Source organism: Bidens hawaiensis, unplaced genomic scaffold (genome assembly GCF_021521415.1).
Source record: "Bidens hawaiensis isolate Kalapana, Puna unplaced genomic scaffold, B.hawaiensis_p1.1 tig00001961_1, whole genome shotgun sequence".
NCBI classification, from domain to species: domain Eukaryota; kingdom Viridiplantae; phylum Streptophyta; class Magnoliopsida; order Asterales; family Asteraceae; genus Bidens; species Bidens hawaiensis.
Genome location: NW_027491109.1, coordinates 3,002,149 through 3,146,327, shown reverse-complemented (window position 1 = coordinate 3,146,327; position 144,179 = coordinate 3,002,149). Strand labels below are relative to the sequence as shown.

General features: G+C 36.0%; 7 protein-coding genes, 3 non-coding genes and 3 pseudogenes across 10 annotated transcripts; 5 read left to right on the top strand and 8 right to left on the bottom strand.

Moving 5' to 3' along the window:
• The first annotated feature begins 6,278 nt into the window (after positions 1-6,278).
• Positions 6,279-6,965, top strand: LOC143603286 (protein LEAD-SENSITIVE 1-like). Its single transcript, XM_077080124.1, has 2 exons — positions 6,279-6,377; positions 6,469-6,965. The coding sequence occupies exons 1-2, from the start codon at positions 6,287-6,289 to the stop codon at positions 6,963-6,965; spliced, it is 588 nt and encodes a 195-aa protein (XP_076936239.1). The 5' UTR covers positions 6,279-6,286.
• A 5,854-nt stretch (positions 6,966-12,819) lies between these two features.
• On the top strand, positions 12,820-13,972 carry LOC143603277 (protein LEAD-SENSITIVE 1-like; annotated as a pseudogene).
• Positions 13,973-31,127: 17,155 nt separating this feature from the next.
• On the top strand, positions 31,128-31,943 carry LOC143603268 (protein LEAD-SENSITIVE 1-like). The gene is made up of 2 exons (XM_077080107.1): positions 31,128-31,218; positions 31,299-31,943. Exons 1-2 carry the CDS (start codon positions 31,128-31,130, stop codon positions 31,859-31,861), a joined length of 654 nt encoding a protein of 217 aa, XP_076936222.1. The 3' UTR covers positions 31,862-31,943.
• Positions 31,944-44,667: 12,724 nt separating this feature from the next.
• Positions 44,668-45,889, bottom strand: LOC143604123 (protein LEAD-SENSITIVE 1-like). The gene is made up of 2 exons (XM_077080703.1): positions 45,656-45,889; positions 44,668-45,583 (listed from the first exon to the last, which is right to left on the bottom strand). Exons 1-2 carry the CDS (start codon positions 45,744-45,746, stop codon positions 44,943-44,945), a joined length of 732 nt encoding a protein of 243 aa, XP_076936818.1. The 5' UTR covers positions 45,747-45,889; the 3' UTR covers positions 44,668-44,942.
• A 13,580-nt stretch (positions 45,890-59,469) lies between these two features.
• On the top strand, positions 59,470-61,639 carry LOC143604101 (protein LEAD-SENSITIVE 1-like). Its single transcript, XM_077080687.1, has 2 exons — positions 59,470-59,641; positions 60,736-61,639. Exons 1-2 carry the CDS (start codon positions 59,548-59,550, stop codon positions 61,266-61,268), a joined length of 627 nt encoding a protein of 208 aa, XP_076936802.1. The 5' UTR covers positions 59,470-59,547; the 3' UTR covers positions 61,269-61,639.
• A 3,168-nt stretch (positions 61,640-64,807) lies between these two features.
• TRNAV-AAC (transfer RNA valine (anticodon AAC)) lies at positions 64,808-64,881 on the bottom strand. Its single transcript has one exon. It is a non-coding gene; the product is annotated as a tRNA-Val (tRNA).
• Positions 64,882-76,274: 11,393 nt separating this feature from the next.
• On the bottom strand, positions 76,275-76,348 carry TRNAV-AAC (transfer RNA valine (anticodon AAC)). Its single transcript has one exon. It is a non-coding gene; the product is annotated as a tRNA-Val (tRNA).
• Positions 76,349-78,916: 2,568 nt separating this feature from the next.
• On the top strand, positions 78,917-82,672 carry LOC143604091 (protein LEAD-SENSITIVE 1-like; annotated as a pseudogene).
• Positions 82,673-84,409: 1,737 nt separating this feature from the next.
• TRNAV-AAC (transfer RNA valine (anticodon AAC)) lies at positions 84,410-84,483 on the bottom strand. Its single transcript has one exon. It is a non-coding gene; the product is annotated as a tRNA-Val (tRNA).
• Positions 84,484-86,132: 1,649 nt separating this feature from the next.
• LOC143603260 (early nodulin-like protein 8) lies at positions 86,133-88,070 on the bottom strand. Its single transcript, XM_077080104.1, has 2 exons — positions 87,404-88,070; positions 86,133-86,843 (listed from the first exon to the last, which is right to left on the bottom strand). The coding sequence occupies exons 1-2, from the start codon at positions 87,576-87,578 to the stop codon at positions 86,440-86,442; spliced, it is 579 nt and encodes a 192-aa protein (XP_076936219.1). The 5' UTR covers positions 87,579-88,070; the 3' UTR covers positions 86,133-86,439.
• A 16,100-nt stretch (positions 88,071-104,170) lies between these two features.
• On the bottom strand, positions 104,171-104,976 carry LOC143603246 (uncharacterized; annotated as a pseudogene).
• A 3,253-nt stretch (positions 104,977-108,229) lies between these two features.
• LOC143604084 (protein HLB1-like) lies at positions 108,230-112,848 on the bottom strand. Its single transcript, XM_077080674.1, has 12 exons — positions 112,454-112,848; positions 111,173-111,292; positions 110,868-110,937; positions 110,461-110,574; positions 110,301-110,384; positions 110,144-110,224; positions 109,995-110,057; positions 109,345-109,410; positions 109,115-109,267; positions 108,910-109,029; positions 108,698-108,829; positions 108,230-108,609 (listed from the first exon to the last, which is right to left on the bottom strand). Exons 1-12 carry the CDS (start codon positions 112,786-112,788, stop codon positions 108,499-108,501), a joined length of 1,449 nt encoding a protein of 482 aa, XP_076936789.1. The 5' UTR covers positions 112,789-112,848; the 3' UTR covers positions 108,230-108,498.
• A 5,994-nt stretch (positions 112,849-118,842) lies between these two features.
• On the bottom strand, positions 118,843-119,724 carry LOC143603230 (uncharacterized). Its single transcript, XM_077080099.1, has one exon. It carries the CDS (start codon positions 119,555-119,557, stop codon positions 119,114-119,116), a length of 444 nt encoding a protein of 147 aa, XP_076936214.1. The 5' UTR covers positions 119,558-119,724; the 3' UTR covers positions 118,843-119,113.
• Positions 119,725-144,179: the final 24,455 nt, after the last annotated feature.

Sequence of the window (144,179 nt, the reverse complement as noted above, 5' to 3'; positions counted from 1 at the left end):
AAACTATTATTACTTGGGTTTTTTTTAGTCGTCCTGCGTGGCGCAACACTTGGTTTATGCTTTTACGCTTCCACACTTATTTTCATTTAATGTTTTTATGGTTTGATTATAACTAATGATTCCGATCCTGTTAGTTCACACCCTCTGACGGTAAAACTCCGTTAGTGGATTTTGAGGGTGTGACACAGCTGCAAGAACTCCTCGACAAGGGTTTTATTAGACCAAGTGTTTCCCCGTGGGGCGCACCAGTGTTATTCGTGAAGAAGAAGGATGGAAGTATGAGAATGTGCATAGACTATCGCGAGTTGAACAAGCTTACGGTAAAGAATAGATATCCTTTGCCAAGGATTGATGATCTGTTTGACCAACTGCAAGGTTCAAGTTGGTTCTCACGAATAGATATCAGATCAGGCTATCATCAGCTGAAGGTGAAAGAGGCAAACATCCCTAAGACAGTGTTTCAGACGCGGTACGGACACTACGAGTTCCTCGTAATGTCATTCGGTCTAACGAATGCTCCCGCAGCATTTATGGACATGATGAATAGGGTGTATAGGCCTATGTTGGATAAATCGGTAATCATCTTTATTGATGACATATTGATTTATTCGAAGAACGAGACTGATCATGCTAAGCATTTGAGAGAGGTATTGAAGACTCTGAATGAAGAGAAGTTGTATGCAAAGCTTTTAAAATGCGCGTTCTGGTTGCGAGAAGTGCAATTCCTAGGTCACGTGATTAATCCTGAAGGGATTATGGTGGACCCAGCTAAGATTGAATCAATAACAAATTGGAAGACTCCAAAGAATCCGACTGATATACGTATAGGAGATTCATCGAAGGTTTCTCCAAGATAGCCGCACCGTTGACCAGTATGACCCAAAAGACGGTAGTATTCAGTCGGGGTAAGTTCCAAGAAGAAGCTTTTGAGGAGTTAAAGAAAAGACTCACGCAAGCTCCAATCCTTGCCTTACCCAACGGTGACGAGGATTTGGTTGTATGTACTGATGCTTCGCATCGTGGGTTAGGTTGCGTGCTGATGCAACGAGGAAAGGTGATAGCTTATGCGTCTGGACAGTTGAAAGTCCATGAGAGTACTTATCCGAATCATGACTTAGAGCTAGCAGCAGTAGTGCATGCTCTCAAGATATGGAGACATTACCTGTATGGTACTAAGTGTACTATTTATACGGATCATTAAGTATGAGGCAAAGAAGGTGGTTAATTGATAAAGGATTACGACTGCGACATTAAGTATTATCCTGGTAAAGCTAATGTGGTCGCCAACGCGCTAAGCTGCAAGAATGAGGAAGTCCTTGCAACAGTGAAGTCATACCAGTTGATTATGAATTCAAGTCTTTTTGAAGAAATTATCAAGGAGCAGTCAGAGGTGCTGGTAGATGAAGGGCTAGTGAAGAAAGAAAGGATTTTCGGTCAGCAAGACGAGTTGATGGAAAACACTCATGGTGTTAAGACTAGGTTTGACCGTATGTGGATTCCACGCCATGGAGATCTCAGAGGTCGAATCTTAGATAAAGCTCATAAGTCAAGATGTTCGATCCATCTAGGAGCTACTAAGATGTACCAAGATTTGAAAAGAGATTATTTGTGGCCGGGAATGAAGAATGATGTAGTAGATTATGTCAGTAAGTGCTTAACTTGTTTACAAGTCAAAGCGGAGCACCAGAAGCCTTATGGGAAGATGCAACCTTTGGAGATACCAGAATGGAAATGGGAACACATCACCATGGATTTCATAACCAAGCTACCTCGTACAGCTAAGCATCATGATACCATCTGGGTGATTGTGGACCGTCTGACCAAAAGTGCTCACTTTCTGCCTATACGAGAGGCTATCTCGTCAGAAACGTTAGCAAGTTTGTTCATTAAGGAGGTTGTGTCTAAGCATGGAGTACCGTTATCGATCGTGTCCGATAGAGATACTGGGTTTACTTCGAGGTTTTGGAAGAAGTTCCATGAAGCTATGGGAACGAGATTGAACATCAGTACGGCGTATCATCCTCATACAGATGGACAGTCTGAAAGGACGATCCAAACCCTTGAGGATATGCTACGTGCTTGCGTTCTAGATTTTGGAGGAAGTTGGGATGATCATCTGCATCTAGCAGAGTTCTCCTATAACAACAGTTACCATTCAAGTATTGGTATGCCACCGTTTGAGATGTTTTACAGTAGACGATGTAGAACCCCGGTATGTTGGGGAGAGATTGGTCAGAAGGAGATGGGAAGTTTAGAAATGGTTCAAGAAACATCTTCAAAGTTTGATCAGATCAAAGCAAGAATGAAAGCTGCTCAAGACAGACAGAAGTCGTATGCTGATAAGCGGCGACGACCGATTGAGTTTAACGTTGGTGACAACGTGATGCTCAAGGTCTCGCCCTGGAAATGGATCATTCATTTTAGAAAGAGGGGAAAGTTGAGTCCGAGGTACATTGGACCGTTTAAGATTATAGATCGTGTGGGTGAAGTGGCTTATAATCTGGATTGCCAGAAGAGTTAGAAGGGATTCATTCAACCTTCCATGTTTCTCATCTGAGGAAATGTCTTGCGGATGACACGTCTCACGTGCCATTAATGGACATTGAGATTGATGAACAGTTGAATTACGAGCAACCGATCAAGATAGTTGACCGCAAGGAGAAGCAACTTCGTCACAAAGTTATACCCTTAGTAAAAGTGATATGGAAGCATCGCAAGGGTTCAGATACTACTTGGGAAGCTGAGGATGAGATGCGCAAGTTTTACCTGAATTTGTTTATGTAATAGTTAGGTTTCGGGGACGAAACCTCTTTAAGTAGGGAAGACTTATAACATCCTACTTTTGATAAGAATTAAAATAAATTCCGTTTATTTTACAATGAGTCGTGTATCGGTTTAGAAAAATAAACTATATGATGATGGGCTTGGACTTTAAAAGATGGAATAAGAGATGGAATGGGCCTTAGGTCCATGGGATTAAGGGAGTATAAATACCCCTTAAACCCTAAACCTTTCCATTTTTATCTATCTCTACACCATAGCCTACATCATCAAAAACACACACAAGACTATCCTTTAACCCGAGCCTAGATCCGAAGTTGAAAACCCGAAATTGTTGGTGCTAGAACGCTGTGATGAACCGAAGCTACATCAAAGACCAGCTCGTGTTCGTATACCAACTCGTTTAAGGTATGTTATAATTAGAGATCGTTCATTAGGGTTCGAATTGTTTGGGGAAATCCTAGATCTGCATAAATGTGAGGAAAACGAATCAAACAAACCAATACACAATGAAATTCGTTAACATTTGATGGTTTAATTGTAGGGTTAAATGATCCGTTTATATAGATGCCTAAATCGCACCCTATAAACACCAATGTTTGAACGATTGAATGGTTAGGGGCTCTGCCCCTTGGACCCCGCTAGGGGCTGCCGCCCCTAGAACCCCGCTGCTAGGGGCGCTGCCCCCGGACCCCCGTTCGTTGTGGGTAATAAATGAACTAGAAAGACGATATGGGTAGTGATAGTTATTGATACGTGTAATTGTTATACAGTTAGTCGTGCACAGCTCAAGAAAGGGATTACCATAAACGGTGAACGTAACCGCATTCAGGTGAGTTTCTAGCCCCATTTCCTTGTTACGTTTTCGGGGCTGTGTGCATACTCGATTTGAATGTTAATACACTTACCTTAAATGGTAAGTGTATGTCTTAATGACGAATGTGATAATTATGAATGTATGCTTGACAGTACGTTAACGACCTTCGGGTATTGCACGTATTGTTAAGGCAAGTATAGTGTAGTATGTATGATATGTGTATGTGAATAAGAAAGTATGTACTACTATGATATGTATGATAATAAATGTATGGATGTGATAATGGAGGTGATAATGAAAGGTAAGGTAAGGTTAAAGGGTTGCATACCCTAATAATATATGCGAAGGTTAAAGGGTTGCATACCCTAATAATATATGCGAAGGTTCAAGGGTTGCATACCTTAATAATTTATGCGAAGGTTAAAGGGCTGCATACCCTAATAATATATGCGAATGTCAAAGGGTTGCATACCTAACAATATATGCGAAGGTTATAGGGCGTAATGCTCTTTAAAACGTAAGGTATGGTTACGCAAGTATGAAGTATGTAGTTATGAATGTGTTGTATGTGGTATGATTAACTAGAACTCACTCAGCGTAGCTGAATTTTAGTATGCACGCATGTGAGTAGAATGAGACAGCTGGTTTGAGCCGGGGCACATGGCACAAGAATAAGAGTCTGGCATCTGAAGACCTAAGACGTTTTTAAAGTAATGTTTTTGATTTGAAAGACAATATGTCCGTTAAAGACAAAGTTATGGATTTGATTGTAATATTTATGAAAGTTTTTAATGTTCCGCGAATGTTTAAATTAACTATGATATTTAGAACTGCGTTCATGAGTAAATCCAACGTCCAAAGTAGGGTACCGGTAACTGGGTCTTACAAATTGGCTAGTCCTTGCACATTCAGAACCATAATCAGAACCCCACCAAGCATAATATTTTATAATTTCGTAACTGACTGACGATTTTACAACCTCCTACATATCAATTCAATTGATTAAATTTTCAAATTTTGATCGATGTGAAGATTTGTGAAGATTCTTGATGTTCAACAACATTCAATTTTGAATTTGGTTTTGATTTAACAATGTTTCATTTGTGAGATTTCGTAGTTGGTTCAGAATGTGTGTGAATGAATTACTTTTAAGTTATTTACGTTTATGTCATAGTGTTGTTTCAAATTGGATTTGAAATCGGTGATTTAGGAAGTCGTGTATGCAATTCACTACAAGTTATTATGGTATAGTAATCACCCATACATATATATATATATATGGTAAGGATCTTAAGAGAATATTTTAGAAATCGATAACTTTGAGAAACCATTTTAAGTCACAAAAAAGTCTCTAAAACAAATATTTTTAAAAAATTATAAAACAAAAAAAAAATATAAAAGTTAAAAAACCAGAATTCTTATATTTCATTCTGGTTTCATAAAAAAAACTTCGTATTATACACATGTGTATGATTTTATTTAATCTCTAGTTACGTAATGTACACATATGTACGCTATCATTTACCATAAATTGTACACATGTGTATATAAAAAACATGTATGTACATATATGTACATATTAGTAGGGCTGTCCAAAATGCTCGTCGCCCGTTCGTCGTTCGCTCGAAAAATGCTCGTTCAGTTTCGGCTCGGTTTGGAAGTGAGCCGTTTGGCTCGGTTCGGTTTGAAAACAATCCAAGCACGAGCAAAGCCTCGCTCGGTTTGGTTCGGTTTGTTTTGCTCGAATTATTTTTATTTATTAGTTTTATATATAAACTTTATGAATATATATAAAAGTATAATATTTTTTTAAAGTTTTTAAAATTTCAATCTTTTGTGTTAAATTCGAAGTTCAAATTTAAACCATAGCCGCTCGTTTTATATATGTTTGGTTGTTAACTTTGAGTTTTATACATTTTAAAGGTGGAACTTTAGACAATTTAGAGTTGAAAGTCTTGAATTAATGATATTTAGAAGTTTTAGAAATTTAAAATTGGAAACTTTGTACGAAACCAATCATAACCAAGCCGAACCAAGTCGCTCGGTTTCAAACCAAACCAACTTCAAGAATTAAAATATATCTCCTTTCTTTAAATTCAATCCGCTCGGTTCGGCTCGCTTTCAAACCAAACCAAGTATGAGCATGTCCGCGTTCGGTTCAGTTCGGTTCGTGAACAGCCCTACATATTATACATATATGTATAATCTAGCTAAACCGAGACGTTTTTTTTTATGAAACCGGGATGATAAATTAGATTTTTGGTTTTTTACTTTTTTCATTTTTGCGTTTTTTTTTTGTTTTATGAATTTTTTTCATTTGTATATATAATTACTCTACTTGATTCTCACGTTTAACTCGTTAATTTCATTTGCATTTAATCTAAACCCTATATATATATAATTAATTTATTCTCCCTCGATCTTCATTTTATCCTACACAACGTCACAAAAATAATTTATTTATACACTATAATTTTTGCATCCAAAAATAATTTCTTCTTTAATCCACGCTTAAACTTTTTAGTAGCTGTTGATACATAATTTTTTTCTGTTGACATACCTAAACAAAATTATGATAAAAATATCATTTCAATACTCCAATTTTTATTTAAGATTGAAAAATTAAAAGAAAGAGAAAAAGGGAAAAAAAAAACAAATTCAAAAGCAGATTTACACTTAATTGTACGAATGGAGCTATTTAATCAGAAGGTCAAACCATCAGAACTCGAGAAAGGAGACCATGTCTATACTTGGAGGAAGAAGATTTACACTCACCATGGTAAAGAGTTTAAGTTTCTGTAATCTATGTTTATATATTTATTCATTTGTGTTTGCTTATTATTAACTTTTAAGAAACTTGGCAAGTGCAGGAATTTTCATTGGAGAAGGCAAACTTATTCATTTGGTGAACCCAAAAGCAGATGGCAGCCGAAAAAAGGAAAAATCTCCTTGCCCAACATCGGATTGTGGGTTGGAAAAAGTAGCTGGTAGTGGTGTAAGGGTGACTTGCATAGACTGCTTCATTAAAAAAGGCTCACTATACCGGTTCAAATACGAAGCAAGTCGCGAGTTCCTTGTCGCCAAACTTAGAGGCGGAACATGCACCACCGCAAGATCCGATCCACCGGAAGAAGTCATACATAGGGCCACTTATCTGCTTGAAAATGGATATATAGAGTATGACTTGATTAACAACAATTGTGAAGATTTTGCACTTTATTGTAAAACTGGTCTATGGAGCAAGGATATCGGCTACAGCCAAGCGAATATGGTCCATTCGACTAAAAAGGAGGCTATCATTGAAAATTATGTGGGGTTTCCAAGATCTTGTTTGAAGAGGGAGAATAAAGATTTGGGCGAACAGTGAGGATGTGGAGAAAGTGCCTGTTGTGGAGTTGTCTTCTTTTCATCTCAATCTTTGAGATATTTATGTTGTGAATCGTTTCATTAGGAGTTGGGTTCCATGATTCCATCCAATGTGATCAAAGGCTTTCCACCCATGAATGCCAACATAGTGTGTGCGTATTATTATGTGATTTTAATGAAATGTGACCGACTCTACGCTTTTGTATATGTATAAATGGTTGCATACTTGCATGTAACAATAAAGGAAAAATAGGAATATACTGTGTATCCATTGTCCAGAATAAATAACAAAATAAAAAGGTAAAACTATCAAATAACATAAATAAAGCTAAAATGTTTCTAGAGGAAATATCATATAAAACGAATATACTTTCTCTTTCTCTTTCTCTTTCTCTTTCTCTTTCTTTCTTCTCTTTTTTGCTAATAAAAGTCACTCTTTGGATATTAAAATCTCAATACATGTTACCTTTGAAAAAAATTGGAATTCATTTTTAATTAATTACATGGATAGGTCTAGTTGTTTGATCATATTACAATTTAATTAGTCCCCAAGTTCAAGATGCTACAACTTTAAACTCGTTGTTTGCATTAGCATGACACACTTGGTGAGTAGATATGAAACTATCAAAATACCCTTAATTAGAGGTGCACAGATCGGGTTTTTCAAATAACCGGGTTCAGATATGGAACCGAGTTCGGGTATGACCGGGTATTGGATAATCGGGTATTGGTAATACCCGGGTCAGGTTCGGGTCCGGGTATTGTCTCTAAAAATCATACCCTATGCATCAGGTTCAGGTCGGGTATAGAACCGGGTATTCAAAAACCGGGTATTTGAATACCCTATTTTCGAGTATTGAAAAAACCGTATTTTGGGTTTTTTGGGGGTTTTTTCCGGGTAGTTTTCGAGTATATATTGATTTTTTTTTAAAGTTTTCACTTTTTAGGTGTATTTTCGGGTACTTGAAATACCCGGTTTTGGGTAATGGAAAAACCCGGTTCCTAGTATGGAACCGGTTCGGGTTTTCGGGTATTACCGGGTAAAAATCGGGTCCGGTTTGGGTTCGGGTTTTAGTACCGAAATGCATACCCTATCCGTACCCACGGGTTCGGGTATTAAAAACCCGGGTATTAAAAAAACCGGTTCCGGATTTTTATTTCGAGTCCGGTTCCGGGTTCGGGTTTTTTGTGCACCTCTACCCTTAATATTCATTAACGTAACAAAAATATATGGCCACTTGTAACAAAACAAATACATAAAATCGTAACTTAAATACAATTAACATAAAGTGTGAAACTCATGACAACCATAGATTTTCACGCGAGAATAAAATATGGTTACTTCAAATTTTATTCACGATTGCAGATCTGGTGATGACGGGTTTGACATAGATCTTACGTTGGCGCTCTGAGTAACCACCGTAGATGAAGAAACAGTACTGCCATAGATTTGACCATCGGGTTAGATGAAGAAGTTGAGTTGTAGATGTCAAGGATGAAGTCAAGTGGGTGTGTGTTTCCGACCAATAATTGCATATACATGGCGTTGATGTTTGGATGCGGTTGTGTTGTTGGGTGCGACCCGTGCTTCAAGAACAAATAGCAAAATTTTCTTCGTTTTTCTTCGTGCTTTGGCTCCTTTGCTCGTTTAAGGCCATCTTCTTTCTGGAAAACAAGATTAAAGTAACAAATACCGGTTTTGAGTATATTTACAATAAATAGATGAAGATATGGAGTATTCGATGAGAAAATAACGTATATTTTTGTGTACTATCAACCGTGTGATTTAATTATATCATTATCATTGATTTAAGTTTTGGCTTGTACGTCTATTCTTTGATGATTCAATTTCGTTCTCTATATTTTTATTTGAGAGGGTCCCTATGAAAATGATTCTATTACCACCGGCCCTATGTTGTTATCTTCAATAAACCAAAGACATTACTGACATTTATATATATAGATTGAAGAGAAAATTTCTAAAATGTTCAATTTTTAAAGAGAGATTTCAAATATGTCCCTTTAAAATTCTAATTCTCTCTTTGTCTCTTTATTAACTCGTCTTCGGCTCTACGTTAGGAAATCGAGACAATATGTTTCTTAACTCGCCGTCTTCCCTCCATATTAGCTCATAACACGTTGTCTCCCCGCCATGTTAACTCAAAACCCATCGCCTCCGCTCCATGTTGGCTCAAAACTCATCGTCTCCACCCTATGTTAGCTGAAAAATTAAATCTAATATATTTTGTTATTTAAAAAATACATCTAAGAAATGTGCACATAAAATACTTTGATGACATGCACGACTTTTCTAAATCATATTACTCTCTCCGTCCCATTTTAAATGTCCATTTTTTTATTTTTGGTTGTCCCTATTTAAATGTCATTTCTATACATATAAATTCAATTTTCAATTATGTCCTAACTATTACATATAGTGGATTTTTTAGCCATGGAAGAAAAATGGTTTTTAGCCATAATAACTTAAAGGAATTTATTGTTATTTTACAGCTCATAAAATAAAATGATCAAACATTTCTAAATTTGTGTATATCCAAAATTCAATATACAAGAACTTAAAAACCAATAAAATTTAAAATATTTAAATATTTCTAATTAAGTTTTGGATTCATGTTTTTAGTAAAGATAAGGTAGATTTTTTTTAGCTAACATAGGGTGGAGGCGACGAGTTTTGAGCTAACATGAAGCGGAGACGATTAATTTTGAGCTAACATGGAGCGGAGACGATGAATTTTGAGTTAACATAGCGGGGAGACGACAGGTTATGAGTTAATATGGAGGGGAGGCAGCGAGTTAAGAAACATATTGTCTCGATTTCCTAACGTAGAGCCGAAGACGAGTTAATATAGGGATAAAGAGGGAATTTGAATTTTGGAGGGACATATTTGAAATTTCTTTTTAAAAGTGAGGCATTTTGATAATTTCCATAGATTTAATTACATTTAGACATTAGAAATTAGAAATCTACTTGTTTAAAAGTTTTAACAGGAAAATACAAAGATAAGGGGGGGGGGGGGGGGGGGGGGGGCAAAGAAGAAGAAGAAAACTGGAGGTTAGAGTACCTTTCATAACTTGTATATTCTTTCACGTAACTCGGTTTAGAAAAAAATGCAATAAAAAAAACATTATATTCTTAAAAGTTAAGATAAAAAAAAAACACTTGTGAGAGTGTCACATGTCAAAAGCTAGTTAGACCACTTGCATTGGCAAACCCAACTTGGGTTGGTCCACTATTTGAATTAAAAAAAAAACATTACAAAGCAAGAATATATAACAAACGGCTTGGTTCACCAAACTAGTTTGTATCTTTTGGCTCACACATGTCACCACTTGAATGGAATTGCTTTTAGTATTCTATTCCTTTTTCCTTTCACACTAATTAGTTTTAGCTCAAATATTATTTTTTCTAATAATTTTTAATGATTAAGTTTTAAAAAAAATCAAAAAAACATAGTCTTGTTTAGGTTTTTTTAAAATACCGGTTTAAATTTTATTAAAAGTAGAGTTTATTTTTTAAATACACTTTTTAATATAAAATTAATATTAATCATTACCAAAGTTTTTTGTTTTTTTATATAATTTCAAATTAAATATATATTGTTTATTTTACATAAAGAAATTATTTTTAGTTGTAGTCACTTTTAATAAAAAAAATAATATTTATAAATTTAATTTATTTAATAAAAAAATAGTGAATGTTGGGTTGCTAATAAGTGTATAAAGTTTGATTCGGTTGAGTTGGATATGTGAAAAAGAGAGAAGTTAATTAGTTTTATAATAAAGATTGGATTTGCTTAATTTGTGTATGAGAATGGTGTTAGGTGGTGGCAATGATATCAACAACATAAACAACAATGACGATAACAAGTAATTATGCCCAAATGGCTTGTAAAAAGTTCTTAAAACACTTGTACATCAATACATGACATCATGAACATTTATTTTCTGAGATAGCGCCGACTTTGAAAATAACATGTTAGTTTTGCCTAAAACCAAATTCGGTCCATGATTGAGTCTTGTAAAATAAATTAGTACATACTGACCCGACAGCCCGTCCGTTCAGCTACGGGTCATATTCATATATTTTTGTCTGAAACGACCAAGTAAGTAACGCCGGATACATGTTTAGTTAATCTATTTATTATTATTGTTTTTAAATGCGTTTTGTCATATATTATATTGGTTTGGTACTTTATGCCAAAACTAATACATTAAATCGAAATTGGCCTAATAGTTCATAATTAACTACACTATAGTTGATTAATGTGCATTTGTAATTTTTTGTTGCAAAGATTATTGTTCTTGTTAGCCCATGATTTTTCACGACATGTTTAGATTCATATCTCTGCCATAAATTTTGAGTTCATGTCATGTTTGAATTGCTAAATTTACTCACATGACTCGTTTAACACCTATTGAAACCTTGAAGGTACTTGTATGAAGAACCATATTATTTGAATAGAGTTGTTCAATAAAATGTTCTCTTTTTTTCTCCCGGGATATGACCCAATGAATTTAGGGTCAATTACCAAGTTGCTAATATTGTATATGTAACAGTTTTGTCCTTTAACATGTTAAATTGGATGGAAACCAATTTTAATCCATCGTTCAGTCCTAATTTGACGTACTTGTATGAGGAACCATTTTATTATAATAAACTTATTCAATATAATGCTTTTTTTATTCTCTTCCAAAGGTATAAAACCCATCAAGTTGACTAGGGTGGATTGGCACGTTGCTAATATTATACATGTATCAAATTGTCATTTTAATTAACCATTTAAATTAGATTGAAACCATTTTCAATCCATCATTCAGTCCGTGTAATCAGTAATGAACAAAAGGGTCTAACCCATCAAAACAGGAACGAACTGACCTGGAATCGAGAAAAGTGAGTGGTGTTTTGTTAGAAGCCTAGAACCGAAACCAAAACCTATATCATATATAATAACAGTTCAGTATGAAAAGTTCGGCTCCAAAGTTTTGTCATACCTTGAATTGTTGTATCTACATATACACATAATAGCATCCACATAGTGGATGTACGAAAAAGTGAAAAACATCTCGTATTGTCACTGTTATGAAATACGCCCTACAAGACATGCTAATACGAACAGGAACCAATTTAATTGAACCCAAATTGTACCATATGCATACAATCATATACACATAATTCTGTAAACATACATATTCTAAATTATGTAAATTAAATCTAATCACAAGAAGGCATATATCCAAGTGGAGTTTAAAATCTACACTTGATATGAGATGGGATCTTTGGCTCTCACCCATCAAATCAAAAGGTCGTGAATATAAAATAAGTATAATCACGTAATTAAAAGAATCTTAATCAATTCATAACGTAGTTTAATTGGTAAAATTTGATAATTGCCTGCGGACCATGTGTATACTTGATTAGTTGTTTATAAAAGAAGTAGATCAGATAAAATTACAAGGGTCTTATCAATTTATCATCCACACACCCAAATCTAATTTTGACATCCTATATATGCATCGTATAGGTTTATATAAAGCGTATTACTTTCACAAACTCCAAAGTCAGACACTGTCTGGCTGTTCAAATCACAGTCCTGCTTTTCCGCCGTTAGTGTATATGTCAAAACAACCGTTGATGTCAAATCATAGCTTCCTACATTTCAAACGGCCTTTTGCATGTATGTGGAAGACCCGGTGTAGACATATTAGAAAAGTAAACGACAAGAACGTAGGGCTGTAGCTCATATGGTTGGGTGAAATTGGGGTAGATGGGTTGGTGGAATCGGTTGAATGCCATATTATTATTGCATGCATGTCGGTGAGTTGTTTATTTGGTTCTATCCTATCAACTTCGGCAACTTGAGTATTTGGTGTATATGCATGTATGAATAACTTCGGTGTGTTGACAGGAGTCAACGTACGGTTTTAAATTCTAAAAGGTTTTTTTTTGACCTGTTCTAAACTTCTCTGTACAATTTAAAGTCAGTCAAACACTATTTCACTCTCTATATATACACATGCATATCAGTCTAATGGTATGTGAGCAATACTCTACTTATACAAATGGAGCTATTTAGTCAGAAGGTGAAACCATCTGAACTCCAGAAAGGAGACCATGTTTATACTTGGAGGAAAAACATTTACACTCACCATGGTAATTAGCATTTATTTTTCTATCTTTATTTGTCCATTTGTGGTTGCTTATTATTAATTTCTAAGAAACTTGCTTGTGTACAGGAATCTTCATTAGTGAAGGCAAACTTATTCATTTAGTGAACCCAAAAGCAGATGGAATCCTTCATTTTCCAACTGTTTCTAAGAACTGGATCTCAAGTGGCGGCCGAAAAAAGGAAAAAAACTCCATGTGCAATGTCGGATTGTGGGTTGGAAAAAGTAGCTGGTACTGGTGTAAGGGTGACTTGCATAGAGTCTTCATTAAAAAAGGTTCACTATACCGATTCAAATACGAAGCAAGTCGTGAGTTCCTTGTTGCCAAACTTAGAGGTGGAACATGCACCACCGCAAGATCCGATCCACCAGAAGAAGTCATACATAGGGCCACTTATCTGCTGGAAAATGGATATATAGAGTATGATTTGATTAACAACAATTGTGAAGATTTTGCACTTTATTGTAAAACTGGTCTATGGAGCAAGGATATTGGCTACCAAGGGAGGAGCAGCCAAGCTAATATGGTTCATTCGATGAAAAAGGAGGATAGAGTTGGGAACCCTGTGCGGCGGTTCGCAACGGCCATTCCAAGATCTTGTTCGAAAAGAGAGAATAAAGATTTGGGCATTCGCGAGGATGTTGTCAAAGTAGCTGTGGAAGAGTTATCTTCTTTTCGTATCAGTCTTTGAGATAGTTATGCATGTGTGTTATGAATTAAGTCGAGTGTGTGATTTCAATGCTATGTATGTATAATATACGAATGTTTAAGGTCATTAATGAATTATATCAAAGTATTGGAGCATGATTAAACCCTCCCATTTGTCGCATTTGACGCCTTGCGAGTTCATATATAGGTTATACAGGTAAACAAATCGTCCCTCTTGCCTGTCAGCTAAATATAAAGAATTTACTTAATTAACTACGGGAAACTAATTTCATAGTATGTTCGGGTGCAAGTTGGGGCATGTTGGCAGGGGACAAGATATTATATATATGTAGTGGTTTGCTTTGTTACACGAAAACACGGAAAAGTTCAAAATCAAACCTTTTAAATAATGTTTGTGTGTTATGTTAACAAGGTTCTCTTTTTATAAGCAAACATACGTTTTAAGGGATCATCTTCCTACTTATAATCGTATAAACGTTTTATCATAATCCAAAAGTCAAATTATACAACACGGAGGACAGAATTACATTTTTATTAAATTTTGAAACATATAATTTTTAGTATAATGTATTTTGACCCTTGTTATTTTTCGTGTTTTCTTATCGATATTGTGGTCTAGTTCTAGCTTTTATGAGTCTCTTGTAATGGGTCGTATTTCGTTCTCTCTAGTTATGAACTAGTAAAGACATACTCTAAGATATATATATATATACATATGTATATATATATATAATACCCGTGTGATGTGGCGGCGGCGACAATTCACAACACAGGTTTTCTATTCTCCTCGTATAAACGCTTTATACTTCCGACGAATTTTTCAGTCGTACTCTTACAAATGATTTATAATTTGATAATCCACAAAAAGATTGCGTGAATAAATATGAAATTTTATAAATTATCATATTTCACAGCTAAATGTAAAAAAGATTTGTTATACAAAGAACATGTCAAAGAAGCACTTCAAAAATGCATACATATTGCCAAATAATTAAACTATAAATAGCATGCTAGAACCACCAATCTTATCGTCATGACCAGTTCTGAGCTAAGAAGTTAGCATCAATCCGTGGTTCATGACTTCATTCTTGATGCCCATTTCCACTAAAGCCTATATAAAGATTTAAGAAATAAATAAAAATTGACCAACAAATGAACTTTTTCATATGGTTGTAACTTCTTACATATGGTGGCCACAAAACAATATTAAATATTTGCAAAACAGATTATTATAAATATAAAAAGAGACATATGAACACTTCGAACAGGTGTGTAAAAGTAAGAAAAAAAAAGTTTGAAATCAATCTTAGACTTCAGTTTTGAAATAACTATGAGCAAGTCAAATGGGTTGGTTAAATAGGTCGGATGGGCTGATGTAAAACGGTTCAATTTGATTCGGGTCGAAATAGATTATTTCCAAAATAGGTTGGTGTCAAAGCGGGCTGATGTGTAAAAGGTCATATACATAACGCATGTGTATAATATTAATGGTGTGAAATAATCCTCTCATTTATGTATATGTGTTCATGTAAATATATTTTATGTATATATGTACAAAGAGAGATTTGTAAACCCATTGTACCGAAACTAACCTTGATGAAATATTTATACATTTCATTTTGAGTTGGTTGAAATCGGTACAACCTGGATAACTAAACAAAACAATAATAGCAATAAGCACAAACAATTGACAAATTTTGGAGTACTACACATAAAAATGCACAATTTGTTAAGATCTATAAGATGTTGAACAATTATAAGTAACATATACAATAATAAAAGTTTGGCTTTTAATAGTCAGAACTGTCTTTTTACAAGTTCTCTAGATTTTGTGAGTTTACTCTTGAACTTATGTAGAAAACTACTAAATCTATTATTATACACAGAAATGAATTTGTTATAAATATTGATGGTATGTCATGATTCGAAAACTATTGTTTGACTTTTGAAAGTCAATCTATGTGCAGGTTTGTCATTGTGCAGTTTTGCTTATGTCCATATTCCAAATTAATTGTATACATAAAGAGAAAAAACAAAACTGGAATATACATTAAGAAACCTAAATTACTAAAAAAACACAGACAAACAAATTAGTTAGAAACATAAAGCATAAACCAATCATCCTCTAGCGCACCTACGAAAACACTATAATAAACCTAAATTATTAAACACATTCAAACAAACCAGTTACAAACACAAAATCAGAATTCAAAGACCAATCACAAAAGCATAGACCAAAGTAAGCACACACTAAACAAACAAAGTAAGCACATACTTACAGAAACATTAAAACGCCACTAAAAACCAACTGAGAATTTAAAAACCAAGATATAACAAATAAAAGAAGATTACCTGATGCAAATGATATACACTCCTTTAGTGATTGGGACCGCCAATTGCAAACCGTATGATGGCCTGCACCTTTAACGCATAGACGACCAACAATAATACTTTGATTGCAGACTCTGAAATAGGGAAAATAAATACACATAAATCAAACACAGTTTGAAATTAAATAACAAACAAAGAGATTGAAAAACAAATTATAGGTTGGTAGGAAGCGAGAATAAAGGCCTTCAAACAACAACCGTTACTTAAAATGCGATGGACAAAGAAGCAAGCGACACGTAACTTTTGTGCAGTTATTATAGGTTGGTAGGAAGCGAGAATAAAGGCCTTCAAACAACAACCGTTACTTAAAATGCGATGGACAAAGAAGCAAGCGACACGTAACCTTTGTGCAGTTAAATTTATGAGTTTTGGTGAAATTACTTCTTTGCCCTTCCTATATGTATTAATATATATATATATATATATATATATATATATATATATATAAATGATTTCTTTTGAGAACCGCTTTGAGTTTTAAGAACTCGAAATAACTCAACGTAACAATTTTTTTGAATTTATTTTTAATTTGTTTACACATGTGTAATACATAAGTGTAAGTAATCTACAAAAAAATACAGTATTTTTTTACACACCGAATCGACTTTTTACACATGTGTAACTAACATTTAAACTTGTGTAATCATCAAAAATACTTATTCTCTCTCATGATTCATTTTTTAATCAAATTTAATCTCAACCACATATTTCATATAATTTAGTTAAATGTGTGGTCCAAAATTGAGTTCTTAAAACTTATCAATTTCTCAAAATATCTCTCCAATATATATATATATATATGGGTATCCTAAAATAAAAAAAGATAGTTTTCTATGAAGAGTAAGAATAGATCTAGGTAATTGGATTTATATCTAGTGGTTAAGATTGTTAGTTTTCAAAATACCAAATAGTTTCCTAGGGTCTAGGATTTAGACTACATAGTTTCTTAACTTCAAATTTTATGATTTTCTTACCATTCTTAGAAAACTTATATATATTGGGTCGAGATACTGTATAATAATGTCTTAACGTACGATAGGTACACGAGACGCTCAAATGCACTCGTCGTAAACTTTAAAAATGCTAAACGATAACGTTTATACTGTAAAGCCCCGAACCCGGTAGCCTTACTTTAGCGTCGGATTTACTCATAAACACAGTTCTTACAAATCAGAGTTCATCAAAACTTTCGCGGAATATAAAAAACTTTCATGAAACGTTACAACAATCCAAAACTTGCCTTATTTAAACATTCTTGTCTTTCAAAATAAACGTCAATTACATTAAAACATCTTGAGTCTTCAAATGTCAGTCTCCTATTCGCCCACCATGTGCCCGCTCAAGCTAGTTGTCTCATTCTATCACCTGCGTGCATACTAAAAGTCAGCTACGCTGAGTGAGTTCTAGTTAATCGGACGCCATACAATACATACACATACATACATATCCGAAGATACATATCCATACCTAACTAGTTACCCTTCTGTTCTACATACATACTTACTACCATACATACATACATATCTACAATCACTAACCTCAGTCTACCGAGAGTACGTTCATAGTCCGCCGTCTATACATGTACTCAAGGTCGTGAACACGTAAAAGGTCCGCAGTCCTTACCTATGTTCACCATTTATGGTGCGTGCAAGGTCCGCAGTCCTTCCCTATACCATCCTACATCCACAACACGTACAAGGTCCACAGTCCTTCCCTATGTTGCAACCTAAACCATAGCACGTACGAGGTCCGCAGTCCTCCCCTATGCTACCACAATACAAATACAGCGCGTATAAGGTCCACAGTCCTTTCCTATGCTGATGCCTATCTATAATACGTATAAGGTCCGCAGTCCTTAACTACGTTGTCGTCTATTATCTGTAACACGTACAAGGCCCACCGTTCCTATCTACGTTTACATCTATCATCTACTTTACGTATAAGGCCCGCAGTCCTTAACTACGTTGTCGTCTATTATCTGTAATACGTATAAGGCCCACCGTCCCTATCTACGTTTACATCTATCATCTACATTACGTATAAGGCCCGCAGTCCTTAACTACGCCATCACCAGCCGAGTCTATGTCCGACAAAAGCTAGAGGGATTTGCCATCCTAACTTACTATGTCGAACGTAGAACTCACATACCATTCGTGTACCTGTATACACATACTTCACATATACAATAATTACATTATTGCATAAGAACACTCTAGGCGTTCTTTACATCATTCATTTAACAACCATACCTCTTGTCGATACGTGCAATATCCGAAGATCGTTCACGCCCCGACAAGTATTCATTTGTAATGTTCATACATCTTCGATATATAATATTCGTACCTTTATTTTTGACCTGACAGTACGCGCAATATCCGAAGATCGTTCGCGTACCCACAAGCAATCATTCATATCCATCACATATATCACATATGGCATACACTTATCACTTAGGATAAATGTATTAATAACACATCGAGTATGCACACAGCCCCGAAAACATAACACATAAATGGGGCTAGAAACTCACCTGAATCCTGTTACGCTCTCCGTTAATCGTTATTCCCTTCTTGAGCTGTGCACGGCTAACTGTATAATATTTACATGTATCAATTAACTACTACTACTCATGTTGTATTTCTATCTTTATACAACCCACAACGAACGGGGGTCCGGGGGCAGCGCCCCTGGCAGCGGGGTCTAGGGGCGGCAGCCCCTAGCAGGGTCCAAGGGGCAGAGCCCCTGGCTGGGGTCGAGCTGATCGAACTTGACTTTCGGCGAAGTTAAACCTTAGGCGAACTTAGCTTTAGGCGAAGTTAAACCTTAGGCGAACTTAGCTTTAGGCGAAGTTAAACCTTAGGCGAACTTAGCTTTAGGCGAAGTTAAACCTTAGGCGAACTTGGCCGTAGGCGAAGTTAAGCTTTGAAGGCGAAGTTAAGCTTTGAATGCGAAGTTAAGCTTTTGCAGGCGAAGTTACCCAGTTCGCAGGCGAAGTTGTCCAGTTCGCTACGGGTTTGGTTTTTATCACGCATTTTGGCGATTTTAATACCCTTGTTATGGTTCGACATCACCCACTAACGTTCCCTAACCATTTCGTTCGTATATATATCCCGTATATACTATAAAGCTTGGATCTTTAAGCTTAAGGACATTTAATAAAACATAAACTTTAAAGGTCAAGAACATACCTTTTGTGCTCGTTTGGATCTCGTTTAACTTGTTTAATCGCAACTAATCGTTTACTCTCTCTCGGATCTTGCTCGTTTCTCTCCCTCGGCCGCCGGCCGTATATGGCGGTGTGTGGTGTGTGTGTGTTTTGGAGTGTGTAGAGATTATGATGGAAATGAAATGAGGGTTTAGGGTTTTAGGTTGGTTTAGGGGATATTTATATCCCTTAAAGCCCATGGACCTAAAGCCCATTCTCATTTAACCCATCTCAATTAATCTAAATCCATGATCCGTTCTTTACTCGATATTAATTAATTAATAACGCGGAAATCACTAAACGTAACTTTCTTTATTCAACATTATAAATTTTAGGATGTTAAAATAAAATATATCGGTAATGCTAAAATTCCATAAATTTATTATATTCAATTTTTATATTAATCTCATAATTAATATTATAATAATAAACTGTTAAAATTCGTTAAACTTAAATATTAATATACTTTAAAATGTGTAAATGTATATATATAAAAAATAACGTATGAACTTTAAAACCAACATTATTAAAACGCTCTTGTTTGGTTATAGTTATTGCAGTGAAGGTTAGAGAGAGAAGAGAAAATTTGAAAGTTGTTAAAAGATAAGATTGACAAAAGGTTATGTGTGTTTAAATTACACACACTATATATTGTGTGTGCTCATATACTAGCTTTTCATTATTCACGACCCATTGGGCTTCATTACAAATGGTCATGGGCCTAAACATGCATACAAACATAAGTCCAACAAGCTAACTAACATAAAAGATACACAGTGAACAAATACGAAATACTAATACAAAAATGGGCCTAACATAAAATTTGCATCGAAAGACATTATACTCTTAAAGGCTAGATAAAAAAAACTGTGAGCGTGTCACATGCCAAAAGTTGGTTAGGCGGCGGCGACAACGAAGACGACGACAATTAATTATGCCCAACTGGCTTGTATAAAAGTGCTTAAAACACTTGTACATATTGATGTGGCATCATGAAAAAGTGATTTTCTAAGATAGCATCGACTTTGCAAATTGTAATTAAACATGTTTGTTTTGCCTAAAACCAAATTTGATCCATATGTGCCTGACATGAACCATGAACCAGAGACGAAATTTGTTGGTTTGAGTTTAGTGAAAACGTTTTCGGGTTAATTTCAGGTTGAACCTGCGAACCCGTTTAGCTAAACAGGCAGTATTCATGTTAATCTGATAGGTTCGCGGTTTGACTCGTTTGATATGTTTATTTTTATTGTTTTTACATGTGTTTTATGTCATACATTGTATTGGTTTGGTACTTGATGCCAAAACTAAATCATTACATAGAAACTGACCTAAGAAATCATAATTCAAATATAACTGGTTTATATACATTTGTAATTTTTGTTATAAAGATTCTTGTTCTTGTTAGCCCATGAATTTTTACAACATGTTTAGATTCATATGACTGACACAGATTTTGAGTTCATGTTATTAGAGGTGAACATCCTAACCGGTTATTAACCGGTTTCTAACCGTTTTACTAACCGGTATTACTCTAACCGCTTTATAACCGGTCCAAACCGCCGGTTTATAACCGGTTATTGATTTCAGGAGATAAAACCGGTTACTAACCGGTTTTTTATAAACCGGTTATTACGTAAAAAAAATCAGCAGCTGCTGGTTACCTTTATAAACGGTAATATTACCGTGTTTTTACCGTTGGGCCCATTTTAACCCTTCATAATTAGTATAAATAAGTATGGAGTGTGTTGGGTTGATTACACCACTTCCCGAGCTCTCAAAAACGCAAAAAAAAAAACCGAAAAAACGCAAAACCAAACTCAAAACCGTGACAAAAACCACACAAAAAATGTCTACACTTGAACAACTTGGTGTAACATCCCGTTTTCTAGTTTCGGTTAATAAACGAAAGTATGAGTTATTATGAGTCGGGCTAGTGTTGGGTTAAATGGAATTGGGTTATGGACTTGGGTTAGAGGAAAGGAGGAAAGACCATGGGCTAAGCCCATGATCCATAAATATATAAACCATAAACACCACTTAATTCCTCATTTACACATATTCCATACACCATTCAAAACACACACACTTAAGCTCTCTCTCTCCAATCCTCTCTCTAGCCGAAAAATAGAAGAGAAAACCGATCCCGACCCAAGGTATGATAGTATTATGTTGTATGAGCTTAAACCCGTTAGATATGGTCACGAAACGACGAGCCGACATCGTTAAACCATTTAAGTCACGAGATCCGGGTGGAATCGGGTATAAACCGAACCTAAGATGAGTTTAGGGGTCACCCTAGCTCAGATATGGATCGAACGGGACGAAAAACAGTGAAAATTGAGTTAAAACTCGTTTTTTCCGGCGAATCCGCGATTTTCCGGCGGCGGCGCCGGAAAAGTTAATACGAGGTATGAATGTCAGGGAATGTTATGACATTCCCTGACCTAACCCTAGTTCGCTAAGGGGTAACTAACGAATTAGAAGTAATTCGCTAGCTGATTCGTCTAAAGAAATATAACGAACTAGCTTCAGTTCGTTAAGGGAAAAGGTAGCGAATTACCCTTGATGCGCTATAGTTAAAAGATAACGAAGTGGAAGGTCCAATTCGTTACATAGACTGGTTCGCTATGGACTGATTCTTTAAGGGTCCAGTTCGTTAGAGGGTTCAATTCGGTATAAGAACCAGTTCGTCATGACAAGTCAATTCGTTAAGGATAAGTGACGAACTAGAAGTTTAACAGAATTACAGAATGATCCCTAGACTTAAAAAAGAATGATTTAATTACAAAGAAGCCCTTGAACTTTTAAGTAGCAAGTTAATTAACGATTCAAAATGTTAATGGAAAATGTGATAAGACGGTTAATAGAAATAAAATTTTTCCAAGCTGACAGAACAGTCACTGGACTTAGAAAAAGAATGATTTAATTATAAAGGAGCCCTTGAACTTTTAAGTTAGCAAATTAACTTTTAAGTTAGCTCGACCCCAGCCAGGGGATCTGCCCCTTGGACCCTGCTAGGGGCTGCCACCCCTAGACCCCGCTGCCAGGGGCGCTACCCCCGGACCCCCGTTCGTTGAGGGTTATAATTAGACTAGAAACGCGAGATGAGTAGTGATAGTTAATTGATGCATGTAATTATTATACAGTTAGCCGTGCCCAACTGAAGAAGGGAATATTAATGGTGAACGTAACCGACTTCAGGTGAGTTTCTAGCCCCACTTCCTTGTTATGTTTCCGGGGCTGCGTGCATACTCGATGTGATAGTTAATACACTTACCTTAAGTGGTAAGTGTATCTCTTGTATGATTTATGTATGATGATTGCTTGACGGTGTGTGAACGATCTTCGGATATTGCATGTGCCGTCGAGTGGTAGTTAAAGGTATGATTGATATGAATGATGTATGTATGAATAATGTATGTAAAATATGTTGATGGTACGTGAACACTCTTCGGAGATTGCACGTATTGTCAGGGAAAGTATGTAAAGGACAGGTATGTTATGGTAGTACGAATGTAGGGAACCGACCCTAATAGTATCGGCGAATGTAGGGAATCGACCCTAATAGTATCGGCGAATGAAGGGAACGACCCTAATAGTATCGGCGAATGTAGGGAACCGACCCTAATAATATCGGCGAAGTTAATAGGGCGAAATGCTCTTTAAAACGTATATGTACGAATGGAAGTATTACGTAAGTATGAAAGAAAGGATGAAAGTACGAATGTATGTAAGCATGTAAGTAAATATGAAGTACGTACCTTCGGGTGCATATGTCAGTATGTGAATGTATGGTATGTCGTTTGATTAACTAGAACTCACTCAGCGTAGCTGACTTTTAGTATGCACACAGGTGAGTATAATGAGGCAACTTGCTTGAGGGGAGGCACATGGCATGGATTTGAATACACTGGCATCTCAATGAAGTGTTATGTAATGTTATTTTAAAGACAATATTTTAAGTTTAAATGATTTGAATGTTCGTTAAAGACAAGAAAAGATGGATATGTAATATATTGGTTTGAAGTTTAATATTCCGTGAATGTTTTAATTAACTCTGATATTTAGAACTGTGTTTATGAGTAAATCCAACGTCCAAAGTAGGGCACCGGTAACGGGGCCTTACACTTGGTGGTTTAATCGTCGTGCAAATTTTTGCAACAAACCGAGACAAAACCCTTTGGTGTAATTTCGACAAGTGCGAAATGTCGAACGGGACGTTTAAGGCTCGGTTCAAAAAATGTGGAAAAATTTACACACCGGAGTCGAACTCCTCTTTAAGGCTTCACCTAAAAAAACATTGTGATGTTGTGAAAAACAATCCAGCCAGGGATCAAGCGAATCTTTCACTCGGTGGAGGCAACATTTGGGTTTTCAACCTCGACAAAGTTCGTGAAAGGATGGCAAAATTTGTCATTCAAGAGGGCTTACCATTTGATCACTTTGACAATCCGCGCTTGACAAAGTTTATCCAAGAACGCTTCAACCTCGTTACCAACATGTAAGTCGCACTACCTTAAGACGCGATTGTTTAAAAATGTGGAAAAAGGCTAAACAAGAATTAGTTTTCGGTTTCGAAAACTTAAAAACCGGTGTTAACTTAACTACCGACGTTTGGTCAGCTCCACACGGTATACCGTTTTCGTATCTTTGCGTTACCGCGCATTGGGTTAATCCCGACATGTGGCAAATGATGAAGCGTGCGATCGCGTTTGAGTTATTTAGTTATCCTCACACCGCCCAAAACTTGTTTTATATTTTAGATAATGTTATACGAACATTTAAATTACAAGACAAGCTTTTTCAATATCTTTCAATAACGCGTCAAATAATACCGCTGCGGTTCAAAAACTAAAACTAAAATACCAACCAATTTGTGACGGTGTTTTCTTTCATATTCGATGTGTTGCACATATCATTAACTTGGTTGTGCAAGACGGTTTAAAAGTTAAGCAAATAAAAAAAGTAACCGAGCGTTTTAGAGAAATGTTAACCGATATTTTTAGAACTAGTAAGCAAAGACACACAAGATATTTGCAATTGTGTATCGATACGAATTCCATCACTTTAGGTCCGTATTTCGACGTACCTACTAGGTGGAATTCGACTTGGTTTATGCTTGATAACTGTGACATCCGTCAAATTCGAGTCTCGAGTTGTATTAGTTTTGTAAACTTTTATTTTCTTTTTAAACCGACTCAACATTTTTAGAACTTTATTAATTATTATATAATATTATTTTAGACCTCAATCTTAAATAAACCGATGTTTGTCATCATTTAGTTTTGTTAAGAAAAACATAATAGGTTCAAACAGATGTTCGTAAACTCGTTATAAACTTTGAAAACCTTTAAACTCGTGTTAAACAACGGTTGAAATTAGGAGGGCTTGTTTTGAAAATATGCATTACATATACCACCAACACAAAACCTAAACCTAACATAAACATCAAGCCTCATCTCTTTCTCTCTTGTTTTCCCGGCCGCCTCCGGCGAGCACCACCAACTCCGGCCACCACCTCCAACATACTCACACAACACACAGCCGCCCCCCTGCCGGCTCGTTTTTCCGGCGATGCCAATTCTGGCCACAACCACCACTTCTCACCGCACACCACCACTCTCCGCCTCTCTGTAACCTAACCCGACGCCGGCCACCCCGTTTTCCCCTTCTCTGTCTTTTTTCCGGCGACCGAAGATCCGGCCGCCGTGTACCGCGGCACCGCAGCTCCGCCTCTCTCTCCCTGCCTCACTCTCTTTCCCGCAGCTCTCTCTCTCTCTCTCTCTCTCCATCTCGCTCTCTCTCTCTCACTCTATCTCTCTCCGACTCGTTTTCTTTTCCGACGAACCCGTGCTTCCCTCCTCTCCGGCTTCGAGTAGGAATTGTTAATTTACGGTTTTTGCTCGGCTTAACATAATACTTGATGTTGGATTTTAAGATTTCATTATCGAGTTCGTTTTCGGATTTAATTAAATGGAGTAAGGAAAGGGTTATCGGGTGTTTATGTTTTGGGAAAGAGTTTGGTTTTAATTTGTTATTTAAATTATGGAATTGGTTTGTTAACATATTGTGTTTCGGGATTTGGATTGTTAAGTCGTCTCGTCAAGACCCGAGTTCGAGTCCCACGTTAAAACCAATTTTGTGTTATCGTTGTCAAAAGTCGTATAATTAGTATAAAACTATTTAAATATATAAAACTCATTATTTTTTTACAATTATTATTATTATTAACTCTTTATAAAAATATGTATATCCTTATTAATTCTAATTATTAGTACTAAATGTTCTATTTATTAATAGATCTTTAATATGGTAAACTCGTTTAGAAACCGAATCAAAACTTAGTATGGTATCATTATTTTACTATCAATATTAACTATTATTATTATTTTTATCAACGACATTTTAATTAATATTAAGATCTTTTATTCTATAACTATTATTATTAGTATTATTAATAATAATTATTGTTATAATTATTATACTATATTAGTACTATTAGAAATAGTTATTGTTATTATTATTATCTTATATATCGATATATATATATATGTATATATATAACATATCTTTTCAGAATTATTATTATCATTTCTATCTTATCATTAATAATATTATTATAAACTTTATTACCTATTTATTTTTATAAAACTGAACTCTTAAATTAAGCCCGCATGGTTTCTATTTTGATATTGGTTTAGTTATTTAAAAGTCCAATAAATTAATATTATTTTAATTTAAATTATCAATTAAGTACGAGTTCCCAATCATTAACAAACTAACCGGTAATCCGATTAACAACCGAACCTTCTTGTTCAATGTTTCGAATGAAGTTTCAACTAAAGTTCAAGTTCATTAATATGTTTTATTTATTCATTTTCAATTAGCTTTAAAGTCGGATTTGTTCGTTTCGTTTACAAGCTTTCTATTTGTCGATTATTTATTATTTCCCGATTCGTCAATCGAGGTGAGTACTTTCATACCTTTTTTCCATCTTTCGTTTTGAGTTGACATTTCATACTTATTAAACTAAATGTTTTAATTACTTGAATCTTTAAACCCACAAACGTGATTGTATACTTTACATAAATAATTGCTTGATTTGGTGTCATATGCTTACATGCTTATATGCTTATGTGTTTATCGTTTTTGGATGGTGGAACTATAAATCCTATACCATTTGGCAACCCCTCATGGCAAGGTGTCGTTAACGTAATGCAATTAACGATAACTATAAAATCCTAGAATAGCTAGGTGGTGCTAATGTGTTTAGCAATTGTCATAAAATCCTAGATAGCTAGGTGGTGCTAATGTGTTTAGCAATTGTCAATTTATCCAACTCTAGTGCTTTTATTTATCGTTTTGTGGCTTTTTATTACTATATACTTATATGCTCAAACTTATGAATTGCTCACCAACCTTTGTGTTGACAAACTTTATTTTATGAAATGTTACAGGTTTGACTTTTGTTGACTTTAGAACTTGATGAAAAACGTTACCAAGACTATTAGGGTATTAGTAAAACGAACAATATAAATGTTACTTGTATTCAACTTGTTTGTGTGAACGAGATGTGTTGTTTATTGATTTGTTGAAATAAAAAGAGTTGATTAAATATTATCACTTTAAATAGTGTCTTGTGTATTTGTCCAATCACGTTGCACCCCGGCATATTCCGTCGCCTTTGGTCGGGGTGTGACAATAACGGGTTAAGACAAAGACCGACTTTGGAATTATTTTATGACAATCTTGCTAAGAAATGAAAAGTTAAGGCATTTTCGATGAGGGGATGGGAAATGATTTCAAAGTTAAGCGAGTTGCTTAAAGTTTTTAAAACCACAACCACTTATTTGTCGGGAGTTTATTATCCGACTAGTCCGTTGGTTCTTTATCAAATTTGGTTAGTTTGTGTCAAAATAAACAATTTTGAATATGTTGATCCAATGTATGATAATTATATGATAATTCCAATGAAATCAAAATTGAGAAAATATTTTGAAGAATTGCCGGCGGTTTTTACTTGTGCCGCCGCATTGAACCCGACTTTAACCGTTAACGGGGTTGAAACTTTAATCGAAAAAATTGTTTGGGCTTTGGAGTTGCATTTAGATGACCCGAATTGTGCATCAAAACAAGTGAGAAAATTTAATACTTATTTAGAAAACATGTTTGAACATTATGCTCTTAAATATGGTTCGACAACGAGCATTCGACAATCAATGGGTTTTGGAGAAAGCTCGTCATCATCAAGTAACCCAAACATAAGTTTGTTTAATGATATAAGAAACGATAAACTTAAAAGATCTCGTGGTAGCTCACCAAATAGCGAGCTAAGCCGGCATGGTGCACCCGATTTTATGTTCACGGCAAATGATTTTGAAAAATTTGATATTTTGGGTTGGTGGAAGCAAATGGAACCACAATTCCCCGTGCTTTCCGCCAGGGCCCGTGATTTACTAACCGTCCAAGCTTCTATGGTAGCTTCGGAAAGTGATTTTTCTTTTAGTGGTAGGATTCTAACGATACGAAAGACGAGGGTAACACCGGAATCGGTGGAAATGTGCATTTGCTTAAAAGACCACTTGGATGCGGCGGACCGTATCCAACATACATCTAATCTTGACGGAGAGTTCGTTGTTGAAGAAAAGCTACACGAAGAAGAAGTAGCAATTTGTGCCGCACAACCACTGACCGAGGAAGAACAAATGTATGATGATTCGGTGCGATCGAGTAGTCCCGAACCGGACCGAGAAGATCCCGTGTTTAATGTAGACGGCGATAACGAAGAAGAATAAATGAATGAAGCCAAAGCCCGAATGGAAGAATAAACGAATGAATTCAATGTCATGTAGATTATAAACGTTTATTTTCAAGTTATAAGTATTGTTTAAAGCTATAAACGTTTATTTTTAAGTAATGATTATGAAAATAGGTAAAAAAAATCAATCAATAACAAGTGTTTTTAGTTTTTTTTTTTATTTTTTATGATTTTTTCCAGGTTTTGTTTTTATTTTTCCAGTTTTGTTTTTATTTTTCCAGCTTTGTTCACTATTTTTGCATGTTTTTTTTTATTATTTTTTTCAAAAACCGGTTTTTTTTAACCGGTTAACCGGTTAGGGTATTTTTGGGGAAGAACCGGTTACTAACCGAACCGATTAACCGGAATAACCGGTTAGGGTATTAAAAAACAAAAACCGGTTAGTGAAAAAACCGGTTATCGGTTAACCGGTTAACCCTTTTGTTCACCTCTACATGTTATGTTTGGATTGCTATATTTTACGGTTTGTATTGGCTTGGCTCATTTAGCACCCCTTATTGAAGATATTTGTATGAATTAGAGCCATCTTATTTGAATAGACTTGTTTAGGTGCTATTTGTTTTTAAGACAAAAATTGTCGGCAATCTGATTTCATCTGATTTAATGTCTGCAACTGAAGATGTGGTCTGAAGGTCTGCAATCTGAAAATATAATACTGTTTGTTTTACAAACTGGATATCGTCTGCATAAGTTGAAAATTAGTTACCTATCATATATATTACAGTAGATAAAAGTCATTTAACGTTTGTAGACTGCTAAAATAATTGGTAGCGGTGTACGAACTATGGAAGTGGGTGGTGGTAGACGATTGTGGTAGGCGGTGAACGGTGGGTGGTGGTGATAGACGGTTGTGGTGGTGGGTGGTGGACGGTGATGGTGGCCGACAATGGGTGGTGGTGGGTGGTGGACTATAGTGGTGGTGGATGGTTGTGGCAGGTGGTGGTGGTGGAGTGGTGGTGGTGGATGGTGGTGGCGGCGGCGGACGGTGGGTGGTGGCGGTGGCGGGTGGTGGTGGATGGTGGTGACGGGTGGTGGTGGCGACGGACGGTGGGTGGTGGTGGTGGATGGTTATGGTAGTGGACGGTGGTTGTGGCCAACGGGGGTGGTGGTGGTGATGAACGGTGGTGGTGGTCGGTGGTTAACGGTGGTGGTGGTGAGTGGCTGACGGTGGTGGCGGCGGACAGTGGGTGGTGGTGGTGGTGGTGGACGGTGGTGGTGGGTGGTGGTGGTGGCGGCGGACGGTGGTGGTGGGTGGTGGTGGCGGTGGACGGTGGTGGTGGGTGGCGGTGGCGGCGGACGGTGGTGGTGGGTGGTGGTGGCGGCGGACGGTGGTGGTGGGTGGTGGTACCGGCGGACGGTGGTGGTGGTGGCGGACGTTGGGTGGTGGTGGTGTTGGACATTGGGTGTTGGTACTTGTTGTGAAGTTAAGAAGTGTGAAGATGGTGAAAAAAGCTTATTTTTTAAGAACATAAAAGCAGTTTTCAGATCTTTTCTTTTTTAAAAAACAAACAGTCTTCAAGAGTTTATGTCTGCACACCCATAGACATAGGCTCCTTACAGACCTTATAAGAAAAAACAAACACAACCTACTCTTTCCTAGGGAATAAAACCCAATGAATTGACTAGGGTAAATTAGCAAGTTGCTAATATTGTATATGTGACAATTTGTCCTTTAACCCGTTAAATTGGATGAAAATCAATTTCAATCCATTAAAATGGTTTTAATATTTTCTCTTCCCAAAGGAATATAACCCAAAAATTGTCCTTTAAACTGTTCAATTAGATTACAACCAATTTCAATCCATCATTGATCAGTCCGTGTATAGGATTGATCAAAAGGGTCTAACCCGTGGGAACAGGATTGAAGTGACCCGAAACCGAGAACCGTGAGTGGTCTTTCCCTAAAACCGGAACCAGAACCTTTACCACAGTATCAGTTCAGTATGAAAGGTTCGGTTTTAGAGGTTCGAAGGGGAATGTGTATTGAAACTAAACTCTTAATTTCCTGCTTTGTTTGTCATACCTCGAATATGGTTGTGTCTACAATTATATATACATAAGAGCATCTATGGTGATTGCACGGAAAAGTGAAAAACATCTCGCAATGTCATTGTCACATAGTTGAAAAATGTCCCACAAGACATGCGCTAATACAAACAGGAACCAATTTAATTGAACCCAAATTGTAAACATACATTCTAAATGTAAATTTTGCATATATATAATCAAAAGTAGGCAATAGCATCCAAGTGGAGTTTAAAACCTACACAGCTACACTTGATATCAGATGGGATCTTTGGCTCTCACCCAAATTGTAAACATACATATTCTCAGTTTTCACCCTATACACGCTGCGTATAGGTGTATGTGCAGTGTATTACTTTCACAAACTCTCAAGTCAGACAATCTCTATCTAACTTAATTATTTCATATCATAGACCTTTACTTTTCCGGCCGTTTGCTTATACGTGGAAGGCCTGGTGTAGGATTAGTAAAACAGCAAACGACACGAAGGTAGGAACGTATCTCATATTGTTTTGTCAAATAGGTGTTTACTTGTTTGCTTGAGGTAGATGGGTTGGTGGTAGATTGAATGCCATATTATTATTGCATGTGGGTGAGTTGTTTCTTTGGTTCTATATCCCTATCAACTTGTTCAAAAATAAGTTATAAATAAAATAAAATGTAATGGTACATTACAATGAAAAGAAATTTCAATGCTCTAAAGTTTTTTAATAAGTTTGAAAAAAAAAAGGCAAAAACAAATTAAGATTTGACCCATTCTAAACTTGTTACAAATTTAAGTCGGTCCAAGTCAACTCAATTTCTCTCTATATATGCACATGCATAGTTGCATACAGATCTCATTGTGAGCAACTTAATTATACAAATGGAGCTGTTTAGTCAGAAGGTGAAACCATCTGAACTCCAGAAAGGAGACCATGTTTATACTTGGAGGAAGAGCATGTACACTCACCATGGTAAGCATTTTAGTTATACATTTGTGGTTGGTTATTACAGTAATTTTTAATTTGTAACTAAGAAACTAGCATATGTGAAGGAATTTTCGTTGGTGAAGGCAAACTTATTCATATGGTGAACCCAAAAGCAGATGGAATTCTTCATTTTTCAACTGCTTCTAAGAGCTGGATCTCAAGTGGCGGCCGAAAAAAGGAAAAAACTCCATGCGCAACGTCGGATTGTGGGTTGGAAAAAGTAGCTGGTAATGGTGTAAGGGTGACTTGCATAGAATGCTTCATTAAAAAAGGTTCACTATACCGATTCAAATACGAAGCAAGTCGCGAGTTCCTTGTTGCCAAACTTAGAGGCGGAACATGCACCACCGCAAGATCCGATCCACCGGAAGAAGTCATACATACGGCCACTTATCTGCTTGAAAATGGATATATAGAGTATGATTTGATTAACAACAATTGTGAAGATTTTGCACTTTATTGTAAAACAGGTCTATGGAGCAAGGATATTGGCTACCAAGGGAGGAGCAGCCAAGCAAATATGGTTCATTCGACGAAAAGAGAGAATAAAGATTTGGGCCTTCGCAAGGATGTTGTGAAAGTGGCTGTGGAGGAGTTGTCTTCTTTTCGTCTCAGTCTGTCTTTGTGATAATTAAGCATGCCATTAGTGGTTTGGTTACTTTTAATATAGTTATGTATGTGTGTGATGAATTAAGTCGAGTATCTGATTTCAATGCTATGTGTGTACAATATATGAATGTCTTAGATCAATAATGAATCAAATAAAAGTCCCATTTGTCGCATTTGACGCCTAGCGAGTTTATATACAAGTTATTCAGGTAAACAGATCGTCCCTCTATTCAACTAAATATTAAAGAATCACGTACTTAAATTTTAAAAGATTTATATACAGGATAGGGGAAACTGATTTCATAGTATGTTCGAGTTTAAGTTGAGGCATGTTGTCAGGGGACAGGATATCTATATCACTACATGTATTCTTTAAATTTTAAAAGGTACAAAACTTTATGCAAAATATACAATACCTAATGTATAAAATTATGAAATTTTATGGGCAATATTATCTTGGAATATTGGATTTTAATAATCCATATTGAACAGTATTGGTCGATAATAATCCTTATTCATTTTATTGCCACTGGCGGTCCCAAATTAAAAAATGCTGGCCCCCAATGGTTCCCCGTTAAAAAGGACTTAACGGCGTTATACCCTTTTTCCGAATTTCAAGCTAACTTTTTAGGGCTATTAATTGGAAGGAAGATACGAGTCAAATTATATAAACTTAGCTCCAAATAATTATCTAAACGACTTGATTTTGGTTAATTGTAAGTTCAAACGCCCGAAGCATTGCTTCGTCATTTTGAAGCACTGTTTCGAACTAAGTTTTACACCAATCGAATCATATCCTCCTAACGATCAAAAGCCCTAAAACATTGGTTTGAAATTTAGAAAAAACTATAACGCCGTTAAGTCATATTTAACGGGGACCATTGAATGCCAACTTTTTTGAAATTGGGACCGTGAGTGGCGATAAAATGAATAGGGATTATTATCGGCCAATACCATATAATAGAGATTATTAAAATCCAATATTCCTATTATCTTTAGAGCACTTTCTTAAAAAAAATAATTATAAGTTTGGTCATCCAACATTTGTCTAACTTACAGAAAGTTACACATTTACCCCTTATTCAAAACCAACCACCCTACGACTTTTTAACGACCATAACTTTTTCGTACGTTAATATTTTTTAAAACAAATACACCATAAAAACGAGCATTTAATTATCTTTAATTTGAGTATGGTATCGTTATACTTCTTTAATTTTAAAAAAATTAACATATTACGCGCTTACCCGTTAAGACTGACAACAGTTAGTCGAGCTTGGGTCATGTGTAAGACCGGATTAGGGTCGAAACGAGTGGCTACAAAAAATGGTTAAATTTGATTCGGATCGGTATGGGTTTGAGTCAAAAGGGGTCAGGTTAGAACTGTGTCGAGTTGGAATGGGATTCTGCTAAAACGTGTTAGTTTAAATGTATAGGGGCCGATGACATTGTTTACATCTACCGGGGGCGATATACGTGTGTCCAGCGCCACGCAATGCGCGTAACCCAACATTGGTAAGCGTTCATCCCAGCGCTCTGCACCAGGAGCGTATATTTAATGCTGGTAACGTGCATTCCGGTGTCGGTTACGCGTGCTCAATCTTCAGTTACACATGTACTAGCAGGTGGTACAATGATCGTGAGTCCACTTGTGGAGGCCGTGGATGTGGAGGAGGGCAAGGACGAGGTGGTCTCGGGTCGAGTCAAAACCGTGATTATCAAGAAAACGTCATGAACCGGGAAAACCGTGAGCATAAGGGCAAAACCCGAAACCTCTCATAGGTTTAATGTTATCGATGTGATGAGCTTGGACACTTTGAAACATAAGCTTACCTTGGGTTTCAGAATGCATGTCTTCTTCCCGAATCTGTTCCTCGTATGTTTTTAAACATCCCACCACGTCTTCAAAACCAACAGCTTTGAGATCCAAAGTTTGTTCAAGGATGCATGCAACAACCCGGGATTGACTATGACGAAGCATGATTCGAGAAGATACGGTTTTTAATTGCTCTCACGCGGATTAAAATCAAGGAGATGCAAGCTTTGCTAAATTTGAATGATCTCCCTAATACGAATCGGAAATTACGTTCAATAATCACCCCTTAATTTCTGATTACGCATCCAATTTCGGGTTACGTGCATGCCATCATCAGGTGACACATGAACCGAAACTGATTAAGTGTTTGATGTCAGGTTAAGCGCGCACCCCTTCGTATCACACATCCATCCAACTAGTTATGTGTGTGTGTGTGTGTGTCGGTTTGCTAATCTCAAAATCAAACCTGTTAAATAGTTTTTCATGTATCATGTTAACATGTTTCTCTTATTATAAGCAAACATACGTTTTAGGGGATCATCTTCCCACTTATTATCATATGAACATTTCTCTTATCATAATCCAAAAGTCAAATTATACAACACATAAGACATAATAACATTTTTATCAAATTTGGAAACATATAATTTTCTAGTATAGCTTATTTTGACTCTAGTTATTTTTCATGTTTTCTAATTATCTTGTGGTCTTGCTCATGATTTTGAGTCTCTTGTAATTGGTCGTATTTTGTTTTCTCTAGTTCCTTAGTAGTAAAGGCATTTTCTAATATATATATATATATATGATTGATTTTTTTAGAATCGTTTTGAGTTTTAAGAACTCAAAATAACTCAATATAACAACTTTTTTTTTGAATTTTTTTACACATGTGTAATACGTAAGTGTAAGTAATGTACAAAAAATTACCGTAATTTTTTACACACCGAATCGACTTTTTACACATGTATAACTAAAGTTTAAACTTGTGTAATCAACAAAAATCTTTATTCTCTCTCATGATTCATTTTTTAATTAAATCTAATCTCAGCCACATATTTAACTCATTTAATTAAATGTGTGGTCCAAAATTGAGTTCTTAAAGTTCTTACAACTCATCAAGTTTTCAAAATATCCCTCCTATATATATATATATATATATATATATATATATATAGGATGGATCTTGCGAGAAGTGATATTATAGCGAGAAGTGCGAGAAGTGAATGTGTAACTCCATTAATCCCTAATTTCACTCTCTTTCTTATGATGTTACCTACATATATGTAGGTTTGTTGTATTTATGTCTTAACTACACACATTCAAACCTACCTACATACATTCAAACCTACTTACACACATAAAAACGTACCGAGCCACATTCAAACCTACACACATACATATACATATACAAAAATACGTACCTACACACGTACATACGCACCTACACAATAAGAAAGGGAGTGAAATTAGGCATTAATGGAGTTACACATTCACTTCTCGCACTTCTTGATATAAAAAAACTTCTGAAATGATGCAATACCTATATATATATATATATATATATATATATATATATATATATATATATATATACCTATATATATATATATATATATGGTTTGAATTAAATACAAATAAAATTAGCGTGCTAATTGTGAGAATCAAGTAGAGTATTATGTAATTACGCTATGATATAAGTACATAATTACGCTACTTGATTCTCACAGTTAGCACGTTAATTTCATTTGTACGTTAACTTTTTGGACCACAAATAAACTCATTTTAAGAAAAATAAAAACTTTTATAAAACGAAAAAACGCGAAAATAAAAAAAAACCAAAAAAAATTATTTCATCCAGGTTTCATAAAAAAAATAAAAAAATATATCGGTTTAGCAAAATTATACATATATGTATAATACTTATTATTTTAATTTTATACATATTATTATTTATACACATATGTAAAATTAAGAAAAGTTATAATGTACATATGTATACATTATGTAAATGGAGATTAAATAAAAATATATATGTTTGTATAATTAGTATTTTTTTTATGAAATCGGGACGAAAAATAAAAATTTTTGACTTTTTTACCTTTTTTATATTTTCGTATTATAATTCTTTTAGTTTTTTTTTTTTTTGAAGAGGCTTTTTGTGATTTAAAATGGTTTTAAAAAGTTTTCAACTTTAAAAAAATCTTTTAGATACTCACCCTATATATATATAGGGTATAACTTAATATATTGATTTACATATATAAAATAAATTATCAATTAACTGTTGATTTAAAGGAGTGAACTATTAAAAAAATAGTGGTTTTGTTAACGAAAGTTCAAAAAAGTACTGACATCACATATAAGTTGACTAATAAACAAAAGGATTGAACATTCAAAGTCAAGCAAGTAAACGAATTTTATATATGGAAGGCACGTTTCGATTTCCTACCATCCAAATTACGTTTACAATAATTCATTGGTTTCTTTGGGTCTGTTTGTTTCAATACAAGTTTGCGGTCGTGGTCTTTTATTTCAACTAAGCTTTCAAACCCGGGCATGTGGACACAGATTTTGGAGGCTCGAGTGAATTAATCAAGTTGGAATTTGATTTAAACAAATTGATAAAATTAAATCTTTGGTTGCGGGTCATATATAATGCTTTGGTTGGACGGGATCAGAACAATTGTTTTCTATCCTTGGATTTTCAATCTTGAATCAAAGAAAATTTTATATGTTACGGACCAGGTCGAGGTAAGTTTGGTTGGCAGTTTCCATTTCGAAATTTCAAATGGCATTAATAAAATGCGCAATTTTGACACCAAATTTCATATGTGGAATTTTGAAAATTTAATTACTCATAAATTTTTATTGCAACAATAACTCGACCCCAGCTAAGAGTATAAGATTTGATTTGGTTATTTTAAAGAATATGTTATATATATATATATATATAGATAAAGGATAGAATACGAAAATCCTTTATCGTACAATAGGTACGCGACATTCTGGAACGTCCATCTTCAATAACCATCCTAATCCTAAAATCACCATTACACGAGCCGGCCTCCGTCAACCTCCTATCCCGTTGATTCCGTCCACCTTCACCATCGCCGTTCAACGATTCCGTCCACCATCCACCTTCGCGACCACCATCTTCTTCCGACACAACCATCAATCGTTGCTCACATGTCAGTTGATACAATTGCCCAATTGAAATTGAAATTGTTGAACTAATTGATCAATTAAACTTTGAAATTGGTCCAATTAATTATCAATTTGAAGTTTCAATTAATCAATTTTGTGTTTTGCAGAAACCTAGTTGCAGACGCTCCATATTTTGTTCATATTATCGAATCAATGATCAAATTAACGGTCGATTGACGATTGTTTGATTATTATGAGATTATATGAAGTGATTTCAGTGTTCAATTTCATGTTTACAGGTGTTTGATTTTATTTGTTTTGTTAGTTTTAGAAGTTCTGAACACCCAGAACTTCTTAGAACTTCTAAACTTTATCAGAACTTCTAAACTTTTTTGAACACCCAGAACTTCTTAGAACTTCTAAACTTTATCAGAGCTTCTAAACTTTTTTTAATAACCTGAACTTCTTTGAACGTATTAAAATGTTTAAAGATGTTCACTTTTTTAACACCCAGATCTTCTTTGAATGTATTAGAACGTTTAAAGATGTTCTTTTTTGGTCAAAACGTTTAAAGATATTCAGTTTTGTTTCAGAAAGTTTAAAGTTTTTAGTTAGAACTTTTAAAGTTTTTGTATTGAACAAACTTAAATGTATTAGAACGTTTAAAGATATGCTTTTTTACATAAGCATGTTTGTGTCTAAGTTTATCAATTTCGAGCATGTTTTAAAGTATTTAACATTTTTCGGGTAGAGTTCATAATTTTACTTGAAATTTAACTTTCCAAGCAAGATTTGATATTTGTTTATGTTTGAATATGATGTTTCCTAGCAAACTTTTATATAGTTAGGACTTTCGAGCATACTTTGATTATTTGTTTGAAAGTACATCTGGTCAGAACGTTTAAAGGTCTTCAGTTTTGTTTCAGGACGTTTAAACGTAATATTTTGAACCCTAATCAGAGCTCGATTGAGTGCATTATTTATGCAATTCCATAATAGACTGATAAATCTAAATGCTTCTACACATCAATTCGATTATATAAATCATCATTTTTTGATCAATTTTGAAGATTTCTTGATGTTCAACGTCGTTCGATTTTGATTTGGTTTTTGGCTGCAGAGATTTCATACTTTAAGTTGTGATTAGAGTTTAGGAATTGGATTAGATTGAGTGACGAGTTCCGAATTTGGATCAGGCTCGATTTGTAATCAACGAATTTTGATCGCGAACTACTGTTGGGTTATTTACAAAATTGTCACCGCGCGTTTTTTATTCTAACGCTCTGGAAAGTTGCATACCTAATGTACGATAAGCCGTTATTGTACGTTAACCCACCCATATATATATATAGAGAGAGAACCCTTTGAAAATTGAGAACTTTGAGAACCATTTTGAGCCACCAAAAATACCTTTAAAAAAATCATAAAACGAAAATAAACAAAAATTTTAAGAGAGTAAAAAAACCAAAATTCTTATATTGCATTCCGGTGTCATGAAAAAAAAACAACTTCGTATTATACACATGTGTATAATTTCATTTAATCTCAAGCTACGTAATGTACATATATGTACATTATCATTTACCTTAAATTGTACATATGTGTATAAAAAACGTGTATAAAATTTAAAAAATAAATATTATACATATGTGTATAATTTTGGTAAACCGATATTTTTTTCAATTTTTTTTATTTTTTTATAAAACCGGGATGAAAAGTTAAAATTTTTTAGTTTTTTTACATTTTTTATTTTCGAGTTTTTTTTTGTTTTATAATTTTTTTATTATTTTTTGGTAAGAAGAGTGTTTTTTGTGGTCTAAAATGTTTCTCAAAGTTCTCAATCTCAAAATAGTCTCATATAATCCTAATCATATATATATATATAGGGAGAGGATCATGAGAGAACTTCATTTTATGGAGAGAACTAGAGAACTAATAATGAAATATTTTTAATTTAATTAAAAAAAATTTAATTTTTTTTCTTTCATAATTCTTATATGTTGTTATTCTTCACCACAAAAAAAATTAAAAAAAAACAAAAAAATAAATAAAAAAAATTAACGAGTAATGCATATATGCAATACACCGACTTTTTTTATAATGCATATGTGCAATAGTGTGCATTTTGATATTTGATATAGTGTTGAATAGCATATATATAGTTGTTTGTATTGTTTATTTGCAATAGTGTTATATTATATACAAATATTAAAAAAAAATGGATATAGTGCATATGTGCATTAGTCTTGTATTTACATATATGCGATAATGTGTTTTGCATACAATTATTAGTGTCGTATTTGCATATATTCAATAGTGTGTATTGGATAATGCAATTGTGTTGTATTATATGCAATAAAACACTATTGTATATATGCAATATGCATTAGTGCACATATGCACTACATTACTACACCAACAAGTTTTTTTTTTTAGTATCAATATCATCTTATTAGATTGAGGAAAGAAAAAAAATCACAAAATAAGTTTTTTTTAAAATAGTTAAAAATAATTCTTTACTAGTTCTCTCTTTAAGATGAGTTCTCTCTAGATCTCACCCCTATATATATGTATATATGTATATATATGGTCTCATTTATTGCATCAGGTGATGAGAATTCGGAATATAAAATGGGAAAATATCTTTTACTTTAGATGAGTTAGGCATAAAGAGTTAAAATCACTATTTACGTTTGACATTCCGTCTATAAAGGTTCATCCGAATATTGGAGGTGGTTCCAAACACATTTCAAAAAAACTTTTAAGTATCGACATACCGCACATTTAGCAATATTTTAAAAAATAACACTAATGTGATCATCAATTTAGAAAAAAATATAATTAAAGAAAAATCAATTTAGCTAAGCTAAGTCGAGAAAGAAGACCGTATGCTAGATCCATGGATTGGTCAGAGTATCATCAATGCGCGAGCGTTCACGTACCGTTATGGCTACTTTTTCCACCATGACCTCTCTTCTTTCTCACACAATGACTTTTGCCTCGAAATGCATGTTAATTTTTTGAGAATTTTGTTCACGCTACTATCGAATAAATTAGGCTTATCATTGAGATCATGGTTGAATGGGCATTTCGCGTAGCGCGAATCAATCTGGGCTAGTTCTTCGCGTAGCGCGAAGGCGTACTTTCTTGGGTTCTGTGTTTTGTCCTTCGCGTAGCGTGAAGAATCAGTTTCTTGTCCGTTCGCTTAGCGCAAAGGATCAAGTGCAAAGTGCGTCATCAAAGCGCCACATTGCGCCCATTGCCTGAGCCCGTGTCCGAGCCCGTGCGCATCAAAACAAACATAAAGATCAATTAATCATAAAAATAATCACACTTCGATCTAACAAAAGATTGAAAACACATATTCATTCAGTTTAAACACAAATCCTACACTTAAAATGGTCACAAATGGTTTAGTTTTGCCTCTACATGATAAACATACTCGATTATGTGTTAAATGGATCAAAACATGGATGAATCAACAAATCGGGAACTCTGAGATGGTGTGAAATCACCTCCTAGGTCGTCAATGGTCTCTAGAATTAAAGATAGGTCAAATGACGGTTGAAATTTGGTTTAATAACAATTAGGTTTATTTTCCCGTCCTTGAGCATCTTCGCGTGGCGCGAAGCTTAGAATTTACGTCCTTCGCGTAGCATGAAGGACAAAAGAGTCGAGTTTATTCTTATGGCTCCCTCGTGTAGCACAAGAGAGTGTGGTCCAACCCGTCGCGTAGCACGACGGGCTCCTAGGCAAAGAATTTTCCCATTTGACTCATATAGGCCTTGAAACGCGTGATGTCACTTCCACTCATTCTGAAACGTAAATGCAAGCTCGTATATCTAGCCTCAATAATCATCATTTACTGTTAACACTTAAAACTCAATAAAACTAAGATTTTAATATGTTAAAATACAGGAAATACACCCAACCATCACTTTCAAAGATTTCAATATTCATCCTTCTACGCAATTAATTAAATAAGTTAAATATAAAAACCAAAATAGTTTAACTTGTTTTAGACAATGTTACATGAACTAGTACATGATAATATTTGTTTTTTTAAAAGAAACCAACCTAGATGTAAGATGTTGAAAGACGTAACATATGTAAATTTATCGAAGAATATTTGAATACCAAAACAAAATACTTGAAATGTTATATAAAAAGAAACAATTGTTGTGCTAATCTTTATTCTGAATAAAATAAACTATTCATAAAAATACTAGAAAACTAAATATACTAAGAAAATATTTGGACTTTTATTCGCATTTATGTACCAGATGGGAATCGAAAGGGAATCTAACAATGGTGTTACACAAAAAAGCAGCAAGATATTACCACCACACCAGAATCCTTCTTGGTTGGTATAATAAAAACAATTTCTATTTATTATAGGTTTATTATATTTTAATAATCTCTATTGCCTAATATTGGTCGATAATAATTCATATTCATTTTATCGCTAGTGGTGGTTCCACATTTCAAAAAGTTGGTCATGTCCTCCGTTATAAATGATTTAACGACGTTATACTTTTTCCCGAATTTCAAACTAAGTTTTTAGGGCTTTTGATCGGAAGGAGAATACGAATCTATTGATGTAAAACTTAACTCGAAACGGTGATCCAAACGACTTAATTTTGTTAATTGGAAGTTCAAACACACAAATTGAAGCAAAAATAAAGTCGTTTGGATCACCGTTTCGAGTTAAGTTTTACAAAAATTGATTCGCATTCCCCTTTCGATCAAAAGCCCTAAAAAGTTAATTTGAAATTCTGAAAAAAAAAAGTATAACGCCGTTAAGTCCTTTCTAACAGGGGACTATTGGGGGGCAATTTTTTGAAATTTGGGACCGCCAATGGTGATAAGATAAATATGAATTTTTATTGACCAATACCAATCAATAGAGATTATTAAAATCCAATAAACCTTTATTATATATATATAACTAGGTTTTTAACCCGCCGCTTTGCGGCGGCGTTGATCCATGCAAGGTTGAATAGCGGATAGCATTTCGCATATGTAAAAATATTTGAGCAAATAGTCAAAAAGTTGATATTATTACTGCATGTGACAAAGTTTTAGTACACCTATGTTCTTCATCAAAGGTCCACCAGGGTTTACATAGCAAACTACTATTGTTTTCATCAATGCATATTTTGCTTCTTTTCGCCCGAACCTGTGACCAAAATTTAGTTAGTAATCCAGGATAGTGACATGTGTCATAGCAACTATTAATAAAGTACTATTTCCAAAGTCATAATACTCTATAGAAACAATTAGCTAACAACAGTTTTAAACTACATGTGTAATTGAGTACCTGTTGTTTGTTGTGATGGTCTTTTGTATTTTGAGTCAGGTGTTGGGGGCGGTAGATTTGTTGGAGCCGATGAAGTTGATTGACATGTGTTTGTCGTTGGTTTTGAAACGCGTTTTAAAGGAGTTGTTAGTAGAAGTACTTTATTTAGTCTAGAATATCACTACCTAATTATAAACAAAAAAGGAATACAGAATACATACTTGATAACGTGGTAAATCCTCTTCTACTATAACCACCAGCAGCCAGAATGCTTGACAACAACTGATCCGACAATAGCTGATCCTTAAAAAAAAGGTTAAGCAGTCAAACATTATAAAGAAAACTTGAATGAAAAATTCGTAAAACATCCAAAATTAAAGTTAAATGGTTGCTACCATGGCACAATCAACCATTAATACACAGCCTGACATGGTAAACAGAATGAAAAAGGTAAATATATTGTTGCGTTGTGCTTTTCTATTTACTTTATTTGAATCAACAAATTACAGCAATTAATAGTGTAAGTAGCTTGAAAAAAAAGAATTTTCATTTTTATGGAGTTTGTATATCATGATAGTATGATATCACATAGAAATCAACCATCTTCAACGACACACATGAGACTGTGTTTGTTCATTATGAAGCAGCATATGTTAAAATATTTATGAAGCAACATATGTTCAAATTAAGCATCAAATATTATAATCTGAATCAATTTTTGAATGATGCTCTGATTGAATGATTGGATTTAATTTATAGCCTATGTTCATATCATGTTCTTATATAATTCAAGCTACCATTTTGATCTCTCAAAAGGTTATCTACAGGTGACTCGATCTAAAACTAAGAGAACGGAATCGATCATTGCTACCAAGATGATCATAGTCACAAAGATTAGCCCACTTAAGGAAAAATAACATGCTTAGTTGTAACAAAAGAACAGCAACGGTGTGATTTAACATATGTGATATCATATATAACAGTCATATGGTAAGCTATGTTGGTAATGTAGTTTTATTCTAGTAGTTATGAAATACAATGATATTTTTGATAAAAGCATGAAAGTTCAAATCTGCATTTACAAAAGATATAAATGATCATATTCCAAGTAAATAGTAGTGTGGTTTAACATGTAGTGCGGATAAAGGAATTAATGGCATGATGCCAGCCAAGTTATTTTTTAATAAATAATAATTGCATTTTGTTTTGTCAATGACAATCGATCATATGCTTAATGTTTGCATAACACAAATATATGTGTTGTAATTTGAAGTATAGCCATTACTTCATAATCTATAGTAATTTAGATGTTTTAAAAAATCCCAATAAGAAACCGAGATAACAGGACATTTTCGGAAAATTAGGCGTGAGTTCGGGATTGTGTAAACTCGAGACAAACCCGACTCGTTGTCATTCCTATATAACGCAAACAATAATTGAACACCTCATGCAACAAATAAGCAATGAACATGTATAAACGGGACATTTTTGGGTAATCCGTTATGTGGCCTGAGTAATTGCCATCCCTCTATAACACAAACAATCAACAGAACACGTAACATGCAACAAATAAGCAATGAACATGTAAAATGGCAACAGACATTTCATCATACACTTGACGTGCAACAACATAAAATAAAAACCAAAAACATACAGCCACTACAGACAACTACATAAATTGATCAGAGATTAAAACAAAGGTCGTCGACAACATGCATTTGGTCCAGCAGAAAAAAATTACTATGAAGAAAAATTAAGCAAACTGAAATTACCTTTATGTGTTCAACTGGTCCGATGAAGAAAACATTATGTTGGCTGATGGTCAGGCGAAGGGTGCTGGTTGTTTCACATATGCTGACAATAATGCAACTGATTAGAGAAGGGAAGAAGAAGAAGAAGAAGAAGAAGAAGAAGACACAAGTTGTTAGGCCAAAACATCGATACAACTTTGACTTAATTGCATTTAAACTCCAACATATTTGGCTTAACTTCACATAATAGGCTTATTATTTGAGTTTGGATCCTTCGTTTAATTTCCTATTTTACGCCTACATGTTTAATAATACCTCTTCGATTTTGGATGTCGTTGTACCCATTTATAATAGCGATGCCCTTTGTGGTTTTTAAAACCATGTTTCTTGTCAGCGAATCTTAATAATTAAACTGTATGGCTGTTTAACTCATGGTAATGTTTTAGTTACAAAGTGTTCGCTTTTTCTTAATTAATGGTTTCATCTTGTAGGAGTGATGCGATTAAGATTGAGTTTTGGGTTCAATGGGATGGAAAATCCGAACTAGTACGTATGAGCGGTGATATGGTTTTTAATTTAAAGATGAGATCGGAGAATGTTTTCAAATTGATACTTCATATCGGTCATACCCTTCACCCTTAAATACATGGATCGGCTTTGGAGCAATAAGTAGATGATTGGTAGGTTCGACCATAGTACGGTATTCTTGCTTCTTGCGGATCACTTCTCTTGCTCTGATACCAAAACTGTCGGTACAATTGTATATATAACACAGTAATAAGTAATAACTCATGAAAGAAACACAAAACATAAAATGAGTCAATTGATTCTTCTTGATTAACTGAATAAAATTGCATACATTAAATGAAATGAGAAAGCCCTTAAATAGGCAAACGATAGACTAACAAACTATCCAAAAGCTAGACTCCCGGGCTCTTCAAGACTTGGCTAAATCGGCTCTATTTCAAAAAGCAAATGACTTGATCAAATCTTGATGTGCACAAGGTTAGCATTTGAATCACATTTTAAAAACACATTCCAAACTATTTGTGAAACAGTCGAGGTTTGCACGTACGCTGTTTATTCATTATTACTTTAGAGAAGCACAAAAGGACGATAACTGCTCAACGGGTACCTTCACAACATCCTTTCGAATACCCAAGTCTTTATCCTCTCTCTTCGAGAATGTTCTTGGAATCGCAGTTGCGTATCGATGGATACTCTCCCCCCATTCTTTATGTTTCTTATCCTTGCTTGTTGAATGAAACACATTTGCTTGACTACTCCTCCCTTGATACCCTTTATCAGTGCTCCATAGACCAGTTTTACAGTAAAGTGCAAAATCTTCACAGTTATTATCCATCTGATGATACTTTACATACCCGTTTTCATACAAATAAGTAGCCCTATGTATGACTTCTTCTGGCGGATCAGATTCCGCAGTAGTGCATGTTCCAGCAACCATTTTTGCTAGAAGAAACTCGCGGCTTACTTGATATTTAAACCGGCATAATGACCCCTTTTTAAGGAAGCAATCTATGCAAGACAATTTTACTCCGCTTTCGGCCACTTTCTCCAACTTACAAAACGAAGTCGAACAGTGTGTTTTTTCACCATCACCGGAACTACTTGTTGTCAATCTTTTAAAGTTTGCTAACATATCACCCCCACCCCCAGCCTTATTTTTAGGTCTCACAAAATGAATAATTTTGCCTTGTCCGATATAGATGCCTGCACACATATATACTTTTAGCAAATTAGGTTATATGTTAAATTAATGTATAATTGAATCAGGGAACTAACCATGGTGTGTGTATCCTAGTTTCCTCCAACTATATATATGATCTCCTTGTTCGAGCTCGGATCTTTCGATTTTCTGGGATAAGAGATCCATCTGCTCATGTGTTAATTAAAATTGCTCAAGGTTGTATTTATATGCATATATAGAGGAAAAAGAGATGAAAGTGCCTTCATGGACTTTTGAATGTTCAGTCTTTTGGTTTATGAGTCAACTTAAACTACGTATGTGGAATGAGAAGGGTAGGTGCATCCAAACATCCAATAATTAGGCCAATACATGCAAAATATTTGGAGTCACTTGATGGATCAAGTTGGATGATATATAGTTGTCGAGACCACTAACTAGCTACCACGTGAAGCTTATCTTTGCAACAAAATTTAGGGCGGCCTTGGGTTCTAATAGAAAACCCCAGGGATTTAAACAAGTTGAGCTACTAGTGAACGACTCTAAAACCTTGAATTGAGCCGAGATACAAGGGCTCAAGTCGTCGAGTCTTGAAATAAGCCCTTTAATGAATGAGACTTAGCTTCATATGCCATAAGACTACGCTAGCTAGCTTCGAAGACGAATCAAGCCTAGTATACTTATATTAAATATCAAATACGTTTTGCTTAAGGTATAAATAACTCTATATAACTATGATAAAAATAATTAAATAACACATATTATAATACTATATATAAAATTTAAATTGTACTGCAATTTGAGAATAAAACAACTGTAAAAATTCCTATCTCACAACCTTTACAGTGCAATATAAAAGCATAACGGAAAACCACAATTTGAAAAGCAACATTAGTTGCCTTGCCAAATATTGAACCATCGTCATAGCCTATTCTCGTCAAAGCAACACCGGTTTCAACAAAATTAAATTTAACCAAAATACTCTTGCAGACAGTAACCTGAATAAACAAACTGAATTGACCTTACTTATTATCAATATGTTAGCATCTTTTAATGCTCAAGCAGTCCATAACAAACATCATAAGGCATTAAGTTTAATAAAATAAAAAAAAAAAAACAATCAGATCTTCAATCCACACTACTTCCACAAATGGAATTTGAAGAAAAAAGAAAAATCAATGAACACCATAAACCTTACAAAGAACCCGTCTCCTAAAGATCAAGTACCAATTCTCTGAAGAGGTGAAAACCACTTGCTTAGATCAATTGTAATGTTATGCTAATTTGATTGTACACACTTTTCAAAGCAGATTTGCGTTTGATAATGAAACGGATCAGCAACACCACAGAAATGGCCGAATCGGTCACACCACCGTGATTGCCATAGACGGCCGGAAATAGCCATTTGTCGGACCGCCGGAAACCGCATCCCACAACGATGCACCACCAAAAACGACGACCGGAAATGCAACCGCCACGGTCGCGAAACCTCCCTGGCGTCACAAAACACCGTCACCATCACACCACCGCCACCTAGGGTTTAGAAAATGGAACCCGGCAACAGCAGGTGGGTGTACGGTTAAAGACGACGATAAAGGAAGATGGAAATTGGTAGGTCATCCGATGATTCAGTAGTGAAGATAGAGAGGGAATAAGATAGTAAAGAATGGTGGTTCAGTAAATATTAACAACACATACATGGTAGCCCTTTTTGGAGGTTGATTAAATATGGTGGAAGCCTTCGTATCATCTGATAAAAGAGAAGAAATAGCTGTCATTTACCTAAAACACCTGTAACATCTCTACTCCACCTGCCATTTACCTTAACACGTGTAAAGCCTTAACTGCATAGAAAATGTACAATAAAATATGCAAGAGGTATAACAGTTTATGCAGAAACATGTTGTGAATTAATATAATATAAAATAAATTTCTTTGACTTTCTACTCATGTCCCAATTATTTTTTTTCTTGAAGAACCAATTTTTATTTATTTATTTTTTTTTCTTTTTTGTCAAGTTTCACCTTTATCTTAAATGAGGCTAAAACTCATGATTATTTGATTGTAAAACATATATCTACCTTATCCCAACTATTTATCTCCAACGCCAACCATTCACCTTTACGTCTTTAAAAAAAACGTATCACTATCATGTGCCATTTTTTGTCTCATACTTAAAAGGGGATATGTCAATCACTGCTTAATCTATGATATATAATATATATAAACGAAAACATAAAAACCATACGTGTCGTGATATGGTCGTTCCCTTTTTTTGGAGTCATCAGATTTGTTTGATTTTTAAATGGAGGTTTCTCATACATTTGACCCCAATTCACGGGTATGAGTCTTATCAAACCCAGATATTTCTTAAACGGGTTATAATATCTCATTAAAATAAAAACTAATCTCACCAAATATTTGATATAAAAATCCTATAAAGTAGGGATATACTAAAAATTAATATATGATTTATTTAAAAAAAGATATATATAATTTATTATTAAAAAACCGATTATATAGTAAAAAAAATAAACGGGTCTTGGGTCTCATCAAACCCATATAAATTTTAAACCAGGTTATAAAATATCATTTTTTTGTTAAATAATTTATCATCGAACCATAAGTATATACAGTAAAAAAATAAAAGTCAAAAAATAAATAAATATTAAAAAAAATAATATAAAACAACCTCCGTAATACGGGGGATAAAAACTGGTTAGTAATATAACAAATTCTATGGTTATTCTAATATTTATTTAGTCAACATGGCAATTATAGTGATTTAAAAAAATTTGAAAAATAATTAAATAACTAGTTATTAGACCCGCCGCAATGCGGCGGGTCTAGTAAAGTTTGAAAAGAGATGCAATTTTAGACACAATTGTATGTTACGTAAAACACTAAAATATCACAAATATGCTTTTGAGCGAATCTACAACTGCACTCCATGAATGCTTCGGTGTCCAAATAATGTTGCAAATAGTTTTCCCACTACTCACCCACGCGTCATGTCGGGGTGGTGATATGGTCAACAAAGGCTAAAACTGCCGGGATGAGGATTTTGCAGACATAAGCTAACATATTTGTATTGAGATATACAGAATTCGTTTTGAGATATACAAAATTCGCATCAGTAAACCAAATTTCATGGCATTCGTTTACGACTACTAAACATTGGTAAAGAAAGTCAACTTCAAAGTATAAAATGCATTGTTTGAAGAACACCACCAATATCTATGTTTGTGATGGGTTACCCATGCAGCCATGCTCACAGCAACAGTAAACTACACCAAACCAAAACAAAATAATTAAAAGCAACCACCAAAAAATAAATTATTCAAAGTGACAACACGAGGGTAAAACAGAAATGACCACTTCAACATGAAAATCTCCCAGGTCCTAATATCCAATTAGATACTGAAGAAACACTAACCTATCCCGGGCAGATTACGGATAACCTGGGGGTTAGATATATGTTTCCCACGAGGGGTTAGACCCAGAGAAGATGGTTCTTCTGATAACCTGCAAAACAGACACCGTGAGCTTGTCACTGAGAAGGGGGGGGGGTTCCTCCTTGTGACCACCCTCCGGCGTGAGAATCAGACTAGATTGCTCTTTAAATATAAATGTATATTAAGAGATTGCTAGAGCAGATATCAGGTATAATATGATGATACAAGATAAGATCAGATGGTCATACCATTTGTGGTATTTATAGCCGATGGTAGGTTTCCAAGGAGGTGTGGCCGGCTGCAACAGTATTCCTGTTCCACCAACAGTGGCCTACGCACGTGCCCTGCTGGTAGTTGGTGGGTAGGCAGCGGCTGATAGTGACCAGGCCTGCTGTGTACTATTCCTTTTCCACCAACTGCCGGCTATGCACGTGGTATGGCAGTAGTTGGTGAGTAGGCAGCGGCTAATAGTGACATACAGTACAGGAGCATGCTGCTCGCCATACTGTTGTCAATAAGCTGTCGTATCTTTAGTCAGATCTTTTGCCCATACCTCGTCAGGTACAGTACAGAAGATCTTCCCGTATCGTACGGACTGGCTTATTTGGGCGGGAGTATTCCCCCTCCCGCCCTTGTGCGGGATTGTTCCCGGCTTTGCTCATTCCTTCAGGTGACACTGAGTGATTGAGAGCTAAGTGCCTTGTGCGTGTAGCCTTGCTGCGCGGGTGGCCTTCCCTGATGGCTTGTATCCGAAGCTGCGGGAACAAGCGGAGTCCTTCACCATCGGGAGGCATTTCCTGCGGGAACAGCTTGCGTACTGCGCGTAAGGACGTCACGTCTCTGAGCATGGTTGGTCCTGCGGATCCAGTTGGTTTCTGCGCAGACGTCCCTATTCAAGGTGAGTCTTGCGGGTCCAACTGGGCTCTGCTGGGACCTACCTCTTCAAGTCCCCCCAGTCCAATGTTCTTCTCATGAGTGTTTAATAAAGTGAGGTGAACTTTTGGACTTAAGCAAAGGGTTTTGAAAAGGGTTTTTTAAGGTTTTCCATGGGGATTCCTCCCGCGGAAGTCCTTGTCACTTGCAGAAATTCCCGAGTTTCCTGCTTGGTCTTTGGGTATGATGCGGGTAGGTCTGTAACCTCCTCGCAAGTCAGGAGCGTTGAGTCCCACGGATGGCGCCAATGAAGAAACATGGGGGTTAGATAGATGTTTCCCACAAGGGGTTAGACCCAGAGAAGATGGTTCTTCTGATAACCTGCAAAACAGACACCGTGAGCTTGTCACTGAGAAGGGGGGGGGGGTTCCTCCTTGTGACCACCCTCCGGCGTGAGAATCAGACTAGATTGTTCTTTAAATATAAATGTATATTAAGAGATTGCTAGAGCAGATATCAGGTATAATATGATGATACAAGATAAGATCAGATGGTCATACCATTTGTGGTATTTATAGCCGATGGTAGGTTTCCAAGGAGGTGTGGCCGGCTGCAACAGTATTCCTGTTCCACCAACAGTGGCCTACGCACGTGCCCTGCTGGTAGTTGGTGGGTAGGCAGCGGCTGATAGTGACCAGGCCTGCTGTGTACTATTTCTTTTCCACCAACTGCCGGCTATGCACGTGGTATGGCACTAGTTGGTGAGTAGGCAGCGGCTAATAGTGACATACAGTACAGGAGCATGCTGCTCGCCATACTGTTGTCAATAAGTTGTCGTATCTTTAGTCAGATCTTTTGCCCATACCTCGTCAGGTACAGTACAGAAGATCTTCCCGTATCGTACGGACTGGCTTATTTGGGCGGGAGTATTCCCCCTCCCGCCCTTGTGCGGGATTGTTCCCGGCTTTGCTCATTCCTTCAGGTGACACTGAGTGATTGAGAGCTAAGTGCCTTGTGCGTGTAGCCTTGCTGCGCGGGTGGCCTTCCCTGATGGCTTGTATCCGAAGCTGCGGGAACAGGCGGAGTCCTTCACCATCGGGAGGCATTTCCTGCGGGAACAGCTTGCGTACTGCGCGTAAGGACGTCACGTCTCTGAGCATGGTTGGTCCTGCGGATCCAGTTGGTTTCTGCGCAGACGTCCCTATTCAAGGTGAGTCTTACGGGTCCAACTGGGCTCTGCTGGGACCTACCTCTTCAGATACAGACACAAAAATTTAAGTCATTACATTAAGAAAAAAACAACAAAAATAGTGTATACCCTCACCTTCCTATCTTATTAACCTTTTTCATGAAAACAAAGTCAGAAGCAAATATGGTAGAAACCGAAACCGAAACCGATAGTAACATAACATACACATACCAAATAACAAAGCTCCATAAGAGTTAATAGGAAATAAAAACAATAGCTGGTTCTTCAACAGTTTAACAAAGCAAATTTAAGAATCACATAGATCTAGTAAATTTGCCACAAAGATTTTTTACAATGTACACTAATTCAAACCATAGCTTGGTTTTTTGAATTCAAAATTATTTGGGAAAATGCAATGACTTAACAAATTGTGTAATTTGGCTCAAATGAAATTCATTTCTGGTTGCTTGTTTCCGAGCACCACAACTGCCACGCCAAGAATCTGTCATCATCATCATCGCCTCACGTAAACCCAAAAGGTGTAGCACAATCAGTCTTAGTCATCAGAACAAAGGTAAACTGTAAGTAAACTTCAAAGTCAAAATATTACACCGAACACGGAACAGTTCATGTGCTCCGTACCTAAGGTCACAGATGTCCACAATAGAGGGTCAGATAAGCATCATAGCCATCACCACTTTGGTGGGATGGTAAAGGCTTTGGCCTTTGGGTGAGAGGTCCAGGGTTCGATTCCTGGAATTGGCGGTATAATGTAAATAGTAGGAGGAAAGCTTGAACATTCAAAAAAAAAAAAGCATCATAGCCTTTCTAAAACCCAAACGGAAAGACATGCATTTCATCGAACACCTTATGTGCATAGAATCTAAGGTCAAAACAGACTTAGAAAACCATCAGAGGTTTTGCAGCCTCCATGAAGGCACTGGACGTTGTAGTTCTGTCGTCGCCAGACGGCCGGAGCCACCGGCAACGGCGAAGCAATCCTTTTTATTTATCTCTAAAACTCGAAGGAAATTTGTGCAAAGAACTCAGGTATAAAACCATCACAGTTAGAAACCAACAATCCAGCCGGTTCAAAAGAAATAGTGAACCTATGAGTTTATCACCAATCGCAACATCATAACCACATGCATCTGTAACTGTTGTAGATGAAGCACATAAGAAACGAACACAATTTCCGTCCACCGCCGCCGCCGGCAACGCAGGGCAACAACTGTTTCTCTCTCTCTACGAAACATGACACCATCGAATAAAAACAAAAGGAACGGCGGTTGATGCATGTGTATGAACTATGAAGAGGGAGAAGCCAAGAATGAGAGACACGATAGCAATGATATCAAGAGAACCGGGTATATGAATACACGTGTAACACTATGAATACAATAAGAAAATGTACAATATGCACTGCAACAAAAACAACACACATAGCACAAAATTGAAAGGAACCGTAAAAAGTACTCTGAATCCTAACTTGCAAAATATAATATATAATAATGTTTTAAACTTTGAAAAAGATAAAGTCTTAAATGGTCATGCATATTGTAAAGGAAAATGAGTTTAAATAATTAAATTATTGACTATTTGGCAAGCAAAAATCTCAACTAACGAAATGCTTTTTTAAGATGTTTCACCTTTTAACATGTTTTTATCAACGAAGCATAACTTAAAGAATATTAATGTCTTTAGTTTTCAAAAAAACGTTTTTCCTCAAGAAAACTCATTTTTATTCGAAAATTTAGCATTTTCATTTTAAACCTCTTTGTATTTTTTGATTGGACATTTATGAACATTTTTATAGTAAAAGTCTTAATTATTGCGGTCGTCAAACCCTAAAACCACCATCGGGGTTAGTTGGTGGTGCTCAAGTAGCGGTGGCTGGTTGCTAGTGAGTCGGTGGTGGGGACGTTAAGTTGGTGGGTGTCAGTGGTGGTGGTGGTTAACGAAGGTGCTCAAATGGTGGTGGTTGGTTGGTGGTGATGGTGGTGCTTAGTTGATAGTGGCGGTCAGCAATGGTGTTCAAGTGGTGATGGTAGGTTGCGTTTTCCGGCCAAAAACAATTTTTCTGGTGACCGGCGACTAACGACTTTAGAATTTTATTAGTTAGGGTCTATTGATAGATAATATGTTAAAATTTGGAATCGCTATCACACATTATACTATAACATAAACCCAAAGCTAAAGTATACTTTGGAGCTTGTCATTTTGTATTCTTAAGTTAAGTTTGATGGTAGAGTTAGCCCCTACTGGAGTACAGTTATTTAAGCATGTTGTATAACCCTCAATTGTATACATGTGTTTAGTGTTTTAAGCCACGTATTATTAAACGTGGCCTACTTTTTAATAACAGAGATCAGTGTAGCTTCTTGTGCTTGCAATGGATCTCATCAATTTATTTCTATCGAAGAAGAAATAAGCACCGCCACAGCACAATGACCGCCGTCGTTGCTTTGCTCCTCTACACATCATCATCGTTGTCGTCCTCTGCCCTCCCGTAGCAGGTGGGCCTTATTATTGTGAGATTATATGTGAACGTTTTATGAGATTTATCAACATTTTTTTGTTGAAGGTATATGTACGTTTACAACGGAGTAGGAAAATTTCATCATTGGATTTCATTGCCTTCAGTTTCTGCGAAGACCTGGATTAATGTATGATCTTGACCATTTTGCATTTTTGTCTTTGATCCCAAAATTCGGTTTTAAAGTTAAACCGAAACAACTTCTATCTCCTAAAATTATATGAGGGGGTTTGCAAATTATAGGGTGGAGTCTTGAGTGGTTGTGAGTGTAAATTATAGGATGGAGACAGAAAATATAGTGATTTTTTTTGTAAATTTTGGGAAACAAAGTTTGCTCCTATTTATTTTTCAATATTGTTAAATTGGTTGTGAGTAGAGGAGAGAGAAAATTGTAACGATAAAAATGTAAAAAAAATATTATTTAATCGAACATGAAAAAAAATATAGTGTTTTTTAGTGTAATTATATAGATGGGGATGGAAGATAAGTTTAGAATGCTCTAAGAGCATCCTTAATCAATTCTTTATCTCCAACTCTACAATTACACTAAAAACAACATTTTTTACTCATTTTCAGTTAAATAATATATATTTTTATACTTTTATCATTATCTTTTCTCTCTACTTCACTCACAACCAATTTCAAAAAACATTAAAAAGTTATAGAGGTGAACAGTGTGCAAAATTAACCATGAACAATAACATTTTCTATTTCCTCATCTTACAATCATTTTTAACCATCTAAAAAATGAAGAACCCTATTTGAAGAATGGATTTGGGAATGCTCTCGGAGCATTCACATTCAATTCCATATCTTCAAATCCAAAATTACAGTAAACACACTTTTCTCTCTCATTTTCAATTTAATAATATTTTTTTATACCTTTATCATTACATTTTCTCTCTCGTTCACTCATAACCACTTTCAAAATAGATTTTCATATGCTAAGAATGTACATGTAATGACTAAATTTTATTTTCTTTTATGTATTGTAGTGATAGTAACCTATGTGTCTGTGTATCTGCAAGGCCCGGCCCCGAGAACGGTTAAAATCTTTTAGGCTAAGGCGAAATTTTTATTAGGCGTTAATAAAAGAGGTATCTTGTTTGGTTTAAACAATTTAATTTTTAAATTTTAAATGAGCTTTAATTTTTTGGGCCTTATGATTTGGTTGTGTAAAACACATTTGTTTTTATAAAAATACGGTTAATATGTCTTAGGTGAGGTTAGAACCCACAACTTTTTTTGTTGAAAGTCATACCCCTTTGCCACTTAACCAAGTTAGGGGTTGTTTGGCAAGTGCTGAACCGGTAAGAGATCTGAATGGTTAAGAGTATCTGAATGAATAAATGCTGAACAAGTAAGTGTTGTTTGGTTGGACATCTGAATGACTGTGTAAAATAACTATTTTACCCTTTTGAACTATTAGCAAAAAAAGTGGTTTGACAAGCAATCCACCTAATAGAACCAAACTGAACCAAACTACCAACAAAATACATATTGCAAAATAACAAACCAACAATTTATGTTGAACCAAACTACCAATCACGATCAAATAAATTAAACAACACATTAGAAGAAATAAATTATAAAAACAAATTAAAGAGGTAACTATTATTGTGACCCAAAATTGCCCAACTTCCATCACGCAAACAATGATTGTCCAATGTAGGAAACGAAAAGACCTGGACGTTTAAGAGACACGGAAATAAAAAGAATGCACACCAAAACAACACAATTTTTATATTTATGGTATGCTATTCTTCATCTAATATCACAATGAGTCAAATAGCACACAGTTACATGAATATAGAATGTTACAAAACAAAACAAAACAAATAATAACTAGCCAAATAGCACACAACTACAAATTAAAGAGGTAAGTAATTAAAGAGGTAAGTAGTTTTATGATGCCCATTGTTGTATCCCATAACTATTTTGCTTCGAATGGGACAAGCCCAACATGCATCTCTCCTTTTTGTTGTCAAATTTAGTGAGTAAATCAAAGTTCCTCCAATGTATCTTGAATTACAATAGTGTAGCAATTCCATTATAATACATCATAAGAGCCCTGAATTGAAAAATCACCCATGATGTGAGATATGAGAGATTTTTAACATTCATTAGCATTGAGAAGGGAACATTATATTGGCATCACCTTTTACTTTCATCTGTTGGTTGATGCAGATTATACATAACAACATCATGGTGAACCTCTATTGAATTAACTATCAGGTTGACCGCTCAAAAGTCAAGGATAGTACAAAAACGCTTGCATACTACTATCTTATAATATAAATCGAGTGAAAGTGAGGGACACTGATGCAAGTAGTAAAAAATGTCTCACCGTTAGATGCTGCAAAAGGATATCGAAATTTCATTTGTGTTATTGTCAAACTCAGAACCGAAGCATTACCAAACGTGTCACTAACATACCTATTGATGACATACATAAATACTATAACCTTAAAGCTTATATCTTTACAATCTTAAAAGCACCCTTATGAGTTTGGGAAACGGTTGCATGTAAAAGGTACTTTGAAGGACAGTAAAAGAAGTAATTTCTTCATCATATACGTGCACATGAGCTAAGGACTTCATGTCTATGTTCCAACGCATATACACAACATTTTTTAACCCACATTAAATTATTGGATTTTACATATCAATAACGATGGTCCAAAGGGCTTACCCCAAATATAAAAATCGAGTTACCTACATCTGTTTCAAGCATTTAATCAAACACCTTCTAAGCAAAACCATTTAGTACAGGGTACAAGCAATTGGGTGAATGGTCAAACTGAAGTCTAAGTTCAGAGCGGATAGACTATGTACTCGTATTATTATGTAGGTGCTGAAGATGGGACCGATTATTGGTCCAAGGTTCATCGGATTTGTGTTCTTCTTGATTAAATGCAATTGAAGGTCCCAAAGTAACTCATAAAAAGTAATCAAACCTATTATAATTGAAAATTCGACTACGCTTTTTTCGTGTTTATGTAGAAAACCAAAATTGGAACCTACAACCCAAATGAAACCAATTTATGCACCCTAAACCCCAAAATGGAAAATACCAAACGTTTAACAAATTCGATTATGAACCATAAAATCAAAATTGAAAGGCATAGAAATTGAATCGCATAAACAAAATTACAATAAAATCACCTTAATTGCTGGCTCTTCAACGATAATGGTTCAACGACGACATCTAACATTGGCGGCGAAGCAGCGTTGGTGAGCTTCTTGTGGTCGGCAGTAGGTGAGATCGGGGGAGGATGAAGCAGTTCTACATGAACTTGGACGAGGAAGGCAGCAGTAAGGGTAAAATAGGTCTGAATGTCATTCAACTCCAATCAATCGCTTACCGATTCAGAGGTTTAAAATATCATTCAGATGTACTTCTTAAACGAGCCAAACGCTCTGAATGGTCTTTACATCTGACCGAATCAGATCTCTAGGTCTGAATGATCCCATTAAGTGGGAAACAAACAGCCACTTAGTGTTTGTGTAATTAAGTTAAAACATTATATACACATATTGCTTTCATATATATATATATATATATATATATATATATAGGGTAAAGTTAAAATACAAAGGACAACAAAAATGAGAAGGGTGAGAAGAAATCTAGTCAATTGATCTTAGATTTGAATGACTGAGATTAATTTAATAAACAAAAATTGATGAAAAGGGCATGAAGGTAATAACCCATCTTTGTTGACTTTCTCTCTCCACATGCAAGACACATGTCAATTCCCTCATCATTTTAAAATGTCCATAATTTTTTCATATGAAATTATTTTTTAAAAACAAATTCACCATAATAATAAGCGTTTTTTTATCTTTAATATGAGTATCATATTGTTATATAAAAATAAAAAAATTAATGGGCTTTTTTAATTGTGTTTTTTTGTTGTTCATTGTGTCATTGTGTAATATGTTGTTTCCATTGTGTTTTACGTTGCAAGTCATTGTGTTATACGTATTCACCATTGTATCTTATGTTTTAGGTCATTGTGTTATACGTATTCACCATTGTGTCTTACGTTTTAGGCATTGTGTTATACGTATTTACCATTGTGTTTTACGTTTCAAGTTATTGTGTAACATGTATTAAGCATTGTGTTTTATGTATTAGATAAAAAGACACAATGGTGTGCGAAAATACACAATGGCGAAAAAAGACACAATGATAAACGAAAAGACACAATGATGTGAGAAAAGACACAATGACGAAAAAAGACATAATGGTGTGCGAAAAGACACAATGACGAAAAAAGACACAATGGTGTGCGAAAAGACACAATGACGAAAAAAGACACAATGGTGTGCGAAAAGACACAATGATAAGCAAAAAGACACAATGGTGTGCGAAAAGACACAATGACGTGATTTTTGTTTTAAATTTATATAACAAAATCATACTCATATTAAAGATAAAAAACGCTTGTTATTATGATGATTTTTTTTTAAAAAATATCATACGAAAAAGTTATAAACGTTCTAAAATGATGAGGGTATTAACATGTGCCTTGCATGTGGAGAGAGAAAATGTGTACAATTACCTCTATACCATTTTTCTTTTGGTCCCCACTTGACACATGTCAATTATTTATGGCTTCTCATACTTCTCATTTTTGTTACCCTTTGTAGAATAACTTGGCCATATATATATATATATATTTAAAAAAAATCCGGGCCTATCGGGATGTCGGGCCGGGGTCCGTCGACCACTTGTACCTCCCTTAGAGCCGGCCCTGGTATCCGTGTTGCCATATTTGTGTCCATGTTCGAGTTCTCCACTCAAAATATGAAAAATGTTAACCAGTCCGGTCTGACGTAACGCACCGGAGCAACCATTAGTTTCATTAACTACAACTTAGGCTGAGGGGTGTGGAGCGCGAGAAAGGGCGCAAGAGGCCAGCCGCTCGCGCCCCGGGGCGCGAGCACCACACCACCGAGGCGCGAGAGGGGCGCGAAAGGGAAAAAGAGGCAGGCGCGGATGGGCTAGCGGCTGGGGGGAGCGTGAAGGAGGTCTGGGAATGCGTAAATAGAGCCGTTGGGCTCTTTGTTTATTATAAATTTTTTTTTTTCAGAGATAGATACATATATATGTGTGTACAGAGAGATAGATACATATATATATATATATATATATGTGTGTGTATCTATCTATGAAAGAAAGAAAGAAAGTGTAGAATAGATTGAGATAGAGTGGGGTTGAGTTGGTTATCAGCAGCTCACCTGGGTTTTGTTTGAATGAGATTAAAGTGGTCGAATTTGAGAAATTGGGTTTGAAATTGAAATGGGTTTTGTGGGTCTTGGGATGAAATTGGGTTTTGATTGAAAGATGGGTCATGGCCGCCATTGATGCAGGTTGGAAGGAAGAATGAGGAAGACAAACAAGACAATGGGTTAGTTGGTTTAGTGGAATGGTGATTAATATATTAACTTTGTTGGGAGGATGAACCTGGACACCCTGGGTGGGTTTGAACAATAATATTTGTGTTTACACCTTTTTAACTCGCTTGGGAATGTTAAAATAAACCGCTCGCGCCCCCTCTCGCGCCCCTCCACACCAGGTCCCGGGGCGCGAGCACCACAACCAACACCCATCTTATCAAGTTTCTCTCTCTGCCACACGTCACAATGTTATTGGCTGGCGCCCCCACTCGCGCCCCCTCTCGCGCCCCCCACACCCCTCAGCCTTATATTTACCATTTACCAATAGTCAAATATCTTTTGGATTATTTAAATTCAGTTTTTCTGTAAAAAAATCCGTTGGGCCCAAGAGTCGAAGACGTTACCTCTATTTTTCTAATCTTCCCAATTAAATGTGTTTGCCACGTGTCTTGGAAACCCTAGAATCAAAATTCCGAACAATCAATCGGGATATCATAAAAAATAATAATAATAATAATAATAATAATAATAATGGGTTATGTTTCTCACCGAGTTGATCCAAATGAAATCAAGCCCGGAGACCACATTTACACCTGGCGAACTGCATTCACTTATGCCCACCACGGTCTGTCTGTACCACTTAATCTTTGCTTCTGGATTATGTCCCTAATTTATTCATACATGTTGAACTATTTAATACACATTATCTTTTCTAAGTTTATCAACTCTATCGTGTTATAGTTTGGAATCAACCAGACATAGTTATCAAATTAATTAGGGCAAAAAATTATGTTGTTTTTTTTTCTAAGTTTGCTGTTTTAAATTTGCATCCAACGCGGAATCACGAAAAGTTGCTAAGCACGAGAAATCTTGTTTAGAGAATCAACACGTGTTTCTCACATTTGGTTTTCTAGCCCTGAGTGTCGATTTTCTTACCAGGGTTTAACGGGTCGTGCATAGTAATCTTTCAACCCCTAAGAACCAAAGCATTGTTTTAGTAGAATCGGTTTTGCTATTCAAAAAGGGGCGCGGCGTAGTTTGTTGCCTGTTTACTAATAGTCACTTAATTTTAATCGTTTGAGTTTACAAATGCTATTGGTTTCACATCGTCGTATTTAGGTTAGTATTCATAGGTTTTGAAATGCGTTACTTATTTACAAAGAATTGAAGAAGATAAGTGACGCCATTTCAAAACCTGCACATACCAATATTGCGTAATGGTAGATATAGGGGTGTAAACGAGTCGAGCCCGAGTGTGCTCGAGCTCGAACTTAATCGAGCTGGCTCGAGCTCGGCTCGTTTTCTTTAACGAGCTGAAAAATCGAGCTCGGCTCGTATAAAGCTCGAGCCGAGCTCAAGCTCGTCGAGCCGGACTCCTTTCATTTTTAATTTTTTTTTTAATTATTTTTTTATTTTATATTTTAGAAATTTTGATATATAAAATACAACAAATATAACTTTAACATACATATTATATAAATTTTATAAACTAGAGAATTTATAAATTTATTTGCTTTATTTTCGTTATTCTTTTATAAGCTTTTTTCAAGCTATTTTCGAGCCAGCCACGAGCCGCGGGCTTTTTGAACAGCTCTAGGTAGATATCTGGTGGTGTGATAGGAGCTCCTAATATTGATCAAATTTTGTGAAAGCAAAGGTCTTCTTAAATAGTTATTTAGTTTTTTTTCTTCTAATGGATCTTAGATTATGGTAATACAGGTATTTATGTTGGTGGAAACAAGGTTATCCATTTCACGAGCGATCAAGAAAATGCCAAGTCTGAATCTGGTTGGAACTTGTCGTCTAATCTTCCAATTCCATCTTCATGTTTGAACTCTATTGACGGTGGATTTTCGCTACATGAAAGTGGACATAATTGCGATTCTGGTTCGTGTTTATGCAGTTACGCCTGTGGGTTTCATCAACCAGACAGTGGAGCAATCCTCTCGTGTTTGAATTGTTTCATTGGAACTGGATCACTCTACCTCTATCAGTATGGAGTGAGTAAATGCATGCATTTCACCAGACTCCGAGGTGGCACGTGCACCATCAAACCATCAGATCCACCACAAGATGTGATTGATAGAGCCGTCTATTTGTTGGGCGAGACAATGGGGTTTGGAGATTATAATGTGGTTAGGAACAACTGTGAGGATATCGCCTTGTATTGCAAGACAGGGCTTTTGATACGTGGTAAGCCCGCTACTGGAGGCAGTGGTCAGGTGAAAAAAAAAAAAAAAATCTTTCATTAATGTACCATTGAACACCGCTGTTGTTCATATGCTTCAAAAGGCTGTGTTTTGTGCCCCTACGAGTGCAGTCACAGTAGCTGCCTCAGTTGGGTGGAATAATTGGGACAGATATAACGACATTGGTGTTCGAGGTGATGTTGTTAATGTTCGGGTGGAAGGTGTTGAATCGTTTATGATTTCTCGTGGCTATTAACAAGCCTGTGGAATGTAACTGCCACACGTCGTGTGACCGAATTGATGTTATTGTTTACGTTGTGTTAGGACTTGGGATTTTGTTCCAGAAGTTGTAATATGAGACGGGTTTTTGATTATCTATATTGCTTTTGTGATGTTATGACTTGATTTTTAACAGTATGATTTACCTTTACTGACTTTGTATGTGATGCCTACATTAAGAACCTTAGGTTTTTTTTTGTACATGTGACATTCTTATACATTTGTTTCTGCATTGATAAATAATCAATCATTCTCCTTAAATCTTAAGTTTTTTTTTTAAAGGTCAATATATTAAAAAGAAAAAAGAGCAACTTGCAAGTTACAGGGAGCTCGAAAGTTAGAGATACAATTAACAAAAAGAGAACAACAACAAAGCAACCAAAGCGCATTACAAAGGGAAATTAACAAAGTTATGAACCAATCTTCGCATCTACATCTGATCTTCAACTCCTGTTCATCACCCATAGATAGGAATTTGCCTTGATATTAATGTCTACCTTATCCACTGAGACCGACCAGTTTTTGAAAATTATATCATTCCTCATTCTCCAAATCAACCAGCATGTTACAAAAGAGATTGCTTGTATTAGTAAACACTCCTCTTTGCCTCTCTCAAGCTTCGTCGGGTAGTCTAGTAGATTTTTAAGTGATTCAAAGCTTGAAGAACCCGGTAATTTGACCCACTTGTGGACAATAGACCAAAATCCACTTCGCAACTCTACAATGCACCATGCATTAGGTGTTCCGATGATTCCGGACTCAATCTACATAAAACACAAGTATTGGTTTAAAGGATGCACTGTGATTGCTACAAATGCAAGATGAGAATTAAGGGGGTGTTTGGTACAGAGAATGGAATTGTAGAGAAATGGAATAGAGAAATGGAATTGCAGAGAAAGGGAATTGGTCTGGAGAATGAGAATTGACTGTTCTGTTTGGTAGTACAGAGATTTCAGTAGAGAAATATAGCTGAGAATCATTTCTCTTGTTTGGTACATAGAAAATAAACAGAGAATTATATCAACTTTATCATTAGCACAAGTATTTTTTTCATAACAAATATTTATTAAAAAATAAAAAACATATAAAAAGATGCATAAATTCCAACCAAAATATGCACTGATCAAACCAATTCACATACAAAGCATAGTTTTTAAGCAAAAAACATCAACTATAGTTAAAACCAATTCACATACAAAACATACTTCAACCATACACAACTATCCCATTGAACCAAGTTTCATATGAGCTATCATCAACCCAATCCAGCTGTTCTTGAGAGTTCTCTTCCAAATCATGTTCTAGAGTATTCTCTTCCAAATCGGAGTCTTCCAATACTGTACTGGTACACTCTGCCATTTTGTCCAATGGTCTCCTTCCTTTTTTGCAATGCGATTGCCTCCACATCTCAGGAAATGCAAGATCACGCCCGAGTATCTTAGCCTACAAAAGTAATATCTATAAGTTAGTAAAAAATGGTATATGTGCTAAAAGAGGTTGATAATGTTTTTTACCGCTTTTAGGTTGGAAGTCACCAAGGTTTGTGATCCAAGAGTATGTTTACCCCGGGTCAATTTCTTTCTGTTATCTTTGTTTCTACTACTTTTTAATTTCCATTCGCGAGTGTTTCAAATCTTAACCAGTTTTTCCCATGACTTTCTTCTCATACATGGTGGCTTAAAGGGAAGAAGAACCGACATATCATCACCAAGTTCTAAGCCCTTTTTGGCTGCCATCTCTATGGCAGCTTTTCATATCCTACACAACAAATTACCAAATTTTCCAGCAATGCACCTCTCCCAACATTTGTAAACTTGAGCATTCCCTTTTTCATCCCATTGAAAGTAACATTACAAAAAATCACTTATTAATAAATGTACACAATAGACTAATTAAAAGTAAAATACACTATAATTATAACTATATAGTCAGACCTGCATAAAACAGAGGATGACTCTTATATAGGTACACACCTGAAATCGCTCAAACAATCGTTCTTTGTGCACTTTAGGAACATCTTTGCATCCTTGCCATGCACCAGACCACATAAGCTTCAAAATTGAAAAAATAATCCGGGAAGCCGTGCCTTGATTACTGAATCTACAAAAAAAAGAAAATAATGAACGAAAATTACATTTGTAGCATCTTTTTATCAACATACAATGACAATATAAACACATATGTACTTACTGCCCATATTCAACATACAATGGTCTTTTTATACATCCACCATCGATCAATATACAACACTACTACTAATCGGAAATCAAAAAATTAACAAATATCTGACTAAAAGATCACCAAATCAATTATTTGACTTCAATACATCAAACATGAACAAATATCTAATAGTTTGTTGTCGATAACACTTCAAACTTCATATAAATCACCTATACTAAATTAATCATACACTAATTGATCAACATGTCATTGGCACATAAAGCAAATACCAACCTTATGTATGCATCTAGTTCGTTTCTAACATATTTATAAGCAGCTATTCTTGAAAGAATCTTTGGCATTTGAAACATGTATAAAATCTTATACTACTTAAATCATACATCATACTCATCAACCACTGTGCATCTAAATCATCCAAACAATAATCATAGCTGGTTATTGTTTAATAAGAACTCAAACCTAATGTAATTTAATTAAATTATGTTTAAATAATAAATCAAACCTTACATAAGTTAAATTAATAGCAAATTAAACCTACATCATGAATGCATAAACATACACATGCTAGTTTTAATAACTTACATCCAACTTCAACTCAATTTCAAGCTAAACGAAGCTTCATCACCTCAAATTCTCGAAAACCTAATAATACAAACGAAGCTAAACAGATAGATCACTGATTTAGGTTTCAGCAATGCAAAATTTGAATAAAACTAACCAACGATTTTGATTGTTCGAATGTAGAGAGATTTGAGCGACAATAGATTTGACCGAAGCCGCCGCCGGTAATCGCCTGATGGAAGCTGTCGATGATAGAAATCACAGACGGCTGAGTGTTTTCAAATCGCCGATGGTTGAGTCTGTTCAAATCGCCGATGAATTAGGGTTCAGAAATTGAACCCGACAACAGTAGGCAAACAGGGGCGACAAACGACCAGGGAAATGGAAATGGTTTCTCCGCTTTTTTTAGAGAAAAGAAATCAGGGAAATGGAAATGGTTTATTTCCATTTCTCACCTCTTTCTTTCGTAAACAAACAAGAGAATTGTTTCCATTTCCATTTCTCACCCCCCAATTCTCTGTACCAAACACCCCCTAATATTGATAAGTCAAACTAACAATGTGCAAAAAATATTGTAAAATTGGCTTCGCCCGGGTTTGAACAGGAGACCTTCAGTGTGTTAGACTAACGTGATAACCAGCTACACCACGAAACCATTTTCTGTTTAACTTAATTGTATTAATTACATATTTCAGGTTAGACTAGAGCTAATATCATGCATCGTAAAGTAATCAGTCAGGATCATTTATTAATATGATTATAATTGACATTGTGGAAATTAATTATTGTTCAACCCCTCTTTTATCCATTGTTTTTGGTTGAAACTTAGCGAAACCGCAATTCATAATGGATATCATTGTCTTGTGAAATTTAACCACAAGGCAATATAACAGTTTAATAAATACTCTAAAGTCTAAACATGAGTCTCACCTTCTTTTTATTCTCTCCAACACTCTGCACATGTTGGGATGGTTACATTAAAATGTGTATCCATAACATTAAATTAAAGTATAATCTGATATTCATTTTTTAATACATCATAATTTGATTCAATAATGCATGAAAGCTGCAGCAGATGTTTGTCCTTCTTAATACTTCAAATGGGCCCATGAAAGAGGGAATATAGTTTTTTCTTTTTTTGAAAGACTAAATTTTATAAAAAGTCAAGGGAACCTTAAGCAAGAAGCAAAAGGCTCACAAGTGGGTCGAGTATAAACCAAATGTAAATTGACTGTAAAATCTATGATGATTATGTTACCGGGATTGCTATCTGCAACAAAAGTGAAAGTTAGGATTATCATCGGTCAAAGTGTAAGTTTGGATTATTATTATCGGCCAATAGGTCACAGTTACGATTATTAAAATCCAGCTTTCCAAGAAAATACAAGTATAGTTGTTTTGGGACTATAGTTGTGAGGCTAACGTGTGTGTTTGGGATTTTGCTTCTTTAAACTGCTTATACATTTTGAAATGATGATCAAATGAGTGTTAGGACAATTTCTCGGATAAGCTATACAGAATCAGATTATTTATTTGCAACTCCAAAACAGATTATATTATCATCAAAAGATTGTAATAGGCTAGCCTCCATCCAAGTTCCAACCACTCAAAACTAAGTACTGTTTATTGTTTGTATCTAAATAAAGTCTCTAATATTGACAAATTTTGTGAAAGCTAGTTATTATTATTTTTAAAATTTTAAATATATATGTGTTTTTTTTTCTGATAGATCTCTAAATATGGTGATACATTACTCAATACAGGTATTTACGTCTGTGAAAACAAGGATATCTTTTTCACGTGCGATCAAGAAAATGCTCGTTCTGTATTGAACGTATCGTCTAGTCTTCTAGTTCCATCTTCAAGTTTCACCTCTATGGACATTGGATTTTCACAGCCCGAATGAGGAAAAAATTGTGATTTTAATTCATGTGTATGCACTTACACCTGTGGATTTCATCAACCAGACAGTGGAGTAACACTCTCATGTTTGAATTGCTTCATTGGAACCGGGTCACTGTGTTTATATCAATATGGTGTGAACAAATGGACATATATGTCCAAAATCCGAGGCAACACATGCACCATGGAACCATCAAACCCACCCCAAGATGTGATCCATCGAGCCATTTATATGCTCAAATCCGAAACCGGATTTGGAAACTATGACGTGTATAAGAACAACTGTGAGGATTTCGCTTTGTATTGCAAGACAGGCCTTTTGGTTTATGGCAAGCTGGCTACCGGAGGCAGTGGTCAGGTGAATTTTTTTGCTAATGCATCATGTCGCGTTCTTGATTCAGTGGTTCAAAGAGTTGTGATTGGCACCATGAAGAGGTAGGTCCCAGCAGAGCCCAGTTGGACCCGCAAGACTCACCTTGAACAGGGACGTCTGCGCGGTTGGACCCGCAAGACTCACCTTAAACAGGGACGTCTGCGCAGTTGGACCCGCAAGACTCACCTCGAAGAGACGTCTGCGCAGTTGAACTCGCAAGACTCGAGGGACGTCTGCGCAAAGACCAGTTGGATCCGCATGACCAACCATGCTCAGAGACGCGACGTCCTTACGCGCAGTACGCAAGCTGTTCCCGCAGGAAAAGCCTCCCAATGGTGACGTACTCCGCCTGTTCTCGCAGCTACGGATACTAGCCATCAGGGAAGGCTACCCTCGCAGCAAGGCTACACGCACAAGGCACTAACTCTCAAATAATTCAGTAATGTCACCTGAAGAGGGAATGAGCAAGCCGGGAATACTCCCGCCCAAAGCCGGGAATTCTCCCGCCCAAATGAGCCAGTCCGTACGATACTGGAGGATCTTTTGTACTGTACCTGCCAAGGTATGGACAAAAGAACTGACCAAAGCTGCGACAGCTCACTGACAACAGTACGACGGGCAGCACGCTCTAGTACTTAAAGTCACTATCAGCCGCTGCCTACTCGCCAACCCCTGTCGGGGCACGTCCATAGCCTGCAGTTGGTGGAAAAGGAATAGTACACGGCCGGCCTGGTCACTATCAGCCGCTGCCTACCCACCAACCATCAGCATGGCACGTGCGTAGCCCACAGTTGGTAGAACAGAAATACTATTCAGCCGGCTGTACCTGCTTGGAAACCTACCTTCGGCTATAAATACTCCAACACCTTGGAACGGTATCATCATCTTCTCTCTAGCTATTTCTCTTAATATACACTTATATTCAAGAGCAATCTAGTCTGATTCTCACGCCGGAAGGTGGTCACAAGGAGGTACCCCCCCCCTTCTCAGTGACGAGCTCACGGTGTCTGTTTTGCAGGTCATCAGAACAACCATCTTGCCGGACCTAACCCTCGTGGGAAACATCTATTTAACCCCCAGATTATCCGTAATCTGCCCGGGGTCGATTAGTGTTTCTTCATTGGCGCCATCCGTGCATAAAAGCTAGAACTTATTCTTTTTCAGTTTTTTCAAACTTCTGGAAAGATGGTTAAGGTTACTCCGTTGCCAAGGCCAACGAGTAACCAAGAAACCCCGGTAACCACAACCCCAGCTACCGGGGGGAACACCGGCGAGTACACAATATTTACGAACACTACCCCGGTTACCCAAGCCGGGGCAAGTGCAGTAAATTTTACGAACACTACCCCGGTTACCCGAGCCGGGGCAAGTGCAGTAAACAATCATCCCCTGGGATTCACCAATGCCCAGTTGCAGAGACAACATACGAGGCTCCCCCGCCAAACACTTGAACAAGTTAAAGCGTGGGCGGAAGCACAACAGAAGGAATTCCAAGCTGAGTTGGACGAACACCTACGTTCCATCCAACAGGCTGACGAATTTGGAAGCACTCGACAACAGCTCAACATGAGCAGTGAGTGCGAATACTCGGACGATGATCGGGAGGAATCCGACACCGACGCAAACCCTCGCCATAGGGCAAAAGGGAAGCGTAAGGAAACGGACTTCCAACCGAGAAGGAATTTCGGAGACACCTTCAAACCAAGGAACGCGGGGGGAAACCCACGCGACTTCTCCATAACCTTTAGACCAACTGCTGCAAATGCGGGAACATCCAAGTTTGCAAGGGACATTGCGGAAGCAATCGCCCCGAGAAGTGCCAAACAGATGTCCAACATCGGCACTTATGATGGTATATCTGACCCAGATGATCATTTGAACAGATTCATAGCGGGGGCAACCGTCAGCAACTGGACGGAACCCACGTGGTGTTATATGTTCCAGATGACGCTGGTTGGAGGGGCTAGAGCGTGGTTTGACCGTCTACCGGTCCACCACATCTACGATTGGGCAGACTTCCAACAGAAGTTCAGCCAACACTTCAGTCAACAAAGAAAGTACACTGAAGAGCAATAGGCGATCCTCAACTGCATCCGAGAGGAAGATGAATCTTTGCTAGACTTCATCACTCGCTTCAACTCAAAGAAGCTGAGTCTGTGCGCTATTAGCGAAGATCTTGTTCGCGCTGCTTTCATCCAGGGCGCGAAAGATCCAGAGCTCATCTGCACCTTAACGGGTAAAGACGGCATGCCATCCACATGGGATGCCATCATGACAGCAGCTAAACGCTTCGCGGAAACGGAAAAGCAACTGGGTAGAGATCTTCCCCAAAGCACAAACCTCTACACCCAGAAAACAAGAGAAAACAACGTCCTTACCGCCCGACTAAACAAAAAGAGGAAGCTAGGAATTTGGCAGTCAAGGGTAAACTTTGACACCTCATCCGGCTCGCACCCTCGGTTAGGCGGAAAGGACAACATGCAGTCGTCGAACCGGAACTCCAGATGGACGCCACTCACCAAAAGCGTCACCGACATATTCGCCACTGAGAGGCTCCCATGGCCAGAGGCTCCAATTATCCGACAGCGTCCAAACGCTGATCAAAGCAAATTCTGTGACTTCCACAGGACAAGAGGCCACACCACCGAGGAATGCTTAGACTTGAAGAACATCGTCGAAGCATTTGTCAGAGATGGGACGCTCACGCACCTCGTGGCGTAATGAACGCTGAGAAGGCTAATGCGTGTTGAACCCCAGTTGGGAAAAACACGAATGAAGCTGCAGCTTCAATGTTGGAGACTACATACTGCGTAAACAACGAGATTCCGAACCAAGTGCATATCGGCTCGAAAGGCTCGATGACACTCCCATCCCAAGAACATGGAAGGGAGCTCAATTACACAATCTGCATGTAGATCAATTCCAAACATGTAAAGAAAAGGCCCAGAGCCACTTCTAATGGAAATGATTCTCCTTATCACATTGACGCTGATGATCTTACATTTTTACTTATAAACTTTCCACACTGATATGCCGGTTTTCACCGCATAAATAAGTGGGGAAGTAAGTCGTTGCGTGTGGACGGCGGCAAAACCCGCATAAACATAAAAAACGGCCAACCTTCACGCAGGTCAGTTATAGGTAAAGTTTGGTCATCCCACTAAATGAAAGTGCCGGTCTTATCCGCACAATCATGATAGAGGAAACTGAACTTTAACCTATTGACAGCCGCGCGTCGAAAGGTTTAACTTATCCAACACTGATATGCCGGTTTTCACCGCATAAATAAGTGGGGAAGTAAGTCGTTGCGTGTGGACGGCGGCAAAACCCGCATAAACACAAAACGGCAAACCTTCACGCAGGTCAGTTATAGGTAAAGTTTGGTCATCCCACTAAATGAAAGTGACGGTCCTACCCGCACAATCATGATAGAGGAAACTGAACACTAACCTATTGACAACCGCGCGTCGAACGGTTAACTTATTCAAAACACTGATGCCGGTATTCACCGCATAAGTGGAGACGTCGTTGCGTGTGGACGGCAGCAAAACCCGCATAAACACAAAAAATGGCAAACCTTCACGCAGGTCAGTTATAGGTAAAGTTTGGTCATCCCACTAAATGAAAGTGACGGTCCTACCCGCACAATCATGATAGAGGAAACTGAACGTTAACCTATTAACAACCGCGCGTCGAACGGTTAACCTATTCAAAACACTTGGAAAATTGCTAAGTTAAAGTAAAGTATGCACGAGCGAATCATATATTGTTTATGCGGCAAAACAAGTGCCAAATTTAGCTATAATATGCATGAGCAAGTCATATAACGTTTATAAAGCAAGTCATCCAGTGAAATTGGCGGTCCTACCCGCACAAACATTTATATTTCATAAAAAAATCAAGCATTACAAGAATGGCCGGGTATCTACCCGCCTACAGAAATATAAATCTATCCTAACAGTGGGAAGGGATCTCAAGGTTCAAACTTCAGGACCACTACCTCCAAACCCACTTGTACCCGCACCATCAGTTGGCTGTGGCGGTTCAAGGAAAGTCTTGAGAATGGTTAGCCCATCATCAGCAGCAGCAATCTCGTTCACCTTCTCCACTACCGGATGCGGGAATGCAGCATACTGGTTCACTGCTTGGTCATAAGCAGCTTCAGTATCCACATCATATAGAGGGAAGTTGGAAGGCGGGATGCCCTTCTCAACAAACCCTAGACCAAGCAGGAAGCCAGCCTTTTCCCCATCCTCATGAGAAGCGTTGAGGGCTGCGCTCATGGCATCGTCATAAGATGTATTCGTGAAGACTCGATGCACAACCTACACGAAGAAAAAATACAAGTATCAAAACCTTTTCTAAGTACAAAGAAAAGCGTAAAGATATTATGAAGCTACGCATACCTGCGACAACGCTTCTCGTAGAAGCCAATCCTTGGTAATCAGAGCTTCTTGGAGGGCAGCCTGAGCTAGGTCACGGGCGCGTTCGGCTTCATTCTTGTTAAGGTTGGCAAGCAACACTTCCTTAGCAGCAGCCTCTTCAACGCCCTTCAGCTTACGCTCAGTATGGTCAAGCATACCCCTCTGATCCAAGATCTCTTGAAGCTTCTTGGCGTCTTCCATAGCCAAAGCATCATGAGCCTGCTGAAACCTCTCTAGTTTGGCTTTAAGCTCCTCATTTTCGGCGCGCAGAGTTCAGCAACGGCTTCAGCCTTGGTGGCCCTCTCGGTCGCGTTCAGCGCAGTTTCCTTAGCCAACCGAAGCTGTTCGTTAACAGCTTGGGTAGCCTTGGAACGGGCCTCGAGCCGGGCCTGCACTTCAACCTCGAGGGCCTTGAAGGCCTTTTCCTTCTCCGCAGCAATTGCAGAAAGTCTCCTGTTCTCCTCCCGGATAGCCCGCGCTTGAGCCACTTCTTGGATACACGCAGCCTTTAACTTGTCGTTTTCATGACAAAGCAACTCGACGCGCGGCTGCATCCGGGCAAGGAGAATCCGAGGCTCATTTGTCAGCCTACCCTCCTGGTAGCTAGACATGGCTTCCCCCAACGCGCCACTTGGGGCCGCGTGACACGCCCACTCGACGCAGTCCACAGCCGTCCGAAGGGTTGTTCCCCGGCGGATGTTCCACCGTGGAACATACACCTCATTCGAATCCGACACTGCAAAAACAAAAAGCAGTTAGGAAAAGATGATAAAAATATAAAAAGGCCAAAATAACCCTACGCACCTGTAGGGTCGACAACAGGCCGGTAGCCGCCAAACCCATCACCCGAACCTAACGGATAACCATCCAAGAGGTCAGGCAGATGGGAAGGAGGCAGAGCTTGGCTAGAAGCCCCGAACACACCTGCTGAACCGGCCGGGGACGAGGTAGTCGCCGGTGCCGGAGGCACGGTTGAAGCCGCTGCGGTAGAGACCATCGGAGGTGAACTCACTGGAGGTGAACTTACAACTGTGGCCGCTGCTGCGGAGGAGCCCGCGGAAACAATCACCGCCGGCTCAGTGAAGGATTCCGTGAAGATCGCACTGACAGCCAGCGGGGATGATGTTACAGTTGGAATAGTTGCCTCAACAGGATGAGCAACTGAACCAATACTGCAAACAGGCGTAGCCGCCTGGGTCATCGCCTCGGGTAGGTTGACCAAACCTACCGTCATGGGTCCAGAACTGCTCCTCCCCGCATCACTTTGGAATGCAGTAGCATCCACGCCTGCATGAAGACGATATTAAAAACAATGGCGAAAAGAATTGCGGGTAAGATTAATTTACACTTACGAGTTTTCTTGAGCTTGAAGGTTCTGACAGGCGGGGACGAACCCGATGGAGCCGGCCTCTTCACGCCGGTCACCGTCGTCGTGCTGGGCCGATCGGAGGTGACAGCTGTCTCAACCTCCAGGACAGTGGTCTCACCATCACCAGGGTTCCCCGCCGCCTCTTCACTTTCGGTCTCCGACTCAGACCGGTTCCCCTGATCGGCAGTGGAGGCAACCTTCGCCTTGCCCTTCCCGCCAGCAGCCTTCTTCCTCGCGAAGAAAGGACCATCTGCGGATTCCTCATCAGAAGATGACAAAATTAGAGGAATTCCAGCAGAGGTTTGAGCATTGAGAGGGCGAGGGTTAAATAATATTTTACCTGGCCGCGTGGCGCTCAGTATCTCGTGGCCCGGCGGGTAGACCTCCACAAACCAATCAGCAGTTTGCTCAAGGATGGGCAACTAGTTCTCATCAAGAGCACGAGTACCCATCCGAGCGGGACCACCGCTCTCCCGCGGCTGCAGAAGAGATTGCAAGTTGTTTCCCTCTGAAAATAGACAGAAACAGTTAGAAGAAAAACCCTAAATCAGCAAAAAGATATGAAGCATACCGTAAGGGATAGAGTTCAAACCGTATTCGAGGACGATAGGAATCTGTGGCGCCTCTGCCCCGGCATCCTTCCACACCCGGCTCATCCCGATCATAACCATCCCGGACTCCGCAAAGCGGTAAACCGGAGTCTGGATCCGGGAAATCTTGGAAAACCATTCCGCCTCCTGGTAGTTGGAGGCGTGAAAGCTCGGAAGTGCTCTCCCGTTCTTGAATGTCATCGCTATGGAGACGACACGGGCAGAGATGTAGAAGAACTCCCGCTTCCAAGACCGAAGACTGCGCTCGGTAGCACAGATCTTCAAACCCTTGATCCGGGTGACCAAAGTGTACCAGCCTTGGATACACCTCCAGGAGTAGAAGGTCATCAGGCGGTCGACATGGGGCTCCACACCCAGAATGAGGCACACCCATTCAAAATGGCGGATCTTGGCGATCGCCATTGGGTGTACCTCCGTCAGGTGCACACCGTGTCTCTCTAGAACACGGTATACAAACTTCGTCAATGGGAACCTGAGATTCCCATAGATGAAGAATGCAGCATACACCCCTATTTTGCTCTTGGGGGCATCGTACACCGTCTGGTGAGGCTCAGGGAACTCAGGCTCGAAAGGCTCGAGCATGAACTTCCTGACGATGTACTGATACTGGTCGACGGGAAGAGCACACTGGCACTCGCCAGCAGTACTCTTATCGTCCTTATCAGAAGTGGACGTCGGGTTCTTGGAATACACGTCCGACTCTTCAGCAGTAACTTCAAGATCATGAGTAGAAGACATGTTTTGGAGGATGGAAAGAAGAACGATTTCAGGAGAATGCTCGACGGAAAAGTTAGAGTATTCGCCGGAAATCGCTTAGAAGATGAAGTGAAACTGTGAATTGAGATGCATCCTCTCCTCCCTTTATATACTCATCGCAATGAATGCGATGAATTTAATGCGGGAGAGACGGAAAAGCGCAGGTGCAATGAAACTATGACACGTGGAATATGCAAGCTGACAACAGCTGTCGATAGGACGTGCGCCGTAAACTTCGCGGCCACGCGCCCGAAAACTCGCGCCCACGCGCCTGAAAAAGCGTCTGGAATGACCATAAACTGTCACGTCGCCATAACTTCATGCACGTCCTGAAACTGTCAGAAGAAACCGTCAGACCACGCTGACGTCCCTTCAACAGTTGGACTGTTCTTATCCTTTCACCAACTCTTCGAATTTCAAAAAGAATTCAAAAATATTCAAAAGTAAGCGGGACTATGCCCCTTACCTTGGCAACCAAGTAACTATAAGACAGGTGCGGGTACAGTGTCAAGGCAAAACCCTTCACATACTTAGCACCTGCAGGGAATTGAAGCCAAGAATACATCGGCAACCAAGTAACTATAAGACGGGTGCGGGTACAGTGTCAAGGCAAAACCCTTCACATACTTAGCACCTGCAGAGAATTGACGCCAGGAATACCTTGGAAGTAAAGTAACTATAAGACGAGTGCGGGTACAGTGTCAAGGCAAAACCCTTCACATACTTAGCACTCCGCAGGGAATTGAAACCAAGAAGGATCTTCTGGGTCATGCTTGCGGAAACGGAAATAACATCCCCGCATAGCGGGAACGTTTAGAACTAGATTGTTTGAAGCTCCAAGATGGAATTGGTTGTTTAACATAATTGATCACTATGTTCAAAACTACCAAAACCTCATGGAGAATCTACACAAGTGGAACTCAACGCTCCTAACTTGCGAGGAGGTTACAGACCTACCCGCATCATACCCAAAGATCAAGCAGAAAAGTCGGGAATTTCTGCACGTGACATTAGGACTTCCGCGGGAAGAATCCCCATGGAAAACTTTAAAACTAAACCCTTTTCAAAACCCCTTGCTTAAGTCCAAAAGTTCACCTCACTTATTAACAATTCATGAGAAGAACATTGGACTGGGGGGACTTGAAGAGGTAGGTCCCAGCAGAGCCCAGTTGGACCCGCAAGACTCACCTTGAACAGGGACGTCTGCGCGGTTGGACCCGCAAGACTCACCTTAAACAGGGACGTCTGCTCAGTTGGACCCGCAAGACTCACCTCGAAGAGACGTCTGCGCAGTTGAACTCGCAAGACTCGAGGGACGTCTGCGCAAAGACCAACTGGATCCGCAGGACCAACCATGCTCAGAGACGCGACGTCCTTACGCGCAGTACGCAAGCTGTTCCCGCTGGAAAAGCCTCCCAATGGTGACGTACTCCGCCTGTTCCCGCAGCTACGGATACTAGCCATCAGGGAAGGCTACCCGCGCAGCAAGGCTACACGCACAAGGCACTAACTCTCAAATAATTCAGTAATGTCACCTGAAGAGGGAATGAGCAAGCCGGGAATACTCCCGCCCAAAGCCGGGAATTCTCCCGCCCAAATGAGCCAGTCCGTACGATACTGGAGGATCTTTTGTACTGTACCTGCCAAGGTATGGACAAAAGAACTGACCAAAGCTGCGACAGCTCACTGACAACAGTACGACGGGCAGCACGCTCTAGTACTTAAAGTCACTATCAGCCGCTGCCTACTCGCCAACCCCTGTCGGGGCACGTCCATAGCCTGCAGTTGGTGGAAAAGGAATAGTACACGGCCGGCCTGGTCACTATCAGCCGCTGCCTACCCACCAACCATCAGCATGGCACGTGCGTAGCCCACAGTTGGTAGAACAGGAATACTATTCAGCCGGCTGTACCTGCTTGGAAACCTACCTTCGGCTATAAATACTCCAACACCTTGGAACGGTATCATCATCTTCTCTCTAGCTATTTCTCTTAATATACACTTATATTCAAGAGCAATCTAGTCTGATTCTCACGCCGGAGGGTGGTCACAAGGAGGTACCCCCCCCCCCCTTCTCAGTGACGAGCTCACGGTGTCTGTTTTGCAGGTCATCAGAACAACCATATTGCCGGACCTAACCCTCGTGGGAAACATCTATTTAACCCCCAGATTATCCGTAATCTGCCCGGGGTCGATTAGTGTTTCTTCACACCACGATTCCACTCGCATTAGAGATCAATATTGGGTGGTCTTGTTGGGACAGATATAAAAGTGACATTAGTGTGCGAAATGATTTTAAAAAGGTTCAGGTGGAAGATTTAGCATTGTTTCGTGAAAACTTTGGAAGGTAACCGGCATCATGTAATCGATAAGTTTATGGCTGTTGAGGCCAATTGTTATTCTTGTTATAAAAGACTCGGGATTTGTTCCAAAAGTTGTAATCTGAGACGGGTTTTTAATTGTTTCTGTTGTTTTAGTGTGATTGGATCCTTGTTCTTATTTGACAATGTCATTTAACATGTGATGGCAATGCCAATTGTTATATATATTCTGGTTCTCTACATAAACCAACAAAGTATTGCTAACATTAAAAAGATTCAAAAAAAAGGATTATGGCTTCGCCCGGGTTCGAACCGGAGACCTTCAGTGTGTTAGACTGACGTGATAACCAACTACACCACGAAACCATTTTGATTTAACAACTTTATTCACTAAACATAAACACAAAACAGCAGCCTCCTCAAAAACTAGAGGAAACAGGAAGACAAAATTACACCAACTAGGCAAATAAATGATGTTACATTTCAATCTATTTTCAAACCATAAGAACACTAAAATCTTGATGTCGTCAATGATTCTTTAAATCTTGACTTCCTTGCTTTTATGAAACTGTTTCCTGTTTTTCATAATCTCTAACAATCTATGATGACAATATCATGAAATACTTCCTGGTTAATACTTCTAAGCAATGGCGAAGATAGTGACCCCCCCTTTTGTGTACCAGTGTAAATATTCGTCCGAGTTTTTTTATATGTAGTGTAATTTTTCTCATTTTGACCGAATAATTGAGCCCGACCCATGTTTATGATTTTTTATATACATTTTAAGTCTGCCCCCCCCCCCCCCTCCCTCCCCAAGAGCTCTCACGTCCAAGCTTCGCCAATGCTCTAACCTAGGGGTGTTCTTCGGGTTGTTCGGGTTTGAGCTCAAAGCAAATTGACCCACGAATCGACCCAAATAAGGTCGGGTTTTGGGTTAAACAAAAAATTCACCTTTAACAAGATCATAAATAAAACCATCATTCAAACCTTCATAAAACCATAATCAAGTCAATTTCAACATACAACCATATTTAACTATAACAAAATCCAAAACCTACATAATTCCAAAACTTAATAGAAATAAAATGTTTGAAACGTAAAATTTGATAAGTATTATGGGAACTTATCAAAAAATGACAGCAGTATGCATCATTAATCAGACTAATTAAACAACAAGATTTAAAGTGATACCTTGAAATAGATTTGAATTTACCAAGTTGAGTGTAATTATGATATGAGCTTAGGGTTTTGAAAAATTAAATTGTGAATTGAATGAAGAGAGCATCCCTCAACTAAAATATTAATGTGTACACATGCAACAGCCAAGAGTTTGAGAGCATGCGACCTTTGGTAACCCTATGATTATAAAACATTAGAACCAACTATTTGAGATTTTGGATATTTTAACCCAAATAGCAACCCGAATGTTTATTCTTGGGTTCGGGTTAAGAGTTTATTCGGGTCGGGTAATTCGGTCTCGGGTTGCTTCGTGTCGGGCTTGTTATTCGGATACGGTTAAAAACCACACCCATACTCTAGCCCACATTCTCATGAAGGTTCAACAGATGTCTCATCAAGAACACGAAGATCGGGGGCACCCTACACCGAACATTATATGATGCACATCACGACGCCACAAGACACACTGAAAAGATGTGTTCCATCTAATCAGAACCCAAGTCACAAATCACATGTACACCTGAGAGAGTGAACCTAAATGTTCATCCTAAACAACCCACTAACTCCATTTCATGACAAATAACTTACTACATCTTTGAAAGAAACCAAAATACGCATAATTGACCTAACTGAGAATGCTCCCCAAAGAAACAAATGTCATTGCCATCACCCGCCACCCCTTTAATCAAGTGATGGAGTCTAACATCAGTCTGATATAAGTCATTTACCATTTTACCAACGTTTTTCCAAATTATGACTTCTGGTGAAGCTTTTACTAACCGTGACCACCATTCTCCAAAGGCCCTCCTTTTTTTTTTGAAAAGAGCCACACAACCCCATCCACCCAATGAACCTTGGTGGAGCCGGATGCCCCAGCGGCGCATACACAAAGAACCCCTTGTCATAATTCCTTCTAAATATTCGATGACCTTAACTGACACTTTTTAATAACAAGAAATAGTTGATCGGCACACTCTCGAGCGCAGATTTGGTAAGAGTGGCCCTACCTCCAATTGTTAGAGAATGAGCTTTCCATAAAGATAATCTAGCCTCGAAGCCGACAATGATTTTCTTCCAATTGTTAACTTTGTTTATTTGGCCCCAACCATAATACTCTTCCTACACCGTAACACCCCTCCTATGTTCTCTAAGTATAAATTATAAATAAAATTTTAAATAAAGAAAAAACATTATACAAATTACAATATACTATTTCAAAGGCTTGGTAGAAGGCTTGCGTTTGCCCGTGGAGACCTATGTTTGATCCTCACATGTATCACTTTTGATAGATTAAGATAATAATTGATTTGAACTTGACATTGTATAAGATTGTCAGTTCGAATCTCGATCCCACCCAAGTTTCCGTCTCACTGTGTGTTACGTGAGAGTTATGCTTTTGTGGTAACTCAACGATTGTCAAGTGATGGTTTTCTAAGAAAACGCTAAAGCCAAACTTTAAGTCCATCCCACGCAAGGTTGCAAAAGTCGTTAGGCGAACCCTAGGCGGCCGACTAGGTAGTTAGGAGTACTCGGCCTTAGTCGGAGAGTACTCGGGGATGGCTCATCGAGAACTCGGCATAGCGGGGATTACTCGTTGAATACTCGTCGCCTAGACACGATTTTTACGACCATGATCCCCGATAAACAAACATTAAAAAAAAAAGAAAAAAAATACTACAAGCCGGTGTATATTTACACTTTCTCTTTCAAACCCTAGAATCAAATTCCAGTAAGCAATCAAGGTAATCATAAAAAATGGGTTGTCTTTCTCACCGAGTTGATCCAGATGAAATCAAGCCAGGAGACCACATTTACACCTGGAGAACTGCATTCACTTACGCCCACCACGGTCTGCATTTTATTCCTTAATTTTATTCATACGTTTCAAACATTATATTATATACATTCTGCATGTGTTCTACATTGATAAACAACTCTATCGCGTTATATTTGTGAAGAGGTAGGTCCCAGCAGAGCCCAGTTGGTCCCGCAAGACTCACCTTGAACAGGGACGTCTGCGCAAAGGCCATCTGCTCCCGTAGGACATACCACCATGCTCAGAGAACCTTACGCGCAGTACGCAAGCTGTACACGCAGGGAAAGCCTCCCAATGGTGAAGTACCCCGCCTGTTCCCGCAGTTGCGGATACAAGCCATCAGGGAAGGCTACCCGCAGACAGCATGGCTACACGCACAAGACAATAGCTACTTCAGTAGTCACATGAAGGAATGAGCAAGGCGGGAACAATCCCGCCAAAATGAGCCAGTCCGTATGATTCTGAAAGATCTTTTGTACTATACCTACCAAGGTATGGATAGGACAGACAATCTGACCAGAACAGCCCATGAGCCAATCACAGGGTGACAGCTCACCGACAACAGTACGAGGAGGAGCACCCTCTAGTACTGTTTGTCACTATTAGCCGCTGCCTACTCACCAACCCTTACTGTGGGGCATGCACAGCCTACAGTTGGTGGAATAGTGTTACTGTTGGCCGTAACCTATTCACCAACCAGCATGGCCTGCGTACAATCCACAGTAGGTGGGACGTGCATAATCTACAGTTGGTGGAATAGCGCAGCCGACTTTGTTACTGTTGGCCGTAACCTATCCACCAACCAGTATGGCCTGTGCATAGTCCACTGTTGGTAGAACAGGAATACTATTCAGCCGGCTGTACCTTCTAGGAAACCTACCTTCGGCTATAAATACTCCAACATCTTGGAATGGTAAGATCATCTGCTATCCGGTTATCTAGCAATCTCTTAGTATACACTTATATTCAGAGCAATCTAGTCTGATTCTCACGCCGGAGGGTGGTCACAAGGAGGAACCCCCCCCCTTCTCAGTGACGAGCTTACGGTGTTTGTTTTGCGGGTCCCCTGAAGAACAACCGTCTCTGTTGGACCTCATTCTCGTGGGAAACATTACTTAACCCCCAGATTATCTATAATCTGCACTGGGTCACTTAGTGTTTCTTCAATTTGGGATACAAACAGACAAAGTTACCAAATTAGGGCCAAATATTATCTATGATTTTTTTTATGACTCTTACCTATGACCTATCGGTCGATAACAAATTAACCATACTTGCATGTTGACCATTGTAATCCTAATTCTCATTTTTGTTGCCAAGAGCAATCACGTAGCATAGTCATAATCGATTTATATTTGATTTTTACTCAATTTCCCTCACATTAAAGATTATGAACGGAGAAACGAGGGTAGCGATATCGAGTATAAATAAAATGTAACTAAGTGTAATATCTACGATGACTATGCTACGTGATTGCTCTATGCAATACAATTAAAAGTTAGGGTTATCATTGAATGTAACTATGGATTATTATTAATCAATTGGTCATAGTTAGGAACTTAGGATTATTAGAATACAATTTTTCATGAAAATATAAGTATCGTTGTTTTGGGACTATAGTTGTGAGTAGGGGTGGCAAATGGGTCAGGTTAGGATCATGTCATTAATTATTTTTTTTATTATTATTTTTAAGTAAACACAACTTGTGAGCTAAGAGGTGTGTTTGGGATTGCTTGTTTAAACTGCTTAGGCTATTTGAAATAATCAAATGAGCGTTTGGACGATTTCACAAATAAGGTATGCAGAATCAGATTATTTATTTGCAACTCTAAAACAGGTTATTTTATCATCAAATGACTGCGATAGGCTTATCCAAACACTAAAAAAAACAGTTTATTGTTTGCATCTAAATAAAGTCTAATATGTATTAAATATTGTGAAAGCTGGTTTTCGGAAAAGTTTTTTTTCCGAAAAGTTTTCGGAAATTTCGGAAAAGTTTTCGGAAAAGTTTTCGGAAAGTTTTCCGGAAAATAAAACACTATGAAAAACACAATGAAAAAGACACAATGTAAAAAACACAATGGAAAAAACACTATGAAAATAAAAACACAATGACAAAAACACAATTAAATAACACAATGCAAAAAACACTATGAAAAAATAAAACACAATTGTATAACACAATTTTGTAAAACACAATTATGATAAAACACACCTTGTAAAAACCCACGAAATTTTTTTTTATTTTTATAAAGCAATATGATACTCATATAAAAGATAAAAAAACACTCGTTTTTATGGTGAAATTGTTTTGAAAAAAAAAATGTCGTATAAAAAAGTTATGGACGTTTTAAAATGATGGGGGAATTTGACATGTGCCTTGCATGTGGAGAGAGAAAGTCAACAAATGTGTTATCCCTATTATGCCCTTACCCTTGTTTTACATTTGATGATCTTTCTAATCTAATCTCAACCATTCAATTCTCAAATGAATGGACAATATTATTTATCTTCTTATTATAACTCAACCCACTGTTTTTTAATATTTATCTGTTTTTTTTCTAATTGATCTTCAATTATGGTAATACAATACTCATTACAGGTATTTATGTTGGCGAAAACAAGGTTATTCATTTCACGAACGGTCAAGAAACTGCGAGTTCTGTATGGAACTTGTCTTCTAATCTTCAAGTTCCATCTTCATGTTTCACCTCTATGGACATTGGATTTTCACAGCCCGAGTGCGGAAAAATTGTGACTTCGATTCATGTTTATGCACTTACACCTGCGGATTTCATCAACCAGACAGTGGAGTAACTCTTTCGGTTTGAATTGTTTTATTGGAACCGGATCACTGTACATCTATCAATATGGAGTGACTAAATGGGCACATATTTCCAAAATTCGAGGCGGCATATGCACCATTAAACCATCGAGCCCACCCTCTGATGTGATCCACCGAGCCGTATATTTGCTCAAATCAGAAACCGGATTTGGAAACTATGATGTGTATAAGAACAACTGTGAGGATTTCGCTTTATACTGCAAGACGGGCTTTTTGGTTTATGGCGAGCTCGCTACTGGAGGCAGTGGTCAGGTGAATTCCGTCACTAGTGCCCCATGGAAGCCCGTTCTTCAAATGTTTGGAAAAGTTGTGTTACGCACCTCTATGAGTCCACTCACAGTTGCAGCCACAGTTGGGCGGTATTATTGGGACCGATATAAAACTGACATTGGTGTCCGAGATGATGTTGTTAAGGTTAGAGTGCAACATGTTGAATCGTTTATGTGTGCTCGTGGCTATTAAGAAACCTATGGTCTTTGACACTAGTTGACGTTATTGTTTGCTTTATGTAAGGACTTGGGATTTTGTTTCAAATGTCAATAAGATTGGTTTTTAATTATCTTTGTTGCTTTAGTGATTGTAAGTTGTTTTTTTTAACAATATCATTTACATATACTCAGTTAGTATGTGATGCCTACACTTAGAACCCCAAGTATTTTTGTACATTTTTTTTTTTTTGACAATATTATACAGTATGCTTCTGCATTTTTGAATAAACAATCCTTCGCCTTAATATTAATTGCATCATCTAGAACACCATTATCAGTCGTATACCGGTTTAAACGATGCATCGTGATTGCTACAAATGCAGCCGTACAAAAAGAACTGTACTGTCAATGTTAATTTTTGGTTATAACTTATATTATTGGATTGTCAATTGTGGGAGATGAATGGGATGATGGAAATGCAACATGTAACTGATGCCATTTGTTACAAGACCTTAAGATGTGATATTAAGAAGTCAAAGAACAACGTGCAAAAAAATTGTAAAATTGGCTTCGCCCGGGTTCGAACCGGAGACCTTCAGTGTGTTAGATTGACGTTATAGCCAACTACACCACGAAACCGTTTTTATTAATTGCTACTGTGAATTTTATATGGACCCATCGTATTTCAGTTCTCTCTTTATGATGACTAGAAACAAAATTTGTTTTTTGGAGAGAGTAACATTTGGAATCTAAATCCAAATCCAAAAGGTGATTGTGATGAATCATCAGTAGGTGCTTTGTGATATGATTTGGATCTTATATCATTAGCTTTTATAAAAGAGATCAAACCTGATTAATATTTATTTTCTTTTTCAATTTCTTTTTAAAGTTTTAAAATCACCTTATTTCCTGTCTTTTAAAATCTTCATAAATAATTGAAAAAAGAAATAAATATCAATCAGGTTTAATCTTTCTTTTATAAAAGCTAGCAATATGCGTATATATTGTTAAGCTAGTCGAAAAGGCGTTTTCTGTGAAGATCTTTTTCATATTTCTCTTTGGTAGTGCATATTTTTCAATGTCGAAAGACGTTTTTATGGTTTGCATCGTTACTTGCGTCATGAGATACGTAAACAAGCAATCAACTAATGAAAGAAGCATCACAATTGATGTGTATTAGGGGGGAATCATCATTATAGCTGGTAGCTAAACACATGATGAGAAGTGAGTGTTCTTAGTAAGTTACAAGAAGTTTCCGAATAAGCGCTTTGAAAAGGTTATACATGAACTTTATAGAGGTATCGTAGCAAGAAATACCTCATTAGTACTTGTATACCTAATTGTAACAATACACTTTTAGGATTTGTGAATGCTTTTGAGCTTTTGGTTTGGGTCGACAAAATGGAGCATGGGGGCCGGGTTTGATTATTTTATTAAAGGTTCGTTTATTGTTTTGTTGACTAAGTTATTAACCCTAGTCCGTCTCTATTTAAGTATTGATACCTATGTCATGCAATTGTGATGAAATAAACCAGTTGCAGCCCGTGGATGTAGGTCCCACGTTGGGACCGAACACGTAAAATTCTTGTGTCGTGTTTATCAATTATAAGTTCAGTTTCTACGTGTTTAACTGTTTGTGCTAGTGTGTTGCTTCCGTGGCCCACCGCTTTGTTCCTAACATACACCTATAAAGTTTATAGACAACCCTTTCAAAGTGCTTATTTTAAACTTGGTGCAACGGTGCAACCTAGGCAAAATAACACTCTTCTCACCATGTGCTCAGCATATAACAGGTTAATAGCTCAAAATAGAGAACCCCTAATACACATCCAATCCTTATACTTCTGCCCTGAGGTGGCTGCTTGGTTATGCAACTCAAGATACAAGTAATGTAGTAAAAATATGATGCACTTATTCGACCATGTACCAAAGAGTTAAGAGAATACCGGTCACCCCTTTCCCTAAAGTGTATGTAGTAAAAGGTGACTCGAAAACTGCCCTGACCCCTATCACCGGCTATAGCGACATTGAATCCGTTGCAATATCATAAGACATAAGAGAGTTTGAGATTAGTTTGCTATAAAGTTTGTATAATAGTGAATTAGTAAGCATCCTAAGTTTTAAGTGGGTGAAAACCGTGAAAATATTAAAAAATAATATGGCTTCGCCCGGGTTCGAACCGGAGACCTTCAGTGTGTTAGACTGAAGTGATAACCAACTACACCACGAAACCATCTTGGTTTAATGTAATTATACTAATTACATAGATGCAAGTTATACTAGGAATAGTGTCATGCATGATAATCAACCAGGATCATTTTAATGGCCATTTTCGTCCCTGTGGTTTGCTACTTTCGCCACTTCAGTCCAAAATTTTTAATTTTGTCAATTTAGTCCTCATAGTTTTAAATTTTAGCCAATTACGTCCCATCCGTCTAACGGCATCCAGCTATGCCGTTAGTTTAAGGGTATTTTTGTCTTTCTCCTTTTAATTTTGAGTTAATGGTCATTTTAGTCCCTGTGGTTTGATATCTTTGCCAATTCAGTCCAAAGTTTGAAAATTTGTCAATTTAATGTTCAGTTTAATTCAGTTTTTTTTATTTTTTATGTTTTTTGTTTATAACCCTAAAGAGCATAATTCAAGCCCAAAACCATCGAGCAACCTCAAATACTGGTATGCATTTACTCTGTTGACAACAGTAATCATACCCCCCCCCCCCTTATATTTAGTTTCTAGACATTTCCTAAAATCTTCTCCATGGTGGAATTCAATGGTAAAGTGGTCAAGGTAATTCCCTGAAATCGAATTATACACAAAAAACTAAAAATTGTTTTGTTGATTAATGTATAATAGTTGATTACGACCCAGATTTTCGTTATGATATGTTAATCTCTAAACCCTAAATATTATACATTCATCAAAGAAACGATTTTTAGTTTTTTCCGTACAATTCGGTTTCACGGAATTGCTTTGACCACTTTACCATTGAATTCCACCATGGGAGAGAGTTTAGGAACCGTCTAGAAACTAAATACGAGAGGAGGGGGTATGATTACTGCTGTCGACAGAGTAAATGCAGACTTGTTTTGGGCTTGGATAATGCTCTCTAGGGTTATAGAAAAAAACTGACTTAAATTGACAAAATTTCAAACTTTGGACTGAATTGACAAAAGTATCAAACCACAGGGACGAAAATGACCAATAACTCAAAATAAAAAGGAGAAAGACAAAAATACCCTTAAACTAACGGCATAGCTGGATGCCGTTAGACGAATAGGATGTAAATGGCTAATATTTAAAACTATGAGGACTAAATTGACAAAAATACAAATTTTGGACTGAAGTGGCGAAAGTAGCAAACCACATTGACGAAAATGGCCATTAACTCTTATTCTTATGATTATAATTGTCGTTGTGGAAACTGATTATTACTCAACTCCTCTGTAATCCATTGTGTTTGGTCACTGAACATGACTCACATCTGAAAGGTTTTGAAGATAATTATAATAAGAAATTTTGTTCAAATTGATAAAAACAGAATTCGGGGTTGAATAATACGACTAAGCTCGAACAAAACAAAGAAAACTTATTTTAGCCGAATACCTTATTGCACCCGTCAAAAAAACCTTGAATCCACCGCTGCTTCTTGCAAATGTGCGATTGTATTAAAAAAGATAACAATCGATCAACTGCTAACAAAAATCACTTAAGAGATAAATCTACTTGTTTACAATTTGTTATGCTCTCACAACCCGATAGCAACATTTTTTAATATACTTGACTAGTACTTCATATGAACCAAACATATTGTTTGCCTTTTGGTAAGTCATAAGTTTATTCCATAAGTAAATCAAGTTGAGTTAAAATAAGTTAGTGACTCAATAATACCTTCTTTTATTCTCTCCAACACTCTAGACATGATGGACAATTGGACATGGTCACATTGAAATGTGGATCTATAACATTAAACTAAAGTATAATCTAATATCCATTTTTTAATACTTCATAATTTGATTCAATAATGCATGAAAGCTGCTTGTCCTTCTTGATACTCCAAAAAAGTAAAAATTCCAAAGCATAAAATCTTTTTAAATATGGTACAAATAATATCACTGCATACCGTTAAACAACTGTAAACAAATAATGTAACCTTTAACTCAATTACACAAAATTTAAATGACTTGGTTCCTATATCTTGCCACCAACTAAACCACAAATCATAACTCCAATGACTGCAAATAAAACTGATGTTTTAATGTTTAATGACGACGATGATGATGGCGATGGTCCTGTTGGTATCCCGCCAAAAACAGTCGGGTACGAAGGTGCAGTGTCAGCCAATGCACCACTGGGACCAGAGGCAGGTGGTTGAGGTAATGACCCATCACTTGCATACACAGAAATCTGTAGCTTTTGGGATTTTTCACAGTGACCCGACTCACCACTCGTGAAGTAAAACACACCCGGTGAGGTGATGTTGAACAAAGAATTACCGTCGTTCATGTACAAGATTGGATTTTTAAGGTTGCAAGTGTTGTAGGATTCTTTTGTCACTTGAATTACTGAATCTTGGCTTGGTGGGTACAAGAATACTGCATAATTACACACATTTTTAGTTCAAGTTTTCCCAAAACAGTTTTCTTGTTTGTATCAGGGGTGTTAAATGGGTCGTGTTTGTGGGTTGGCAATCTAACCCGACACAAACTCGGAAATTTGCCACAAACCCAAAATTCGTGTCAGACGTATGAACCCAAACATGACAATAATATTCACGGGTGACACAAACATAACCCATCGATTATTTTCCATTCATATTAATACTTTGGAATTACAATTTTGAAAAGAAACATAATGTGTATAAACAATTTTATTTATGCTTTAAATATTGTCATAAGTTATCCAACCAGTTTAATTTACGATATAAAACACAATTAAAAGATAAAATGAAAAAATAAATGGGTTAAACGGGTCAGCCCATGAACATGCCAGATTGAGACGAACACTACCATTTAGCTAAGTAAGTTCATGGGTTAGACCCGAAACTCACCCGAACTCATTTATATTAATCCCAAATCCGTGAATTATATGTTAGGTTCGTGTCATGCCAGAAACTCACACCCCTAGTTTGAATCATGAATGGTTTCGAACTTACAAAGCGAATCGCCGATTCTGAAAGTGAGTTTCTTGGGCCAATTTGTGTAAACTTTTGTATCTTCTGAGGTGGGCACATTCCAAGCTTGAAGATTTCCAACTTGGTATTGATATGCAAACACATTTGCTTGTATCAACACGAAGAACACGATAAAACACGACAACTTAACCGCCATCTCCCCGGTTTTTCTCTGTGTTCTGTTACTCAAATTTAGTAAGAGAGAGTAGAATTTAAGGAGACAAGCATCAAATATATGTAGATCTATAAAAGGAAGACATAATGTATGTATAATGACTAACTGGCCCTCACTTTATATTATTTAAGTCTTGTTGTTCATGTTGTTACCAATAGGAAACATGGCTTTTTGACTAAGGATCTATGATCTGAATAGTGCAGTCATGGTAGATCTGTGATGGAATTTACTAAATATTGACTTGTAGTAGATAATTATGTGTAAATAAAATATTAAATGATTAAAATAGGCATGATCAATTATTTAAAGAAAACAAATGAACGTGGGACAGTTGGTCTACAGAGCAATACAAGACTGGATGCAGCTCAACATGGAGGCAATGCAAACTTGCATATATTATGGGAAAACATGTGGATGTATGATTTTTCATGTAACCGACATTTCAATATTCTTTTGTTTTTTAATTTATTAGTTTTTTTCTCGAAACTACACTCGATATAGAGTTAAGGGTGTAAGGGGTCAAAGCCGCTCATGAGCTATTTGAGATCGGCTCACTAAAAGCCTATACTGAGCGGAGCTTAAAAGAGTTCTAGCTTAAGCTCGGGCCTAAAAATAAGTTTGTTTAGTAAACGAGCTTGAGGCCTCGGGCTAACTTATGAGCCTATTATTTATAATATATTAATTTTATATGTAAATATATATTTATCTAATAGTTTTTATAATATATATATACCATTATAATTAAAATAGCTAAAGTCTATAGATATATATTTTGTTATATATAATAACTATAATTAATATATATATATATAATTATATAATTATAAATGTATGCAGTTTAATTAATAAATATAAACGATCTGAGCCTGAGCTTGACAAACTACTAACGAGCTGAAGTTGGGCTTTAGAAATAGAGCTTGAAACGAGCCGGACTTGAGCCCTTCTAGGTTACGAGTCAAGCTTGTGCCTAGTCAAGCTCGGGATGGGCCTGGCTTCGTAAATTCGAATGCAATCTTTATGTTTCTAATTAAAGACCGGAGAGAGGTATTTAAAAGATTTGGGAGAGTTGGTGTTCTTTTAATTTTGTAATGTAATTGGGTGGGTGGTAGCTTCAGCTAGTTGTTTTGGATGTTTGTTTTGGATCTTTGTTTTCAGTGTTGCTAGCTAGCTTCTTGCTAGGTGTTGATTTTGTTTATATAATTAAGTTTTTGTTGGCCGTTCTAAAAAGAGAGATTTGGATTTGGTTTCATAGCATATACATGAAATTACTGTTTTCACACAATTGCTCACTAGATTTATTCATGAATCTCTGTTTTGTTTTTAAGCAACTATATGCTAACTGACTTTAGTTACACGCTTACACTTCTAAGTCTTCAATTATCAAAATAGCTTCATTTCTACTTTGATGAGATGGTAAGGTGATTAAAGTATGAAACAAGAAATCATAGATTCAAACCTTATATAGTGTACAAATTTAGTCGTTCAAAAAAAAAATCTTTACCCATTTAGGCTATGCGTAGTGGGCGCCGATTTGGGCGACATTGGGTGCGAACACACCCCCCCCCCGGCGATTTGGGGCGGGGGCGAGGTGTTTTCATCGCCTGGAAGAAGAAAATAATAATATTATTATATTATATGTTGTGTGTTTATATATATGTATATGTATATATGTTGTGTGTGTATATATATGTATATGTATATATGTTGTGTGGTGATATATATGTATATGTATATATGTTGTGTGTGTGTGTATATGTATATGCAAAATGAATCCTAGAAACAACTCGAACCAACCGAACCACCCATTCCCTCCTTTCGGTCAACACCATGGTTCGCAAAACCAACCGAACGTGAACTTACAATGGAACCTGATGAACCTAAACCAACCGAGCTATCCGTTTCAATTTCCCGACCCGAACCTAAACATGTACGCCAACCGAGCTATATGTTTTTTTATATTTTTAGTTATGTATTTTTTTGTATTTCTTATTAATTTTAATGCATTTTTATTTAATTGTTTGAAGAAATTGGTTTTTATTTGATTAGTTTAATTATAAAAGGAAAATAATGAAAAAAGATACCATGGGCCCAACTTGTAGCCCCTACACCATTACACCCTAAAAACAAATTCATCCATTTTGCTGACTGGACGCCACGTGTCACAATTCGTCCTCCAATTATAGCCTCTCCACTACACATAGCCTTACACATTGCTTTTCAACAAAGCAAACAATCTTGACACAAAAAAAAGATTTAAGTGGCCTAATCTCCTATTTAATAACAGTAGTTTTGACTTTTCTTTCATATCATCAATCTGTCTCTTTTATCTTGTGATCACATATTGAGTGGTTCACCTTTAATGCATTTAAGAACTAATTTTTTTCTGAATTTAAGACCAAAAAAACGGTGCTATTTAAGACGGAAAAGAAAAGACACTCATACATGATCTTTGTGCAACCACCCAAAGGAGCTTTTGCAACATAAATGCAATGAAGAGGAAAGAATTACACATTTGAAACATTAGGCTATGTGTAATGGAGGGGCTACAAAATGAGATGTTTTGTGTAATGTGGCGCCCAGTCAGCAAAATGTGGGTTTTTGTTTTAGGGGTGTAATGGTGTTGTAGCCCCTATATATATATATAAATATATATATATGTATATAGGGTTAAATCAAATAAAAATAAAATTAACTTGCTAAACATGAGAATCAAGTAGAGTAATTATATACAGTGGCGGACCCAGGATTTTTTGTCAATGGGGTCCCAATTTTTTCGGTTTACAAAATTTTTCGGGTCGGTCGTTATTCGGGTCGGGTCGAGGCGAGGAACATAATAAAACACGGAACTATGGTGTCATTGGAAACAAGTAAGTAGAAAGAATCTAAATTGCAAACTAGATGAAACATACACTTTTAATTCATACCCGAAAAACATGAACGTAATCTATATATATGGTCTTACATAATTGACCAAAACATGAAAAAATAACTCTAACACAAATAAATGATTAATTATAATATACACACACAAGGTAAATAATAAAAGAATTTGCAAAATCCATGTTAACATTATATATGTTGTATGGTGATAATGACTATATGAGAGAAACTAACAAAAAGCACAAATACCTTAACTGAATAACTAAGACTAGGATATTAAAAAAAACAACAAAAGAGGAGTATGATGGGGCTTGAACCTACAACCTCTCACAAGTAAAACAAGGGACTTTCCACTGTACCAGTTCAATGTTAATAGTATGGGTTCCAAGTATTAATTTTTATGGGGTCCTTACAAAATTTAATATACCGTCTCTAAGTAATTTTTAAAAAACATCGGTGTCCCGGGACCCCGATCGGACCTATGTGGGTCCGCCCCTGATTATATATAGAGTAATTATATAATTACTCTACTTGATTCTCATGTTTAGTACGTTAATTCCATTTGTACATTAACATTCCTCTGTATATATACATATATATATATAGGGTGGGGTTAAAATAAGAAGTGGAGTTTGTCTAAGAAGTGTAAGAAGTAATCTGGTGCGTTAGATATGTTGATCTGACGGCGGATATGGAAAGTGTGTTTTTTGTTCGGTGTGTTTTAATAGATATAGTGGTAAAAACACACTTTCTACACTTCTTAGGATAAATCTACTTCTTATTTTAATATATATATATATATATAAGGGATGGTTCAGGAGAGAAGTCGTTTTAATGCGAGAAATGTGAGAAATCAATCTGAGCCATTAATTTGTCTAATCAATGGCATATATTTATGATGGCAAACTTGTAATAAATAAGAAAAAAACTATAGAAGGTTTTTAAATAGGACATAATGGACAACATATTTTTATAGAATTCATTTTGAAGTCAGTTTCTATAATCCAATTAAATAGATTCCTTTTTTAGCAATTATCTCACTCCAAACAAATTAATATACAAGTAGAGTTTCCAAAACCACATCAATTGTTTACAAAGTACTGTGAAGAAAGGCAAGATGTATTTTTTCTTTTTTTCTAAAAAACTAGGCCTATTATCCAACTTTATATAAAGTGCATTTTTTTTTGCATGTGTAGGAATTTGTAAGGATTATTTCAATACTGAAGTGTAGGATTATTTCATTGTGTAGGGTTATTGCCCTGTATAGGTGAATGGTAATAAACTCACCTACACAAGTAACATAATAAATAATCATCTACATGAATTCCAAATAATTAATTCAGTCTTGTATGTGTAGGTTAATATGAGTTATGTGCAGGTGAAAATAAATTGAACTAGCAATTTGTATAGGCAAATATGAGTTATGTGTAGGTAAATATTAGTTACGTGCAGGTGAAAATAAAACGAACTAACAATTTGTTTAGGCGAATATGAGTTATGTGTAGGTGAATATTAGTTACGTGTAGGTGAATACTAGTAAAAATCTTTATATTTTTTAACCTAATTAATTAACATAATGAAATTTATAAAGAATGATCCGAATGTTATCTTATATGAAAATAGTTCATCAGTCAAATAATTTATGTGAAAAAATCATGTTTAAAATTAAAATAGATGGTAACGGGAAATTATAATGTTACATGATTTGTTTTTAAAATTAAAATAACAAAAAAAATTAAATAACAAAGGGATAATATGTATAATTTTGTTTAAAGATTTAGGATGTGTAATCAAATAATGTCAGTATGCTAACGGTTTCTTAATTTTGTTTTATGAATAAAATATTTATTTAAACATATTAAAATATCTAAAAATAGCATTAATAGTTTCAATATAAACAACTTAGTAAGTTTTACCATTCTACCCCATATTTAATTAAAATAGAAAAAGAAAAGAAAAAATATGATTGGCTAGATTGATTTCTCTCCTTTCTTGCAATAACTTGACTTCTTTCTTGAACTTAAACCTATATATATATATATATATATATATAGGGTAAGGATCCTAAGAGAACCCTTTACAAATTGAGAACTTTGAGAACCATTTTGGACCACTAAAAACATCTTTAAAAAAATCATAAAACAAAAAATACTAAAAAATTTAAAAAAGTAAAAAAAACTAAAATTCTTATATTTCATTCCGGTTTCATTAAAAAAATAAAAAAAAACAAAAAAAAAACGTTGTATTATACACATATGTATAATTTTATATAATCTTTAGTTACGTAATATACACATATGTACAGTATCATTTATCTTAAATTATACACATGTGTACAAAAAAACATGTAAATGTACATATATGTATATATTATACATATGTGTATATAACTTAGCTAAACCGAGTTTTTTTAATGAAACCGGGATGATAAAATAAGAATTTTGGTGTTTTTACTTTTTTTATTTTTGTGTTTTTTTTTATTTTATGATTTTTTTTTTATTTTTTGGTTTTTTGTTGTCCAAAATAGTTCTCATAGTTCTCAATTTCATAAAGATTCTCTCATGATCCTGATCATATATATATATATATATATATATATATACACGTGTGTGTGTAAGACACATGTGAATATAATAATAATAAATGGAAAAGGAAGAAAGGGCGATAAACAGTCCCCCCAAAAAAAAAAAGAAAAAAAAATTTTCACCCAAGAGGCGGTGTTGTAGTCCTTTTGTCGCCCTAAAACCCTCAAATTTTGCCCTAAAACCCTCAAATTTGTAGCCCCACTACAGGTAGCCTTATAAAGAATGAAAATGCATCTACCTTCAAAAGGGAAAAAGGAAATGTTATAAATACGGCCCATTACCATATTTCAATTTACTTATAAGCGGGTTAGTGACTTGGTGCAGATTCGGGTTATGTTATATTTATAGCATGTAAAATAGTAAATAATTAAGAGTATATGGGTCGGAAGTCAACCTCCATCATTTTATTCATTTTTTATATTGAAATAATTTATTGAATTATATTATGTGAAAATTACTAAAACAAACATGTTTGACACATTTTTTAAAATAAGCTTTGACTCCTTCTAGACTATTAAGGTTGCACCATGAGAGACAAGCTGCTAAAGACAACCTGCTTCTTTTATCACTGAAAATCGTAAGATAGATTCTAACTTCTAACAATTAAAAGTTGACATCCGAGACAAGTAGGCTAACTTTTGCGTACATAACAAGATTATTAGTTATCTACGCCACCTTGTCAAAGTAGGCTAAAAATAGTTCTCTCTCTATATCTACTGTTAATTAAAAATAAACAATTATTTAATTAGTATAATTGAGAGGTTTGATGTCATTAAGAAGTTTTTTTAAGGCTTTTTTTTATATAAAAATTATTTGTGAAAGAATGATATGATCTAACTCTTGGTAGCATGGCTTCTCTGGATTACTTAAAGTTTGTGGTGGGAATGCTTGCTAGGGTTCTAATCATATTCTAGACATTCTAATGTTTTTTAGCAGATTTTTTTGGTATTAGAAAAAATCAAAGAATGAAAATAAAGTGATCGAATTAAATGAAAAAAACAATTTTTTTATTATTATATTAAGTAAAACTAAAATTAGTTTATATATATAGGGGAGAGTTATACTAAAAAGAAATAGTTTCCTAAGAAGACTAGGAATAAATCAAAGTCATTGGATCATGTTAATCAATTGTTGAGATTTAAAATTAACAAAAACTGACATAGTTTTCTAAAATTACTCTTTCACCACTATAACCGACATAGTTTCTTAGAAATGTTCTTTCACCATAGGTTGTAATGCCACTTGTCAAAAATCTATTGGTTCTTACCATTCTTAGGAAACTCTTTCTTTTTATTTGAACCCTATATATATATATATATATATATATATATATATATATATATATATATATATAGGGGATGGTTCAAGAGAGAAATGATATTATTGCAAGAAATGCGAGAAATGAATATTGATCAATAGTTTTGTTTTAAGTTTTAAATGTTTAAATCTAAATAAAAAAGTATTAATCATTCTCTTTCTTCAATTAATATAACTAATAAACCATAATACTTATCTACTTAATTAATATAACTAATTAAATTATTATAATTGAAAAATATTAAGAACTTATTTATTTTTATAACTTATATTTTGTGTCTTGAATTGTTATCCTACACAAGTATAATTTATTCATTAAAATTTCTTTCTATCCAAAACTAATCTCTTCCAACTCAATATATTTATATCCATCAAAACATACTTATATTATAATGAATAATACCAAAAAAACTATTTTACATGTGTTTGCATTAAAAATGAACAAAAAACATACAACCTACACAAAAACGTATAATCTACACTTGTTCTGAGAATAAGACAACATATAACCTACACACAAAATTTATCATCAATGAAATACACACGCACACGAAAACATATAACCTACACACAAAAATTTTATCTTACACAAATACAATTTATTCATACATTAATTTCTTTTTCTTCAAACTCAACATATCAATATCCATCAACACGTAGTTACATTGTGATGAATAATATAAAAAACTGTCTTACACATGTTTGTATTAAATGTCAATAAAAAATATACAACCTATACAAAAACATTTAACTTACACTTGTTCTAAGAATAAAAAAACATATAACCTACATACAAAAAAATATAACCTACGCATGTGTAGGATATGTGTATCTTTGTGTAGTTTATATAATTGCTGATGTCGAATTACATATTTATGTTGTATGTTTTTTGTATGTTGTACGTTTTTATCGCTCAAAACAAGTGTAGGTTATATAACTTTGTGTAGGTTGGATATTTATTGTTTACATTTAATGGACACATTTGTATGAAATTTTTTTATTATTATTTATGACAATAATTTTTATAGACATACCAATTGAAAAAAAATATATATATTATGTTTTGATATTTAGTGTTAAACAACATGCTAATAAATTGAGTGGAAGTTATTTTTTTTTAATATAAAGAATAGTATTATATGAATAAATTGTATTTATGTTGAATAAAATGAATAATATGTAAATAAAAAATAAAACTAAAGTAGTTGTTTTTTATATTTTTAATTATTATAGTTAAATTAGTTAGATATATTAATTAGAGAGAGATTTATTATGGTTATATTAGTTGTATTAATTGGAAAGAGAGAGCACATTTATGTTGCATTTACATCTTTTTTATTTATTTTTAAATATATAAAATCTAAAATAAAACTAGTGGCTCATATTCATTTCTCTCATTTTTTGCAATAATTTGATTTCTTTCTTTAACTTAAACATATATATATATATATATATATATATGATTGATTTCTTTTGAGAACCACTTTGAGTTTTAAGAACTCGAAAGAACTCAACGTAACAATTTTTATTTTTGAATTTTTTTTACACATGTGTAATACGTAAGTGTAAGTAATGTACAAAAAATTACCGTAATTTTTTACACACCGAATCGACATTTTACACATGTGTAACTAAAGTTTAAACTTGTGTAATCAACAAAAATATTTATTCTCTCTCCTGATTCATTTTTTATTCAGATTTAATCTCAGCCACATATTCTAACCCATTTAATTAAATTTGTGGTCAAAAATTGAGTTATCAAAGTTCTAACAACTCAGGAGGTTCTCAAATTATCCCTCCCTTATATATATATATATATGTATATATATAGGTTTAAGTTCAAGAGAGAAATGATATTATTACAAGAAATATGAGAAATGAATATGAACCAGTAGTTTTTTTTAAGTTTTAAATGCTTAAAAATAAATAAAAAAGATGTAAATACAACAATAAATGCACACACACACTCTCTCTCTCTCCAATTAATACAACTAATATAACCATAATAAATCTTTCTCTAATTAATATATCTAACTAATTTAGCTATAATAATTAAAAAGATAAAAACACTACTTTAGTTTTATTTTTTATTTTCACATAATTCATTTTATTCAACATAAATATAATTTATTCATATAATAGTATTTATTTATATTAAAAAAATAATCACCACTCAATATATTAGCATATATCAACTTATTTTTAACATTAAATATCAAAACATAATATATATATTTTTTCAATTGGTATGCCTATAAAAATTATTGTCATAAATAATAATAAAAAAATATCATACAAATGTGTCCATTAAATGTAAACAATTAATATACATCCTACACAACGTTATATTACCTACACTTGTATTGAGCAATAAAAACGTACAACATACAAAAAGCATACAGCTTACATATGTAATTTGACATCAACAATTATATAAACTATACAAAGATACACATACCTTACACATGCGTAGGTAATATGTTTTTCGTATGTAAGCTATAGGTTTTCTTATTCTTAGAATAAGTGTAGGTTACATGTTTTTGTGTAGGTTGTATATTTTTTATTGACATTTAATGCAAACATGTGTAAGATAGTTTTTTTTATTATTTATCACAATGTAACTACGTGTTGATGGATATTGATATGTTGAGTTTGAAGAAATTGATTTTAAAAAGAAATTAATGTAGGAATAAATTGTATTTGTGTAAGATAAAATTTTCGTGTGTCGGTTATGTGTTTTATGTGTGTAGGTTAAATGTTTCCGTGTGCGTAAGTATTTTATTGATGATGAATTTTGTGTGTAGGTTAAATGTTTTTCGTGTGTAGTTTATATGTTGTCTTATTCTTAGAACAAGTATAGATTATACGTTTTTGTGTAGGTTGTATGTTTTTTGTTGATATCTAATGCAAACACATGTAAAATAGTTATTTGGTATTATTCATCATAATGTAACTATGTGTTGATGGATATTGATATATTGAGTTGGAAGAAATTAGTTTTGGATAGAAAGAAATTTTAATGTATGAATAAATTATACTTGTGTAGGATAAAAATTTAAGAAACAAAAAGTAAGTTATAAAAATAAATGTGTTCGTAATATTTTCTAATTATAATAATTTAATTAGTTATATTAAATAAATAGATAAGTATTATAGTTTATTAGTTATATTAAATGAAGAAAGAGAATAATTAATATTTTCTTTATTTAGCTTTAAGCATTTAAAATTTAAAACAAAACTAGTGGTTCATATTCACTTCTTACATTTTTTGCAATAATATCATTTCTCTCTTGAACCATCCCCTATATATATATATATATATGTATATATATATATATGTATATATATATATATATACATATATATATATATGTATATATATATATATGTATATATATATATATATGTATATATATATATGGTAAGGATCCTAAGAGAACCCTTTGTAAATTGATAACTTTGAGAACCATTTTGGACCACTAAAAACACCTTTAAAAAAATCATCAAACAAAAATTATTAAAAATTTTAAAAAGGTAAAAAAACCAAAATTCTTATATTTCATTCCGATTTCATTAAAAAAAAGAAAAAAAACGTCGTATTATACACATATGTATAATTTTATTTAATCTTTAGTTATGTAATATACACATATGTATAATATCATTTATCTTAAATTATACACATGTGTACAAAAAGACATGTAAATGTATATATGTATATATTATACATATGTGTATATAATTTAGCTAAACCGAGGTTTTTTTTATGAAACCGGGATGATAAAATAAGAATTTTAGTTTTTTTACTTTTTTGATTTTTGTGTTTTTTTTTATTTTATGATTTTTTTTATTTTTAGGTTTTTTGTGGTTCAAAATGGTTCTCATAGTTCTCAATTTCAAAAAGGTTCTCTCATGATCTTGATCATATATATATATATATATATATATATATATTCAGAGATAATTAACCGATTTGGAATTAAGGCCCGGCGTAACGCGCCGGGTTAAAAACTTAGTTAATTAACAAGGCGAGTCTGAGCTATTAATAACTGGGTCGAAAAGTGTAACAACGCGGACTTTTTGAATTAATATTTTATTAAACACCCGACCCGGTTCGATGTTCGGGTTACATTTATCACGTTTGTTCGAGTCATTATTATTTTATTATTATTTGTTATAATATTAATTTAATATATAATATATAAAACAACTTTGATAAATATTCAATTATCACCTTAAACTACATCTTAACCCATTTGTGTTTCCCTCTTCATACGTCAGGGACCATTTTGAAATTTCTGCATACTATTTTCTTTATTTAGCTTTAAGCATTTAAAATTTAAAACAAAACTAGTAATTCATATTCATTTCTTACATTTTTTGCAATAATATCATTTCTCTCTTGAACCATCCCCTATATATATATATATGTATATATATATATATATGTTAAGGATCCTAAGAGAACCCTTTGTAAATTGATAATTTTGAGAACCATTTTGGACCACTAAAAACACCTTTAAAAAAAATCATCAAACAAAAAATATTAAAAATTTTAAAAAGGTAAAAAAACCAAAATTATTATATTTCATTCCGGTTTCATTAAAAAAAAAGAAAAAAAACGTCGTATTATACACATATGTATAATTTTATTTAATCTTTAGTTACGTAATATATACATATGTACAGTATCATTTATCTTAAATTATACACATGTGTACAAAAAAACATGTAAATGTACATATATGTATATATTATACATATGTATATATAATTTAGCTAAACCGAGGTTTTTTTTATGAAACCGGGATGATAAAATAAGAATTTTAGTTTTTTTACTTTTTTGATTTTTGTGTTTTTTTTATTTTATGATTTTTTTTTATTTTTAGGTTTTTGTGGTTCAAAATGGTTCTCATAGTTCTCAATTTCAAAAAGGTTCTCTCATGATCTTGATCACACACACACACACACACACACATATATATATATATATTCAGAGATAATTAACCGATTTGAAAACAAGGCCCAGCATAACGCGCCGGGTTAAAAACTTAGTTAATTAACAAGGCGAGTCTGAGCTATTAATAACTGGGTCGAAAAGTGTAACAACGCGGACTTTTTGAATTAGTATTTTATTAAACACCCGACCCGGTTTGATGTTCGGGTACATTTATCGCGTTATTCGAGTAATTATTATTTTATTATTATTTGTATATATAATATACAAATATATAAAACAACTTTGATAAATATTCAATTATCACCTTAAACTACATCTTAACCCATTTGTGTTTCCCTCTTCATACTTCAGGGACCATTTTGAAATTTCTGCATACTATTTTCTTTATTTAGCTTCAAGTATTTAAAATTTAAAACAAAACTTGTGGTTCATATTCATTTCTTACATTTTTTGCAATAATATCATTTCTCTCTTGAACCATCCCCTATATATATATATATGGTAAGGATCCTAAGATAACCCTTTGTAAATTGATAACTTTGAGAACCATTTTGGACCATTAAAAACACCTTTAAAAAAATCATCAAACAAAAAATATTAAAAATTTTAAAAAGGTAAAATAACCAAAATTCTTATATTTCATTCCGGTTTCATTAAAAAAAAGAAAAAAAACGTCGTATTATACACATATGTATAATTTTATTTAATCTTTAGTTACGTAATATATACATATGTACAGTATCATTTATCTTAAATTATACACATGTGTACAAAAAAACATGTAAATGTACATATATTTATATATTATACATATGTGTATATAATTAGCTAAACCGAGGTTTTTTTTATGAAACCGGGATGATAAAATAAGAATTTTACTTTTTTTACTTTTTTGATTTTTGTGTTTATTTTTTATTTTATGATTTTTTTTTATTTTTAGGTTTTTTGTGGTTTAAAATGGTTCTCATAATTCTCAATTTCAAAAAGGTTCTCTCATGATCTTGATCATATATATATATATATATTCGGAGATAATTAACCGATTTGGAAACAAGGCCCGGCGCAACGCGCCGGGTTAAAAACTTAGTTAATTAACATCAATTGATTAAACGTTTAACAGGTAATTAGTTATACCTCTGTGTTCTTCGTCTCTCACTCTTCAATAGCCCTAACATCAATTGATCAAACGTTTAACAGATTGATCAATTGATGATTCTAGGGTTAGTTCTTAAACTAAGTTGTATATCCGTTTGTTCATAAAGTTTTTGTTTCACTTCCTAATCATCTAATCCTCTGTATCAGATGGTTGGCTGGTTTGTGATAAGGCTCCAGACGCCTGGGGACGCAGGTTCGATTCCCCTAGCCCGTCTTTTTAGTGATTTTTTTATATTATCATTTTTAATCACTTTTAATAAATAATAATTAATGGATAATCAATGTTTTATTAAAACCGACATAATAACTCGTTGTCATCCCGAACTTAGATTATAACCATGAATATATGATATATTTATATTAATGTATATATATGCATATATATATATGTATATATTAGTTATTAAAAATTTGATAAAGGTTTTTATTTATTAAGGTTTTGTTTATTTAAAATACATAACACAATACATATGTATATATTTAAATACCATATTATTTTACATAATTATTTGGCAAGTATTTTATAAACCAAATGTATTTTTTTTATAAATATTTATATATATATAATACAACTTTAACTAAAAGTAAAACTTGTAAATAAAAGTCATTTAAAAATGATTCTTTTTATATAAATTAATATATTATTTGATAAGTAATCGTCATTTATAAACTTATATAAATTATTATTTTACGAACACCCGTTCAAACTCGAATCTCTGTATATAAGTTATCAATATTTATTTGCTTAATTAGTTTACAAATATGAGTTTAGATGACTAAAAAGAATATAATAGTAACTTAATAGCTTTGTAATTATCGAACTCGCTTATACGATCTAGTTCTTTAACTTAGCGTATCTTCGTATTCTTTTTCCTTATTAGGCTTTGTCATCAACGCGCGTGACCCGCTTTCGTTATTTTTAGTGTTATCCATTCACTTTTGTTCGTCTGTTAAGGTGAGTACCACATTCCCCTATTTTACTCGTTTTCTCATGTTTTGGGGACATATGCGTAAATATATTTCTCATTATATACTTATACTTAAAACTGCAACTTTGTCTTATGTGTTAACAACTTATACCTTACTTGTTTATGTGCTTATTTGCTTTTTATGTTTTCGCATTCGGAGAGGTCCAACATAATCTCAGTCTAGTATGATCATACGCCAGTCGTTATAGCTTTGTGCTTCTCGACATCTCAGTTATACTTGCTCATTTGGTTATTTTGTTATTCTCATATGACTTGTTGCAAATACATATTTTTATTTATACTTTGAACTGGTGTGTTGTTCACTCAACCTTGTGTTGACAAAACTATATTATTTTCAACGCATATGCAGGTATTCGTTTGATGTGAAGTGCACGACCACTTAAGGATCTATAATAGAAGAAAACTTAACGAGACATATTGTTATTGATTGATATATGTACTTGTTTATTTGGTTTTTGTATGGATGTTGTTACTTGTCAATTTATTTAATAGATATCGAAACTTATATTATTGCTTGATAGTAACCTTTGAAAAGCTGTGAGCAATCAGTCCGCCCCGGCATTTCCGCCGTAGGTTGGGGTGTGACAAAAAGTAGTGATTACATCAAAACAAATTGCAAACGGTCAACAAGCTGCGCTACTACCTCGTTTTGAATTGCAAAACCCAATCATTTAAAAACTGCATTGGCGGATCTTTTAATCATAACATTACTATGCGTAACCCGTTGAATTTGGCAAAGTAACTCCACAGCTGCAGGCGCAAAGAAACCAAAAGTTTCAAAAGCAGAAGGAATAAATAAATGTTGATTGTCAAGACATGTCTTCTCATGTTTAATCACCGTTCATGAAGAGCTTGACCGACTGTGAAACTAATACTCTCTAAGCCCACCAAAGAGGAAACCCCTGTTAGATCCACACACACTCCTGTTAGCCGACTTTGAAATCCTCTTCATTTTCTTCTCTTAGCCGGCTCTTATATCAGCTCGTAGGCTAGAATGAGTTAGCCGGCTCAAACATCTTCTCCTAGGCCTTAGCCATGTAGGATTTAGCCGCCGAATTCAATATTTTTGCACACCAAATTGAATGTGTTTTTTGTTTTTTTATTTTAAAATTTGTATTGTCATATATTTTAAACTTATATTTGTGAATGATAGGGGTGAAGTTTGTTATGAAAGATAGCTTACATGATTATATTTGTAAAATAAGAATAATAATTGTGAAGAAGTGTTGCAACGATGAGAGGTTTAGTTTTTTTTTTTCACTAGATTAATGCGTTGGATTGGAATATTGGATAGATTCGTACAGTTTTGTTTTATCAGCCACCAGTCCACTCTCCGTTCTCCAATAGTCAAGTTAGCTCTTCTTTACTCCAATATGTGGGTATATACTATTAAAAAGTTTAAAAAGGTTAGTCCACTCTCCGTTCTCAAAGACAATTATGAAACAAAACTTCACAACTATGTATGTACACATGAATCTATGAGGGTGTTTGGGATTATTTGGTTTAGTCTAATTATGACTTATAACTTATTGAAAAGTTTAAAAAGGTGTTTAGGGGGATGAGTTGATAGGTTACAAACTTGCGACTTATAACTTATTGCTCTAAGTGGAGGTAAAATAAGAAATCTCAATTCTCAAACACCACCTATGTCTTGCAAACCCTATTATATATGTTGCTATGAGAATTCAAGTTTTTTCATTAGATTGGATAGATCTGTAAAGCTTTCGCGTAATTGATTTGTGTTGAACCTTGTTCCCAAAGATTTGAAGATATCAAGAATAACGGCATTAAAAGAGGGCCAAGACCGAAGTCTCATTAACCACTACTCTCCGGTCTCCAATAGTCAAGACTCAAGTTAGAGTATTCATACTCCATTCCCTATCATCGTCCTTATAATTTAATTTAATTAAAAAATATATTATTTTCTATCAGTTTCTAAAAATCCCATTCCATATATGAATCATAAATTCATAATAGCCTAAAAAATATGAGGCGTTGCTTTGCTTTCTTCTAAAAATATGTATGGGGAAATATGGGGATGGGTCATGGGGCCACAGGGGTTTGGGTTGAACTGTTGAAATTATTTTTTTTGTATGATTTTCTTAAAACCTGGTAATGAGGTTAGGGAGTAAATGGAGAAATAACATGTTTGGGCCAGGTCCAATCCAATATGTGTGGGTATGCATATTATAGAATGTAATATTGTTAATATGGTTTCAGAAACTCTATATTAGAATTTAGGAATAGTAAACATGATAATTTCTCAACAAAATTATTTTCAAACTTCTTTGAATAATACCATAGTTTTGGCCATTGAATGTGTGGGGAAGTAGGAGGCAAATATGTCTTCAAACAAACATGAAAACATGTAGTGATTTCTTTTGTCTAAGCTAGGAAGAAAGCAACACTTATAATTTTCTCAATTTAAATGATTATTCGAATCTCTCTCCCAAACATTATAGTTCATTGTCAACTTCCACATTAAGTTAATAAGGAAACATAAAAAAAAAACCTTGGCTAAGCTTGTATTGTAACATTTTAATTATTACAACCTACTAATTCTAATTGTCAACTCAAAGACAATTATACAAAACATGAAACAAAACTTCTCAACCGTGTATGTAATCACTTTTCCATGTACACTCAAATCATCTTGTCTTCCAAACACAATCTTTGAACTCTTTCAATTGTCACAACTTATAATAATCTCCTCCTCCTTACACTCTTTGAAGAGGCTTTAGAAACCAAATACCCCACCCCCAAACACACCACCCATATCCCCACACCCTCCACCTCACAACCACCGTCTTCCACCGCATCACCACCGTCCTCCACCGCCTCACCACCGGCACAATCAGGACAACCACACTCCACCACCACCTCCTCCTCCTCACTCTCTTGCTCCGGTATCTCCTCCAACCCCTCAAAACACCTCCTCTTCCTCCTCCTCACCACCATCTCCCTCATCACCACCGCCTCCTCCTCCGCCACCACCACCACCTACACCGCCTTCACCCCCACCACCCTCCAACCCACACCTACACTCCATCCTCCACTCACCACTCCCATCCCTCCTAAACCCACCCTTCACCACCTTATCCTCCTTCACATAAACCTCAAACTTAACCCCCTCACTCACCCTTACCCGCTCCCTACTCCCATACACTACCTCCCCATCACCCGATGCAACGTCACAAACACCGCTGCATCGGGTCGTATAACGGACCCGTTCACCTCCAACGGCCCCCCGGTGATCCGCGGGAGGTAGTGTAACGTCAGGGACTCGGGTAAGGATGAGTACCCAGCTGGGGGTTTGGAAAATGATAATATTACATGAAAGGATTTGAGTTTGAAGAGACGTTCAGTTTGATCAACCGGCTGAAACCCACGGCACATGTTTGATATTATACTCTTAACTTAATTTAATGAATGAAATGAGATGAGATGAGATGAATAGTACTATAGCGTGAATTGTGAATCCTTTGTTGTTTAAGTTGATATATATTTATTGTATGGGTTTGGTCAATGATGATGGATGGAGGAAGAAAACAAGGGGTAGTGCACAAGGTTTGTGAGGCGGTGAGTAAACGACAAAAGTTAGCGCCAACAGAGAAATTGCGAGGTTTGTTGCGGGAAAGAACAACTTCTGTGTGCGACTCCGGATGGGATATTTATGTCTAGTTGGTTGTTTTTTATTTTTTCAAATGGTAAACTTTTATAAACAACTATTTTTATTCCCTGTATTATGGGGTTATTTTATATTGTTTGTTTTAATATTTATTTGTTTTTTTAATTTATATTTTTTTATTATATGAAAGTTAGTAATATACTTATGGTTTGATGATAAATTATATCACAAATAAATGAGATGTTATAACCTGGTTTTAAAGCTATATGGTTTTGATGAGACCCAAGACCCGTTTATTTTTTTACTATGAAATTGGTTTTTTAATTATAAATAATATTTATGAAAGTTAATAATATACTTATGGTTTGATGAGACCCAAGACCCGTTTATTTTTTTTCTATCAAATTGGTTTTTAATTTAAATAATATATATATATATCTTTTTTTAAAATAAATAAGATATTATTTATTATTATATCCTATTTTATAGGATTTTTACATAAATAATTTGGTGAGAATAATTTTTAATTTAATAAGATGTTATAACCCGTTTAAGGAATATCTGGGTTTGGTAAGATCCATACCCATGAATTCGGGTCAAAATGCATGAGAAGCCTCCATTTAAAAATCAAGCAAATCTAGTGACTCCAAAAAAAGGGGGAGCGACCACATCACGACACGTAAGATTTTTATGTCTTCGTTTATATATATTATAGTAAACAAACACCGAAAATCACTTCCTCCACACTCGGATGGAAGTTACCAACCACAAGGAAAATCACATTAACGAGAACTTACACCAATTCGTTCAATCTATATGTCTATTTTTTGTTCTATACTTATACCAAATAAACCCCTTCGACTTTATTTTCCCTATAATCTCTTCGATTTTTACATGTTTGTCTTCAAAGACCTTTTCATTTCTCGCTTTCCAAATATTCCAACAAGTAATAATAACGATCCCATGAAAAATTTCCTTCTCAAGTTTGCCCAAATCAATAGACTTATGAAGGTCTAAGAAATCTATAACCGTGAACCCGAATATAGGAGGAACTTTGCACCACCGACTTATGTGATCCCACACCATTGCCGCCACAATACAGCCCGTAGTGATATAATCAGCCGACTCACGTCCTGAATCGCATAGAGGGCATCGATTATCTTCCACATAAACGTTTCTTATTTCCAGCGCCGTCTTCGTCGAAATTCTGTTCATCTCCGCTCTCCAAACATGTATGTTGCACTTAGCCGGAACCCACTTACTCCATGTCATGATGTAATTGAGGTTAAAATCTTTGTTTTTGTTTAATAACTTCTTGACTGAACTCACTGAAAAATCCTCCTCCTTATTTCCTATCCATCGCCAACCATCTGCGCCCCCCTTCCAATTCGCAACACATAATAACTGAAAGCATTTTTCCCATTCCTTTCTTTCTTGCTCAGAGTTAGGATTTCTTGACCAATCCCAAGCCCAGCTGAAGGTCCCCCCGTTCCGCCAAAACCGATCACTCACCTTGCAGAATTTGTTCTTCTCAAGTTTATAAAGGTTGGGGAAAACATCCTTTCCGCCAAAACCGATCACTCATCTGGCTCGTTAGTTGTTTGTTAAATTATTATTATTATTATTTGGAACGACAATTTTCTTGTGTGTTAGACCAAAGCATTTATCAAGTTTGAGTCTCCTTGTCCCATTATAGCCAGATTATATTGTCTGCGGAGTCATGCTAATAACAAAATTTGACCCTATGTTGGCTCATCCATTTTGAGGTCTAAAGCGATGTAGAAAACACCGGCCCTTGTTCATTTTCTTTGATGAGAAAGTTTTAACTAATCTTTAATTTAGATTGTTCATAAAAGATTTAAATATTTGTTGATTTTTAGAATTTAGAGTAACATGAAATAGAGGTGCACAAAAAACCCTTAAACTTGGGTTTTTAATACTCGTACCCGACCCTACCCATAAGGTATGGATAGGTATGCATTCAAATACGAAAACTCATACCCGGAACCAGACCCGATTTGTACCCAGTAATAAACCCCAAACCAATACCATACTCGAACCCGGTTTTTTCCAATACCCGAAATTGGATTTTTGAAATACCTAAAATTACCCGGAAAATACTCTAAAAATGCATCTAAAAACTGCAACATTTTAAAAAATTAAAAATCTAATTATACCAAAAAATTACCCGGAAAAAACCCCGAAAATAGGGTTTTTTCAATACCCGAAGATAGGGTATTCAAATGCCCGACTTTAAAATACTCGGTTCAATACCCGGCCCAAACCTGATGCATAGGGTATGGTTTTTAAAGACAATACTTGAACCCGAACCCAACCCGATTATTGTTAATACCCGATTTTCCAATACTCGGTTCTATAGTCATACCCGAATATTTGAAAAACCCGATATATACACCTCTAACATGAAAGATTTAAATATTTGTTTATTTTAGAATTTAGAGTAATTTGTAGTTTTTCATCTTCGTATGATTTGTTTAAATTTGTTATTTAAGTTTAAAATTATAAAATATATTAAACACCCATCAGAGTGAATGTTTCTTCAAAAAAGTTTTTTAGAAATTAAACATGAATTAGTGAATCCTAAGTCCCAAAATCGAAACAAGAGTGGCATCATATCATACAAGTACAGGAGTGATTGTTGATGTTATTTTACATGTGAAACTTATCTATACGATGTATGAAACTATAAATCCACAAGTTTAATTGTTTAATACATGCACCGTTTTATGATGTTGAAAATTTATATTTTTCTCTCTTAGATCCATAAGTTTAATTGTTTAATACATGCACTGTTTTACGATGTTGAAATTTAAAACTGCTCACATCCATTGAATGAATGACTTTTAATAGCATCATCACCATCGGCAACTGCAAGACCCAAAATATCTTTTTATGACGTCTACACCACGGTCCACTTATCAATCATATTATTACAGAGTAACCATTCATCGAAATAGAAGACAAATGAGCAACAGACTACACCACAAGTTCCTTTAAGATAGCGAAACAGAGTTGCTTATATTTTATAAATAACATTAGTAGATTTTGAAGTTCTAGCATTACTATAATCATATTAACCATATCCTGATTTAACTTCTGCTAAAGGTAAAAGTAACTTCAAAACCGCTTCTCTTTCTTTTGAGCCAATCATGACATCATCCGTTATAACTCAAATGTCGATACAAATATAACACAATAAACTGTTACTTTACCACGTTCGGTATAAGCTACATTCGTCCATGACCACTGAGACAACGACAAACAATAATAATATACAAAAATCTTACATCACATATCATCTATAAGGAGTCAGTTCCACACTCCCATTAAACATCAGCTCTCTCTCTCTCGCTCAAAACATAAAAAATTAACCGGTTATTATGCCTGCTAAAACATCAGTCTTACCTCTTGCAAAAATTGTGTAAACAAGCCGAATAGCATCAAGCCATGTATCCAAGTATTCCCATGACTCTGCAATCTGAGACACAAAAAAAAGATTCTCTAATTCTCAATGTTGTCATTAAAAACTAAAAACTTAACAAAATTTAATCAAAATTATTCGTTACCAAGAAAGTCGGTCCATGAATTGTATCAATGCAGATTGAAGGACCAGGTGGCAAACTCAAATCTGCACACGTGGATACCGAGACAATATCCGGGATATCAATCTTAATTGCAGGCCTGCCATTATTGTGTATCTGCCACAAATTAATCATAAATATCAGTACACACACTCATACACACACATTTAGACATACATGCATACATAATTACATACCTGTTGGAGACCTTCATGGTTCAAAACAAACTGTGTGTGTTTCCAGTCGCAATGTGGAGCGATTAGATTACCCACTGGTGGTGCGGTTAGATAACCAACTTTTAGATAAGGTAGAGGCAGCTACAATACAGATTAAAACTCAGTAATGTGATTATATAACAGCCATGATTAATAATATAATTAGTAGACTGTAAAATTCACGAACCATGGATCGCACAAGCTTCAATGCACTCGTGTAAACCGAGTAATTTGGCTTTAACGCATGAGCAGCAGCAATATAAATAGCCGACTGACTGTATAATTCATTTGAAGTAGCATCATGTCCTCCAGTTCTTGATGTGTCTTCTGCCAATCCATACTGCAAAAGCAAGATTGATGAAATCAGTACACGATTATATATACAAATTAAGAAAAGTTGGTTAAACTTAAACTAACCAAAACAGTGCCAAGGTTGTATATGGCTCTATGAAAATCAAATTGCAGCTGTATAGCTGCACGGAACTGCATTAAAAAATACGTCATTAAGAGACTGATGCATGTTCACAGCCTGCGTTAGGGCTGTTAACGAGCCAAGCCAGGTTGGTCTTGGGCTCCGGCTTGGGCTTAAACGAGGCGAATCGGCTCTGCTCACTTAATTTATAGAGCTGATAAGTCAAGCTTGAGCTGGCTCATTAAATTTTATATTGTTATTTTTTCACACATTGATATGTAAATGACAAAAAAATAATTTTTTAAGACACACATAATACGAAATTTATAAACTGTAGAACTTATAACGCTATATGTATTATTATTCTTTTATTTTTTATGAGATCGAGAGGTAGATTCATAATATTATATGTATTATTTTGTTTTTTTTCCCAATATTTTTCTCTGTTATTGTTACTATTACTTTTATTATATGTGTTAAAATTTGGGTTTAATTTAAATAAGCCAATTGAGCAAGTCAACGGGCCAGTTATCAAGAGACCTACGAGCTGAGCCAACCCTGGCTCAGGGTTCGGCTCGTTTAAAAACGAGCTTTTTCGAACGAACTTCGAGCGAGCCATGAGCCAAATGATGACGTTAATATGATATTACTGTACCTTACTGATTGCACTTTTTACTATTATTTGCTTTTCACGTGCAGGAACAATCGCACTCAGTTCCTGCAAATATCAAATTATGATATTAATAACAATTATGGAAATGGAAATAAATACATAAGTTGATGAAACTAAATCTAAAAGATTACCTGTAAAGCAAGACCCCAGTTGTTGAGAGCCTGAGGACTGTTCCAGTTTAGTTGAACAGCTTTTTCATAATTATTTGTTGCCTGCGATATTATAAATACAAAATTCAATTTCCATGTATTTTACATTCTTCATGATATTATGATTAAGAGGTCTAACCTGCTTCCATAATTCTTCAGCTTCCTTTGTACGTCCACGCATTTTGGCTCGATCAGATATGGCAATAGCCCAGTTATAATAAGCCTGCAATTATGCAACTAGCTTTGAATACCATGTGTCATTATCAGTGTAACTACTTTATATGGATTGAGATACATACATCATGAAGTGTAGGGTTTAAACGTGTAGCCTCATCATACTTTTTGCAAGCTTCTTCAAGCAAAGCATCTTTGGATGGTGAACTAGTATCTGAGTTAACGTTATCTGCACTTTCCTACAAACGAAAGCAAAAGATAAGAAACGATTTATATAATGCAGCAGAGTATTGATGGGCCCCGTGAGTTTTCTCTATCAGGTTCTCATTAATACCAAAAAGAGTATTAAATTACATAAATATATAGCACACGTAATAATAACATAGTAAAGGTATCTATATTCAACGACAAAAATCGTGTGGTGTGGCTGTTCATTACTCATTATTGTTTTGGGAAATAGATTAAAGCTAGAAAGCAGGTGCCTACAACATGTATCTATATATTTATGAACATTACTTGGTCGCATGGTTACCTGAAGAACGAGTGCCCAATTATAAAGTGCATCATAATCATCTGGATTTCTTTCTATTGCATTTGCATACCTGAAAGCAAAAGAATATATAAAAAACACTACTTGGTTGCGTGTTTTTTTTTTCATTTGTTGTCGTCTAAGAATTGTTGAAACAATTTGTATTTATTCTCATAAATTTCAGTTCTTGCTACAAGAGTTACGTGTATTCTTTGCGATCTAACAAGATGGCAGACTTAATATACAAAGTTCAAGATTTAGCATAACTATGTCTAGGATGCATACATAAAACATGAAAAAAGGACTACCTTTTTGCTGCATACGTAAGAATCCGTTGCCTTGACCGACCTTCCTCGTCAGAACTGGTGATACTGTTGATCAACTCCATGGCGGCACTGTTCTTTTCAGTATGCTGTGTGTTCTCTTGACTACAAAATTTCAAAGATATGACAACAAGAACATTAGTATATTAAGTTATTAACACAACTTCTTGATCAATGAGAAAAAACGACCGACAGTCAGAGAGTGAGAGTAAGAACAGCAATGCAAGTTTCGAATTGGATCAAGGTAGCACAAAACGTAAATAACATGAGTTTTAAAATGTATTCCTAGCATTATTTATAATCTTTCATAGCCAAAAGTCACATGCAGTACTGGAGAGACACTAATCACACAATTAGCATAATTCAATATTGCTATTAGACAGGGGCATGCATGAAACTGAAAATGCCAAACATAAAAAACCAAACCAAAACAAAAACAAAAACCGACGGATTGGTTTTATGTTTTTGTAAAAACCAAACTTACGGTTCTGTTATATAATAAAAACCGAAAAAACCGAATTTATAGATTTTCATTTTAAGTAATATATAAGAACTTAATATAAAATTAATTCAATTATTTTAGCAAAAATGCATAATCATCATTTAGTTATTAATCATCAAAATGATTTAAGCCCAAATTCATTAACTTTGGTCTTTTTATTTCAGCACAAAATTTTCAAGCTCAATAGGCAAAACCGACCTGAACTGAACCATGCACAGTTGTACACCCCTAGCATTGCTCTTTCTACCAAACAAAAGACTAAATTTTGAAACCCGAACGGTTTAAAACAATCCACAGTGAATAAGTCGAACAACAATATTTATAACAGATTTATCTTGGCACCAGTCATAAATAATCAAAAACCTACTCCTTTCAATTTGAATAAACCCTACCGACACAACATAACTAGTTAGTCACAATCAGTAACAAGTTAGGTCTTTTCCTTTTCACTTTCAATAACAACTGTCAAAATATTTAGATAAATCTAAACGAACATAGAACATAACCGACGCTCACAAACGCAAATGAATGAACAAATCAAGTGTTCATGTTCGTTCGTTTATTAAGTAAACGAACTTCTTCTTGCCAAACAGTTTGCGAACGTTCAATTTGTTTATAGGCCTAGCAACAATTAACAAAGACCTATTAACTATAACGTAACCAATTAACCACAATCAGTAAACAAAATAGGGCTTTTTATATTCAATTACAATAACAACTGTGAAAATAACAATAATAATCAAATGAGGTTAAAAAAATTATACCTTTGCCTTGGGTCAGCAGCAGCAACAGCAGAATCAGTAGCAGAGAGTTGAGATTCTTGATCTCCATTCTTCAACTCATTCAGCAACTCTCTCATAGTAAAAGTTCGATTACCTTCTTCTTTCTCTACCTGCTCATTCTTGTCCTTTGATTTCATAGGTTTCGGATCTATGTTGTTGTTATTATTATTATTATTATTATGATTTGATTGGATCGGTTGGTGAAGATTGGAAGAATTATCATCTCCGTTATCACTTGATTGGATCGGAGTGGTTTCCGGTTCAGGTTTAGCATCTCCGTTCTGTGATTCTGGCCGTTGATCGTCTTCTGTAGACATCGTTCACTGGAGATTGAAAGCTACTCAATTGAAGTTAAGAGTTGCCAGATCTTGAGAGTTGAAAGCGCCTATTCCCTTGCTTCGATACAGGTTGCAACTTCTCGAAGCAAATGTTAAAAGGAGTTGGTTTAACAAGGGTGTTTCTGTTCGTTTACTTAACTTTGAACGAACTTTCCGTCAAACAGTTCACTAACCGTTCGCTGAATGTTTGGTTCGTTTACAGACATAGGTGTTAATGGTGTCGATTTTGACGGGTTGATTTGTTTTTGGGTTGGTGGGTATGCGGGTTGAGATACGACCCTAACCCAACCTAAATATTTATTCGGAATGCAGGTTAATTAGGGATGAGCATGGGATGGTACCGATACCGATCCCGAAATTGGAAATTCTTGGTACTGTTAACGGTACCGAAATATTCGGTTCGGTACCGGGACGGTACCAGGATAGTACCGGTACCGAGAGTAAAAAATCGGGAAATACCGGTACCGATGCCGTATCGATCCCGAAACTTAAAACTTTGGTACCGATTCGGTACCGACGGTACCGAATCGGTACCGATTTTGCTCATCCCTAAAGTAAATATGTGATATTAAGAAGGATGGATCGAAAAGTTTGTAATTAAAATTGTAGGTTAAAATGTAATTGTTTAAAAGTGTTGTGGCCAAGTTCTAAAATAATTGGAGTTCACACTTTAGTTTTAATATCAGTCCCTTTAAGTTTTAATATAACAAATTTGTGTTAAATATTATAGATATGAGTGGAGGGTTTATCATGTAGTTGTAAGATAGCGCGTTCACACAACATGATTTGGCATGAAGTTTTAACGAGCTACTGATTACAGTAAACATGCTAGTGTCATATGGTGAGACATTGATGACATGATTTTAAATTTGACTAACGGGGTTTAACTTGCTATACTATATTTTGACAAGCGTTATGCAGGTTACATAGTAGTGTAGGGTTGTGAACTCATGGATAATCTTTTTGAATCATGTAAATTATTCTAACATTTATGTATTTTGTTGATAGTTTTGAAACCTAAATTGGACAATACATGAAGATTCAAGAACAAGTATGTGTCTTAAGTTGTGAAAGCATGTTTGTGAAATCATCCAAAGACTTGTATCACAACTTTTAGTTCAAACAATAAAATGCTCAATGAAAGAAAGTTGACGGTTAAAATGATTGGTTTCGAAAAAATATCAAAATCATATGTTATTCCTATACCATATAAGTTATTTGGACACCATATATGCCAATACGGCTCGCTTAGGGGTTATACGAGCCGTATAAGTGCAAAATTTTGTCCTTTGGTGATAGAGAGTGTCAGGTGTTTAAAAGATAGACACAGTTTGATGAGAAAAAAAAGTATGCAAGTTTTCTTTATGGAATTACCCATACAGTAATTATGCAAACTTTGCAGACAATATACTTCAATTTGGCACAGGGGCATACCTACGGTTTAGCTACAGGGGTCGGCCGTCCCCTGTGAAAAAAAAATTATTTAGTGTTATATATATGATAAATTCTTGATTGACCCCTGTGAAATTTCAACACCTACCCCTGTAAAATTATTGGAAATAGAGAAGGAAAAAAGATTTAAAAAAAAATCATCGGAATTTTTCTGGGAATATTGTAGTTGCAGGTTGGTGCATAAGAAAAGGGTAGATGATAAAAGGAAGATGTAAGTATTTTGTTTTTTGGTTACCTAGGTTAGAATAGATATAGGTAAAAAAGTACTCTCCTACAATTTATTTTATTAAGTCATTTAAAAACTATTAGAAAATGCTAAAACAATAAAATATTTTAAGTCTATTCTTTTTCTGTGGATTCTGGAGATGCTGGAGAATTCATTGTTGGGATCCAGAAACCTAATCGTGTGTCTGTAGATAGGGACCCAAGTCCATCTGTAGGAGTGGTTGGGGATGTATCCCTTTTGGAACGGGTTTTCTCCCTTCCCATTCAAACGGTTAAGAGCATCCCCCCAAGTTGTCGTTTGGCGTTTGCTCAGACTTTGGCATGCGCTTTACGCAAGGTAGTGGTTTCACCAGGCTCGATTGAGAATTGGGTCAAATTACTTTTGTTGCCGCGTTGTACTTTAAGGGTGGTGAAACCTTCCACTAGGCAGGAACGCAGGTCAGGGAATCGAAAGTCTTTGCAATGTAGTAGCATTCAGCAAGCACTTGCGGTGTGGAAAGATGGATCTGGTTTTGCTGATTTGGTTCTTTCTCTCTTTGATAACGTGGGGGGGAGCATTTTTTCTAAAAGAGAGGTCGGAGGGGAGGAGGGTTCTGAAAACAGCCTTAATATTAAACAATGTCTCAGGAAAGTCAGGGATGGTCATTTCACAGCTGCAGTCAAGGTTTTATGCTCAAGTGGGGTTGCCCCTCTTGGAGATTCAACCATGAAAGCCCTCATTGATAAACACCCAGTGGTGCCGCCTCCGTCCTTGCCTTCTAGCTCTGTCGTCCTGCCTACTCTCTCTGTGGATGGGGACTGTGTGCTTAGATGTATCCGATCATTTCCTAAAGGGACCTCATGCGGGAGAGACGGGTTGCGGGCGCAACACTTGTTGGACGCTCTTAGTGGTGAGGGATCAGTGACTTCCGTGGGTCTGCTCTCAGCCATCACTGAAGTCGTCAACTTATGGCTAGGGGGTCTGTGCCCCAAGGTGCTCGCTGAGTTTATTGCTTCGGCCCCCCTTACCCCTTTATTAAAGCCGGATAATGGAATTCGGCCCATTGCTGTGGGGGCTATCTGGCGTAGGTTGGTTTCTAAAGTGGCTATGAAGATGGTTGGGAAGGAAATGGCTCAGTATTTAGGGGACTTTCAGTTTGGGGTGGGGACCCCTAATGGGGCAGAGGCGGTGCTTCACAGCGCGAACCGGTTTCTTAACTCCTTTCACGCGGACGGCTCTTTAGCTATGCTTACCGTGGACTTCTCCAACGCCTTCAATATGGTCGACCGCACAGCCCTTCTCCGAGAGGTTCATCATCATTGCCCGTCTATCTATCTATGGGTCCAGTTCCTTTATGCCCAGCCGGCTAGGTTGTACGTTGATGATAACTGTATAGGGGCTACTACTGGGGTTCAGCAGGGAGACCCCCTTGGGCCCCTCCTCTTTGCCTTAGCATTACACCCTCTTGTTCTCCGGGTACAAAATGACTGTAACCTCCCATTTCATGCTTGGTACTTGGATGATGGGACTATTATTGGTGGTGCCAACGAAGTCGCTAAAGCCCTAGACATTATCAACTCGGAAGGGCCATCATTGGGGCTGCAACTTAATATTAAGAAAACCGAGGTTTTTTGGCCAACGTGTAACGGGGTGAAAGTCAAAGATGGGCTCTTCCCTAGTGGGATTGGTAGACCAGAGAGAGGGGTAAAGCTCCTTGGAGGGGCTGTTAGTCGAGATCCCTACTTTATTAAGGAGTTGGCGAGGCGGAGAGCATCTCGTGCGGTTGATCTTATGAAACTCTTACCTTGCCTTAGGGATCCCCAGAGCGAACTCCTCCTGCTTAGGTCTTGCATGGGGGTTGCTAAGTTGCTTTTTGGGTTACGAACATGCCACCCCCATATGATGGATGATGCGGTATCCTGTTTTGATAAGGGGCTACGAGAAGCCATCGAAGACATAGTTGTATGTGGAGGCCCGTTCTTTGGTGATCTTCAGTGGCGACTTGCATCTTTACCGATGCGCTTAGGGGGTTTAGGCCTTCTTTCGGCTCATGATGTCGGGGTTTACGCTTTTGTAGCGTCGAGGGCTCAGTCTTGGAAGCTACAGAATCACATCTTAAGGAATAGCGGAGTTGTCGACCTGGACCCAAACTACGTGCAGGCCCTGGAACGCCTAAATGGCGCTCTCCCAGACTTTGACATTGGCGGTTTCTCTAATATGGACACCGCCCCACCAAAGCCTCAAAAAACTTTGGCGAATGCCCTTTTTGGAAAAATCGCTCAGAGCCTGGGAGAAGTTTTTGGATTGTCCCCCCGACAGAAGGCGGTTTTTGAATGCTTACAAGGTCCTCATGCCCAAGATTTTCTGACCGTTATCCCGATTGATGGCTTGGGCCAAAGCATGTCTGCGGTTGAGTATAGGGCCATTCTTAAGTACCGTTTGATGGTCCCAATGTACCCCGAAGACGAAACATGTCCGATCTGCCGTAAGGCCTGCCTGGATAAATTCGGAGAGCATGCGGTTCATTGCAAGGAGATGCCTGGGTTCAAATACCGACATGATTGGGTGCGGGACGTTCTTTGGGACATCTTAAGGCGAGCTGGGATATCAGCTAAAAAGGAAGCCCCCGTAAACTTCCTTACAGACCCCACGGAAGGGAGATCCACTCTACGACCGGCAGATTTGCTCGTCTTTGGTTGGGCCGGGGGAAAACACGCTTGTGTTGACCTCACAGGGGTATCTCCCTTAGCTGGTTTGAGGGATAATGGGTTTGTAGCTGGGCAAGCAATAAAAAGGGCTGAAACGAAGAAGGTGGAGAAACATGCTAAAGCCTGCGAAGAGAACCAACATGTTTTTGTCCCTCTGGCTTTTGATACATTTGGCTCCTTGGCACCGGAAGCTATCCGTTTTCTAACCAGGGTCCAACAGGTTGTGCATAGCAATGTGTCGACTCCAAAGGGGCAGGGGTATGTCTTTAGCAGGTTAGGGTTTGCAATTCAGAAAGGGGTGGCGGCGCAGCTTGTTGCCCGCCTACCTGCTATATTGATGTAATATCTATGTTTCATCAGTAGAAATAAATAAAATTTTATTTTAAAAAAAAAAAAAACTGAAAAGGAATGTCATTGTTTCCGTTTACCTTATTATTTTATTTTATTTTTTTACTATAGGTAGTATTTATTCTTTTTTTACTTTATTCTATTATTTATTTTAAAATTAATGAAAGGTAATACATTAAAAAAGTAACAAACAATATTACGAAGTGAAATTACTAGTCTTTTTAACCACAAAAGATTTTATATGATTTTATTTTAATCCAACCTTAACTTTATTTTAATTCAGCGTGTAAGTAATATACCTTTCGATGTCAATTATACCATTAAGTTTTATAACTATATTTATTTATATAATATATTGATAATCTACTTTTACACATACACAAGTGTATATATATATATATTATTTTATGCATAACTTGTATATATTTGTTAAGTCATAGACAAAGTTTATCCATATTTATCGTCTATGTAAATCAATGCACTTTTGCTACTTGGCTCAAGGCCCCGCTCTTAGGAATGTCAAACTAGATGAGAAAGACTTCCTTATAAATGTCAAACTATGTTATGGTTAGATTTCATAAAAACGAAAACTCATTAAGAAGAACTTTAGATATATTGTACTTTAACTACGATTGTTTTAATGACGTTTATGGTACATTTTTTGGTTATATGATATTTTGTTTGATTGTCCTTTTTTTATATGACCCGACCCGATTTGAGCCGACCAGAACAACCTAACCGGACCGAAATTTTTTTATACCGATAGTCAACTAAGTATCGACCAAAAATTTCTGACCCCTGTGAAAAAATTTTCTGGATACGCAACTGATTTGGCATCAAACTAAAAACAGTATTCAAAACGATATATTATATCTTGAAAAAATATACATAAAAAGTTACTAAGTGATCATAATATTGATGAAAATAAAACTATCATGCAAATCAATGAATCATGCACACAAAACAATCCGTTTAACATGCCACCATTTAAAATTTGATTATTATAAATTGCCTTTCTTGCTTACCAAATTCCCCCCTAACATATATCTTAACATTTTTTTTTATTTAAAATAAATATTTTAAAAAAACTGTTAGATTTTTAATGTATCCTTAATTATACTTAATCACCAAAATGAATTAGGGTAATTTCTAAAATCACAAAGTTTAATTTTTGAACTGCAAGTTTCATTTCAAAACAAAGATATCATCCCCTACTAACAAGAAGCTAGCAGAGACTAACAACAAACCACATAAACAAATCACAAAGTTTATAATTGAGAAAGATATCAAACCCATAAATTATATATGTTTACTCACATCATCTTCTCTAATTTTGCCTTTTATTTTAATCTCATAGTTAGACATACCTTTTCTCATTTATTTTATATAAATGAATATTTATTTTCCTAATAACACAAAAGGCTCAATTTGAATCTCACTTGATCTTAAACTAATCATAAATTCTCCAAATCAAACATTACAAATATTAAAATCCCCGAAATGAAAAGAAAAACATGACACAAGAAACATAAAAATACATTATTATAAGTTATAACATAACAATTTCAATAACTCATATTAACTTGGTCATTCACTTGGATCGTTCGATGTACTTCTTCTTTTCTTCCTCGGTCATGAAAGCCGTCAGGGGGAACGACTTCCCGATCCCAACCGGGACCTTGAAGTAGATTTTGGAACTATTTTCATTTTCCATACTCATCTCCACGATCGGTACCCACATCAACAATTGTTTACTTTTAACCCCGGTCATTTTCTTCATCTTACACTTTTCAATATAAGCAGTCACTTCCGTAGCATAACTCACTCGTGTGTTAGTTGCCTCGAAAAAGTGCTCATATGGACCCTTTTGCTTCATCCAAACAAACCCCGTGGCTCTAACCCGCCCACACTCCACAAGATCCTTTAGTGGGAGGACACCTCTAGGGAAACCGAGCTCCTCTAGAAGCTCGATGGAACTACGAAGGCAATCTTCGGCTCCATACACGATTTCCGCTCCGGCTCTTTCGTCTGCCATTTTATTTTTATTTTTTTAAATTCTTTTTGGAATTGAATTATAGGGAGTGAAAGAGCATTGTGTTATATAGACCAAAAGGGTTGGTGGGCAGGGGTTGGGGTTAAATGTGGTTAGGTTGGGATGGTGGTTCACCTAATTATGTTATGGTTCGTGGGTGGTGAGCCACCTTCATTTATGTTTTACACTTATGGTGCTGTCTATTATTGAATTTGGAGCTTTACTCAAAATAATAATAGCAATAAAAGTGGTTACATTTACTAGCTTACATATTTTTGTTAGATGTGACTTGTTTTGGATACGTCAATACTCAATATGGATGGACTACCTATATAATGGTTTACAAAAACACACGAAACCATTTGATTGTATATGATGGTTAGCTGACGTCTCATGTTAGGTTTTCTATTTTTTAACAAGACATTTTAGGGTAGTGAATGTGGGTTTGGGAATTGAGCGAGGGGTGTTGTGGCATGGAATTATGGAAGCCAGCGAGGAACACCACCCCACATGCTCGACTTTTGTTTATGTTCGTTTTTTAATTAATGAATGAAATGTATGTTCTTTTTACATTACAATTTTTATTATTAAAGATATTTACTTTTGTTATTTAGATAACTAAAAGTATAGAAAAGTTAAGGATCATTTACATTCTTTTAATTGAAATTCCCAAACCCTTTATCAAAATTGTCTATCAAACCAAATGGATATCCTCATTTGGTTAACCTAATCAAAGGGTTTCCGAGATCTTCTTCATGTTATTGTAAGTGACTTCTTTATTATTTAAAGTGTTATCGTGAATGGAAGAGAAAGAGAAAGAGAAATTTATTGTTCATGGGTAAATTTGAAGAAACACTTTTCATAATCTATATATTTTTTTAACTAGTTTAATAACCTGTGTACTAAACAAGCGAAAAATCACAATATGAAATAAATAAAAATGTTCAATAAACATGCTTAGAGTAAAGCAATTCAACCCACCAACCAACACGGTTGCAGAATTTGAACAAATAACTCGGATGGAAAATATGAATAAATTGTAAAATGAATCTTAGGATATATAAAATGACCATACATCAAGCATCTATCTATTCTAATAAAAGACTACCAGTTTTGCCACTTGTCAATACCATAGTCTTCTTCACTTTTTTTTCAATCAATTTTCATATATGATACTTATCTTTTAAGTTATTTCAATATATGACATTAAAATTATAGATTTATTCCAAATAAATCCATTACTACATATAATAAGTATTCTCTATATGGATTGACAATAGACAATTAGTGAATTTTGAAGTGTTAATTAAAGTATTTATTACGGTTTTTATTCAAAATAATAAACAATAAACATTCAATTCATAATATGTTGAATGAGAACAATCGACTTGGATTAAATTCTGATAACGTCAGCGGCTAAGGCTTAGCCTTTAATACCTAAAAATACATATGCTTTTAAAACTAAAAGTTTTCGGGCTAAACCGAAACCTAGAATTCAGACCCAAGAACCAACCCGAATTACTTCAGTTCAGGTTCGGGTTAGTATTTTCTTAGGTTCAAGTTTCTTGGGTCAGGTTAGTTTGGGTTCAGATACGGGTTTTCTTGGGTTGGGTTTCATGTTACGGGTAAAAGTGACAACCCTACTTTCAACGATTATAAATAAGAATCACTACATTCATTTTATGCAACTTTAAATCTTTTAATATTCTTTTAACTCAGAATAATCATTATTATTTGAACATGGTTTTTATGTTAGTATGTATTTTTCATTTTCCTGGCAATTACATTCATATGAAATAAATAAATCATTTTGTTATATTTAAATTTTCGGTTTTTATGTTGTTTGATTATACAATTTTAATTGTAAAATATAAAGTCAATTAAAAATTTGTCATACACAAAATATTAATGACAACAAACTTATCATGATCAATTAATTTCAAATTGTAAAGATTCTAAGGATAATTATATCATCAAAGTTTAGGTATATGGTTTTTGGGATAATCATGTATATTTTTGGATAAACATGAGGAAATGTTCTCAAATGACATCATATTAGTTGATTAAAAGCTATGATATTTTATGTGTATGAATATTTTTTTTATTAGTATCATGGATATATATTATCATCAATCTAGAGTTGGTATGTATTTGGAGAACCTTTTTTGTCACACGGCAACTATATATAACTATATCAAGAGGTATAAGCGGGCTTATATGTTACTTTATTAAGAGTTACAAGCAGAAATTGACTAAAAATTTTGATTTTTGATAAACAATGTATACCTGCTAATACAATCACAAATGTAGTGTAAAAAGAAGTTTTTACCTATTTGTAACATTTTTTGTGTAATCTTAGTTATGTAATTTCTGTAATTTTAATTTAATTGTAATTGCATTAACAATATATGATCAATTTGTTGACTATATCTCATTTAATGGTCAAATTTTAAATTTTCAACAATTACCCGTGTAATACACGACCCTTAAACTAGTATATGAATAAATTGATCTACACAAGATGACATTTTTTGTTGACTTCCTCATTTCACTATTGCTCTAAAGGACAACTTTGTCCTTACTCATGTAAATAGTGTACATTGTGTAATATCTAGCCTCCATAAACTTCATAATAGTTCTTTTGAAAAATGATCATGTTGGTAATCAAAGTCACAACACTGTTTTTTTTTTGTATTAAAGGGATTAAAACATCACACTTTTACAAGACACTTTAGCCATCTATTTATACTAAAACATTACAACATAAAATCTGCATAATCTTAAAACAACTTGCACAACTAGTTGCAAGTTACAACTTACCTTCCTAGATATGCTAACCTTCATTATTTTAACTTATCCTAATATAACAACTTGACAAACCAGTTGTTTACCTTACCTATTACAAAATTACTTAAGTTTAAAAGCTTTAATAACAGTATAATACCTAGGGTTGCAGCTGACCCGTTTCATAACATGTTACATAACGATTAATACTAACAATCACCCCCTCCCCCCTAATCGTTTAATGTTCAAAGTAGCGTAGCATCATCATCTTCTTGGACTAAATTGGTCTCTTCCCTATTTTGACCGATCTACTGGATCTTTCACTGATCCTACCTGCTATGCTTTATCCGCAAAAACCACGGGTCAAAAATCTGCTCCACGCAAATTGTTGGTTGTTGTCTACTTTCTCTCGACTACAACCTCTGTCACACCCTCAAAATCCACTAACGGAGTTTTACCGTCAGAGGGTGTGAACTAACAGGATCGGAATCATCAGTTATAATCAAACCATAAAATGAAGTTTCAAAACCATGAAAACGTTTACGAGTAAATAAATGCGGAAGCGTAAAAACCTTTAATCAAAAGTTGCGTCACGCAGGACGACTTAAAACCAATGATAACCGTTAAAAATAAGTTTTGCATAATTAGAATGTGTCAAGCATAGCATGTTCCTAAACCGCGCGCCCGCCTCGGCTACATGAGAATAACATACTAAAAGTGTCAACACAAGGTTGGTGAGTTCACAAGTTATGTAAAAATAAATGTTTAGCGTTTGCGTTCAGCGTTTTGCGTTACAGCGTTTTGCATTACGGCGTTTTGCGTTACAGCGTTTTGCATTACAGCGTTTTGCGTTACAGCGTTTTGCGTTACAGATAGTGTTACGTCAATTATCTATAGGTAGCTAGCCTATAAAGCAAGTATTACTAAGTGTTCGACACCGAAGCTGACTCGTTTATTAAGTGCCTTGTCACCAGGTCCTCCAGACCATGGTACGTGTTAGCCAAAATTACACCGCTCGACTTCCAGTCGAGTTTAGCGTTGGGTGGGGTTGGTCAAACCCAGTAGTACTACTCAACAGTGACTCGCTATTCTAAATATTAACCGGTTCGATGTGTAGGACTTCAAATGTTTCGTTTGCGACTTAGCCTTTACAAGTGATATATAATTTATAACAAAATCTTAAATGCGTTGTGGAGTATGTTATCTCCCCCAAGTGAAAAGCGTTTGAAAACAGTTTAAAGAGGGGAAAGTGAAAACTGTTTGCGAAGAATTTCCCAAATTAAATCACCAAGATGCGCGTCACAGAAAAACTCTCTCTAGCGTTCTAAAACAACAAAGAGATTTTTCTAAGTGTCGGAATATTATCGAGTCTCTAGACCCGGCACATAATACCTATGCACATAACATGTTTCGTGTTTCGTTTGTGAATCGTGTGTGACTTTAACAATGTATTTGTGATACGTTACATGTGTAAGCAATCATTTACGTGTCACGTATTCATAAAGTACATCACTAGCAATTACTTCCCGTAAGGGCAATTTGGTCAACACATAACAATTAACTAGCAACTATTCCCCATAAGGGCAATTTGGTCAAATTATGACAATCAATTAGCAGTTATTCCCCGCAAGGGTATTTTGGTCAAAACATAACAATTATATAGCAAGTATCATGTTTCATGCATTTTCACACAACTCAGCAGCTAGTTTCACCGAGACAGAAATCCTACTAGAAAGATTGTACTATTTCACCGATCATAGCATCTCAATTAATTTACCAAAAATCATAACAGAAGCATATATGTCTTAGGTTTCCAGAACATATTTTAATATATTTTTATTCCACATAGTTTTCTCACAATCATCAAATCATTACAGCAAACTCATAACAGTCAAATTCATGCGCAACAGAATGTTATTTGCAATTCCCGTTAAACGAAAAATCCAATAAATGCAAGACCACTTGGGTTAGGTTCCTAACTCAATGAGTCAACTTCCAGAAGTGGAACCAACCCAATTGGTCTCGTAGTTCATGAGATATAACATTTACAAAACAACCTAACAGCAGGTCTAACAGCTCAGCTTTGCACAACGTTTTTGTAAAATCATAAAAGTTAACTTCTACTTGTCCAAAAATTACAAGTTTATATTCTTTAGAAACTAGACTCAACTTAGTTTACTATAGTATTAATAATCTCAACCAATTTTCATGTTTACACTTCGTTACAGTCACTTAAACATCAAATACACATTCTGTCCAGAAACTGTTTGCATCCAAACTCAACATAATAACAATCTATGAACTATCATGCATTCATATAACCCTCTAGACTCCATAAACACCATCCATGCACATCAATTACACATTACACACAAGATTAGGGTTTTTGTTTGAACTCAAATCAAAGACACAACAATCAACATGTTACAATATCAATTCTACTTATCAAATCATTACTCAATCAACAACAATCATATTGATTACATGCATATATGAAATCGGCAGCTTAGGGTTTACAATTAACCCAACAAACATCAAAATCAAGTAATAAGAATGTATAGGATAATCAATTATACCTTCCTAGCACCTAGTTCTTCAATCAAGGGCTTGATTTGGTGGTTGTATGTGTGTGTGAAGGTGACGGCAGCCAAGAGGGATGGAGGGGGTGGCTAATCGGTTTTGGGAGAAAGAAAAATAAGAGTTAGGGTTTATTATAACATAGTATTTATAGAATACTATGTTACACTTTAGCCCCTCCACTTTTAAGTATTACTTTTCCTAGCTTAAACTAACTTGTTTACATCTTGAGTTAACGTTTATAACCATGTTATCACACAACACATAAGTCTAACACATAATTATCACATAATTACTGTTTTGACGTTTTTCGTTTATTCATCAATCGTTTGTGTCAACTCGTTTGCGTTTCGGTGCAACTCCCGAAAGACTACACATGTAGTAAGTGTTAAGCGTCATTTAAACCCTAGTTTAAATGTAATGAAGTGTGCGTTATAGATTCAGTGATCTTAAGTTTGAATTGACGGAGTTGAGTTAACGGAGTTAACCTGAAATTGACGATTGTCACAACCTCGCTCAGATTTTGATCACTCTCTGAACAGAAACTACAACCTGAATCACTCAGGCCTTCTCCTTCAGCAGTTGTTACACATAACCAGCCCGACTCAATCGTTTCACACGACTAAACTTTCTCACGCATACCTTCTGGAAGCTGTTCACAGCCCCTCCGATTTTTCCAGCAGCTTTCACTATTCGATCTATCACAGATCGATTTCAGCAGCCTCAGTCGACCACAGCAAGGTTTGTTGATGACAGTCTTCTTCACAAACGATCTATCACTGATCACTTCTTCAACTGCCCTTGAACCAGTCATAAGTTCTGGGTTACAAACGATGAATCACAGATCGCTTTTTCAACAAACCCTGAACCAGTCACAGATTTTGGGTTGTGTGGTAGTCGCCTTCCTTTTTGTTCTCTTCTCGAACAGCCCTTCGATCTTGCGGCTCTGATACCTATTGTTGGTAATCCAAATCACAAAACTGTTTTTTTTGTTGTATTAAAGGGATTAAACCACCACACTTTTACAAGACACTTTAGCCACCTATTTATACTAAAACATTACAACATAAAATCTGCATAATCTTAAAACAACTTGCACAACTAGTTGCAAGTTACAACCTTATCTTCCTAGATATGCTAACATTCATTATTTTAACTTATCCTAATATAACAACTTGACACATCTGCAGTTTACCTTACCTATTACAAAATTACCTAAGGTTTAACAGCTTTAATAGCAATATAATACCAAGGGTTGCAGCTGACCCGTTTTATAACATGTGAACATAACGATTAATATTAACAGACCACATAATAGTTTAATTAATTAATATTTTTTATACATTATCATTATATTTTTTTCTTTCACCTCAACTCATGAACCATTTTAATAAATATTAAAAAAAGATAGAGTATGAACAGTGTTTCACAAAATTTACTCATTAACAATAGCATTTTCTCTCTCATCCACTTATAACCACTTCCGGCCACTATTTAATATAACAAACCCATTCACATACGACCCGTCGTGAAGGCTCTCAGAATCTTCCATTAACATAACAATCTAATCAAAATAAATTGATTTGATAAAGATAAATTTGTTATGGCAAATTTTGTAGTCTTTGCATGCAAGTAATTAGTTAATTATATAAAATATAATGAAAAAGGAATTATGAATTTTTATTTATCTGCTTTATATGATCCAATGTCTACCGATATGGTGTTTGCCTCATACAAAATGGTGTTGGTTGAAAGTCAATAATTACAAGTGTAAGATTATAAAATGTGAAAATTCTCAAAATAGTCTAAGAGAGGAGAAAGATTTCCAAAATAGTCCAAGACTTTTTAAAATTTCCAAACTAGTCCAAAGAAATCTATCTGCAGCGTGACATTGGTATTCGTGACGTGAGATTTGAGTAGCCAATCACAATCTGGCACGTGTAAAGGAACGTGAAAGTTTCAACGAAATCTGTTTTCGCCGAGAGTTTTCAACCCAAAATCATTTTACATGAAATTCATCTCCTCCGACGCATTTCAGGTGAATTTCATCTTCTTTTGCATAAAAAGAAGAGTTGTCAGAAAAAATGGTTTTTAGATAAAAATTATCTTTTTTTCCATAAAAAGAATAGTTTTCTATAAATTTTTTTGAAAATCATATCCACCACCACCCCCGCCCACCGCCATCATCCACCACCATCACCACCCACCGCCATCATCAACACCACCACCCATCGCCATCATCCACCACCACCGCCACCACCCACCGCCATCATCCACCACCACCACCACCCACCATTATCATCAACCACCACCACCCACCACCATCATCGACCACCACCACACACCGCCATCATCAACCACCACCACCCACCGCCATCATCCACCGCCATCATTGGGAAATTATTTTTTTTAAACTTTTTTGAAAATCATCTAACAAGACTAAATTCATTGGAAAAGTATCGTTTTTTTCGTAACTTTTTTGAAATTTCTCTTAGGAGACGAAATTCACCTGAAATGCGTCGGAGGAGATGAATTTCATGTAAAATGATTTTGACTTGAAAACTCTCGGCGAAAACATATTTCGTTGAAACTTTCACGTTCCTTTACACTTGTCAGATTGTGATTGGCTACTCAAATCTCACGTCACGAATACCAATGTGCAGATAGGTTTCCTCGGACTAGTTTGGGAATTTTAAAAAGTCTTGGACTATTTTGGGAATCTCTCCTATATGGGACTATTTTAGGAATTTTCCCTTATAAAATTGTTATTTAGATAAAAAAAATTACGGATTTGCAATCTCATAGTTCATTTATTGTGAATTCAAAAACAACCTATGAATCATACCTGTTAATTCAGTGATAAAAGGAACACTTCATACATTTGTAAGTTCCAAGCAATGATTTTATAGCTTTGTTTCCTGGCAGAAAACATACCCATGATTAGAGGTGCACAAAAAACCAGAACCCGGAACCAGACCCGAAATAAAATCCCAGAACCGGTTTTCTTAATACCCCGGTTTTTAATACCCGAACCCGTACCCGGCCCTACCCGTAGGGTACGGATAGGGTATGCATTTCGGCACTAATACCCGAACCTGAACCCGAACCGGACCCGATTTGTACCCGGTAATACCCGAAAACCCGAACCGGTTCCATACCCGGAACCGGGTTTTTCCAATACCCGAAACCGGGTATTTCAAATACCCGATGTATACCCGAAAAATATCTTAAAAATACCCGAAAATACCCCTAAAAAGTGCAACCTTTTAAAAAATCCAATATATACTCGGAAAAAGCCCGAAAAACCCACAAATAGGGTTTTGTCAATACTCGAAGATAGGGTATTCAAATACCCGGTTCTATACCCTACCCGAACCCGATGCATAGGGTATGGTTTTTAGAAGCAATACCCGGACCCGAACCCGACCCGGTTTTTACCAATACCCGATTTTCTAATACCCGATTATACCCGAACACGGTTCCATACCCGAACCCGGTTCCATACCCGATTTGTTCACCTCTACCCATGATGAGGCCATAAAACCATGAGTCCATGACTGTGTTTGTGATCTATTCTACAGAATAGTTTCTTAGCATATCTGGATGAGTATGCGGCCCACGAGGAAACTCGGCCCAATCAATACCAATTATATTTGTAAATGAAAACCACTAATAGTTGACCAATAACCAACAGTTTACAAAAACAAAAATTTAACTTGAAGATGGGTGTTGATGTCCAATCTTGAGTACTTGATCTTCAACTTTCCAATTCTACTCGTGAACTTCACTAAGGCATTACAACCCCATAAATTAGTATTACCAATATATAAGATTTCATATAAATAAGATATACTAAGTCTGAATTGAAGTTCGTCAATTTTGGAATTTTAACCAGCCCAATGTAGGCTACGGAGGGATCATCATAGCGTCACGGAATATTCACAATGTGCCCATACAAACTCCCCACACTTGTACAGCTATGTCCCACACTAGGCTTGTAAGTACGACAACTATGTCCCCACACTTATACAAGATTACATTAACAAAATAGACATGGTTAGTAATAGAATAATTGAAAAAACAACTTTACTTTTAGATTGAGTACGTAATAATGGATTTTCTTGATTTTCATATAAGTGTAAAAGAATTCCATGGACTCGCAATTTAAAGTTATAGCAATAATTGAAAAAACAAAGCAAAACAAAGCAAAACAAAACAGAACTTATTGATTGACTCCAATGGGTGATGGTGAGTGGCCTATTATGTAATATTCACCTTGTTTTCATGTTCATAAACTAGTTTTGACAGTAGACCCCATCGTTGGCGACGAAAAGGACCCATTCTTTTTATGCTTTATCTAATCACAATTTAAAAATTTTGCTTTATCTAATTATTATTAAACATTTGGATAAAGTTAAGTCATTGCATAACCATTATGTTGCTGGTGTGCGTGCCATAGCGATCACCATCATCATCTAAAGAGAGAAAACGAGCCGTTGGTAGATAGTAAGACGACCATACTGACAGCATGTTAAGAAAAGTAGAGAAAGATTAAAATTGATTCCACTTGTTTCATTAACAAAAAATTAGGAATACATTACATTGGATTCAATTCAATGCATTTAGACAACAAGAGACAATGAACTATGAAAAAACACGTCAAAAAACCCCTGCGTCGCAACACATAGGTGAAAAACAATAGTGGAAGACAATTTGTAAGTTGATAGATGCATCTACACCACATATTTTGATAGATGCATCTACACTACATATTTTTGTCTACAAGAGACAATGAACTATGAAAAAACACCCAAGTGAACGAGTTGAATTCCCATAAAATGATCATAAGGTGGATATAAGGGTGTGTGTTTGTTAGTATTTAATAATATTAAAATTTGGTTAAATGTTACTAAATGTTTAATGTTTTGGTAAGAATGACTGAATTAGGGAGCGCACGTACTGTATAACTTTGCCAGTGAGCATCCATGATTAGAACTTGTTAAGTTACAAGATTTTATTAATACTAATACTTATTTGTTATTTTATATATACATACATGTTTGCTTGAAGCTGATGTACATTAAGTTTTTATTTTGAATAAGATAACTTGAAATATAACAACATACGTGTTAATATTTTTTTATATATATTTAACACCACTTCTTGGCCTTTGTGTGCTAAGACAAAAACCGTACAACATACAATATTGAATATACTAGTAAATAAATTATAAATAATTATTTGTATTAGGCACCATAAAGTACTGTATATTCCTATACATTGTACGATGACATAACTTTGGTGTCTATATATATATATATATATTAAATCAGCTAAAAAACATGTAATTATTTTGTGCTTTTAACCATTTTATATGTTTGCATATTTTCAACTAATAAAAATAATGTAATCAATTTGCTTTTTTATATCTTTATAAACACAGTACCTTTTGTCTTTATTTTTCTATTTTTGATAAATTATAAAGAATTCTAATTAAATTTGTAAAAGTGGATTGAGTTTTTAATCATAAGCAAAACTCAATTAAAATATGTATCTTTTTCTGATGATCAGACGTTCTAAAAATTTAAAACTTAAACTATGTAAAGCCTTTTCATATAAATATTACATTATTGTATAATATTTAGTAAACGATCCTTCATTTTTCTCTTCAAATCAACTAATATCCTTTGACAAAATTTTCGTTAAGCTTGACTCACCTAAGAACACCGTCAAGAAAGAAACCCACCACTATGAGAAAACCTTATCATGTTATGAAAACTTTAGACCTTAAAATCATAAGCCTTAACTAAGTTGTTACCTCATATAATTAGACTAGAAGGCTACCCGCGATAAAGTAAACATCTACGTGACTACATGAGATGGTGAATAGTTTTCTAAAAATAAAAAGATTACATTTCTAAAAAGTAAATATTTTCTCGTATTGGGATACTGCAATAAATGATTCTGAATTGCATTTTTAAAAATAATAGATTTTGGTTTACAGCATAATAAATGAGAAATTGACAAGTGATGGCATGATCATGTCATGATGAGTCCCAATCGACATATAGGGCGAATTCAAATAGAGAAAATAATCCAATAAAAAGGTTCTCACTTTAAAATTGTCAAAATGCATATTACTATTCTCTTTTTCATTAAAATAGAACTTTATTTTGTTTTATATCTTTGTTTTTAGCAATCAGTCCATTCTTTTTTTTAAAGAATACTTTATAAAAAAACAAAAACCCAGTTAGCCAAAAGCTAACCTGGGACAAAATAAAATCGTTTACATGCTAAGAAGAGGATTTTTAATCCACCTAGCCCAACCAACAAAAGATTTAGCAATCAGTCCATTATTATTTGTTACAACTGGAATTTACATATTAAACTAACTACATAAATTTTACACGAGTTAGTAATAAACAATTAGTTTGATAAACACCTTTCGGCACTAGTCAATATACTACATGTCCACTTTACCATGAGAGCCTAACCACGAGGCTCTTTACGGGTAAACATATCAGGTCATTGCTAGTACAGACGATCTCCTTTGCACATCGGTGATCTCCATATTTATAGCTGCCAGGTCACTCCTTTCCTCCTCCTTTTTTCCACACAAGCTTAAACGCACACTAGAGGTGGTCGTACAATAGGTTTAGCGAATTAATAAGTAAATTTAATATGGTTCTGAAATTAATCTTCTAGTAATAACATGAACACGATGGTTCAGATTTTGAATCTTTATGGTCTTAGGTTCAAAACCTGTCTCAAAGGGAGTTTTCACACGGTATTGAGTTTCAACATTGATAATGGTCTTAGATGAGTCAAATCTAAAGCGTCAAAATCAGTATAAATGGTTGAAATCTCTTCTTAAAAAACCCACTCAGACAAAGGGATAGTTATAAACAATCTTGAAAAAACATGGTTCTAGTGAAGTTATAAGGGCACCCGGGCTGGTGCGTGGTGAGGAGCCATCACGCGTGATGGCCTCACGCACACCGCCGCCGGTCCCCCATCACGCGTGATGGGGGTGTGTGCGCGATGGCTATCACGCTGTGAGGGGGTGTTTTCGAGAAAATATAAACGTTGGAAGGGGAGGGGGCCGTTGGGGGGGGGGGGATTTAAATAAAAAAAATAAAATTAACCAATATAAAACCAAAACCAAAACATAACCAAATCCAACTCAAAACACTCTCAATCTTCCCCTTCATTCACAACAAAAAAATATGGAATTTACGAAAGACTTGGTTCCCTTAGACACCGATAGCTCTTCGTCTTCGGACGATGACATTCTCGATTGGTTCCCGTTGTTATATAACGAACTTGTAACTTTTATTTTTTAATTCTAATTTTTAAGTTGTATTATGTTCTAGTAAAATATTGTTTTTATATTTTATGTTCTAGTAAAATATTGTTTTTATTTTTTAAGTTGCAAAACAAAAAAAAAACCAAAAAAAAAAATCAATCACACCACACCTACTAAAATCCATCAAATATAATGGATCTGGAATTGGTGATGTGACACACCACCATTGGGTGTGGTGGATTAGGAAAATGGAACCACTCCCCCTTAGGTTGAGGGGTGTGGGGCGCTAACCTGAGCGCGAGAGCCCCTCCGCTCGCGCCCCCAGGCGCTAACCCCACACCACCGGGGCGCGAACGGGGCGCGAGCGCGAGCCCCCAGGCAGGCGTGAGTGTGGTCGCGGGAGAAGAGAGAGAAAAGTGAACGTTGGAAGGCAAAAGAGCCGTTGGAGGAGAATTAAAAAAAAAATTAAAAAAAAAATGTCCTATATAATACACAACTTCAAAACACATTTCAACCATATCAAAACACAACTTCAAAATAAAACCCATTTCAACCCATCTTCCCAACTTTTTTTTAAAAAAATGTCTGGAAATTGGTACCCAAACTTAGATTCAGATTATATTGACGACGATTTATGGTCGTCACCAGACCAACCGATGTTTTATTCGGTGCCGCAAGAAACATCCGGCTTTCAACCATCCAACATACTAGAGACTTCAGTAACCTAAATCCGGTCGATCAAATGCTAATGGAAAAGCAAAAGGAACTTATCCGAAAGAGGTTGATCGAAGAAGACCAAGCCGAAGAATAAGAATAATGTTTTTTTTAGTACTTTTATTTTTATTTTATTTTTAGATATTAATGTATTTTTTTTAATGTGTGTTTTTTTTTAATAATTTATGAGTTTTTTTAATAATACGTTTTTTGAATATATTTATAAAAAAATAAAAAAAAAAATCCGCTGGAGCCCCTGCTGGAGCCCCTCCACACCAGGGCCAGGGGCTCCAACGGGGGCTCCGACACCCCCCTTATCCAGTTTCTCTCTCTGCCACACGTCACAATATTATTGGCTGGAGCCCCCACTCGCGCCCCCATTAGAGCCCCCGCACACCCCTCAGCCTTATAAAAGATTTTCAACTCTAGGCTATTTTATTAAAAGTGAATAGGGTTAGGAAATTAATAATTTCTGTCAAAAGAAAATGAATGCATATATGTCTTGCAGAGTGGGCGGGTGTTTGTTGGTTTGGCTTTATGACCCTGCTTGTCCTTATATGCAAGCTACCATAGCTTACCCATATCACCCCTTTATTTATCATCTCCTTCCACATGTAACATCACCATTTCAACCCATGTTTTTCTCTCTAAAACTGCACCCAAAAGATGAACAAGAAGATCAAGAATTCAAGGAGAAAGCCTTCATCTTTTGAGGGGAATGTTGTCTGGCTCGAGGCCACCAGAAACCATAGATATTTCTCTCTATATATATCTTAACCTGGTGTCGTCGGACCAGGCTTCATTCCCCCCAATTGTGGCTTCATGTGTTATATGAGAATCAGGTTAATTCTTGCATCTACATGATGAAAAGAGCCGGTTTTGGAGATGGGTTTGTGATCCTTTTTTAAAATAAAGCTAATTTTGTATTTAGTTTTAATGACATTTTGTTGTGTGTTTATGTGATGATAGAGGATGGACAAGGTGGGTGTGATGATGATATTTTTGTTTGACTCTAGTTTGTTTAACTCTGCTAAATACCCAGAAAGCAGAATCTACCAAAAAGGTTTTCTAATCATTGCTACTCTACAAACTCTGAAAACTAATTGGAAAGGGATTGTGGGTTTGGAGTTTGGACTAGTATTATTATTAACACTGATTTTGCCATCATGATGATGGCCTTCAAGAATCTGAGATATGTCTGGTGCTACTCTTGCTTTGATTTTATATACCTTTTAACTTTAAACCATTTTCATCATTACCTTATGATTGATATGGATCTAGGGTTTTCATTTTGCAATTTGCATGCATATTATTAACAAACAAATCTTAAATACCCTATAGGAATTTTATTTAATTTGTTTAATCATTTCACAAAATAACCTGAGTTATGTTAAGAGACCAAGGACCTAAATTTACTGTCCTTTCTAGGTTTTTGTTTTCTCTAGCCTTTTTTCTTTAACCATGGGTGTCTGTGAATTTAAAAGACAGCTTGTGTCTTGGGTAAAGGGTAGAAGAGGTCACAGTGTTTTTGAAAGATGCAGTTGACAAAGTAACCTTTGAATTTTTCACTAATTACTGTTACAAACCCTAGAATTTGCAATTACAGTGTACTGTTTTGATTGATTTGATTGCTTTGGATGCTGCATGGTTTTGTCCTCATCAACAACAGGTGAAAGCACATGGTTTAGTACATATATACAATTAATAATACAAGATCAATGATGTATGAAGTAAATTTAGTGTTCTTGAAATTAGTAAAAATTTTTAACTCATACTGGTCACATTTTAATTGTCACACTCAAAAGTATATTTTCAAACTGGATTTCCTGTAGCAGTTATTACAACAATGTTTTTGTTTTAAACTCTGGAAATTTAACAGTGTTGGGGATTGAAGTGAGTGTAGGAGAAGATATGGGTAAAGCTTATGCATATATGCAACCTTTTGAGGTTTTCATGAAAGAAGCAAAAAATGAATGAAATTGCAATAGAGAAAAGGTTTACAAGGACATGATTAATGTTGCTTCTTGTTTGTGTATATATGTTTCATGTGGGCATCATTACTTTATAAGAATATTTATATTAAAAACCACCATTATGTCAATATGTCATGATTTTAAGCATCATTAGCTTACAAATTACATTTCCTAAAGAGGTGAAGTTAAGTCAATTATTAAATGAGATATAACTGATCGGGTGTCTAAACAAACACTACTTACAAAAAGTTTCCGGTGTTTGAAAACACATTATTGTGTGTATTAAGACTACAGCTAGAGAGTGTGTGAGTTATCACTCTTAAAATAAAGTTAGATTTTGACATAAACAGTGCAAAATTTTCAAATGTTTGGTGACACTATTATTTATTTCACAAGAGTTAAATTAAGAGCATCCACAACGGGGTGGATTTCCCGAGGTCCGAATACAGGTGGCAAGGGTCGGACGGAGATCCGGCGGACTTCACCGTTGTGGCGCCCAAGTTTGCTGAACAAGTTTGGTTCTGCAAACGTAAGACGGGCGTGCAGATGTGGCCCCTTTATACCTATTAAATAGAAAAACAATTCCAGATTTACTATCAATCAATCGACAATCTCACAATTCAATCGACAATCTCACAAAAATCTAACTCAACATGAAAGGGTTTCGGATCTAACCGATTTGAAGTTTCAAGAGTTCATCTTCAATTGGCGTCTCCACTACGATTTGATTTATAGGGAGATTTTGGTTCGCCGTTAGAGTCAATCTGTTTGAATCTCCGGCGAGAGGTGATGGGTGATTGTGTTTAGTAAGGAGAGGATGATTTTTCTTTATGGTGAGCATGGTTGAGAATCAGATCCAAAATGAAGAAAGTGAGAGGACTGTGGCCTGTGCGTATGCCGCCATATGATACAAAGAAAGATTAATATTATTAAGTGATTTAATATAAAATTAATATATTGTAAAAGTATATTAAAAATTGATTAAATATAAAATAGTAGGTGATGATGTGTCGGTTTGTGTAGGTTTGTTGTTGTGGAAGAAAGTGAGTATTTTTTTGAAAAGTTAAAATCTGATGTGGCGGTTTGTATAGGTTTGTTGTTGGAGATGCTCTAAAAACCTTACAATGTTTTCGTATCTTGGAACATTAAGTATTGTGACATGTTGGCCCTTCGGGTTGGGATGGTACAAAAACAAATTCAATCTTACACAAAAACTATAAAAAAAGTATCAAAATCTTCTCTTCAATCACTTGTCATGGATTCAGTGTTCAATATATATTTGAAAAGGAAACCGTCTAAAAAAGAGATTGAAATCTGGGAGTGGTGATGTGATGTCATCTTATCTCCAATGCTTCATCCCTATACAAACCCGGCCATATCAACCCTAATTCATGTAACACTCTTAAGTTTTAAAACACTGATTATCTTAATTTGTTCCATAAAAATTGGTTTTAGAATAAAGTACTTATATACACTATAATTTAGTTTAAAAATCATTACTAATAAACCAAACAATTCACTATACAACCGCTTCTAAACGTGCTGTCCATGAATTGTCTAGAGACCTCGATCACCACCACCGTCTAATCCAGGAGATTCAATTAACACATTTGCATCATAGACGCTCAGTATAAGACGTTTAAGCATAAATTCTTAAATCTATTCATCTTTAGAACATAAGGTTTCTAACATGTATTCTACTGTTGACCTACTCCTCGTCAATTTGAACATTGCTATGATAATCCTAAGAAGATCTAAGTACCGTATGTTTACTACACACGTCAAGTGCGGTATTCCACATACCATAAACACGTATTCTTGTTATTACCATATCACATCCTTGGTAAACGACTTTCAATTCACATATCAATTCAACACGTAACTTTAAGCATATTGTCATACTATGAGTAACAAAGTACTACACAATGAAGAACACGAAATCCCCTTAGGGCTAATAGTTTAGTCCAAGGGTGATGATTAAATATCTCCCACGATGGGTTATATTACTCTTCGGCACAAATGAGTGATACACTTACAAAACAGAACAACGTGAGCTCGTGACGACGGAATTGGGGGGATACTCTCGTAACCACCCTACAACGTGAGAATCAACATATTGTTTATTGTTTGTAAAGAGAATGAGAGTAAGTTGAGAATACTGGATGCCAGATCATTTACCATTTGAAGATGAGTTAGTATTTATAGCCGTTGGAGGGGAGAGAGAGGATATGGCCGACTGTCATGTCAGGCTTCCCACCAACTATATCCCTTGCACATGTGTCACAGGGAGTTGGTGGGCGTCGTGGCCATTTGATGTTGTCATGTCGTACTATATAGTACTATTGACTATGTGTTATACGTCCCTTATTGGTTGGGCGTCATTTACGATGAATATCCTCCTTTTTGCAACATGCACATGGAGATCTTTAGCGCTCCCATTCCCGAGGTGTTATGGAATGTTTGTTATATAAAGACATATCTTTCATCGTCTTGGCGTCATGGTTTCTGCATGGTGCCTAACCCTTAAAACTAGCGAGAGTACTTATCATGTGTTTAGTGGTGGGTTTAGTACCATACCTTTACAAGTCCCCCCCCCCCCCGTCCAATTAAATAAGGGGGATTGTAATCTGTGTTTTTCAGATAAATTTTATTTTTTGGTGGGGTTGTCACACCTTTAGCCTTCTATCGGCTAGAGATTGTTGTAAACCGTCCCTTGGAGGAGCCTATTTAGGCGGGAGGTTATTGTCTATCGTCATTTGGCGGAGCCTATTTTGGCGGGGGGTTATTGTCAACTGTCCTTTGACGGAGCCTATTTGGCGGGAGGCTATTATCAATCTTCCCTTGACGGAGCCTATTTTGGTGGATGTTATTGCCAACCATCCCTTTGCGGAGCATATTTTGGAGGGAACTTATTGTCAACTGTCACTTGGTGGAGCATATTTTGGCGGGAGGTTATTAACCGTCCCTTAGCGGAGCCTATTTTGGCAAGATGTTATTGTAAACCGTCCCTTGGCGGAGACTATTTTGTCGGGAGGTTATTGTAAACCGTCCCTTGGCGGAGCCTTTTCTGTCATTATCTATACTTGAAGTTTATCATCAAGCTTTGTGATAATATTTGAAGTGACACGTGTTATTGGTGGGGAAAGATGAATTAAATAAATGTCAGAATAAATGAGTGGTTGATTTGACAAGTTTGACGACGGTTACGTCCTGCAGGAAGTTTTTTCGTCTGTGTCAGGCGCGTGGGCGAGCATCCCGGTGATGCGCCCAACTGTAACACATTTTCTTCCCTGTCCTTTTCGTGTCTTCTCTGATTGGTTCTTCTGTCTCATCCGTCTTGATTTTATTCCCCAACTTTAATTGCGATGAGTATAAAAGAAGGTGTCGTGTCTTTTTTTTTCTATTCATCTTCCTTTGAAAATATTTTACTTCTGTCTCGCACTCTTTTTTCTTCTGGCAATCTTGATAGTCTTTCCTTACTTTCTCTTATATGGCTAGTTCTTCCCAGCCCGATAAGAAGAAAAGTTCCAAGAAGAATAATACGATGGATTTCGTGGGGTGTCGGATGCCACGCAATGACTTCGACAACGTGGTCAGGGTTTACTGGGTCCTCGGGAGGAGCTTATCCTTACCAGGATTGCTCCAAACTTTGTGTTTCCCCTTCTTATGGACCAACCATTGCCGCCTCGGCCGTTACCACCTCCCAGCTTCGCTAACCCAAAAGAGGGTAAGCTGTTTACATGTTTTTTTTACTTGGAGCTATGCAACATATTAACTTGTATGTTTACTTGTTCTTGCAGGTTAGCGGTCCCATATTGTGGGCCTTCCTAAATGCGGTAGGAAGGCAACACAAGGTGGTGGTTGGAAGACGGCTGCTTCTTCGAAAGGCTTTTCCAAGAGACCTTTCGAGCATGATAATGATGATGTTTTCATCGTGTCAGACGTGCTGTTTGGATTGCCCTTTGTGCCTGGAGACATTACTGGATTCGTCCAGGACTGTTGTACACACACGGTCACTCCCAGCCGACTGCACCCAGGCTACTAAAGGCTTTGTATTAACCAAATTATCTTTGTGATCTCTAGTCTTAACCAAATTATTTTTTCAGAGACGTGGAAAACGTATATGGTGACGGAAGGGCAGTCTGCTGGTGTGTCGTCTGGTGTGTCGTCCCCTCATTTTTGGCTGCAAGCGCAAAGACTAGCTTGCCTATGATGACAAGTGTGGGCAACTTGTCTGAGGCGATGCCCATTCTTTAGTCGGTGACTTTTCCGATGATGACGGGTGTGGTTGGCTCGTCTGAGACCGAAATCATAGTGATGTCGGTGCCTGTGACGGCAAAGTTGGTTGTTTCGTCTGAGGCCCAAACTTCGGCGTTGGTTTTTGAACCAGTGAAGAAAACCTTGGGTAAGTTACCTGAGGTTCCGTTTGGGAAGTCATTTGGTGGGGCATCTGGTTCCGCCACATTTTCTGATTTCCTGAAATCCAATGAGTATTCGCCGGCTAAGGATTTTGTCCTTGACGGCGATGAGGATGTACAATCACCCCCTTTTGACATTGGGGCGGTTGTTGGTGGTAAAAACTTTTATTTCGGTGGTGGCAGCAGCGGTGGTGCCGTTGGTGTATCGGGGAATGTAGATATGAACCCCCACGAGTCCATCGAGGCCAATCAGGCCTATCAAACTAAGTGGAAGATTACCCACGACGCCAATTTTGAGGATCCTGCTACTTGTTCAGAGTTTTTGGAGCATGTGTTTCCGCTTGGGGAACATATTGCTCGCAAGTTCCAACCCCGCGACAGTTTGGCGTTTGATGGCATTTATGATCACGACCGAGGTCTTTCCAGTGTGGCATAACTTATTCGTGAAAACCTGGCTCTCCATGCTGAAAAGATTGATGCTTCTGCCTCAAAGAGAGATATGGAACTTGCTGTGAAGAGTGGTGAGGAGGCCGCTTGGAAGACGGGCCATGAGGCAGCAGAGAACCACCAAGCTCTGGCTGTTGTTTAAGGAAAGTTGTCCAAGGTTGAGGTAGACTTGGTGAAGTCTGTCAGTGAGCGCGCTAAGCGTTATAAAGAGTTTCAGGTTGCGTGCAAGAAACCTAACGAAGATCTTGCTGATGCGCGCAACCGAGATCTTGCTGCAAAGGAATTCGTCGCTAAACATGAGCAAGAGAACGTCAGCCTGCGTAAGCGGGTTGACAAACTAGAGGTTGAAGCGACGTTGAGACAGGCGGATTTGGGGAAGCTGGCCGATGCGATTGCCATTCATGAGCAGACTATTGAGTCTTTGACTGCTCAGTGTGCGACTACTTCCAATGACCGCGATTGGCTGCTAAAGCAGGCTATCCGCAAGGTTTGTCTTTTTCTTTTGTGTGTTATGTTTTTCTTTGTTATTTGTACTAATGCGTGTAGTTTTTCAGGTTGCCCAACGCATTAGAACGGATGATGACATGACCAAGAGCGTTGGCCGTCTTTCGACGGATGCGCAACAACTGGGGTACAAGGCGGGGTTCCAGGAGACGGTAACACACTTGCGAGACCAACTTCCTCCTGAAGACTATGTGCTTCATGAGATCGATGTGGACGCGAAGTATCAAGCTGCTAAGGCTGAATATGACGCGCTTTCGTTTTCCATCTTCTCTGTCATTTTTCAATACGCCAAGGAAGAGAATAGCGTGAAGCTGTTTAGGGAGTTATTAGAGCCATCTCAGGCGGGTCCCTCCTCTATGGATGGCGATGATGTTGCAGTGCCGCGGAATCCAACGGAGGAGAATTTAGAAGATATTGTTGACTATGAAGACTCTCCCTGCTTGGATTAAGTTGTTTGTACATAAGTCTAGGGTAGTTGTAGTCGAGGCGTTTTGTACTTTATTGAGCGGATGTTGGTATCCGTTTTTGTAAATATCTCTTTAGTACTAACTGAAACCGACTATGTTAAATTGTGTTCCATCATGAGGTTGTTTTGACTTTTTAATTTGCCAAAAGTTGCTAAAAGCAGGGCATCATTTTCATTAATTAAACATGCCCCTTGGCCCGCTTTTACATGTAACACCTTCACAGCTGCACCACGTTCCAAGTTCTTAGGACCGGTGAGCCATCGAGTTGAATCAGCGCATATGCGCCTTTTCCCATGTCCCTTTCTATTTGATATATCTCTTCCCAAGTTAGTGACAGTTTTCCTTGTGCATGTGCTCTTGATGCATTGTTGTTGCGAAGGACGTAACCTCCTGCGTTGAACTCGTAAATTTTAACCTTTGCGTCATTATACTTCTGAAGTTGGCATTTATAGTTTTGCTCACGCATTGCGGCCAACTCTCTCATTTCTTCCAGAAGCGTTAATTCCAAATGCCTTTGAATTTCATTATTCTCGCTTGTTAACAAAACTCTTGGCCATGGTAAGCCAATTTCTGCCGGGACCATCGCTTCCGTTCCATATGTCAGGTTGAACGGTGTTTCTGCGTTGCCTGTGTTTTTTTGGTGTGGATGGCCCAAAGTACGTACGCTACCTGGTCTATCCATCCTGATCTATATCCATCCAGCCTTTGCTTTATACCGTCAACGATGCTGGGGTTAGTGCGTTCTACTTCTCCATTCCCCTGTAGATGTGCCACATAAGTGAATTTTTGGCTTATGTCTAACTCTGAAAGCCAAGCTTTATGTGCTGATCCACGAATTGTGCTCCGTTATCGCTGACTATGTTCATTGACAACCCAAGACGGCATATGATAAATTCTCAGATGAATTTTTTGATGTTGGCGGTGTTGATTGTGGCTAATGGCTACAGGCTTTACCTCGATCCACTTGGTGAAGTAGTCTATGACGACTATTAACAATTTTACCCTTCTTGACGCATTGGGAAATGGACCAATTATATCAATCACCCATTTTGAAATGGCCATGCGGACGTCACTGGTATCATCATGTTTTTTGTCCGGGGGGTGTTTGGTGCATGTCGCTAGCATGCGCTGCATTTGCGTATCTGCTTTTCTGCGTCCATGTGCATGTCACACCCTCAAAATCCACTAACGGAGTTTTACCGTCAGAGGGTGTGAACTAACAGGATCGGAATCATCAGTTATAATCAAATCATAAAAACGTTTAAATGAAAATAAGTGCGGAAGCGTAAAACCATAGAAACAATGTTACGTCACGCAGTACGATTTAAAACCAATGATAACAGTTAAAAGTAAGTTTACATAGTTAAAAGTTTTTCAAGCAATGCATGTTCCTAAACCGCGCGCCCGCCTCGGCTACCTGAGAATAACATACTAAAAGTGTCAACACAAGGTTGGTGAGTTCACAAGTTATATAAAAATAAATCGTTTAGCGTTTGCATTCAGCGTTTTGCGTTACAGCGTTACAGCGTTACAGCGTTTTGCGTTACAGATAGTGTTATGTCAATTATATATCGATAGGTAGCTAGTCTATACAACAAGTATTACTAAGTGTTCGACACCGAAGCTGACTCATTTATTAAGTGCCTTGTCACCAGGTCCTCCAGACCATGGTACGTGTTAGCCAAAATTACACCCGCTAGACCTCCAGTCGAGTTTAGTGTTGGGTGGGGTTTGTCAAACCCAGTAGTACTACTCAATAGTGTCTCGCTATTCAAAATATTAACCGGTTCGATGTGTAGGACTTCAAATGTTTCGTTTGCCACTTAGCCTTTACAAGTGATATATAATTTATAACAAAATCTTAAATGCGTTGTGGAGTATGTTATCTCCCCCAAGTGAAAAGCGTTTGAAAACAGTTTAAAGAGGGGAAAGTGAAACTCACTGTTTGCGAAGAATTTCCCAAATTAAATCACCAAGATGCGCGTCACCGAAAAACTCTCTCTAGCGTTCTAAAACAATAAAGAGATTTTTCTAAGTGTCGGAATATTATCGAGTCTCTAGACCCGTCACATAATACCTATGCACATAACATGTTTCGTGTTTCGTTTGTGAATCGTGTGTGACTTTAACCAGCGTGTTTGTGACACCTTACATGTGTAAGCAATCATATACGTGTCATATATTCATAAAGTACCTCACCATCAATTATTCCCCGTAAGGGCATTTTGGTCAACAAATAACAATTAACTAGCCATTATTCCCCATGAAGGCAATTTGGTCAAATCATGGCAATCAATTAGAAATTATTCCCCGCAAGGGTATTTTGGTCAAAACATAACAATTATATAGCAAGTATCATGTTTCATGCATTTTTACACAACTCAGCAGCTAGTTTCACGGAGACAGAAATCCTACTAGAAAGATTGTACTATTTCACCGATCATAGCATCTCAATTAATTTACCAATAATTATCACAGAAGCACATATGTCTTAGGTTTCCAGAACACATTTAATTATATTTTTATTCAACATAGTTTTCTCACAATCATCAAATCATTACAGCAAACTCATAACAGTCAAATTCATGCGCAACAGAATGTTATTTGCAATTCCCGTTAAACGAAAAATCCAATAAATTCAAGACCACTTGGGTTAGGTTTCTAACTCAATAAGTCAACTTCCAGAAGTGGAACCAACCCAATTGGTCTCGTAGTTCATGAGATATAACATTTACAAAACAACCTAACAGCAGGTCTAACAGCTCAGCTTTGCACAACGTTTTTGTAAAATCATAAAAGTTAACTTCTACTTGTCCAAAAATTACAAGTTTATACTTTATAGAAACTAGACTCAACCTAGTTTACTGTAGTACCAATAATCTCAACCAATTTTTACGTTTACACTTCGTTACAGTCACTTAAACATCATATACCCATTCTGTCCAGAAACTGTTTGCATCCAAACTCAATATATTAACAACCTATGAACTATCATGCATTCATATAACACTCTAGACTCCATAAACACCATTCATGCACATCAATTACCCATTACATACATGATTAGGGTTTTTGTTTGAACTCAAACCATAGACACAACAATTAACATGCAACAACATTCAATCTAGTTATCAAATCATCACCAATCAACAACAAACATATTAACTTCATACATACATGAAAAATCGGCAGCTAGGGTTTTCAATTAACCCATTAAATATCAAAATCAAGTAACAAGGATGTATAGGATAATCAATTATACCTTCCTAACACCTAGTTCTTCAATCAAAGGCTTGATTTCTTGGTGTTATGTGTGTGTATAGTGGACGGCAGCGAAGGGAGCAAAGGGAGGGAGGGGCCGATCGGACTTGTGGGGTTAATAATAATGAGTTAGGGTTGATTGTTAAGGATATATTTATAAACATACAAGTTACA

Excerpts from the sequence above, each read along its gene's own strand:
- LOC143603286 (XM_077080124.1), top strand. The coding sequence starts at position 6,287 with ATGGAGCTATTTAATCAGAAGGTCAAACCATCAGAACTCGAGAAAGGA. Across the intron at positions 6,378-6,468 it reads GAAGATTTACACTCACCATG|GAATTTTCATTGGAGAAGGC; the intron begins GTAAAGAGTTTA and ends TGGCAAGTGCAG.
- LOC143603268 (XM_077080107.1), top strand. The coding sequence starts at position 31,128 with ATGGAGCTGTTTAGTCAGAAGGTGAAACCATCTGAACTCCAGAAAGGA. Across the intron at positions 31,219-31,298 it reads GAGCATGTACACTCACCATG|GAATTTTCGTTGGTGAAGGC; the intron begins GTAAGCATTTTA and ends GCATATGTGAAG.
- LOC143604123 (XM_077080703.1), bottom strand. The coding sequence starts at position 45,746 with ATGGATCTCTTATCCCAGAAAATCGAAAGATCCGAGCTCGAACAAGGA. Across the intron at positions 45,584-45,655 it reads ACTAGGATACACACACCATG|GCATCTATATCGGACAAGGC; the intron begins GTTAGTTCCCTG and ends ATATGTGTGCAG.
- LOC143604101 (XM_077080687.1), top strand. The coding sequence starts at position 59,548 with ATGGGTTATGTTTCTCACCGAGTTGATCCAAATGAAATCAAGCCCGGA. Across the intron at positions 59,642-60,735 it reads ATTCACTTATGCCCACCACG|GTATTTATGTTGGTGGAAAC; the intron begins GTCTGTCTGTAC and ends ATGGTAATACAG.
- LOC143603260 (XM_077080104.1), bottom strand. The coding sequence starts at position 87,578 with ATGGCGGTTAAGTTGTCGTGTTTTATCGTGTTCTTCGTGTTGATACAA. Across the intron at positions 86,844-87,403 it reads CAGAATCGGCGATTCGCTTT|TATTCTTGTACCCACCAAGC; the intron begins GTAAGTTCGAAA and ends GTAATTATGCAG.
- LOC143604084 (XM_077080674.1), bottom strand. The coding sequence starts at position 112,788 with ATGTCTACAGAAGACGATCAACGGCCAGAATCACAGAACGGAGATGCT. Across the intron at positions 110,058-110,143 it reads ACTGGGGTCTTGCTTTACAG|GAACTGAGTGCGATTGTTCC; the intron begins GTAATCTTTTAG and ends TGATATTTGCAG. Across the intron at positions 109,411-109,994 it reads TAAAAAGTGCAATCAGTAAG|TTCCGTGCAGCTATACAGCT; the intron begins GTACAGTAATAT and ends TTTTTAATGCAG.
- LOC143603230 (XM_077080099.1), bottom strand. The coding sequence starts at position 119,557 with ATGGCAGACGAAAGAGCCGGAGCGGAAATCGTGTATGGAGCCGAAGAT.